The 144,179-nt window shown below is 39.4% G+C and overlaps 1 protein-coding gene, 2 long non-coding RNA genes and 1 other non-coding gene across 5 annotated transcripts; 3 read left to right on the top strand and 1 right to left on the bottom strand.

The window, feature by feature from the left end:
• The first annotated feature begins 11,992 nt into the window (after positions 1–11,992).
• Positions 11,993–28,331, top strand: TLR4 (toll like receptor 4). Of its 2 annotated transcripts, XM_050759623.1 has the most exons (3): positions 11,993–12,363; positions 16,315–16,481; positions 20,141–28,331. In XM_050759623.1, exons 1-3 carry the CDS (start codon positions 12,271–12,273, stop codon positions 22,359–22,361), a joined length of 2,481 nt encoding a protein of 826 aa, XP_050615580.1. In that variant the 5' UTR covers positions 11,993–12,270; the 3' UTR covers positions 22,362–28,331. The 2 variants fall into 2 exon arrangements, with proteins under 2 accessions (XP_050615580.1, XP_050615581.1); XM_050759624.1 differs by lacking the exon at positions 11,993–12,363 and having other exon boundaries at positions 16,447–16,512.
• On the bottom strand, positions 15,738–15,844 carry LOC126938226 (U6 spliceosomal RNA). Its single transcript, XR_007720037.1, has one exon. It is a non-coding gene; the product is annotated as a U6 spliceosomal RNA (small nuclear RNA).
• A 23,544-nt stretch (positions 28,332–51,875) lies between the features above and the next one.
• Positions 51,876–142,788, top strand: LOC126936828 (uncharacterized). The gene is made up of 5 exons (XR_007719585.1): positions 51,876–52,024; positions 58,169–58,246; positions 116,860–117,021; positions 117,562–117,624; positions 138,896–142,788. It is a non-coding gene; the product is annotated as an uncharacterized LOC126936828 (long non-coding RNA).
• Positions 76,659–116,848, top strand: LOC126936829 (uncharacterized). Its single transcript, XR_007719586.1, has 4 exons — positions 76,659–77,903; positions 103,910–103,970; positions 104,295–104,426; positions 116,601–116,848. It is a non-coding gene; the product is annotated as an uncharacterized LOC126936829 (long non-coding RNA).
• Positions 142,789–144,179: the final 1,391 nt, after the last annotated feature.

Here is a 144,179-nt window from a genome sequence, read left to right as displayed (position 1 = left end):
GCTGTTTAGGACATCAGTGACAGTTTAGTGATATATCATTATCAAAGTGACTCCCTGACTTTTATACGCACTGGACCTCAGTGATGGCAATAGTTAAAATAATAAGAATCACACTGATTCGCTGTACTTCAGATGTCTTAGACCCTTTTCTTTCCGTGTGTGTCCTTCTTTCCCAGGGTATTCTGTGATGACTTTCTCCACTAAAGGTTTCCCCATTGCTTAATTATTTGTTGATTTGTCTGATGGTACAGTGTAATGATAAAACTGGATTTTTTTTTAAACTAAGTTTGAATCCCAACTTTGCCGGATTTAGCTATATGAAAAAGTGCACGTGTATATCCAAGTTTTAGTTTTCACAATTTTTTAAAAAGTGATTTCTTTAGCCTCATGGCAAGAAGAGCTTCCCTTCTCAGCAATTCGATTCCATACAGTGATAGAACATGGTCAAACCCATACCAATTGGTCCAGCCAAGTTTTCTGGCGTCTGACTCAATAGTGATAGTATTCTTTGTCTTTGCAGTAATGGTGATATTGATAGTAGAGTGAGGCGGGCAGGACTCATGCTGTGGACTAGCATTTTCAGAGATATGTTCTCAGTTATCTACTTTCCTGTGCATGTGTTTTCTTTCTCTTTAATTTCTTATACATGATTTATCACTTTTCTTTTATAATGCCCTTCTCTTCAGACTTTTCAGCTTGTCAATGAAGTCAGTTTTCATGCTTTGACCACAGAACCTATCTCTTTCCTTATCATCCCATTGTATTACCTGTAGCACAGTATGCTCCCTGTTTGCATGGGACGGATTTGTCCCCACCTGCAGTTCACAGGAGCATGACTGAAATCTGTAGGTGAGACCTAGTACAGCTGACCTAAACTCGCATTTTTATCAGACACATTATACTTCCGGTTTACAGACTGAATCTTCTAACAGTTTACATCCCATTGATCATAAGTAGAAGTATAGATATTCTTCACCCCACACCCACCATGACCAAAAAACCTAAAATAAGTTGATCAGGAATGCTGAATTATGAATTTCATTTTCCCACATGAAAGACAGGGCAGTTCAAAATACAGTATTCCAATCTTACCATTGCCTCCTGTGTAAAGAGAGATGGAAGGCACACTTAAAGATTCTATAGATCAGCATTGAGCATTCTGCAACCATATGTTGCCCTAAGCTTTGCCATATGGCTCTGAGTCTAATTTCAAACTCACTCTTCAGCACATTTAAAGGTGAGGGATTTGGATACGAATAAACTACCTCTGTGGAAACCACTTTTCAAGAACAGAAGGGAGATTTTAGAATGGCCAGTCCCCTGGCATGCGCTCCTCAGTTGGGCTAGGACAGAGGTAGAAGCAAATGCTTGTGATTGGTGGAAATGACACAAATGACTGTTGAGAAGTTCCAAGGCAGCTGGGCCTATGGGCTTCACTGTGAGGCCTTGATAGTGGCGTACAGATCACCTCAGAAGAACCAGGTGGGGAGAGTGTTCATGTAAGCTCCTGGAGAATGAGGATGTATTTTTCTTCTAGTTATATCATGCTTGCACTTCACATTGTACTTTATTATAGGGTCAAATCATTTTATTTTGTTTGGGGAAGTTGTGTTATATATAGTTTCCCAATATTTACTTTTCAAAATGTATCCTGCTATCAAGTTCGTTCATTCATTTCAGTCTCTTCCTTCCTTCCTTTCTCTCTCTCTCTCCTTTCCTTCCATTCTTTGTTCTTTCCTTCCTTTCGTTCTTTCTTCCTTTAGTCTATTTTTACTACAAGCTGACATGCTATATAGATTACATATATGTTCAAGGCAAAGTTCATATCCTGAGGAAATTCCGGATTTGGGGGGGAATATGAGCTGTAATAAAATGCCCTCCAATACAGAAAAGTATGCATAAGACCCAGGACCGTATTTCTACAAAAAAGCAAGATAACTTTTAATTGGTATGTGTGAGTGTGTGAGACTGGGAGTAGGTGATGCTTTTTAGAAGGAACCAGAGATGACTCTATAGAGGATATTGACTTTGAGGTGAGCCTGAAGTCATGGAGGACAAGTTTTGTTTTTTGTTTTCTCCAAACACCCTTGGTCAGAGGTCCCCAACACCCAGACTGCAGACTGGTACCAGTCTGTGGCCTGTTAGTAACCAAGCCACACAGCAGGAGGTGAGTGGTGGGCAAGAGAGCATTACTGCCTGAGCTACACCTCCTGTCAGATCAGCAGTGGCATTAGATTCTCATAGAAGCATGAGCCCTATTGTGAACTGCACATGCGAGAGATCTAGGTGTTGGACTCCTTATGAGAATCTAATGTCTGATGATCTGAGGTGGAACATTTCATCCTGAAACCATCACGGAAAAAAATCTGTCTTCCATGAAACTAGTCCCTGATGCCCAAAAGTTTGGGGATTGCTGCCCTAGGTCACCACCTCTTTCCACACCACCTCTTTCCGTACTCAATATCAGGAGCCCTGCTTAAGGTGATATGTATTTATTCAGCAAAGGAAACAGCGCTGTTTCCTTCAGTTGGTAAGTGTATTTACGTTGTGTTGAAAGTAAACTCCAACATACAAAGGAGCAGGAGTTTTATCAGCTGTTTGCTTTGTGTTTTCTTGTCATGGAAACCTCCGACTGACGAAACGATGTAGGATGTTAAGAAACCAACCTAGAATAAACAGTTTGTAATCAGAAGGATACAGTGGATATTACTTTTACATGAGTAATGAGAAGTCTATATTAAGCATTAACATAGACTAAACACATCTTAAAATTACCATAATCTTAGCCTATATTGTCTCATTTTCTCCTTGCAACAAGTATAAAGCTTATAAAGTTAAGTGATTTGTTTGAAGTCACACAGCCAGGAAGTGATGGAGCAAGTACCGGAAGCCAGGATTTCCAATCTAATGCAGAGTTCATGAATTTCAGATATTACTCCATCCATGTCATTGAGATTATTAGTTTATTGAAGCATTCAATGGACATTTAGTCTGAGCAGTTCCCTGTGTTGAGCTCTAGAGGAGCTAAAGGAAAAAAGATATGGTTGCTTTGGCACAAATCAAAAGGGCAGAGTCAAAATTGAAGCATATTTATGTTTAGTACTCTCAACATATTTTTACGTTACCCTGAATGCAATTCCTTCCCATAATGTCACATCTAACCTTTTATTTTCTATCTTTATCTCTGTATCTTCCTTCTCACTAGAGCTTCAACCTAATACCAAGGCACTAAGAGGGTTTTTTCTTTTTATTTTTTAAATTTAAATGTTGACTCAAAGAAAGAGAGGAGACAGGTACTTATAAAGCATAAAATACAAAAATATTGGTGGAAGAGTTTTACTGTCAGTAAGCACCCCACCTTTTAGTTTACTTTAATTTTTCCACTCACCTGGTGGTCATTCTATCAAGGCGGCCTCTTTTTTTTTTGAGACGGTGTCACCCAGACTGGAGTCCAGTGGCGCAATCTTGGCTCACTGCAAACTCCCCAAAGCAGCCTCTTAACATCACCCTCTACTCCTTAGAATTTGTAGATGCTCTGTCTTTCTACCCATTAACAACACCAAGCCAAGAAGGGAATAACTAACAATTCATGTTGAAGTTTGTAGCTAATAGAACGCTTGTTCTTTAGAAGGAAAAGAAGAGCTAAGGACCAAAAGGCTGTCGGGGTGGGAGACAGCAAGTAAGGAGCAGAGTCTGAAAGGAACACAATTATGTAGCAGAAGAAATAGCTCATATTAGGTCTCTCACAAAGGCTAAGGATAAAGCTGAGGACATCCCGAGGATCAATGGAAAAAAAAAAGTTAATTTCATTAGGGATGGTGCTCTGAATCCTGCACCATTCTTTGGACTATGTATTGATTGGAATGTATCTTTTGAACCTCAAGGAAATCACACACTAGATACTTTTCTGTGCTCCATGTGTATTTGCCCAATTTGCATATTTGTCCATCATTTCCCAGTCTGATTGCTTCTAAATTCATAGACTTCTCAGAGTGGAAGGTAAAAGAAAAGAAGAGTAATTGTGGAATAAACAAGTTACTTGACAAATAATGTAAGTTACTCATGTCCTTACCCCATTCCTTCCAAAAACACACGTCATACACCCCTGGGTTACGCAAGCATGTGCTGTCCACAGTGATGTATTGTAAGGTGACTTGCAAGTCTAGCTTAGGATTGCATCAGATACCAGCTCAAAATATTTTGTCACAGGTTGTCTTCTAGTAAAAGACAGAATAAATTCCTTTTACATTTTTCCTTCTTTTTCTCAGTGGAAGTTGCTAAAAAGAGGAGAAATATGATTGACCAGTCATTAAAAAAATGGCTGATTATATGTAATCTACTCATTCCTGCTTTCATTTAATGTTAATTAAGCACTTATCATGTACTGATAACAGATAAACACTAGGGCTACAACTCTGAATGTAACAGATCCAATCTGTCCTCACTTGGATCTTATTAGCCTTTATATAAAATAAGACCCAAGTCAACTGAGACTATTACCAGGAGTGATTTGCACAATTACTCATACAACTAACATGCATCAAACTTCTCCTAGGTATTATTGGGCACCATGATAGGCATAGGGTGCACAGAGATGCACTAGATTTGGCTTCTGTCACAAGGGGGCTAAAAGCCTAGTGGGAAAGGAAGATAATCCCTCTTGAACATGAGAGACAGTTGCTTTGGGAGGACAGAAGAAAAAGTAACAAATGCCTACTTGGGGAAGTTGGGCATGTATTAATAAGATGCAAAGTCTTAACAATGTCTTACAATGCCCTAAGTAATCTACCTGGCAACCTGTGCCTCTCTACACTGGTTGGTTCTAGCACTTGCCTGTCTCTGGATCTTTGCACTGGCTTATCCTTCTAACTCAGGGCTTCTCAACCTTGGCACTATTGATGTTTTAGGCTAGGGGACTGTCCTGGACCTAGCACATGGTGAGATGCTTAGCAGCATCCCTGGCCTCTACTCAGTGGAACCAGAAGCAACACCTCCAACCCATAAGTTATGACCAACACAACTGTTTCAAGAGATTGCAACATGTCCCCTGGGGAAAAATGATTTCCAGTTGAGAACTACTATTCTAACTGGGGTGTTTTTCTCCAAAGTATCTGCATAGCTAGGGACTCCTTCCAGAATTGGCTCAAAATACCACTTTCTCAACAAGACCTACACTGATTGTCCTCCTATATTTGATAGCACAACAGGATGGTTAAAGTCAGTAAGAGCTTAATTGTACATGTTGAAATAATTTGAGTGTAACTAGATTGTTTGTGACTCAGAGATAGGACATTAGGGAATAGATACCCCATTCTTCATGATGTGTTTATTTCACTCTGAATGCCTGTATCAAACATCTCATATGCCCCATAAGTATGTGCACCTACTATGAACCCACAGAAATAAAGGGATAAATAGAGAGAAAATAAATAAATAAATAAAACTTCAATGCCGCACACCATTCTTCATTCCCCTCACTCTCTTAAATTTTTGTCTATAGATCCTAACATCTTCTGACCTAGTATATAATGCACTTATTTATAATTATTATCATCTCTCTACTAATTAGAATATACATTCAACTTGAGCGAGAGGGACTGCTTTGTTCACTGTTGTAGCCTTCCTGCCCAGAACAGTGCCTGGCAAAATGTTAACCATCCATACATATTTGGTATATAAATAAATGAATGAATTATGGTCAACATTTGGGTAAAGTTGTAACATTTACAAGTACATCCACATACAAGATCTCACTTACCCCTCAGATAATATTATTAATTAGGCCATAGTGTTATTTTTGTTGTATAGTTTAAGGAAACTCAATGATGTTACAAATTAATCACACCCACAAAAAATGATGATGCCAGAAAGTAAAAAGGATAATTAAATGTTTAAAAGTATAGTCTTCAGATTTGATTTGGCTGTGTCCCCACCCAAATCTCATCTTGAACTGTAGTTGCCATAATCCCATGTATATCATGGGAGGGACCTGGTGGGAGGTAATTGAATCATGGGGGCAGTTACCCCCATGCTGCTGTTCTCATTATTGTGAGTGAATTCTCATGAGATCTGATGGTTTTTTAAGTGCCAGGCATTTCCTCTGCTTGAACTTCTCCTTCCTGCTACCACGTGAAGAAGGACACGTCTGCTTCCCCTTCCACCATGATTGTAAGTTTCCTGAGGTCTCCCCAGCCTTGTGGAACAGTAAGTCAATTAAACCTCTTTTTTTGTTGTTGTTTTGTTTTGTTTTTAAATAAACTACCAAGTCTTGGGTATTTCTTCATTGCAGTGTGAGAATGAGCTAGTACACCTTTTCTATATGACAGCATGCTCTTCCAGGGTGTGAATGAATAAACTTGGATTCACTGGCTAAACTGGGAGTCAGAACAAAGAGGGAAAATCCTCTTGCCTGCAATGAACTGTCCTTTGCCTATTTATTCATGACTAAATAGACAAAGAGGATTTTTCTACCTCAGGAAAAACATAGTGTTTACTACAAAAGAACTTCCTTTCAAATCCACTTGCTATGACTCTGTCCTTCTCTCTCTTGCTTGAACTAGGGAACATGAATCCCCGAGGAATCTAGGGATGTACAGAAGTATAAGAGAAGCCCGAGAATAATCATTAGGCCTCTAGTAAGACAGTCATATTACTCAGTATGCAGAGGTGACATGTACTCTAAGATACTACATGTTAAAAATAAATGCAGATATATTGTCTGGGGATGTATTAATCAACTACTTACTATGTATTTACCCATGCATTTAATAACTGTGAGCATCATACAAGGCCTCCATGCTCATAGAGTTTATATTCTACTGGTAGAGGCAGATAATAAAGAGATGAGAAATTCAAAGTAATTTAAAAAATAACACAGGAAAGGTCATAGACATTTTGGTCTGGGAAGGAGATGGCACTATGTAGGCTGATTACCTGTGAGGGTGCACTCACTCACCTCTTGTACTTGTGAAGAACATACTGAAATGTACAGGGCATTTGGGAGAAAATAATGAGATGCACAGGGCAGTACTTAATGTGAAGACCTCACCATAGAGACAGGAATTAAGTCACCTGGAGCCAAGAGAATACCCTTTATGCCTTTGCTTAAAAGCACCATTTTCTATACTATATACCACAAGAGCATTGGGCCATGGCACATTAATGGATTCTGGACTGGTAATGGGTGTCCAAATATAAAAGAGGGTTGAATGGGTCAAAAAGTTGGGAAACATTGAGTACTCTATCTCCTTTCATAGATGCAAATAAACATTAGTCTAATACATGTTCTAAGGAGTCCTTAGAAAATAAATCTGTTTTTCTCTGTTTAACTATTTGTTTCTTTTACTTACCTGAACAGAGCTTTTTTTTGTCTTCTTAGTAACAAACTGTTGTTGTATATAAGCTACCACTGATTATAAGGTGTACCATTACTTTATTTGCTACTAAGAAAGAAAAAAAATCTCTGCCAATTATAATCATACTATATTGTCAATTATATGAGCAACATTCTGATTTGAGAGGTGTTGACATGAAAAAATGTGAAACTTAAAAACTTGAGATGGTTGGATGGAATGAGGTTTGGTTTTTAGATATGTCAAGTTAATGGGACCTTTCTTCTCTGAGCTAGGCTATATTGTAATTCCTCACCCTTGTTTCTTTTTTTTAAATCACTATGCAATGGACATTATAAGATGCTAAGGTTATGGTATAAATACAGCCTGCTGACCAACAGAATTTTGTGTTCCTCTTCCACAGTATAGGATTGGTGCTGTGAAGTGGTACTCACCGTTAAGTGTGTGTGCGTGTGTGTCTATGTGTCTGTAAGTTTTGGGTAGGGGGAAGAGCCTTGAAGCTTAAAAGATAGAGATCTCTTGCAACTTGATATTGTGTTGGGTCTAGTTTTGGTCAAATGCAATGAGAGCAGAGATAATGCATGTCACTTCTGAGCAGAGGTAGTTAAATACCTGATATCCCCTACTTTCTTCACATTCTACAGTAAACTTGGAGGCTACATGTTGAATATGAAAGTATAACAAAGTAAAAGAAACCTAGAACCAGGAATCGTACCTGGGGTACTCCAATCAGAAATATCCTCATTGAGTGTTTCATGAGCAAGAAAAACTTTTATTGTGTTAAGTCACAATAAAATTTGGAAGTTTATACAGCAAGTAGCTTAGTCTAACACTTGTCAGTTTTGTGCATATTTCTTACATCATATGCATTACCTGCCAAATAATAGCAAACACTTCTTCTAGGTCCCTGGCAAACATGAGATTCCTCCGTTGACTGACTGATTATGGGTTGTGAGTTGAACTGGCTCTGCATGAAGGATGTAGGTGATCAAGTGGCTTCTTGTGCCTCTGGCCAAAACTCTACCACTGTGCTTAAGATGTGATTAATTACGTACAACAAATCCCCATGACACACGTTTACCTATGTAACAAACCTGCTCATCCTCCACGTATACTTCCGAATGGAAAATAAAAGTAAAAAAAAAGAAAAATAGGCCCATAATGGTAACTAAACACCACGGTCTTACCTCATTATAATACTGCATCGGTAAGTCCATCAACATAAGCAAGTAAGATCTGATAACCAAGAGGCTTACAGTTTCTAATTTGTATTTGACACATGGTCTGCCTTCTGGAAGAGCAACACAGAACCTAGATATCTTTGATTAAGGTCGGCAAATGATTGGGTGTTAATCCCATTCATTTCCCCTGAAAAGGAAACCTCTTTACAAGTCACTACCAGGGATTCTCCAGTCACACATAGGAAAAATTTCCAGGAAGACTTCTATAAAATACATGTATCAACATCTCAGAAAACATAGTTGTGAGGACTTCCCTGGGCCTATTTCCTTAGTTCCTCATCTTTACTATCAAACAGTTTCCTCTCCAAATGATGAGAAGAAAGAGCATTTGTCTATTACACACTTGTATTACTCTATTCACTTAAGCACTGTGTCCTAGTAATGGGGTCTAGTTATGTATGCCTTGAAATGACGCACATATTTGTTTCCCGTTCTTAGGGAGTGGAGTGTTTCTGTACATGTATATGTGATGGGGTAGGTCAGGAGATTTTTTTAGCTAGGCAATACCCAGCCTGAAATAATTATTAGCATGACATGAGGTAATCGTATTTCTATTTTAGAAAGATGTTTTTAACTGCAGGATGAAGAATCAATTGGAAGAGCTGATACATTGAAAGGGGTGAATCTAGACTTTGGGAGGCTTCTTAATAGTATATTGCACTAGTCCTGGCCGTGGGATACGTTCAATAGTAATGCTAGTAGAAATGGCGACTGACATTTTGGAATTGTTTTACAATTTCTAGAACTTGTCGGAATATTTTTTAAAATGTAGGTTTCATTATTCAGCTATCGTGAAAATAACAGATCAGAAGATGATGCCACTGGAAATACAGTTTGTTGTTTACAGTTCCTAAGAAGCAGGGGCATGCCATACCATGCAAGGCCACATGGGTAGCACCAGAGACCGCCAGGAGGCAGAGGGAGCAAGAGGAAATTATAGGCACAAGCTTTTATTGTTGTTACTGCAGAAAAGGCAAGGCAAGGCAGGGTAAGCAGGGATAGGACTGGCCAGTTTGAATAACTTCAGTGGGCTCTGGGGTATAGGATCTGTCTCTAGTTGTCTGGTACCTGGACCTTGATGATTAGGGCGGAATAATGGTGTCTACTTGGATGTGAGAGCCAGGTAGAGGAGGTGGTTCAGAGTAAGGGCTCTAGATTGGTTAGCGTACATAAGAAAGGCATGCTCCAGGGCAAATCTTTTGCTATTTTTTTAGAACTAACTAGCCCTGGTAGGTGCAGTCTCTTCTCAGATGCCAGAACATCAAGAACACAGAAAAGAAGAAAACTGAGTTAATACATGTTTAGCATGAGAAATGAGGAAGTAAGGGAAATAAAGTCAAAGAGATTTCCACCCTGAATGATGATGTCAAAGTGAAACACCATTAACCTTCCAGGGAAATAAACTTTATTCTGTGTCAGGCACTGCTCTAAAATCTTTACATAAATAGTCTCAATCCTTAGAGCAAAGCTTTGACATGGAGGTTGTTTTTATCTTACCTCTACTGGTATGTTGATGGAGTCTACAAGAGTTTGTGCTGAGTCCACCACAGAATGGTCCCTCACAGCTTGGTTTTTGACATATTGGATTGCAAATGCTTGGAGGATATTACAGTAGAACTATCTAGGACAAAAGTACCCATAATATTTTCATTTTAAATCATGTTCTTATTGAACAGAAACTTACATTGCACTTGCTACTTTCCAGACACTGTCCTACAAGCTTTACAAATGCCAGCTCATTTAATCCCATGACAATCCTTTGAGATACATATTATCATCCTCTTTCTATCCACATTTTCAATCCTCATCATAGCTCTCATTTATGGAATGTAATGACGATGCTCTAGACTAGGCATTTTATGTAAGTTAGCTTCATTCAGTAATTCAAGACACATGTGATTATCTCCATTTTAAAGACCAGAAAACTAAAGGTTGGTAGGTTTGTATAATTTGACTACCATCGCATATCTTCATTTTAATACATTTTATAAATGTGAGCTTCTGCTATGATTAAAAATGATTATCACATTTTACAGATAAGAAAGTAATAATAAGTGTTGGTGAAGATGTGAAAAAATGAGAACACTTGTACACCACTTGTGGGAATATAAAATGGTACAGATGCTGTGGAGAATCGTATGGTGGTTGTGCAAAAAATTAAAAATAGATTTACCATATGATCCAGCAATCTAACTTTTGAGTACATATCCAGAAGAACTGAAAGCAGGGACTTTAAGAGATATTTTGTACAACCATGTTCATAGCAGCATTATTCACAATAGCTAATGTGTGGCAAAAATGCAAGTGTCCATGAACAGACAAATGGATAAGCAAAATGTAGTATGTACATAGAATGGAATATTGCTCAGCTTTAAAAAGGAAGGATGCTTTGATCTACACTACACAGAAATGAACCTTGAAGACATTATGCAAAGTGAAATAAACCAGTTACAAAAAAACACATACTGTATGATTCCACTTCTAAGAGATACCTAGAGTAGTCAAAATTATAGAGACAAAAAGCAGTGCATAGTTTCCAGGGGCTAGGGAAAGGAGAAATGGGGAGTTATTGCTTAATGAATAGTGGTGATTGTACAAAAATATGAACGTAATTAATGCCACAGAATTGTACGCATACAAATGGTCAAGGTAATACATTTTATGTTATGTTATGTCATGTCATGTTATGTTATGTGATTTTACCATAACAAGGAAAATGGGGGGAAAAAAAAGAAAGAAAGTAAAACTTAGTAGTTTACGTGACTTGACCAATGCCTCGAGGCCATGAGTCACCCAGCTGAGATCTGAACTTCAGTATATTCAATTCTGAAGTCCCAGACTTTTCCCAATCTTCTTGTACTTTTCAGTGTTTCACTGGAGCTTTATTTTCAGTTTTGTATGTGAGTTTCTTCACAAGAAGAGGTGGACCAAATTGCATCCTTGCAAAAACACATATTGAGGTCCTAAACCCCCTGCCTCAGATTATGACCATATATGGAGAGAAAGCCTTGAAAGAGGTATGTAAGGTAGAATGAGGTCATTATGGTGGGCCCTCATCCAACATAACTGGTGTCCTTATAAGAAGGGTAGATTAGAATTTAGACACAGTTGCTGACATCTTGAGTTCAGACTGGAAGCCTCTAGAATTGTGAGAAAATAAATCTCTGTGGTTTAAGCCACCCAGTCTGTAGTAATTCGTTATGGCAGCCCCAGCAAACTAATACAAATAGTATTTCCACAGCTGAAACAAAACTGGAAAATCACCATCATCCTAGAGAGTTGCAAGGGCTATTTTAACAGCATCTGATGGTTTTCCTAAATTCGCCAAGCCCAGACAGAGGTCAGATGACTTCCTGGGATAAAAGCCAACTAGCTTCCTCTTGCTGTTTCTTTAGCCACTGGTCTGCAGGCGTTTTCTTCTTCTCCTTCTAACTTCCTCTCCTGTGACAAAAGAGATAACTATTAGACAAACAAAAGTCCAGAATGCTAAGGTTGCAACTTTCACTTCCTCTCACCCTGTAGCCCAGAACTGCTTTGAATGTACCAATTGCTGTGGGGCACCGGCTTGAGGAAGAGAAGACACCAGTGCCTCAGAAACTGCCCGGTGAAACGGTGATAGCGAGCCACGCGTTCACAGGGCCACTGTCGCTCACAGAAGCAGTGAGGATGATGCCAGGATGACGTCTGCCTTGCACCTGGCTGGGACTCTGATCCCAGCCATGGCCTTCCTCTCCTGCGTGAGACCAGAAAGCTGGGAGCCCTGCGTGGAGGTATGTGGCTGGAGTCAGCGCCTCTGAACTCTCCCTCACTTCTGCCCAGAGCTTCTCACTGTGTGCCCTGGTTTATTTTTGCAAAAAAAGAGTTAAATTACCTTAAAGACTCAAGAAGCCACAGAGATCAAGTAATTCATTGTTAAAGGGCACTAAAGGCAGCCAATGGGGGTTTGTTCCATTTGGAGATTTTGAGTGCTAACAGGGGCATTAGATCTGCGTAAGGTCCCTGCTCTGCTACCTTGTGGCTGTGTGAAAAAATTATCAAACCTGTCTGAGACTAGCTTTCGCATCTATAAGAGAATTATAATACCTTCTTCACCAGAGAATAAACAGACTGCTTCAGTGTCATTTCTTCCCACCGGTGGTCTTTACACTCAGCTTCAAGCAGTCGCCCTGCTCCTGTCAATCTCAGGAAGAAGATGGCTTTTGTGTGTGTGTCTCTACAGAAAGAACTTTCTAAGTGGGTGTCAGACTTCTGTATGCAGTCATATAGTTTAGTCCAGAGGATGAAAAAAATAAGAGAATGAAAAAGGAAAGGAGACAGAGAGAAGAAAAAAGCAAGAGGGAAATATGTATAATATCAGCTATTGCAACAGTTTGTTTCTTGGTGAAATACCAATCAGCTGGTTGATAATCTTATTCATGATGGATCTTTTTTGTTTTTCCCCTGCACAGACTTCACAGTTGCTTTAGCAACCCATAGTAGAGCCGAACAGCTAAGAAAATGATTTACAGTGAGGCAGGGTCAGAAACTCAAGAGAGGCAAAGCCAGCTGCAGTCCTGAAGTTGAGGATATGGGAGAAAATCAAGTAATATTTAGCAAAGACTAATTCATTATCTCAAAGCCATCCCTTCACTCAATTCCCCGCCCATAGTCCTCCTTGTCTTCTTCTCTGTATCCCTCTGCTGTTAGGTTAGTGGAGAGAGATTTTCTAATTAGGCTCACTGCGAGATAAAACCACAGCCAACCTTGACTTCTTCTTTTCCCCATGTATGATTTCCTGTAAGTCCCTGAAGCCTGTCCATACCTGCCCATCCCCTTCTTGCCACTGTACGGCAGGCCCTCATTTCCCCTGGCGTTGACTCTTACACAGTGACTGCTTTCCTGATTCCAGTCTTCTTCCTTTAATTCATTCTGCACATTCTTGTTTGTTATGTATTTGCATTTGTTGTTATTATTTTTCCTTAAGCTTTGATCTAACAAATTATCTCCTTAAAAACTTTTGATAACTCTCCATTGCCATTAGGACAGGTTTCTACCACAGGGCCTTTGCACTGGCTATTTCTTCTACCTAGAATGCTAGATCAGTGCTATCCAATGGCAATATTATGTGAACCACATATGTACTTTTAAAGTTTTTAGTAGCCTCATTAAAAAAAGAAACAAGTGAATTTAATATTTTTATTTAACTTAGCATATTTAAAATAATGTTTAAAATTTTAATATATATTTACCTATTACTGATATTTTACATTCCTTGTTTGGTACTAAATCTGGAATTTAGTATATATTTTACATTTACCATGCATCTCAATTTAGACTATTCACGTTTCTTGTGTTTAATAACTGTGTATGGCAAGTGACTACCGTATTGGTCAGTGCAGCCCTGGTCATTTTCATGGTTTAATCACTCCATTCAGATTTCTGCTTACATGTCCTCTCCTCAGGGCAGTCTTCCTTGATTGCCCCATGTAGAGCTCTCCAGCCTCACTTATTTGCCTCAAATTCCCTTTTATTGCTTTATTTTTTTTTTTCCGGAGCACAACATTTTATATTTTTGTTTGTTTATTTTCTCTCTCTTCCTTTGTAACGGAATTGACAAGGACCACTATATTTCCAGTGGTCAGCACACAGTAGCCACTAAATTTATATGTGATAAATGATTGAAATAATTGCTGCAGGACGAAGTCTGAGGCCCTCCTGATCTGGTTTGCCCTCTTACTTAGGTTTCACCACTCCTACCACTCACCAGCTAATCTAAGTTTGTTTTCTACTCTTTCCATGCTCATGTTGTCCTCGCCTTACGACATGTTTTTTCTTCCCCTTTCCACATATCTAAACCTTACTCATCTTCCGAGACCCACTTTAAAATCTTCCTTTTCTGGGAAGCCTTTCCTGAATACGGACTTGATCTCTGCTTTCTCTGAACCACAGGACAAATTTTCTAAGCCTATTTTACGGCCCCTTGAGACAGTATTAGCTTTGCTCCTATCTAAACTCTTACTCTAGACGGTGAGTCCATTGAAATCTGGAGCCACATCGTATTTTTCTTTGTAATGCCCACAGCGCTTGGCAGAAAATGTCTACAATGTGCACTTAAGTAAACCTTCATTTAATCAGTTATTCAATCAGTTATTGATTCAGCAAATATTTATTGAGCATCAACCATTTGCCAGACACCATTCTGAGTGCCGGAGACAAAGCAGTGGGCAAACCCATTGAAACTTGCAATGGAGTACAGGAGATGAACAATCCGATGGCAACAATCACATAGACAACATAATGTTAGATGGTGGTGCATCCTGTGAAAGGGAATAAAAGAGGGCAAAGAAAGAGTGCCTGGCTCTGTTTCTATTAGGCAGTACTGTCTTTGAGGCTCCATGGCTTGTAACATTTAAGCAGACATACAAATGAAGATCTGCGTGTTTGAACTCTGACTTTGCGCATATTACTTCATCTCTTTGAATTTCCATTTTCCTCTTCTTTAAAATGCTTATTTGAAGATTAAGTGAAAGTATACAACAAACAAGAGCTATGCTGGCATATGGTAAGGGATTAATAATAGATAATAATAATTAATGTTAACATCTATTGATCACTTATACTGCAGTGGGCTTTTAAATAAGCTCTTTAAACACCTTATCTCATTTAATCCTTCAAACAGATTTTATTGGTTTCAAACAACAGAAAACTACAATTAGCTGGCTTCTGCAAGGAATTTTGTCAGAGAAAATGAGAGCGTTCAGAAATTAGATGGGAGCGTTAGAGAATTAGGCTTACAAAAAATGTGGGAAAGTAGGCTAGAAAGCAGCGTAAGAACGAAGACAGCGTAAAGCACTTGACCTTATTTACTAGGTTCCACCATGGGAATCCATGCACTCTAAAGATTTCCCCCTAATTCTACAACAGGGGTCAATGAGTCAAGAAAAATAATGCAGCTGTCAAAATCCGGGCCATGACTAAGGAAGGTCTGGACATCTTGACTGCCAGACAGTCTCCCTGATGATGTGGGGTATTTAGAATGACACTGGATATTTTATTTAGTTTTTGTATTTCCAACTTTTATTTTAAGTTCAGTGGTACATGTGCAGAGCATTCAGGTTTGTTACATAGGTAAATGTGTGCCATGGTGATTTGCTGCATAGATCATGAAAATATGGAACGTGTCATGGATTTGTGTGTGATCCTTGTGCAGGGGCCATGCTAATCTTTTTTGTATGCTTCCAATTTTAGTATATGTGCTACTGCAGCAAGCACGATATTGGATATTTTAATACCTACATTTTACATCTGATAAAATGAGGCTCACTGAGGTTTTTCTTTTGTTTGTTTTGTTTTGTTTTGTTTTAAAAGACTTTGCTCTAAACCACACGGAATTGCTGGCATGAAACCCAGAGCTTTCAGACTCCGGAGCCTCAGCCCTTCACCCCTTGATTCCATTGCTTCTTGCTAAATGCTGCCATTTTATCACAGAGGTTAGAATGCTGAGCACATAGTATTTGCTCTTTACTTTCTAATCTAGATTAAGACATTTTATAAGTATGAATTGAGTGGATGGATGGATGGATAGATGGATGGAAGAATGGACAGATGGATGAAAAAAGGTCAACTGAATTTTGTGCTTGCACAAAAAGAGCCTCCCCGCCCCCGCACCATCTCTGGTCTAGGAGAGGGGAGTTGGGAGACTATGCAGTAAAGACACTTCATTTTGTGTGTAATCATTGCAGGTGGTTCCTAACATTACTTATCAATGCATGGAGCTGAATTTCTACAAAATCCCCGACAACATCCCCTTCTCAACCAAGAACCTGGACCTGAGCTTTAATCCCCTGAGGCATTTAGGCAGCTATAGCTTCCTCCGTTTTCCAGAACTGCAGGTGCTGGATTTATCCAGGTAATGAATGCACTTTTACATACTGCACAAGGTGAGATGTTCATTGTCCTATCATTTCATCATTGGAGTGGAAAGCTTGCTTGGTGGAGTCTCATCTGCATTCACTTATTCATTCATACAACAGATGTCTTATTAACTATATAACCTTGACCATGCTACCTCTATTCTTCAGGTCTCAATTTTCTCATCTGTGAAATAGGCAGTTGGCTAAGACAGCTTCTAAGGGAAATTCTAATTTTTAGGTTTTCTTTTAAGACAGGAGAGAAAATTAGCTTAAATTCTTTCATAAGTGGCTATTTATTGACTACTTACTATATGTTGTACACTCTGCAAGAAGACAGGCATATATTGATATATAACACACAGCCCCTGTTGTTAAGGAGGCATATCTTCTTGAAAGAGTTAATACCTTAAAGTCCTGGGTATGGTCCTGGGTACATAGCATATTTTCAACACATTTTAATTACGATTTTTTGGATCTTGAAGCTGATATAAATATAGCAATATATAACAATAGGTGATAAACTATATCTAAACTAAAGGTAACAAATTGTATTTTTCAGAAGAGGGACTTCTCTGTGGCGGGTAGTCAAGAAAGATTTCATAAACTGCATAAGATTCAAACAATGTCTAGAATATTAAAAGTAGGGTAGAGGATAGGGAATTAGGAAAAGACAAGTAATCCAAGGAGAAAGATGTCAAGATTAAAGGAAAACATCTGCTGTCGGCAGGGAATAGTGGCTAAGATTTTCTTTTCTGATGCAGGGAAGTATATCGTTTGTTGTGGCAGGTGAAACTGTCATCATGATATTTTAAGGGAACAAAATTCTAAAAGGGTTTTCATCATCGGGGCCTTATTTGCAAATCGAACTAGATAATGGAAATGTTCTCTGCAGTGGTTTGTAAAACATTTCAAAATATTTTACTTATTTTTTATTATAGAAATTATTGATAAAGACTAAGGTCACAATATGAAAATCCTTTTTAGAGCAGACATTTCTGTAGAAGAGTGAACATACGACCTATTATACCCTAACTTGGATAAAGGTAGGGTAAAACAAAGCGGTAATGGAACAATTCAAAGGCAGTGGTATAGTGCATAGAGCCCTGTTGGGGTCAGAAGACTGGAGCCAAGTTTACCCCCAACGTTTATAACCATGTAACCTTAGGCATATTACTTCATCTCCCTTAGTCTTAGTTTTCATGTCTGATCAATGGAAATGATGCAACTTATCCTGCTGGATTAAATGTGATAATAAATATTAATATGCTGTATATATTTAAATTTTTATAAAGTATATTTTGTAAGCATAAAGTATTATTCTTACAGAATTTCATTCATTTTTTAAAATAATTTCAACTTTTATTTTTATTCAGGGGTTTACATGGTTATATTGTGTGATACTGAGGTGTAGGGTAGAGTTGATACCATTGCTCAGGTACTGAGCATAGTACCCAGTAGTTAGTTTTTCAACCCTTGCTGCTTTTTCTCTATCCCCTCTCTGGTAATCCCCAGGGTCTATTTTTGTCATCTTTATGTCCATGTGTACCCCATGTTTAGCTCCTACTTATAAAGTGAGAACCCATGGTATTTGGCCTTCTGTTCCTTTGTTTATTTGCTTAGGATAATGGCTATCAGCTGAATCTATGCCATTATGTTCTAAATTTCAGTTTTCTGCATGAAAATTTTGTCACATACTCTATTAAGGTAGACCACCTCTCCCCCCCCCCCCCGCTTTTTTTTCAAACAAGTAGTTTTTCACCAAACAATGTCTGTTATGTAATTCATCTTCAATCCACTAGATACCCAAGAAACTTGCCCCAGAAACCTTAAATCTGTGCTTATAGAGAGGCTAGCTTCCCTTCTAGCTAGCCCATAGGAGATTCTGAATTAGGGCAAGCACAAATAATAGCACAATAGACATCCTTTGCCTTTTCATACAGTGTTCACATACAATAACTCAACTAGTCTTGTAAGAATGCTTTGTGATAGACCAGGCAGCCTTCTTCCCCCATAGAAATCTATAATATATATGTATGTTTCTTTTTATAGATGAAGAAACTGAAGCTTGAATAATTTAAGTGACTTATATACATTATCATTGCTTGTTAGCCACAGACCAAAGATTTAAGTTCACATCTCCAGAATCCAACTTAATTGTTCTCTTTGTCTTAATACTCTACTTCTCTAAAGTGACTATCACCAATGTAATGATATAGAGATACAGCAAGACCCTTTAATTCTTGCCTGATGTATACAGCAATGCAGAGATAGAATGATGGGCTGTAAAAATCATATAATTGAAAGAGAGAACTTCAAAAATAATCAAGTTCAGCTATTTGATTTATAAATGTGATAACTAAAACCTAGAGAGGAAAAGAGGTATTCAAGATCACCCAGTAGGAGAGCACTGCAGAAGCACCAAACCCAAGCTCTTTTGTCCACTCTTCCAGTGTTCTTTCTAGTATACTGCTTATCCTTTATCTAGTTACCAATAAATAACAAAAGCTTGGACCACAATGCTTTTATTATCTAGGAAACTCCTGAAGAAGCTAAAATGGGTGGGGAATATTATAAATGTAATTCAGACTGGATTAAGAAAGAACTTATTTGTACGTTGTAATTGACAAGCACCTGCAATGATAAAGGAATTTATCATTTATCGTGATGGCTTGCTGTTTGCTGGCTGCATCAAAGCCCTATCTCTAGGACATGTCTCTGAACATTGTATGTAGGATGGCTTTCATTTCTCTTGGGATAAAATTCAAAACCCTTCATCTGGGTGGTAAACCTCTGCCTAATTGGAAATCTTCTTTCTCCACAACTCCATATTGTACACTCCAATTTCATCTCTGTACTCCAACCATGGAAGCTATTTGTCATGATTACTCTGTGTGTCATTTTTTGCTGTCAACCTTGGGGCTTTTGTGTTTGCTGTTCACTTCACCTCCTTTTATCGTTAACTTCTACTCATCTTTCAATTTTCAGCTTAAGTGTTCTCAGAGAAGCCTACTTTGATTCTCTTCGTCCACAACAGTTCTCTGGATGTGAACTCTTATAGCACATGATTTTCACTTTTTTCCACAAAACTCGCTGCTATCACAGGTTACAAACATTTACCTCTGATAACAACAACTTTCAAGTATCAAGCTATCATGTATGCACTTTTCATAAACATTAAGAGTATCCATGACACTTATGTGTAATTTTTCGTATCTCTGAAATTGATATTTACTAGTCATTTATCTTGGCTAACAACTAACAACTATCCATATTATCTGTACCAATCAGATGTATAATTACAATTTTGTGTGACAGAAAATGGCTAAACTTGATCCAAGGCTATTACATGCTTTATCAACTGCACAATCTTTATATATGTCAATTATTGATGTTTAACTGATTTCCTTCTTATGGATTTTCTCCTCTGCTTATCATGTATGCCTAACATGACAAAAAAGAGCCTATCATTGCAGCCAGTATGACAATACTCAATCTGTGGGGCTTCTTATTTGCTCATGCCATCATCATCTGTCCTGCTTGATGTCTTTGACCCATCACATCCCGTATGAAGAACTGGATGACTAGGATTAATATTCTATTTTAGGTTCTTATTCAGCAGAAATGTTATATAATCAATGTATTTTTATTCCTGTAGGTGTGAAATCCAGACAATTGAAGATGGGGCATATCAGAGCCTAAGCCACCTCTCCACCTTAATATTGACAGGAAACCCCATCCAGAGTTTAGCCCTGGGAGCCTTTTCTGGACTATCAAGTTTACAGAAGCTGGTGGCTGTGGAGACAAATCTAGCATCTCTAGAGAACTTCCCCATTGGACATCTCAAAACTTTGAAAGAACTTAATGTGGCTCACAATCTTATCCAGTCTTTCAAATTACCTGAGTATTTTTCTAATCTGACCAATCTAGAGCACTTGGACGTTTCCAGTAACAAGATTCAAAATATTTATTGCAAAGACTTGCAGGTTCTACATCAAATGCCCCTATCCAATCTCTCTTTAGACCTGTCCCTGAACCCTATAAACTTTATCCAACCAGGTGCATTTAAAGAAATTAGGCTTCATAAGCTGACTTTGAGAAGTAATTTTGATGATTTAAATGTAATGAAAACTTGTATTCAAGGTCTGGCTGGTTTAGAAGTCCATCGTTTGGTTCTGGGAGAATTTAGAAATGAAAGAAACTTGGAAGAGTTTGACAAATCTTCTCTGGAGGGATTGTGCAATTTGACCATTGAAGAATTCCGATTAGCATACTTAGACTACTACCTCGATGATATTATTGACTTATTTAATTGTTTGGCAAATGTTTCTTCATTTTCCCTGGTGAGTGTGAATATTAAAAGGGTAGAAGACTTTTCTTATAATTTCAGATGGCAACATTTAGAATTAGTTAACTGTAAATTTGAACAGTTTCCCACATTGGAACTCGAATCTCTCAAAAGGCTTACTTTCACTGCCAACAAAGGTGGGAATGCTTTTTCAGAAGTTGATCTACCAAGCCTTGAGTTTCTAGATCTCAGTAGAAATGGCTTGAGTTTCAAAGGTTGCTGTTCTCAAAGTGATTTTGGGACAACCAGCCTAAAGTATTTAGATCTGAGCTTCAATGATGTTATTACCATGAGTTCAAACTTCTTGGGCTTAGAACAACTAGAACATCTGGATTTCCAGCATTCCAATTTGAAACAGATGAGTCAATTTTCAGTATTCCTATCACTCAGAAACCTCATTTACCTTGACATTTCTCATACTCACACCAGAGTTGCTTTCAATGGCATCTTCGATGGCTTGCTCAGTCTCAAAGTCTTAAAAATGGCTGGCAATTCTTTCCAGGAAAACTTCCTTCCAGATATCTTCACAGATCTGAAAAACTTGACCTTCCTGGACCTCTCTCAGTGTCAATTGGAGCAGTTGTCTCCAACAGCATTTGACACACTCAACAAGCTTCAGGTACTCAATATGAGCCACAACAACTTCTTTTCATTGGATACGTTTCCTTATAAGTGTCTGCCCTCCCTCCAGGTTCTCGATTACAGTCTCAATCACATAAAGACTTCCAACAACCAGGAACTACAGCATTTTCCAAGTAGTCTAGCTTTCTTAAATCTTACTCAGAATGACTTTGCTTGTACTTGTGAACACCAGAGTTTCCTGCAGTGGATCAAGGACCAGAGGCAGCTCTTGGTGGAAGCTGAACGAATGGAATGTGCAACACCTTCAGATAAACAGGGCATGCCGGTGCTGAGTTTGAATATTACCTGTCAGATGAATAAGACCATCATTGGTGTGTCTGTGTTCAGTGTGCTTGTGGTATCTGTTGTAGCAGTTCTGGTCTATAAGTTCTATTTTCACCTGATGCTTCTTGCTGGCTGCATAAAGTATGGTAGAGGTGAAAACATCTATGATGCCTTTGTTATCTACTCAAGCCAGGATGAGGACTGGGTAAGGAATGAACTAGTAAAGAATTTAGAAGAAGGGGTGCCTCCCTTTCAGCTCTGCCTTCACTACAGAGACTTTATTCCCGGTGTGGCCATTGCTGCAAACATCATCCATGAAGGTTTCCATAAAAGCCGAAAGGTGATTGTTGTGGTGTCCCAGCACTTCATCCAGAGCCGCTGGTGTATCTTTGAATATGAGATTGCTCAGACCTGGCAGTTTCTGAGCAGTCGTGCAGGCATAATCTTCATTGTCCTGCAGAAGGTGGAGAAGACCCTGCTCAGGCAGCAGGTGGAGCTGTACCGCCTTCTCAGCAGGAACACTTACCTGGAGTGGGAGGACAGTGTCCTGGGGCAGCACATCTTCTGGAGACGACTCAGAAAAGCCCTGTTGGATGGCAGATCGTGGAATCCAGAAGAACAGTAGGTACAGGATGCAATTAGCAAGAAGCAACAACTATCTGAAGAGGAAAAATAAAAAACTCCTGAGGCATTTCTTGCCCAGCTGGGCCCAACACTCGTTCAGTTAATAAGTATTAAATGCTGCCACATGCCAGGCCTTATGCTAAGGGCAAGTCATTCCATGGTGCACAAGATATGCGGGATTGCTAATCTCAAGGAGCTTCCAGTGCAGAGGGAATACATGCTAGATTAAAATACAGAGCCTTCCAGGTGGGCGTTTCAACCAACTCAGCCAAGGAACCTATGACAGAGAAAGTCATTTCAACTCTTACCTCATCACGTTGAATAAAGACAGAGAAAGCAGAAAGAGACATTGTTCTTCTCCTGAGTCTTTTGAATGGAAATTATATTATGTATTATGTTATAGCCATCATAAAACCATTTTGGTAGTTTTGACTGAACTGAGTGTTCACTTTTTCCTTTTTGATTGAATACAATTTAAATTCTACTTGATGACTTCAGTGGGCTCCTGATGCAAGATGCCCCTTTAATTTTAAGTCAGTCTCCTTACAGAGGTTAAGGTCTAGTGGCTAATTCCTAAGGAAACCTGATTAACACATGCCCACAACCATCCTGCTCATTCTCGAGCATGTTCTATTTTTTCACTAATCACCCCTGATATATTTTTATTTTTATATATCAAGTTTTCATTTTTTTATGTCTTGCCTATAAGCCAATATCATAAATAAGGTTGTTCGAGACCTGCTTCAAATATCCACATTTATTTAACCACTATTTTTCAAGGAAGTATGTAAAGTACCTTCTGTCACTTTGTCACTCGATGTCATTGCAAAGTTATTGCCTACTAAGTTATGACTGTCTGAAAGCAGCATTGAAATAATTTGTTTAAAGGGGGCACTTTTTTTAACAGGGGAAGAAATTTTCTGCTTCCTGTTCTTATCATGGACAATTTGGGTTAGAGGCAGGAAGGTAGTGGGATGACCTCAGGAGGTCACTTTTTCTTGATTCCAGAAACATGGACTGATAAACCTGGGGTGACCTCATGAAATGAGTTGCAGTAGAAGTCTATTTTGTTTTTTCAGAACAAGTGATGTTTGATGGATCTCTGAATCTCTGCAGAGAGACATAGAGGGCTGGGATCCCTCCTGTGTACCCTCTTCACTGCCAGGAGAACTATTTGTGAAGGGATTCAAGGTAGGAAGTATACATTGCTGTTTTCTGTTGGGCAATGCTCCCTGACTACATTTTGGGAAGAGTGGATGTTATCATTGAGAAAACAATGTGTCTGGAATTAATGGGATTCATATAAAGAAGGTTCCCAGAAAACAATGTTCATCCAGCTTCCCCAGAAACAGAACATTCAAGAAAAGGACAATGAGGATGTCATCAGGGAAATGAAAATAAAAGCCACAATGAGATATCACCTTATACCAGGTAGAGTGGCTACTATAAAAAAAAAATGAGGTGTCATCAAGGATATAGAGAAATTGGAACGCTTCTACACTGTTGGAGGGAGTGGAAAATGATGTAGCCATTGTGAAAAACAGTATGGAGTTTTCTCAAAAATTAAAAATAGAACTACTATATGATCCAGCAATCTCACTTCTGTATATATACCCAAAATAATTGAAATCAGAATTTCAAGAAAATATTTACACTCCCATGTTCATTGCAGCACTGTTCACAATCACTGTTTCCAAAGTTATGGAAACAACCCAAATTTCCATTGAAAAATAAATGGACAAAGAAAATGTGCATACATATACAATGGGATATTATTCAGCCTAAAAAAGGGGGAATCCTACGATTTATGACAACATGAATAAAACTGGAGGCCATTATGCTATGTAAAATAAGCAAGTAACAGAAAGACAAACACTGCCTGATTTCACTTATATGAGGTTCTAAAATAGTCAAACTCATAGAAGCGAGAATAGGACAATGGTTCCTAGGGAAAAGGAGGAAGGGAGAAATGAAGAAATAGGGAGTTGTCTAATTGGTATAAAATTATAGTATGCAAGATGAATTAGCCCTAAAGATCAGCTGTATAGCAGAGTTCCTATAATTAACAATAGTGTATTATGCACTTAACATTTTGTTAAGAGGTTAGATCTCATGTTAAGTGTTCTTACCATATATATATACACAAAGAAGCTTTTGGAGGTGATGGATATATTTATTACCTTGATTGTGGTGATGGTTTCACAGGTATGTGAAACTATGTCTAAACTCATCAAATTATATATATTAAATATATGCAGTTTTATAATATCAATTATATCTGAATGAAGTTATAAAAAAGAAAAGACAACAAAATTCAGTTGTCAAAACTGGAAATATGACCACACTCAGAAGTGTTTGTTACGGAGTGTTTCGGAGTGTGTTTGGTTTGAGTAGGTCTAGGGTGATTGAGCATCCCTGCGTGTGTTTCTATGTCTCATGTACTAGTGAAAGTAGATGTGTGCATTTGTGCACATCTCCCTGTGTATCCTCATCAGGGCTGTATGTATTTGAAAGTGTGTGTCTCCATGATCATATCTGTATAGTACAGAGTGTGATTCTATTTCTTGAAGAATACATCCATTTGAAGTGGATGTCTATGGCTGTTTGAGATGGGTTCTCTACTCTTGTGCTTGTACAGCAGTCTCCCCTTATCTCATATGCTTGGTGGATATGTTATTAGACCCCAAGTGGGTCTCTGAGACCCCAGATGGTACCAAACCTCATATATGCAATATGTTTTCCTATACACAAATACCTAAGATAAAGTTCATTTTCTGAATTAGGCACAGTAAGAGATTAACAACTAATAATAAAATTGAATAGTTACAATAATATATTGTAATAAAAGTTATGTGAATGTGATCTCTTTCTTTCTCGCTGTCTCTCTCAAAATATCTTACTGTACTGTACTCACCTATTTTCAGACGATAACTGACCACAAAACCTGGGAAAGTGAAACTGTGGATAAGTGAGGAACTAACATACATACATGATTGTTTGTCTATAGATGTTTGCATCAATTTCTTAGTATGCTTGAAAATGTGTGATTTTGTGTATATCCATGCTACATGTAAGTGTGGTTCTATTTGTATTTGAATACGAATTCTGCATAAATGTGTTTATTCAAGCAAATGTACAAGGCTCTGAGAAGGAAGATCAACATACAACTTGGAGTATTTCAGGGCTGAAATATCCAAGGCTGACATTGGCCTTCTTCCTGTCAGTTCCCTCTCCCAGATGGAAATTCTACAAATGGCAGGTGAGGTGGACAAGAAGGGAAATAAATTATATGCATAGAACAGAAGGAGAAGAAAGAGTAAAGTCAGGCCTCAGACAGCCTCTTTGTAGCTCTTTAAATCCTCTGGATTTAAGAGGGATGAAGGGTGGAATAAGCAAAAATTAATGCCAATTATAATGCCTTAAATTTGTGTGATCTCTTACAACTTGAAACATATTCACAAAACTATAACCATATTTGAATATCTCATTAGCTGAGTGAGGTAGCAAATCAATAATTACTTTTTCCATTTTATTGATGGCAAAGCTGAAGTTCGATGAAGTAAATTTGTCAATAGGCCACAGAGTAGGAAAGTGACAAAACCTGAGCCTGGGCCTCCAGGTCACTCAAGGACACTTTCTTTCTTCCACACCCAATTGCTTCATGCTTAAAGTTGGCAAAACAGGAAGTGAAACTCCTGCAGATTTCTGTGTGGTTGACACTAGTCAAGGGTTTCTCAACTGAAGCCATGAATCATTAAGCCAATACATATGCATATATGTCATACACACCAAATGATTCATTTATAACCCTATCTTTCCATAAAGGACTTGAAGGAGCTTCAAACAAGGGATACGTGAACAATAGGGTGAATCAATAATAAGTAGAAAATCTGGACATAGAACAAAAAGAGGAGAGAAAGACACTGAGAATGAGCGTTAACACAGTGCTTTCCACTTTTCTGGTGTTTTGGGTAGTGTGGCTTTTGGAGAAAGTCAAAACTCAGATTCACTACTTATCAACTGTGTGCCTTGGCTCCACTTCTCTGAGTCTACTTAGCTCAAATGTAAAATGAGAATAGAAATATGACTTTGTAACGTTTCTCTAAGGATTGAAAATCATGTATTATGTTCAATACAGGGACACTGTCCTTATGGGTGAGTACTCCTCTAAGACTTTATAAAGAGGGCACTAGGAGAAGCACTGGGAGGTCTTCTCAGTAACAGCACTAAAGTAATTGCTGCTTTTCCAACCTGTGGAACCACAGAAGTGACTGTAAGTAAAATTAAGCATTTCTTTCTGATTCGGTCTCGACTCATGGGATTGTCAGACCCCAGTCTTCTTCCGGACTCTATAAGCTTTTTAGAAAGCATCAGCAGGCTCCTGGAGAGGCTTAAATGAAGTCACACAGTATGTGACAATGAACTCCCTGGAAGAGTGAAAACCAAAGTCTAAGCCAGTGTCTCCATTTACTTGTGTGATTGTGGGAAAGTCACTGAAATGCTTTGAGGCTCAGGTCTTAATACACGAAATGGAGGTAATAATACCTTGTTGGCAGACCTCACTTGGTTGAAATGATAATGTTGATAGTTACAATAGTTATATTTAATTGATCGATTGTTTTGTGCAGGGGCTTTATTTGTGCTATCTCATTTAGTTTGTCACATCAATGAATTAGAAAGATACTGAAGTATTTCCAATTTACAAATGAGGAGTTTGAGTCTGGGAGCCATTCTATCATGTGTCCACTGTCACCTGCTCATTGGTGGCAGCACTGAGATTAGGTTCTAAGTCCACTTCCCCAGGGCTTCTAAATACTGTTCTATGCCAAGAGCACCCTACTCTCACAAAATACATAAAACTTCCTATCTCACCATTATAATTTTGACTGATATTAAACAAAGAGAAGTATTATTATTATTACTTGTTTTTATTTATATTACAGCTGTAAGAGCCAGGAAAAATAAATCAAAGAGCTATGTGATTAAAGATTTTTTAACAGTGAACAAATCAGGCTCACTAGATGATGGCCTTTCTTTGAATAACATGCCTAGGCTTGCTCTATCATGTCTATAGTTGGTCTGACTTCCTGATGGGCATCACAGACTTGTGATTAAACACAGAGGTTATGGGGGAAGTTCCAAAAGCTTAGGACTTTCCCCAGATGGTTGGAATAAGATCACACACTCTGGCTGCCCCTATGGAGATCACCGAACTTTTCAATTCAAAGTAAAATCTGTGGAGTAAATGGTTGATCAAAAGGAACCAACGATATTGAGCACCATGCATGATCATCTGATTGTTACTGCTACCTCGTGAGTTAAAGGCTACTCTTCTCATTTTAGAAATGAGAAAAGAGATGCCCAGAGAGGACGAGTAACATGCCGTAGGTCACACAGCTTATATTAATCACGATAACATTTGCCACACCTTCTATATTTTTTTTTAAGTTGCTAAGCCTTTAGTGCATGCCTGGTACCATTTTAGTTTACTTCATTTAATTGTTAAAATGACCTTCTGATGCAGGTATTTGTAGCTTTGCCATTCCACAGATGAAGAAACTGAGATGAAAGGACTGACTTGTTCAATTGGAAGGAGCAGAATCAGGATATGAACTGGGGTTGGCCTGATTCTTGGGGCTGCATTCTTTCCATAACATAATTGCTTGCTGTGATGTCCTGGGCTACTCTGCCAGGGGTGGTTAGTGGAGTGAATGGAGAATAATTTAGACAAGGTCAGTAACTCCCATGCCATCTAGAAATTAAAAGTTTAAAAGGCAGAGTCTGCAACTCTCCTTGATTTCTACAGAAATAAAGATGATCCCTCCTGTGACAGTGCTAAGTGACAATTCTGAGTGTAAATGCGCTTTTTGGCACAAATTGTCCTGTCCTAATAGTCTTGATTATAATTATAAAATAATGGGTTTCTGAAAGGCTGCAAGCAGTTCTGGGAATGGCAATAAGGGTTTAGAAACGACGTGATGTTTATGAGAGAAGTGTTTTGTTGAAAATTAAACTCACGTTTAGGAGAAAGGATTGTGTTGTATGCTCCCAGGAAACTATCTCACTATGTAATTAAATCAAAACCGGCCAGTTACCAATTTGAGCTTTTGACTCATACTAGCAACACTCCATTTCCCATGGGCCAAGCAAGGCAGGACTGACCTGAAATAACCTAGCTTGACTCTATCCACAGCCATCCCAGGACCTTGCCCCTCTGTCTTCGTAGGGCTCAGCCATGAGATGCTAGTGCATGACCCTTCTTCCTGGGACTCTCCTTGTCTTTCCCTTTAGACTCTTTCTGGAAGGTCTCTTCACCTCCTCAGAAAGGAATAAGCACTCTTTCTATTTATGGGATTCCCTGGGAGACACTATATAAAAATAGAGTTAAAAAAATCTATTAAAAAAAAGACAACTTCATGTTGTTTCTACTCTGACTTCATTTTTTTAAAGATGGGTAACAAAGACTCTCTTCAAGGTTAGAAAATTTATTTTAATTTCTATAGATTTAGACAGTGAAAGTGCAGTGTTGTTACATGAATATATTGCATGATGCTTTAGTCTGGGCTGTTAGCATAACTATCATCTGAACAGTATACTTTGTACCTATTAGGTACTTTCTCATCCCTTAACCCCTTCCCACCTTTCTGAGTCTTCATTGTCTATTATTTCATTCTCCATGTCCATATCTACAAATTATTTAATTTCCACCCGTAAGCGAGAGCATGGATGGAACTGGAGAAAAGTATTTTCTATTCCAAGATCAGTTCTTAGATCTTGTGTCTCTAGATCACTTGCTCTCTTGCTTACATTTTTTCTGTTTTCTTCTAGCCTCCTTTTCAGCCTTCATTTTGACAAAGAATTCCAGGCAGTCTACATCTGATTTTATTTCAATAGAACTAATAAAATGGAAATCATATATGAAGAAGACAAAGTTGACCAGGTCCCAAACTCTCACTTGTAAACAAATGCTTGGCTTAAGAAACACTTAAGGACTTTAATTCTACTATCTATGTGTCTGTGTATCTACGTACTAATTATCTACCTTTATGATCTTTATTGCTAGAAATTCTGGTTCAATATCAGAGGCTAGTCCTAAGGAATTTATATTTTAAAATATTCTCCCAGTAATTTTCATACACAGATAGTTTTGGGAATTACTGTTATAATGGAAAATGGAGAAGAACAACCCACATTTAACATGGTTATTGGTTTTGTTCATGAGATTTATTGCTAAGATTCATAATAGCCAAGGCAAGGTCAACAGGATGGAATATGGAATCATTCTTGTTAAAAAATAAAGACATCTCATTGGTCAGATAATGTCTTTTTATTTTACACTGTATAGTTGATTCTTCTCAATCCCACTAGATCAGACTCTTTGGGATACTGGGATTGGCCTATTTGATGGTGAGCTCACTACATCCATTTAGATGCTGTGTCCAGGCAATCATTTTAGTTCTCCTAGTTTCTATCTATTATGTTGTCAGTTTCCCTTGTTTATCCTCCTGGGTAGCTGATACCCACATAAATGTATACCAGAAAAATGTTGTGGTCTTCTCTAAATTCTCTGAGGTATCTGTTGTCAATGTGATGATGTTTTTTGTTTCCAGTCCAAAATATATCAAAGTAAAATTTAACTCCACTTTTGCTAAGTATTCATCCTGCCGTGAGTACTAAGATTTCAAAAATGACTTTCCCTGAAAAACACAGGATTTCCTTGCAAAGACTTGCTGGCCCACTGCCAGTCTTCCCAGAAACTCCTTTTTCCTTATCATTGAGGGGAATTGGGGAAGTGATCACTGACGGTTGAAATTCACTAGTTTTGGTCTTTAAACTGAGACCCTGAGTCTTCTGAGGAGTCTACTGCTCCCCAGTGGGAAATACCTGCTGTCAAAATTTTCCTGCTTGCAAAGAGGACTTTTGAAATTAACGGCAGGGGATGAATATCCGGCTAGTGCTGTGCTCAGCTGAGTTATTGCTGGGTCCTTCTGAGTCCTCTCTACACATCATCTTTGGCTGAATTAGCTGTGGTTTTAGCTCCTTGTCCAAGCCTGAGAGTCTGGCACCACTAAAGGCAGGGAATACCTTTGCCAGTTTCTGTCATGTTAACAACTGAGATTAGATAAGTGAGCAGAAGCAGAGGTAGTGTGGTTTAGGATCCAGGTCTGCCACTGGGAGCCCACCCAGTTGAGAGACTTAGGTCTCTCATCTGTAAAATGGGACATTTAGGTCAGATCAGCATTTTCAAAAGCGTGACATGTTGGTAAATAAGACGATTTTATGTGGTTGACAGATGAGTGTGTTACTTTAATGGTTATATGTTTATTTTCATGGTTACCTATATTTATAATAAATTATGTGATTAGCTAAGAATCAATTATCTCTTTAGAATATATTTAAGTTTACAATGTAGGCCAACTTAGGGAAAAAACAGGGGATGAAATGAATTACATAAAAAGTATGCAGATTTGGAAAATTTTGAAGGTGTCACAAGAAAGACTGGCAATCAGAAAGCAATGAACGAAACAGCTGCTGAGGGTCAGGCCAGCTCTCTGACATTCTAGCATGTTCACGTCTCCAAGGCTGTTACCTTACCTATAAATTGCGGGGATTGGAGTAAATGTCCATTCCAGGAAATTCTATTCTATGATTAGATATGTGACTCCATCATCCAGATTTTCTAGCATCCTTAACATGTGGTTTTAGCATTCTAAACCTGATGATGCTATATCAAAATGGGAGACTCATTCATCAAGTCATGATGTATCCATGTATTTCTAATATTTCCCATGTTCCCTCATTTCTGAAAAGGATTAAGCTATCAACCCCATTGAGTTGTAGGTGAAAGGCTGTGGAAACAAGACATTGATAGCGAAATGGCTCCACCATTAACAAGCTGTTGAACAAAGGCAAATCTCTTGATCTCTTTGCTCTTTGGTCTCTGTTTCTTTATCTATGAGATAACTTTATTTTTACACTGTCTTCTGTGAAGGCTTTGAGAATGAAATGAGACAGAGGATCCAATACAATTTAGGGAAGCGCTATATAAATGGAAGGAGTTATTATGATAACAGATTGAAAACTCCTCCAAGGAGGAATTTCTCTTTTGCCCCATGTTATAAACCCAAGAATATCTTCTGTTTTGCCTGCATATTCCAAAAGCTTTTAAATTAAGCTACATGTCATTCTTACAGGACTCTCCTCTATTTCAGCAATGTGTATACTTGGTCAGTTTTAATTATCTTAAAGGAGAAGAATACAGTTTTTCTAAATTCAAGCACTTTTGTGGATTAATGCTTGCAATTATTCTTTCTTCTTTCCCATACTTGACATTTAAAGTGATATCTCCCAGGCTCCTACACTGTTAGTCACAGAGGTACCATTCGACCCCTTGTGCCTCTTACCATATGTGAATTCTTGTCAGTTGAGAGTAAACTTTCTCCATAAATTTCACAGTTGTGGATTGATAAAAACAGAGAACTCTGGTTCCTCATCCCTTCCTGCTTTCTCTCTTGAAATGCCATTCATGATGGTACCTTGTATGACCATAGGGCTGCTATCATCCTTCATCCATATGCCACTGCAAATAGCAACCAACAGTGTCCTTAGTGCCAGCACTCCCAGGCATGCCCCTTTTCAAGCAGCAGGGTCAAGCCGCTCCCTTCCTGAGCTGTGGCATTTGTCTCTAAATCATGCTTCCTCTTTGCCTGCTGCAGGCCCTTGTCTCTGCCCTTCACTTTTTCTGGCTCTTGCCACAGTTTTGAAGGAAAGTCTTGCAAATATCTGAAGCCCAATTCTGTTGCCATTCTAAGCTCTTTAAATGTCACCACAATCTTCCTTCCTTTGCATTTTCTTATTGGGCACTAAGTTAGTTCTTGCTTAGTGAGTCTTGTCTTTCTCTCTGCTTTGACCTGTCAGTATTCCAACTTCCTTATTTTTTGATGTTCATTTTCTCTTTTCTCTCTTTCTTCCTTTCTTATCTGTGAACTCCAATAACTGCTTCTGCATGTGACCATTAATGTGCCTGTCTTTCTTCTCATGTATTAGAGAGAACAAAAGCTTTGGGGATCAGACAGATCTGTGTTCTGATCCTGTCTTATGGTACCTGTCTTGTTTGTCTCAGCTTAAAATGAGGATAATATCTACCTCTCAGTTTTGTTGGCAGTTTAGTTCAGGGAAATAAAGTTCTCACTTTCTCTTTTCTCCTTGAGAGTGTTCTTTATTTTACTCATCTGGCCATCTAATATTTATGAAGAAGCTACTCTGTGGTTGAAAAGGCACATAAAACTGCGGAAGTAAATGACCAAGAAGTGTCCTGAAAGTTACGGAGTTCAGATTCATTTTGGCAAGAGAGGCATGTCAATACACACACACACACACACACACACACACACAGTTATGCCAACATGCAGAGTGGTGGGGGGTAGAGGGTTGTTCTTCCTAGAAGCAATCAGAGAAGGCTTTACAGAGGAGGGCCCATTTGAGCTGGAAATTGTAAAAGAACAGCTCTGCAGATGGATCTTTAAATTCTTAACCTAAAAGAAGAGCAAAAATGTAAATGATAAATCTGGGAAGTAATAAGTAGAAGACCATCTATAGCAGAGTGGAGGAAAGAAACAATATAGTATAAATACTGAATTACATGGAAGTTAATAGTTAATTTGCATCAGTTGACCCTGGCAAAGACATTTATCTGGACTATGTCTCAATTTGCTTATCTGTCAGTTAAGGATGTATATTAAATGAGCGCTTATACAAACAAAGTGCTTAAAACAGTGCAAGGCACTTAACAGTCATCAAAAATACTATTTTTGTGTGTGTGTGTGCTTTTATTATGAAATGGGGAGCATACAGCCAGACAGAAGCCTAGGTAATTTCTTAGCATTAAGCCCACTGGTTTGTGGTGCCTTGCATTTAGAAGGCTCAAGTCCTCATCCTGGTGTTGGTATAAACTTGCTGTGTGACACTAGGAAGTTATAACTCAGTCTTGACATAATACAACTTGTTCTTCAGCTTCAAAAGCTTTCCGAGAATTGGAGTGACCCTACCCTCCCTTTCAAGAAATAGACAAACATCCTAGAATGTTACAACATAAGGGTTGAAGAAGCTGTTGTTAAGTGATCATCTTGTTACTGCAAAATTGTTAAATTGCATTACAGAGTTGTGCAATTTCTTCTTCTCCTATTTTTTATTTTATTTTTCCATAAGGTATTAGTATTTCACTACATGAGTAAGTTCTTTAGTGGTGACTTGTGAGATTTTGGTGCACCCATCACCCAAGCAGTACACACTGCTCCATATTTATAGTCTTTTATCCCTCTCCCTCCTCCCACTCTTCCCCCCAATTCTCCAAAGTCCATTGTATCCTTCTTATGCCTTTGCCTCCTCATAGCTTAGCTCCCACATATCAGTGAGAACATACGATGTTTGGTTTTCCATTCCTGGGTTATTTCATTTAGAAGAGTTTTTTCCAATGTGATCTTCTAGAATTTTTATAGTTTCAGATCTTAGGTTTAAGTCTTTAATCCATCTTGAGTTGATTTTGTATAAGGTGAGAGGTGAGGAACCAGTTTCATTCTCCTACCTGTGGCTAACCAATTATCCCAGTGCCATTTGTTGAAAAGGGTGTCCTTTCCCCACTTTATGTTTTTGCTTGCTTTGTCAAAGATCAGTTGACTCTAAGTATTTAGGTTTATTTCTGGGTTCTCTGTTCTGTTCCATTGGTCTATGTACCTGTTTTTACATGAGTACCACGCTGTTTTGGTGATTATGGCCTTATAGTATAGTTTGAAATCAGGTAGTGTGATACCTCCAGATTTGTTCTTTTTGCTTAGTCTTGCTTTGTCTATGCAAGCTCTTTTTTGGTTCCATATAAATTTTAGAATTGTTTTTTCTAATTATGTGAAGAATAATGGTGATATTTTGATACGGATTGCATTGAATTTGTAGATTGCTTTTGGCAGTATGGCCATTTTCACAATATTGATTCTACCCATCCATGAGCATAGTATGTGTTTCCATTTGTTTGTATCGTCTATGATTTCTTTCAGCAGTGTTTTGTAGTTTTCCTAGTAGAGGTCTTTCGACTCCTTGGTTAGGTATATTCCTAAGTTTTTTTTTTTTTTTTTTTTTTTTTTTTTTTGCAGCTATTGTAAAAGGGGTTGAGTTCCTGATTTGATTCTTTGCTTGGTTGCTGTTGGTATATAGAAAAGCTACTGATTTGTGTACATTAATCTTGTATCCAGAAACTTTGCTGAATTCTTTTTCATTTCTAGGAGCTTTCTGGAGGAGTCCTTAGGGTTTTCAAAGTAAATGGTCATATCATCAGCAAACAGTGACTATTTACCTCTTTACCTGTTTGGATACCCTTTATTTCTTTCTCTTGTTTGATTGCTTTGGCTAGGACTTCCAGTACTATGTTGAAGAGGAGTGGTGAGAGTGGGCATCCTTGTCTTGTTCCAATTGTCAGAGGGAATGCTTTCAACTTTTCCTCATTCAGTATTATGTTGGCGGTGAGTTTATCATAGATGGCTTTTATTACATTAAGGTATGTTCCTTGTATGCTGATTTTGCTGATATTTTTAATCACAAAGGGATGCTGGATTTTGTCTAAAGCTTTTGCTGCATCTATTAAGATTGATATGTGGTTTTTCTTTATAATTCTGTTTATGTGGTGTATCACATTTATTGACTTACATATGTTAAACCATCCTTGCACCCCTGGTGTGAAACCCACTTGATCATGGTGGATTATCTTTTTGAAATGTTGTTAGATTCCGTTAGCTACTTTTTTTTTTTTTTTTAAGGATTTTAGCATCTATGTTCATCAAGGATATTGGTCTGTAGCTTATTTTTTGGTTGTGTCCTTTCCTGGTTTTGTTATTAGGGTGATGCTGGTTACATAGAATGAGTTAGAGAGGGTTCCTTCTTTCTCTGTCTTGTGGAAAAGTGTCAAAAGGATTGGTACCAATTCTTCTTTGAATGTCTGGTAGAATTCTGCTATGAATCAATCTGGTCCTGGACTTTTTTTTTGTTGATAATTTTTAAATTACTTTTTTTTTTGTAGATAATTTTTAAATTACCATTTTGATCCTGCTGCTTATTATTGGTCTGATCAGGGTATCGAATTCTTCCTGATTTAAGCTAGGTGGGTTGTATTTTTCCAGGAATTTATCCATCTCCTCTAGGTTTTCTAGTTTATGTGTGTAAAGGTGTTCATAGTAGCCTTGAATTATCTTTTGTATTTCAGTAGTGTCAGTTGTAATATCTCCTGTTTTGTTTCTTAGTGAGGTTATTTGGATCTTCTCTCTTCTTTTCTTCATTAATTTTGCTAATAGTCTATAAATTTTATTTATCTTTTCAAAGAACCAGCTTTTTGTTTCATTTATCTTTTGTATTTGTTTGTTGTTGGTTTCAGTTTCATTTAGTTCTGCTCTAATCTTGGTTATTTCCTTTCTTCTGTTGAGTTGGGTTTGATTTGTTCTTGTTTCTCTAGTTCGTTGAGGTGTGACCTAGGTTGTCTGTTTGTGCTCTTTCAGACTTTTTGATGTAGGCATTTAGGGCTATTAATTTTCTTCTTAGTACTGCCTTTGCTGTATCCCAGAGGTTTTGATAAGTTGTGTCATTACTGTCATTCAGTTTGAAGAATTTTTAAATTTCCATCTTGATTTTGTTTTTGACCCAATGCTCATTCAGGAGCAGGTTATTTAATTTCCTTGTATTTGCATGGTTTTGAAGGATAAGAGTTGATTCTCAGTTTTATCCCACCGTGGTCTGAGAAAGTGCTTGATATAATTTTAATTTTCTTAAATTTATTGAGGTTTATTTTATGGCCTGTCATATGGTCTATCTTGGAGAAAGTTCCATGCACTCTATTCTGTGGTTGTTGGATGAAATGTTCTGTATATACCTGTTAGGTCTGTTTCCTCCAAGGGATAGTTTAAATCCATTATTTCTTTGTTGATTTTCTGTCTTGAGTACCTGTTTAGTGCTGTCAGTGAAGTATTGAAGTCTCCCATTATTATTGTGTTGCTGTGTATCTCATTTCTTAGGTCTATTAGTAATTGTTTTATAAATTTGGGAGCTCCAGTGTTAGGTGCATATATGTTTAGAATTGTGATATTTTTCTGTTGGACAAGGCCTTTTGCCATCCACTATATAATGTGCCTCTTTGTCTCTTTTAACCATTGTTGCTTTGAAATTTGTTTTGCCTGATATAAGAATAGCTACCCCTGCTCCATTTTGGTGTCTGTTTGCATGGAATACCTTTTTCCACCCCTTTACTTTAAGTTTATGTGAGTCCTTATGTGTTAGGTAAGTCTCCTGAAGGCAGCAGATATTTAGGTGATGAGTTCTTATCCTTTCTGCGGTTCTGTATCTTTTAAGTGGAGCATTTAGGCCATTTACACTAAATGTTAGTATTGAAATGTGAGATACCACTGCACTCATCATGCTCTTTGTTGCCTGTGTACTTTGGTTTTTTTTTTTTTTTTTTTTTTTTTTTGCTTTTGCTTTTTAGCTTGTATTTTTGTTTTATAGGTCCTGTGTGATTTATGCTTTAAGAAGGTTCTGTTTTGATGTGTTTCCAGAATTTGTTTCAAGATTTAGAGCTCCTTTTAGCAGTTCTTATAGTGCTGGATTGGTAATGGCAAATTCTCTTAGCATTTGTTTGTCTGAAAATGACCATATCTTTCCTTTATATATGATGCTTAGTTTCACTGGTTACAAAATTCTTGGCTGATAATTGCTTAGTTTGAGGAGGCTGAAAGTAGGGTCCTAAACCCTTCTAGCTCGTAGGGTTTCTGCTGAGAAATCTGCTGTTAATCTGATAGGTTTTCCTTTATAGGTTACTTAGTACTTCTGTCTCACAGCAGTTAAGATTCTTTCCTTCATGTTAACTTTGGATAACCTGATAACAATGTGCCTAGGCAAAGATTTGTTTGCGATGGTTTTCCCAGGTGTTCTTTGTGCTTCTTGTATTTGGATGTCTAGGTCTCTAGCTAGGCTGGGGAAATTTTCCTCGATTAGTCCCCCAAACATGTTTTCCAAATTTTTAGAAGTCTCTTCTTCCTCAGAAATGCTGACTATTCTTAGGTTTGGTCATTTAACGTAATTCCAGATTTCTTGGCGGCTTTGTTCATATTTTCTTATTCTTTTTTCTTTGTCTCTGTTGGATTGGGTTAATTCAAAGTCCTTGTCTTCAAGCTCTGAATTTCTTTCTTCTCTTCTTCAATTCTATTGCTCATACTTTCCAGAGCATTTCGCATTTCTAAAAGTGTATCCAAAGTTTCCTGAATTTATTATTATTATTTTTCTTTAAACTTCTATTTCATTGACTATTTCTCCCTTCACTTCTTGCATCATTTTTTGGATTTGCTTGCATTGGGCTTCAACTTTCTCTAGGTCCTACCCTGATTAGCTTAATAACTAACTTCCTGAATTCTTTTTCAGGTAAATCAGGGATTTCTTCTTGGTTTTGATCAATTGCTAATGAACTAGTATGATTTTTCAGGGGTGTTAAAGAGCCTTGTTTTGTCATATTACCAGTGTTGGTTTTCTGGTTCCTTCTCATTTGGGTAGGCTCTGTCAGAGGGAAGGTCTAGGGCTGAAGGCTGTTATTCAGATTCTTTTGTCCCACGGGGTGTTCCCTTGATGTAGTACTCTCTCCCTTTTCCTATAGATGTGGCTTCCTATGAGCCAAACTGCAGTGATTGTTGTTTCTCTTCTGGGTCTAGCTACCCAGTGAGTCTACTCAGCTCCGGGCTGGTACCAGGGATTGTCTGCACAGAGTTTTGTGATGTGAACCATTTATGGGTCTCTCAGCTGAGGAGTTTTGTGATGTGAATCGTTTATGGGTCTCTCAGCTGTGGAGACCAGCACCAGTTCTATTGGAGGTGGAAGAGGGTGCAATGAATTCTGTGAGAGTCCTTAGCTTTGGTGGTTTAATCTTCTATTTTTATGCTGGTTGGCCTCCAGCTAGGAGGTGGTGCTTCCAGAAAGCATCAGTTGCAGTAGTGTGGAGAGGGACTGGAGATGGCAGAGCCCTAGAACTCCCAAGATTATATGCCATTTGTCTTCTGCTACCAGGGTAGATAGAAAGGACTATCAGGTGGGGTTGGGGCTAGGTGTGTCTGAGCTGAGACTCTCCTTGGGGAGGTCTTGCTGAGGCTGTTGTTGGGGATGGGGGTGAGAGTCCCAAGTCACTTGAGTTGAGTACCTAAGAGGATTATGGCTGCCTCTGCTGAGTCATGCAGGTTGTTAGGGAAGTGGAGAAAAGCTGGCAGTCACAGGCCTTACCCAGCTCCCACACAAACTGAAAGGCCGGTCTCACTGCCACAGTGCCCACCCCCAACATCCCTTGGTCTGTTTCCAGGCAGAGGGCGAGACAGGCTTGAAAACTTGCCTGAGACTATCCCCCTCCCATCTGCCAAATAAAAGGGCTTTAGTTCTTCTGCTGCCTGTGAAGTCTGCATGCTGGATTGGTGCCCCCACTCAAGTTCTGGCCAGGAGGTTTCTTGTCCCATTCAAATTGTTATAAAGTTCAGCTAGAGAATTCCTTCTCCCTGTGGAGTTTTACCTCCTGCTCCTCTGGCCACCCTCCCAATGGATCTCTGTGGTGCCAGGCAGGAATGGGCTGCTTGGGGACCCAGCGAGCTCCCAGTGCCTTTCTGCAGCTTCCTCGACCCCTGTATTTCACTCAGCTCTCTAACTTGACTCAGCTCCAAGTAAAGTCAGAAACTTCTCCTTCAAACAGACCTTCAGCTTCTCCAGTGGGTGTGTGTGTGTTCAGGAGAGGAGGGTCTCCCTTTCCCAATTCCACAGTTGAGGCACTCACAGTATTTGGGGTGTCTTCTGGGTACTGCAGGAGCAGTTCACTTCCTTCCCAGGGTTTGTGGGTCCTCTCGGGAATGCCGGTTTTTTCCTGTGGTCAATCTGGAGCTGAAATTCACAATGCAAGTCTCTGGATGCTGTTCTGTCTGGAGCTGCAATCTAGTCCTGCCTCCTATCCTTCATGATTCCCTCCGTCCACCTTCTTCTCTTATTTTTATGCCAGTGAGTGAAAGCCTCAAGATAAGGCAGTTTTGCTTCCCTGGAGTAGGCACTCTAGATGGATAGAATACATCACCTAGAAATTAGCAGCTGTAGAAACATAAATTAGATTATTCCTTGAATGCAAAGTATTATACCTGATGGTGAAAAGAGAAGATACAACTGCCTCCTGCCCTCAAGGAGATGCCAAGTGGGCAGGCAATCAGTAAAGACATAATGCGAAGCACCAGAAAGTGAAACCTTAGAAAGAACTCTGTACAATGGGACACATTCGTGCTACAGACTCAGCCTGGCCTTCCCTGTCCTCTTAGCTAGCTTCCTGTTCTGCCTGATGTCACAAGCACAGTGAGAGATGTGGTCTGGATTTGAATCAGATCTGCCTGCTCCCACTGCACCATGCTGACTTTGTATGAAGGAGCCACCAGGCTAGTGGTGGTGGTGGTAGTAGCAGTAGTGAAATTCTATTGATAATACTACCTTTACCGATAATAATAAAAAAGGGGAGAGATGGAGGAAAAGGGGTGGGGAATCAAGTGAGGAATCAATTGGAGCAGTTCTACTTAATTCTGTTTTGTGTTTTGGGTTTCTTGTTGACAGTTTAGCTTTTGTGATCTTAATTTTGGTTTTTTGTTTTGTTTTGTTTTTGTCATTTCCAAAACTTCTGCTCAGCATTCTATCCACAATAGGGATTCTTTCTACTATCATAAAACAATGACAATGAAGATCATAATAATGAAAAAATAAAACATTCTTTTTTTTTTATTTTGAGACGGAGTCTCGCTCTGTCGCCCAGGCTGAAGTGCAGTGGCGCGATCTCGGCTCACTGCAAGCTCCGCCTCCCGGGTTCACGAAACACCGCGCCCGGTTTTTCAGCACGGGGTTTCACCGTGGTCTCGAACCAAAGTGCTGGGATTACAGGCGTGAGCCACCGCGCCCGGCCTAAAAATAAAACATTCTTAAGTCCACTTATACTATGTGAAACAGTCTTTCAGCAGTTTCCATGAACCAGGCACTATGTTAGGTGTTTCACATGCATGATCCGGTTTAATATTCCCAACCACCCTGTGAGGCAGGTGTCTTCATCATCACCATTTGGCAGAGGAGGAAGCTGAGGCTAAGCGAGGTTGAACTCATCCACCCAAACAACTTAGCTAGTAAATTACAGATAGTAAGATGGAAGATTAGAGCCCATAGGTGCCTAATTCCAAAAGCTGAGCTCTTAAAACATACCCTGAAATATCTCTTAAGCATGATTGTTCAGATTATGCAAAAAAATCCAGTGACAGGGCTGATTATTTCCTCAAATGTCTCATTAATTGTTTGGCAGCTCTGATGACAGATATAAAGACGGAGATACATAAACTTACCACATCAGTCCCCCATGCATGAGAGTTGGCCTATCATTTTCACTTGTGATATGGAATAAGAACCAAGAGTTGTTGCTTTACATGTATTTGGATATGATATAAAGGCTTGTTATTGGAGCTGGATCCTGCCCTTTGCTCACCAGGAGATTCTGGCTGGCTTGGAGCAGAAAGCCTTTGTTCTGGGGTAGCAACACCAATATTCTGTCTAGGAGAAGCCTCCTGCCGAGTCTTTCTCTTTTTTTTTTTTCAGCTTTGTTTGACCCTCAGTAAGGTGCTACTCGAGCTCTCTGGGAGATAGAAAATGTTAAATGGATGTACACAGATATCCCCTCCTCTGTAAGTGCCATGGGAAATGTTTTCAAATGGGTTCACTGGTGTCTCCCAGTACACTGGGGTACTGGAATACAATGTGTTTTTACGAAATGGGTGATGGATGTCATCTACTCAGCATGGTGCTTGACACATGTTGCGTGGTCTCAACATGTGGTCAGCTTCAGGAACTAGTTGATAAGCAAGTGTTAAAGAAGGCAGTAGACTGAATTTCTCATAGGCATGGAAACTAGAAAAGCAACCAAGAGGCCAGGCTCGGTGGCTCACACCTGTAATCCCAGCACTTTGGGAGGCCCAGCTGGAAAGATCATGAAGTCAGGAGTTCAAGACCAGCCTGGCCAATATGGTGAAACCCCATCTCTACTAAAAATACAAAAAACTATCCAGGCGTGGTGGTACATGCCTATAGTTCCAGTTACTAATGAGGCTGAGGCAGGAGAATCACTTGAACCTGGGAGGCAGAGGTTGCAGTGAGCTGAGATTGCTCCAATGCACTCTGGCCTTGGCAAGAGAGCACAAATCCATCTCAAAAAAAAAAAAAAAAAAGCAACTGAGAATCCCTATACCCTATACTGCCATAGCGTGGATGGCAGGACAGACATTATCCAGAACACTGCCTATTCAGTTAAAAATGTTGACTGAGCTCATACTACCTGCCAGCCCCTGAACAGGAATGCCACAAAAATCCAAATAAAGTATGGCCTCCATGCTCAGGAGGGTCACAGTCACATCTAATTGTGCAGACAGGGAAGAGCAGTATCCTGGGTACATTCCTAAAAGTGTATGCAAAGTATATTGGGTCATCTGGCAGCCAACTGACAATCATAGTTTGCATTTCTGGAGCGCTTCCTCCATGCACAGCCCTCTTCAAAGTGCTTAAGTGAATTAATTAATCTACTCCACTCTGAAGATAGGAAACTTAGGCACAGTGCAGCTAAGAACCCCACCTTAGAGCATTACAAATCCAGAGGTCACAGAAGCAGGATTTGAACTCATCTGGAGACAGATTTGAGCTCTTACCATACTTCTATCTACTTCTAGGGAATAGAATAAAATAAAATACAATTAGGAGGCCAGGCATGGTGGCTCACAGTTGTAATCCCAGCACTTTGGGAGGCTGAGGAGGGCAGACCACTTGAGGCCAGGAGTTCAAGACCAGCCTGGTCAACATGGTGAAACCCCCTCTCTACCAAAAATTAGCTGGGTGTCATGGTGCAAAGGTGGCTGAGGCACGAGAATCACTTGAATCTGGGAGGCGGAGGTCGTAGTAAGTCAAGATTGAACCACTGCACTCCAGCCTGGGTGACAGAGCAAGACTCCATTTCAGGAAAAAAAAAAAAAAAATCTTCATACCAACCCCATCCATTGGCAATATTGCCCTCCTGTTTTTAAAGTAAAAAATATTAAAATTTGGGAAATATATACTGTGTGGCCACCATGACCCTGTTCCAGCCAGGGACAAAAACGATGGGAAAAAAAAGCACAATTCTTAATCTCTTGGTAGGAACTGATGATTTAGGTGACTGAGGGACAGACAGGTAAACATGTGGTTACATTGTAGTGTGACATACATGAGGTAAAGATTACTGATTTGGGGTTTGGTGACAGACAGACCTAAATCACTGATCTACCACATAGAAGCTGTGTGACCTGGGGCAGGTTACACTACTTAACCCTTCTGTTCCTAAGTTTCATCATCAGTCTGGTACATTGAGGATACTGCAGATATTTGCCTCAGAGAATTATAATGGGATAAAATACATTAATATGATTAATAGAAATTAATTGGCACACCATCATATAGTAAGCACTTAAATTTATGATACCTATTATTGCGATTGTTTTTAATAATAAAAACATGGGTGAGACAAAGAAGACAAAAACTAGAAGGACAGCAGCAGGGAAGATCCAGAAGGGCCTGGAATGTCTCCTAAGGTGTTTAGAAATACTGAAGTTCTTTATTCTAGGGAGGGAAAAAGATCAGAAATGAGGTGTCAGGGGATGGTGTGGTGGGTGGATTGAAATGGAAAAGATTGGCCCTAGGAACCCATCAACAGAACATGGAGACTTTACCCTCAATTGCTTTGATGAATGTCAAAGAGATTCCTGATCTTGGTGCAAAAGGAACTCAAAAATCAGAAGACATAGATACTATAGCCCTTTTTAGCTCTGTCCCATAAAGCATGGAGTGGGACTTTCAGGGCCAGAAACACAATCTGTTCTTTTAGAGAGTTGGAAGCAACTGTGATGTCTCCTGTGACCTGACCCAACAACTTGGGCTCCACTCATTTATCTCAATAGCTCAAGCACTAGATGTATATAGAACCATGGTAACAACAGGCAGAAGGTAATTTAATTTGAGCAAAAGCCCCAAGTGGAAGAGACAGGAGGTCCTTCTGAATGGAAATGCCTAACATGTACAACTTTGGCTTTTTTTTTTTTTTTTTTTTTTTTTTTAATCCCCTAGCAAAGGCTCAGTCTCATCACGTATCAGGTTGTATTTGACCAAACACCAGAGGGAAAAGAGAAACAATCTAGGCCAGTGGTTATGAAAGGAAAAACGAACCTCTTCTGAAAAAAGAAAAAAAAAATACATGCGTCTTAGTCCCTTGGTGGGTTTGAAAGAGGAGAATAAGATTATCGGTAATTCTCATGCTATCATTCACTTCCTATGAGCTGACAAGTCATTCTCTCCTAGATCCCCTAAACTTGCCGCAGAATATATTAACCAGAAGATGAGGGGACAGGCTCACTTAGATTGTAATTGTGTTTGTATGTGTGTGTGTGTGTGTATGTGTGTGTGTTTCTCTCCTTCTATTTTTTATCTAGATACTCTCTTTGCTTCCTTTGCAAATGGCTACTCTGTCACCATTTCCCTTTTTTTAAAAAAAAAAAAAAAATCTGTGGTTTAATTACATGTCTTACTGTTCCTGATATGTAGAGACAAGCCAGCCTGGGTGCAAATCCTGATTTTTACCACTTCTTGCATGAATAGCCTTAAGAAAGTTATGTAACCGTTGTCATCCTCAGTTTGTTAACATGCCAAATGGGGAAAAAGATGTTTGGTTTCTCAGATTAGGATGCGGAGGGAGTTAAATAGTGGAGGTAGACCATCGGCACACAGTAGGAGCTTTACAAATGTTATTTCCCCACTCTGTGGCTGCGTGGCCCCGGCTTCCCTTGTGGCCTTCAAATCCTGCCACCATCCATACTCTGCCCATTGGCTTCTCCCTGTGTGCACAGACCATGCAAGGGAGGTTTTTTACCTCCCGTATTCTCCCCTTTAATCCATCCACCACACCATCCATGAGTGACAGATGTGAAACTCATTTCTGATCTCATCCCTTGCTAGGAGCTTCAACATTTCCCAACACCTAATTTCCATCTCCTTAAGCCCTTTCTATCCTTCAAAGTCCAGCTAAAACTTCATTTCTTCTGGAAGTCTTCTCTGACCAGAGCATCAACCAGTGTTTGCTAGTGCACTGAATTCCAGTAGGATTTCGGGCCCACAGGGGTTCCTTGGATATTCCCAAGCACTCACAGGATGCCAGGCTGTGTGCTGGTGTATGTCCTCCATAGATTCTACTTGACCCCGAGCACAGTGGTAGATGGATATTATAGGGCACTGACAGGTGTGGAGTTAGCCTAAGCCTGAGTTTTCAGGGGAACCAGACTTAACCAACACTGAATGAACTTCCTTGGGAGGCAGTGACTTCCCAAACTGTGACCTGCCTTGATGGTCGGGGGCCCCCAATTCTGGGGCAAGCAGCTAGCTCAAGAGAAACATCCAGGGGTGGGGGCTGGGCCTGCAATTGGATAGGTAACAATTTTACCTTTGGTTGACCCATACAGAATCGAGATGTAGTTAAGTGGTCACCAAACCTAACTAATAACCAAAATCTCCTGGAGAGGGGTGCTTTAAAAAACAGAGAGGTTCATGGACTCCAACCTTGAAGGACTTCTAAGTTATGAAGAGGAAGTATATATTGTTTGAAATTCCCTGGGTGATTTGATCATTAAGCAGATTTGAGAAGCACTGATAAAGCCTGTTCACCTTGTTCCACAGGAAGGAAACTGATATCTCCACTGTGTATTTTCTGTTGTCTCCAATGATCCCCTATGTGTTATAGTCAAATATTTCAGCATTTGAGGAATTCATTGTATTTGTTACCCTAGAAGAATCAGAAAAGAGGGCAGTGTTTCCTCTTTTACCATCTGTATTCTTTCATGCACATACACTGTAGCAATTTCCCAGGTCCAGTTTCTGCTTAGGTATAGTTATGGAAGCCAGCATGTAATGACGAATCCGTGTGTCAGGCACTGTGCAAATTGCTTGACCTGCACTGCTTCACCAAGTCCTGTGGACTTCCTCTGAGAATCACTGTAGTTATCCTTATTTTACAGATGAAATTGCAACAAGAACTTAACTGATTGGCCTAAGATTCTATGGCTAGCAAGTGGCAAAGCCAGAATTTAAACTCCAATGCATTTATCCCAAAAGCTGTTCTCATACATGCTCTCTGATGCTTCTGAATTTTAGCACATGTGTCTGAATATTTGTTGTCCAGGTCCAAGTTTTAACATGCAGCTTCACAGGTCATACATAGCCACTTCCTTACATCATACTTTTTCCCTAAGACATTTAAAATCTTCTTTCAAATAATTCTTTTTCTTGTTTAAAGACAAAAATCTTGTTTCTACAAGCATATTTTAGTGTGCATTTTGAGGGGAAGGTAAATTTATTTAAAAACATGCTTTTTGAACTTTCCTATAATGTAATTAAGATCATACATCTTCCCACGCAGCCACCCAGATGGGACATATAGACTGGTATGCTGGCAAATATTTAACAACCAGTTCTCCAGGAGTGAGAAGGGGGGAACAGAAAGCCTTGATTCTGTTTGCCAAATTCTATGGCATAAATACTCCCACCATGGCTAATTTCAAGATACCAACATCATGTCAATAAATGTGGGATTGGGAAAAGATGCTTACCATCAGCTCTCAACAGAGAAATTGTAATATCTTTCCCTCTTTCTTTTTAAATCTCTATTCTTGCTCACACATAAATCACATCAATTTTCCAGGTCCAATTTCTGTCTAAGTGTAATCATTAAAACCAACATTTATGGAGTGATCTCTGTGTTTCTAGCACTGTGAAAATCACTTGATATAGTTTAATAACAGCATTTGTTATATTTTAACATCTGAGAGTATACTAAATAGAATTTCCAAGCATGTTGCTCTTTAGTGACCAGTGTATAGCCCACCAATCTTGATGAAGGCAGGTCGAAATACAGGTAAAGGAGTGACTCTGGACTTAAGCACAGCTCAATCCTTGCCCTTGCTCTAGCACTGCGAGAGGTGTGACCTTGTTTAAAGCACTTGATCTCTCCTGGATTGGGAACATATGTCTAAACATGCTGACAACATAGAACTGTTAGGACAATTAAATAATAGACCATGCATAAAATACTGGGCACATTACAGATGATCAATAAGTGTTAGCTATCGACCCCTGCTCCCTTCATGAATCATTTATATTTTATCAACCCACATCGCCTTCATTCTTACGCTCGAGTTATCTGCACTTCCTCTTCACTCAGGGCTCATATTCTTTGTTTCTTAGTTGTGTTATATGCCCCCTATGATAGCTTGTAATTTCTCTGTATTTGTGTGATTCCATTGTCATCCTTCAAGGCTTCCTTTCTAAGCCTCTAGGCTTTTCTCCTTTGTGTTACTACTTTTTTTCTTAGACTCTAACTTTCTCAGTTATGCATTTCTCCTGCTTCTGGGATATGTGCTCTATCACCAGTGGGACTCTTAATCTCAACTCTTTGCTTTTTTCTCCATTAATTTCTCAAAATACTCTTCCTCATTTCTCCTCTGTGGATTTCAGACAAAGCCGTCTTACTGATGTGTGTTCTGTTTGCTTCTCTACACAAGAGCAGCCTTCACCGTCCTCTTTATTTCTTGTATCTTGTACATTCCTGGCTTCTGCCTACCCTCTCCCGCAACTCCCAAGTGCTCTCACTGCCTCAACCTAAAATCTTCGGCCTTTATTTTGCCATTTCTTCCCAAAGGACGTTCACATCCTTCTTCAATCAGCCCATTATTTTTCTTTCTCTTTCATTTTTTTTTTCCTGAAACTCCTCCAGCTGAGTATATTTTTCCTTTCATGATGCGAAAGACTCAGAGGCAATTTGTATTGATATCTCTATTCACACCATAAGGGTAACATTTATTTTTGAGGCTGTGTAGCTCAGCTCTTGTCACTAAGGTGGAAAAACAAAACAAAACAAACACTTCTGTCTCCACCCTGAAATCTCTTTAATGAGTCCCTGCTCAGAATGACAGGGTGGGGCAGTGGAAAGTACACAGACCTGACCCAGTTTTGGGTTTAACTGTCACAGCCATGTGATGCTTGAGCAAGGGACTTCACCTGCTTCAACCTCAGTTTTCCCATCAATAAAATGAAGTAGCGGTGCAGTATAGGGGCTTTGGAAATGGACCGATCAGTGTCCAATTACTGGCTCACCTTACTAGCTATGCTATAAGAGCAATTGTAGGTCACCCACTTCCTCTCGATGGCAAGAGCTTCTTCATCCATGAAATAGTCAGGCAAATCTCAGCACTGAAGGGAGGATTCAGTAAGATTGTGTGTGTAAAATAACCCATGGCTTAGCCCTTCATAAGCAATCAGGACTGGAATTTATTATTATTGGGATACTATTAGCTTTCTTAGAAGTGGCATGGCCTCTTACATATGTCTGACTTTGCTCATGCTGCCCTCTCTACCCAGAGCGTCCTTTCACTTCCTTCTAAAGTCTCTTCCATGCCTCTTTTTTGGCATATTTTGCAAAGCCTTCTCCAATCACCCCATTTCGCTAAATAGAACCAGTCACTCCCCACTGTCTGTTCTCAGAGGACTCTGTCCGTGTTCTGTTTCTAGGTCTAATCACCTGATTTTGTAGCTGTCAGTTTATTTACACGTGCACTTCCTATACTTCAATCTGAACTGTGAGCTTCTGTAGAGCTAGACTATGCTTTTTCTCCTCAATCTCTCAGCACCAGACACAATGCCTAACAAATAGGGGGTGCTCAATATATATTTGCTACTAAATGGAAGAATCGATGAGGACAAATGGTAGGTGCTCACTGTCAGATTGTGATGAGTGAATGAATGAGGAAAAAACCCTGTTTCTATAATTAGGCCATATGGCAGGAGCATATGTTCAAGACGTCCAGGGAACCCCAGTGTGTAGGACCAGGTCAAAAATGACTCACCAGCCAATTTTGTTTGTTTCTTCCTACTTGTTTCCTAGTACAAAGTAGATTGGGCTTTTTTTTTTTTTTTTTTTTTTTTTTTTTTTTTTTTTTTTTTTCTTTAACCTCTAGAGTTGAATGGCTCCACATTAAAAGATAAGAACAATACAGGGCAGGAAGACTAGCAAGTCCATAGAACAATCTGTTTATTTGGCTCCCTTAAGTAGAAATTCCCAGACAATCTGAAGTTTTGACACCTTATCATCTTTCATTTTATTTCCTCATATTTGCACTTATTTTCTCATACTTACTCTTGCAAAAATGGCACAGGGAAACAATAAAGTATAATGTTGTTTCTGTTTCAAGTGAACTAAAATTACAAATGCCTCTCTACTTCCCTTTTCTTCGCTGACATTTTTGTGGGCAAGACTAACATCTACCTTATTACAATGTATCAGGCTTTTACCTGTTTCTGGGAATGTAATTTAATTTATGAAACACAACAGTTCAACTATTCACTCGATCAGCATTTATTGAATGCAAAGTGTGTTCTAGGTACCATATGATATAACAAGAATAATAAAAAGTGATGACTTGAAAGACAGTCCTAAAAGAGCAGTTGGAGTATTGGAATTTCAGTCTGCACCACCACCCTGTATAAGCCCTGTAATTTGGGACATGTCATGTGGACTCCCTGAGTCTCAGTTTGTGCATCTCAGAAATGAGCATGAAAAAGTTGCCTTCTTTCTATCTCACAGGGCAATTTTAAAGCTCAAATGAAATAGTGTACTCGAGAGCTTTGAAAACTGAAAAGTGTCATGGAATGGCACAGAATGACATTAAGAGTTTTGGGTTTTTATTTTTCACATTGGATATCATGAGACTCATTTTGAGGAAATTGGTGTAAATCAAGCGTGAGACTAGAAAATGAAAGCTGGTAAAATGAGCCCTGAGATGATTCCTTGAGCTCCAACTCTGGTGCAAATTAATCAGTTTGTCTCTGCTGTCTGGGACTCACTTTCCTTATCTTATAAAATGAGACAGCCAGAGAAGATAAGTGCAAAAGACCCTTCTAGCTCCGACAGCGTTCTTCTGTGGTTCTATGAAAATGACTTCTGCTGGCCTGAACTTTGTAGTAAGTTATGTTTAGAACTCCACACACCTGGAAAGGAAAGAGAGCAGGACAAGATTGAGTTCTTTAGGTCTGGGAACACAGTTGATGGATGAAGGACTCGAGAACAGACAAATTCCAATCTAAGGGCAGAGAAGGCTGAGTTCTAGGGCCACCTTTCCCTAAGCACCTTTCCCTTCATGAGTTCCTTGTGGTCCATTAAAAAAAAAAAAAAATTGAAGGCCAGGCACGGTGGCTCATGCTTATAATCTCAGCACTTTGGGAGGCCCAGGAGGGCGGATCATGAGGTCAGGAGATTGAGACCATCCTGGCTAACATGGTGAAACCCCATCTCTACTAAAAATACAAAATAAATAAATAAATAAATAAATTAGCCGGGCGTGGTGGCACGTGCCTGTAGTCCCAGCTACCCAGGAGGCTGAGGCAGGGGAATGCCTGTAGGTCCAGCTACCCCCAGGAGAACGCCTGAGGTCCAGCTACCCAGGAGGCTGAGGCAGGGGAATGCCTGTAGTCTCAGCTACCCAGGAGGCTGAGGCAGGAGCTGGAGGCTCCCAGTTACCCTGGAGGCAGAGATGGCAGTGAGCCAAGATCACGCCACTGCACTCCAGCCTGGGCGACAGAGTGAGACTCCATCTAAAAAAAAAAAAGCATTATGACTGTTTTGGAATAAAGATAAATATAATGCAAAATCTACTCTATATTTTTCTTTTAATATCAAAAATTTAAAACTTATTGTGGCCCTCTGAAAATATGGATTTTAAGCACTATGCCTACCATACCTAAAGGGTAAGTTGGCCTGTTAGGTTCTCCTAAAAGTAATGGTACATTTTATTCAAAGAATGTGTAGCCTGCCAGCCACTGAAGCTCTACTTTCTTCTAGAGCAGGGTTTCTCAGCCTCAGCACTGTTGACATATGTGCTGGACAATTATTTGCTGTACAGGCTTGTCCTGTCCATTGTAGGATGTTTAAGAGTATTTCTGGATTCTATTCACTAGATGCCGGTAGCATATCTGCCTTGATTGTAACAACCAAACCGTCTCTAGACATTGCCAAGCATCCCCTGGGAAGCAAAATAATCCTCATTTGAGAAGCATTATTCTAGAATGTTTTTTCTAGATTATGTTCTACTTTATGCTGAGCTTTCATGAACTTCTGGGGCAAGGACTCAATAATACACTTGGTAAAAACTGAAGTCATTACATAGACCTATAGGCTCTCTCTCATCTTGCTCTGGCTTTATTTTCTATATTCTTCCTGTCACCTATGTAGCTCCAGCCTCAATGACCTCTTTGCTGTACCTTGGACCTGCCAGGCACATTACTACTACTTAGGGTCTTCGAAATGGATCTTCCTGCTTCATGGAACATGCTTCCCTCAGATAATCCACTAGGATAACTTACTTACATTTTTCAATCTTGCTTTTAATATTACCTTTATAATGAGACCTAGACACCCTTTTTAAGATTACAGTCCTGTCCCTTGACATTCCTCTTTTCCATTCTCTGTCTCTTATTTTCTCCATAGATTTTTACATGGATTTTTACCTATGAAAATGTTCCATAGTTTATCACCTTCTAACATGCCATATGATTAATATTATGTAATTATTTACGTAATAAATTCTTTATTTGTATCTATCATTTATTGTCTTTCTCCTTCTGCTAGAATATAAACTCTACAAGGACAGGGATCTTTGTTTTGTTTATTTTCTTCATGGATGTATCCACAACTATGACATAGTGTCCAGGTGTTCAATACATGTGCACTGGATTGAATTGAATTGAATTGAGGGAGCTTCCTCTGTCCAGGAACTTATTTCTTCTTCTGATCCCAAACTTGCACCTCTGTGTCTCCCTTGTCATGAGATCATTACTTGAGACATGGTCCATGGACAAGTAGAGTTTTGTGTCACAATAGAGTTTTGTGTCTGCTCCTGACACCCTTTCACCCTTTGTGAACATATTTCTGTTTGTTTGTACCCCTCTGTTTCCCTTTTGTCCCTGGGCTGCCTGGAACAGCAGAGGGGAAACTTGGGTGCCCTGGGTTTTGAAACAGCTGATTCTTCACTTTCTATAGCTGTTCTATCTGTGAAAAGAAAGGATTCAAAAGAGAATTGGAAAAACCACGACCTTGTCATCTTTATGGACACAAAGAATGACCGAGAGAACAGAGGAGCCCTTTTCAATCTTCTTGTAGGGAATTATTTAGCACTGGAGCTGCTAAATACAAAGGCCAAGCTACGGGGTTATTATGTCCTGCTCTCAAAGCCAGCTGGGGAGAGGCAGCCAAGGAGTCTTTGCAACCAGGGCTGGCATGTGGGGACACCAGGAGCCCATGTCTTGCCGGAGAGACAGCTCTCGCTGACCCAGTTTTAGCACAACATCGCCTGACACAGCACTGCAATCCGCAACTTTAATAACTTGGTGACACACAAAGCAGTTTTGATGCAAAGTGGAGCTGACAGAGCAGCGGAGGGAAGGCTCTGCTTCTCACTGAGCTGCGTGGGGAATCCACTCAAGGTGACTGCAACCTTCGCAGCCTAGCGACAGTTTGAGTCTGCTCTTGCAAACAAGGAAGGCTGACTTGTTTTCCAGGAGGGCAGACACAGGGGCGGCAGACAGTGAGTGGAAGCTGCTTGGAAGGACTGGTTGATACAGCCTCTCCCTTACACTTTTGCACTATGTCCCTAATATCCCTGCTCTTCATCATCCCTTCTACCCCTGCCTTAATTCAGGCCTCTTTCACCTGGACTACTGTAGTAGCTGCATAATATTTTCCAGGCTTGTTTCCTCCACCTCATCTTGCTTATAGCCAATAGAGTAAACTCCCAAATGCATATCAATAATCATGTCACTTTCCACATCAAATCCTTCCATGGTCCCCAATTCCTGCAGAAAAAAAAAAATAATGCAAAACACTGTTTTCTGTGCTCAGTCTGTAAGCTACAGTTTTAGCTTCTCCCACTCAGTTCTGCATATTCCTCATCTCTTTTGGTCACTGCCACCTTTATAACCTCAAACTCCAGTTTTCTCTCTGCAAATTATTAAACATACATCATATTTTTCATTCCCTGATGTCCTGATATATTTACTCATGCAATGCCCACTTGAATGCTCCTATGCTGGGGGACTCTCTATCTTACGTGACAACCTTTTCTTATGTTGAACAGCTTGAAAACTCTGCTTGTGTTTTCTTATGAAACACAAACTCTGCTCCATAACTTTTATTTTCCCCTGCACCTGCTCTCTGGAGTCCTGCAGAAAATGTTCTGTCCCAGGACTCTCTTGTGAGAAGTGAATTTAGAAAAACATATCTTTTGAGCTTCTTATCTGTGCCAGAAGTTCCAGAGTCCTTTAACCATTTTTTTAAATGGTAAGTTTTCCCTCATCCCAGCCCATCCATTTCCCCTTTCTGCACCTACCTCATGTATTCAAGATTTTCCTTCGAAGCAACAAGGGAAAGTTGAATATTGTGCATTTGAAGGTGATCATAACAATTAGCAACATTAATAACAACATTAGCAACTGTTTCTTGCATGTGGAAAGGGATGTCTTGACCTAGATTGTGAGATTCGAGTGATTTGTATTAGAATATTACATCTATGGCAATAGGGGTACACAGAGTAAAACAGCCTTTGTCTGCCAGTGTTCCATAGTCTGGAGAGGGGTGGTCATTCTGTAAGCAGCAATTACAACTTAGTGTAATTAATCATGATGGGCCTATTTGAGCGTAAAAGAAGCATCCGTAACCGAGCACGAGGCAACTGGAAGGAGGCAAGCAATTGAGAAAAGCACTGCAGAGAAATCATTGTTGACACGGAGACTTGGGGGATAATAAGAATCACTCAGGGGAAGGGAGTGGGCAAGGACGTTCCAGGTGGCATTAACAAGAGCAAAGACACAGAGATAAGCCAGCACAGAGTAGTCAGTGACCTCAAAGGTTTTTCCGGTTCCTTTCCAGGGCAGTGTATATTAAGAGGTCGATCCTGTGTCCAAACTGCTGTTCAAATGGAGTTCCAGAAGGGAGAGATTACTGGGGCTTGAAATTGTCAGGACAATTTCCCTGGAGGTGGACAGTCTGGAGGTGGGCCTGGAAGGAAGAACACATTATGGATAGCAGAGAGGAGGGGAGATGGATATCTATATGCAAATATGTCCGCACACATACATCTGCTTCATATGCATTTAAACCTTAAATTGACTTTCACTTGCCTTCCACTTTGGTTTCCATGGTAACCCTGGCCACTTATTTTTCTTTTAACCTCCTTTTCATTGTTTCAGAATGAGGTGGGCTGCGTGAGGGTTAACCAGTCGGGGGAAGAGAAGAGAATTTAAAGCAATTATTTGGATTTTTTTTTTTTTAAGAAAACTGCCAACTTTGCAATTTAATGCAAACTGTTTCTGGTATATTTGCCCTGAAGGATGCTGTAGGGAGAAACAGGAGCCAGGATCCTTTTCGTCCCCTCCTCCCTGACTTCTATTATTATCGTGCACTTACTGCTAATACAGCATCTAAACTTGCAATCTCGGTAACTATGGCAATAAAATAGGTGAGATTCCCTTCCAGTATGACTTGAATTGTTAGGTCTTTGCAAAGAGCACGTGCGTTTGCAAAGGGGAGGAGGAAGATGCACTCTGGGGGAAAATAGTTATTTCAAGTCCCTGTAGGGAGTTGTCTATCAGTCCACATTCACATGGAGAATTATCACTGTCCCTGTGTCAGAGGATGCAGAAATAGGGTTGCAGCCTGGTGGTTGCAACGCACATTCAGAGCTAGCAAAACATGCCTGTGACAGCCTCTAGAGTGTGAAGGTCAGGGTTGCACTCAGCCTAAAAGAGATGGCAGGGAGGAGACAAGAGAAGAGGATCTAATCCAGGGGTCAGCAAACTTTCTCTGTAAAGGGCCGAAGAGTAAATATTTTAGGCTTTGAGGACCACACAGTCTCTGTTGAAACTATTCAACTCTGCTGTTGCAGCAAAAAAGCAGCTACAGACAAAATGTAAATGACTGGGCAGCCGGTGTTCCAATAAATTTTATTTATGGACACTGATGACTGAATGTGGAATAGTTTTTGCCTGTCATGAAATTGTGTTCTTCTTTTGATTTTTTCTCTCAACCCTTAAAAAATGTAAAAGACCTTGTCATTCATGCGCTGCAAAGAAACAGGTGGTGAGCTGGATTTGGCCTGTAGGCCACAGTTTTCAATTCCTCATTTAATCTGTGCAACCAACTGTGCATGATACACTAGTCGATTTTCTTATTATTATTACCTTTGTTAGTTTATCATTATTACTACATTATTGCTACATTAGTAGCATTAAATACTGCTACCGTTACTGACAGTGATTTTTATCATTCATTGTGTGTCGAGTACTATATTAAGCACTAAATATATAACCTTATTTAATCATCACCAAAAGCTATTTGATAAATAAGAAAAACAAGGCTCACAGATTGAGTTGTTCAAGGTCATATAGCTAGTAAGAATGTCTGACATTTAAATCCAGGATCTTTCCAATTGTTACAGACAAAGTATGACTTTTCTTCTCATCAACTATCCAGGCTTCTGACCTGGGAGAGTCTCTATGTCCACCAGATTCTCAAGCCCTATTCTCAGAGGGCTGGGCCATCAAATCTAATGGTGCACCTGTGGGATACGTCCCAGGACTTTCAAAAACTTCCCTATTGCAATGATTGCAATGACTCAATGTCCACAAGAATTCTCTTGGAACTGACTGATGCCAGCCTAGCTCCCAGGCCTCCCGATAAACCCTGTTGGTCCTAGCCTCTGACTTGCCCTTTGCCTTGGACTACATAAGGCCACATTCTCACTCACTGTCTCCTGACTACAGCTGTTCCCTTAGCATTCTAGCCTGCATCTACTACCTCTCCGGCTTGCCTTGCCGTTGTCTCCTCCTTGCCTTTGCTGATCTGCCTTGATGCTGACGGTTTAGCCCCGTCATCCATAGACATTTTTCACCATCCAGGGATTCTCAAGCTCCCACTCCCCATCTCCCACCTGCTCGAGTCTCTTTAAGGAGAAGTTCTGGGAACTGGAGAGCTCAGTGGGGAGAGACAAATACTCCAACGCTCTAGGGAGAGAATCACTGTCTTCTAATCTCCAAGGAATCAGGAAATTTTAATTATTCAGTAGAGTCATGGAGGGTAAAACTAGGAACCATAAGTAGAATTTATGAAGTGGCCAATTTCTCTCATACATGTCTTATTCTAGATCACTAAATATACCTTCTGCCATGGGCAACTGTGATACCATAGAGAGAAGATTGCCTGGGGATTTAGGGTTCTGGATTCAGGGTTTAGTCTCTTCCATTTTAATAGTTGGGCCCACTCTCCTATTGCTCTTTCAGCTTGAGCAAAGTGACTCTATGACTGTGAAATGTGAAGTTTGGCTGCAGCTGGCCTTGATTTTCTTGGCAGGTTGTGCGACCTTGGAAAAATCAGATTTCCTTCTCTGGGCCCTGCTTTTCCCATCTGTGTGGAGAAATCCTCTCCAGCTCCAGAGACTGCCGACTACAGCCCTTTCTGCTCATCTCCTGAGGAACAGGCACATCTGGTTCTTTGGATCCATTACCGTGCAAACTTTTAAGAGATTTTCTCTCCCTCTCAGTCCCTTGGAATTACTACAGCTCTTTCACTGGAAAGAGCATTAGCCAGGCCCTGTGCTAAGCAAATGCATTCAGCTTCTCCCTATCTGATTTCTCTTCTTCTCATTTGTCAGCAAAGGAGAAACCTCCCAGCTATTAATCAAACTCCTGGCTGTGGATAGCTTTAATTGCAGAAGCCATTGCTGGATGAGGAATGAACTTTTCCAAAGAAAGCCGCTGCTTCGCACAGAAGAGAAACAATTAATTACCTGCTTCTCTGGTCCCCAACAGGGATGCAGATGAACTAACGATATTGCTGCTGGCACTGACTTCTCCCTTCCCAAGGTGGAAGAGAGCTAATACAAACTCAGACAGCATTCATAAAGCTAGAACGCTCAAGCAGAAGTTTAGCTATAAAGCTCTCATGGGACCAAAAGTCAGCCTCTGTATGGCATCTTTACTTTAAGGTGGAGACTGACAAGCTCTATACTTTATCCAGGGGAGTGTCTGGGATGTGGCTAAAAGCCATATTCTCTGAGGAAGAATCTAGTGTAACAGAGATGTTGAATACAGTCAGGGAATGGGTGCAATTTTTTTTTTTTTTTTTTTTTTTAGAAAAGAGCCAGAATTAAAGAGATCAGATTTATTTTGTGTATCCCAATGGGCAGAATTAGAATTGTGGGTGGAATTTACAGTTTAATATAAAAAGACATATCTGGGACTTGCAATTGTATGCCTATGGAAAGGGATGCTTTTTCAAATGTAGTTAGTCTCTTGTCTCTAGAGATATTTAATAACCATTGAGGATGTTGTTAGAAAAATCTTTGTATTAGATGGGAGGTTTATTAAAATTGTCTTGGATAGGTAACTTCCCATCCTTAGGGTCCTTGTCTTACTACTATCTTTGGCTTACTTCAAAGCTTTCAATCTGGTAGATGATATAGGAGGAGTGGGTGGGAGGAAGGCAAACTGGCCTCAAGATTAAAGTCTGTTTGAAGTAAAGGCCATGTATTGGAAAACTATGAGAGCTAAAATTCGAATACTTTTTTTTTTAAGTCGTTAATTGCCACAGAGATATGATAGTTATGACATTCTCTTTGGAACTTGGTGCTAGAATCTATGTTGTTTTTCTCTATATCCACGGTAAGCTAACAGATAGATACCTGGCATAGGGAAAATGTTAACTCAGGTTTGAAAACCTTTGGATCAAGTAAAATTTAAACTTGTAGTTCTGGTATGAGTCCTGGGAAGCAACGTTTTACAGTTATAAAGAGAATGAACCTGAATTAGACTTCCCTGAGCCTAGAGCTTAACTCCTTATTTACTAGGTGAATAAATTTGGGCAGATGGCAGGAACTCAATGCCTCAGTTTCCTCATCTATAAAATGAAGCTACTTTCCTATACCCCATGGAAATGTCATGAAGACTTAATGAGGTGATAACTGCAAAGTATTTGCAACAGGAATTACAGCAGGTTATTTTTTCAGTACTTAAAATGTGCCAATAACTGTTCTGTGCATTTCACACATATTATTTATTTTAATTCTCATATGATATGAAAGAACTGAGAGGTTAACTGATGTACCTAAGGTAGCCTAGTACCCTGATGTACCTAGGACCCTGAGCCAATGCTGTTGATCACTGGTCACCTAAGGTTTGATCAGCATTGGCCATCATTTGTGTTTTACTGTCACTTCATCCTTTCTCTCAATAAATGCTAGCTTGTACTCTTTGCTCTCCTTCCTACCTCGGCTATAGGTATGACTGCATGTACTACCTCTCTACTGAGTTCCCAGAGCTCGGAGATCAACCTTGTTTGATTTCATAGTACTTTCTCTGTCAAGCGTTCTATGGCCTTTGCATTTAACAGATGCTGTTCAGATGCTGGCTGATAAATGAAATGATTCTCCCTTATTTAATGGAGCCATGCTGTATGGACAGTGGACTGTGGATCTGTGCTAAGGCTCCAATTTCTTTAGAGCACTGGATTAAAACCTTTCCTTGGTCAACTTTTTTCTTTTTCTTTATCTCATTTGTTGATCTATTGTTTATTTACAGGCAGAATGGCATGTTGAAAAACACCAGGGCTGTACTCGAATCATCCAGTCCTCAGGCATACAGAGGGTGTTAGCTTGGGTAAGTCACCTAACCTCTCTGGACTTTGGTTTTCTCATCTGTGATGTAAGCAAATGAAAACCAGTTTTTGAAGACTCATCAATGACATCGAGAAAGCTAATTATCTGGGGAATCTTTGGGGATGAATACTTTTCACATTTACTTGTCAATCTGCAAAACGCCCAAGGAGGAAATATGTGGTTTATTCTAACAAACCACTACAGTTCTTGTCAGTGACTGCCTCTCTTAATTCCCCTGGTTTGGGTTTGTTTATTTCAGTTCCTGGTAAGCCCGAGACTTCCATCTTTCACTGAATTATCTTTCATTGAAGTCAGAATGTAGTGAATCAGGTATGGGTGGAGAAGCGCTTAATGTCTTTATCGTTATCTTCGGTTACTTGAGCTATTTTAAAAATTATCTTTATTTTTTTTCTTTGCTTGAAGCATTTTTCAGTCTTTTTTTTTTTTTTTTTTTTTTTCTCTTTTCTTTTCTTTGCTGCCCTTTCTTCTCTGGCGTCTATCAGGCTGTCTCAACAGCTTCACATGGAAAACTTTGAAGTAAGTGAGCTTAAAAGAAGAACTGAAAACTCAGCCCGATGCCCCGAAGTCCCGTGGGCAGCCTAGCCACAGTAACTTGGTGGAACTCATTAGCGCAGGCCGTTCTGATCAGCGCCACAGAGGACGGAGAGGCAGGGGTTCCCGCCTTTGAGCCTCTGGAGCGCCTGCGCCTTCGCAGGGCTGCGCAGGGCTCTGGGAGCTGCGGCCACTGCTCACGCGCTCTCTCGCTCGCTCGCAGGGTGTGGGCAGCCCGGCGTGGACCCGGCTCTGCGCGCAGCCCATTGTGCAGCTGGCGCGGCCGCGCAAATGACATCTGAGCCTCCTTTCAAGTCGCCGGCTGCTTTCAAAAGGGGGCTTTGAAAGGGTGGGCTCCCCTGACTCCGCACTGGAGAACGGAACTCGGCTTTTTCGGGGAGGATGGCCTGGCACACGTGCCTGCCTCTGTGGCTCGCGCCTGCGTTTATGCGAGAATGAAAGGCAGACTTTGTCTGGTGTTCTTGCACACGGTTTCCATCCCTTTATTTACAGAAGAAATGTTCCGACTCCTGGAGTTCTCACTGGCCATTGGGAGATGAATGGGCTATTTGAAGTGAGAGCATTGAAGGTGTTTTGTTGGAATATATATATATAGATAGATAGATATAAATATGTGTGTGTGTGTGTGTGTGTGTGTGTGTATGTATATAATTTCCCCCCTCGCTTTCAAAACTCTGTGATAATCATTTTACTTAGGGAACCGATTGGGGTGAGGAAGAACATAAGAATACATGTAGAATTAAACAGGATGGTTCCAACCCCGTTGGAGGTTTGGAAATCCCATTTCTATTAGAAAAGGGAGAGAGTCGCAGCCACCAAACCTTTCTTTTTCTCCTTTGGCCCCGGGGATTTTTGGTCCCTACAGGAAAGGAGGTAGGAAGATTCAATGGTGAGAATGCAGACTCTGTAACCACACAGCTGGGGTCTGGATTTTCTGCAGTCACTTAACGTTGTAAAGGTGTCCAGCACATAGCAACCCTCCGGCCCTTTCCCTCAAGGATGCAGCGCCAGAGGGTGGACCTTAGCCTTTGTATTTTGTGCTTCCTCTGACTCCTGTTTTTGTTTTTTAGATCACATCATTGATTTATGATTGACATATTAGAAGCTGTACATATATAATGTATATCAGTGGTCCCCAACCTTTGTGGCACCAGGGACTGGTTTTGGGGAAGACAATTTTTCCATGGACTGGGGGGAGGGAAGGGGATGGTTCTGGGGATGATTCAAGCACATTGCATTCATTGTGCACTTTATTTCTATTATTATGACATTGTAATATATAATGAAATAATTATACAACTCACCCTAATGTAGAATCAATGGGAGCCTGAGCTTGTTTTCCTGCAACTAGACGGTCCCATCTGGAGGTGGTAGGAGACGGTGACAGATCATCAGGCATTAGATTCTCATAAGGAGTGCACAACCTAGATCCCTCCATGTGCAGTTTACAATAGGGTTCATGCTCTTATGAGAATCTAATGCCGCAGCTGATCTGACAGGAGGCAGAGCTCAGGTGGTAATGCGAGCAATGGAGAGTGACTGTAAATATAGATGGAGTTTTACTTGCTCGCTGGCCATTCACCTCCTGCTGTATGGCCTGGTTCCCAGCAGGCCACAGACCAGTACCAATCTGTGGTGGGGGTTGGGGAACCCCTGATGTGTGTGACTCGATGACTTTGGGGATAAGTATATAGGTGTGAAACCACCACCACCATCAATGGCATACAGATATCCATCACCTCCCAAAATTTTCTCCCACCCTTTTATTATTATTTGTGGTATGAAAACTTAGCATAATATCCACTCTCTTAGTAAAGTTTAAATATATAATACAATGTTGTTAGTTAGAGGATCTTATAATTTTCAGCAACATGGAGGGACCTGGAGGGCATTATGCTAAGTGAAATAAGCTTCTGAATCCTGTTTGAGTCACCCCTTCCTTGCACAAAGCCTGAATTTCTAACAGTTCACAGATCTCCAGTGCTTTCCTTCACACTGGCTGTCATTGTGGAGCTCGTCTTTGTTATACCCATCTTCATATTCTTACAGTAATATTCTTACATACTTTGATAAACCCAACTTTCTGAAAGTCACCCCTGTCATATTGAGCAGCTTCTGTTTTAGGAGCATGGTTTCCACCCATAGGACATCCATAGCCATTCAGCACTGTACTGGGTTAGAGAGAAAATGCCGGTACTCTGCTCCACGATGACTTATTTGGAAGGATGATTACTTATTCAAGGTTTCATAGGAGGATTATCAATGAGTCAGTATGATCCTGGAAAAGCATATTGACATAAACTTTCCCAGACAGGGAGTATAGATTTAATGCGACAGTCCTTGAGAAAGGTCTTAATATTCCTTTCTTACAAGAAAGTAGGATTTAAGGATCTCTATGAATTCTCAAGGCAGCACAGAAAGTAGTGAAGCCAGAATACAAGACATAGGTTTCTGACTTTAAGAGGATGCTGTTTCCATAATACCACGCATGGTGAGTTATCATCCCCTGCATATCCACTCCTTTTCCTCTCCGTTCCTGTCTAGAACTCTATATCTTGATTCTTTACCTCAAACTTTTATGCCTGGAATCCTTATCGGGCTGTGACAGGCATTCTTGGGCAGACAGCCCACTGGGCACCCTGCGATGAATAGTACAGTTCCCATTCTCACAAACAGGCCGTGTTGTGTACCAAAACCCTATTCCCTTTAGCAGGAGGAAACTGTTAATTATAGTCGCTCATGGGCCCTGTGTTCCAAAAAGACCCAGTGCATGTCTTTGTGTCTGGCCCAGCCCAGCAGAGAAAGGCTAAATTGTGTTTGAAAGCCTTACAAGGGGAAATTTAATTGAGGCATAAAATGTATACCTTTGATCTTCCCAGGACCTGTGGTTCTCCCATTACCTGCATCCTGTTTCTGATGACACAAGTAGGAATAAAGCCTACAGTGAGACCTGCTCCAAAGGCACCAAGCAGGATGTTATACTGCTACCCTCCCCTCCTTTTCACCAGGTCTAATGCTCTGCCTGTGTATATTTATCAGTGGGATACATTGGAAGCGGCCTCAAACTTGATCTCTGCATTCATTTTCCTGTCCTATAAAACAAGCCTGTGTCCTCAGCTTTCAAATATCTCTGTGAGATTTTCTACTCTTCCCTTCTAAAACTGCACACACTGTCCCAACATGCACCCCCAGTACAATTCTCTAATACCTATCCCAGACCCCAGCCTCAACTGCTTGACTCACTGATTTAACAGCTGGAGTTCAGTGTTTTAAAATATGTCTCTTTCACTCATTCACTCATTCATTCACTTACTTTGTCCTTCACTCATTTACCTATGCATTTCTTCAATCATTCACTCATCAATTTGTCCAATTTTTAGTCTTCAGGTGATTAGACCAAGGAGATTACAATTACTCTGGAAATATAAGGCTGGAGAGGGCTGAAACAGTGGTCTTTCTGCAAACCCTGAGAAGTGTTCATCCAGGGCTGGTGTGAAGTTCCAACGTAGTATAGACTCCAAGTCGGCTTAGCACAGTATAATAAAGTTAGGTTTGGGAGTGAAACAAAGACCTGTGTTTGAATCTCAGCATTGTTACTTAGCAACATATGACCCTGGGCAATATATATGACTGCTGTGAGCCTTGCTGTTTTCATTTATAAGAGGGAGGTGCTAATGTCTATCTTGCAGAATAATCTTGGGAAAAGGGGTAATGTGTATAAGTACTTAGCACGGGGCCTGGTACACCATTGCTATGGTTGGCATTGTCATTAGTATGACTGCTACAGCTGTTCATTCGTGAAGGGAAAAGTTGGTGGAGACCCATCTGGATAGCAGATGAGGTCCTCCATCCTCTGGGAAATCACAGATACTCTGTTGCTCTTATGAGCTAAAACCTGGAAAATGGGCTTTTCTTGAGGTAGCCTTAAGCAGGAACTGAAACTGCTGGTGCTTTCAATTTCTCCTTCATCAGCCCCTGTAGGGGAGCTGGAAGGTCATGTCTACAGGACAGTGGGGGTGATATCTGGAAAGCGAGAAAAACAGGTGAGAGTGTGCATGATGGCAGCAACATATGACCAGGTCAGTATTGTCCCACTTCCTGCCCTCCATCGTGGGATGCAGTCCCTACTTAAACAGTTTTATTCATTGATCATTCACTCATCTATCTGTTTGGATCATATTTATGTTTGACCTTCTAAGCTCTGGGCAAGCTACAGGGGGTCTGGACAGGTTTGCCCTAAGTTATCCCCTTTCTGTTACTGTATTTCTTAGTTTTAAATATCATTATTATATTAGTCTGTTTTCACGCAGTTGATAAAAACATACCCAAGACTGGATAATTTACCAAAAGAAGAGGTTTAATTGGATATACAGTTCCATGTGGCTGGGAAAGCCTCACAGTCATGGTGGAAGGCAAGGAGAAGCAAGTCACATCTTACATGCATGGCAGCAAGCAAAGAGAGCTTGTGCAGGAAAACTCCCTGATGATAACCATCAGATCTCATGAGACTTACTTACTATTATGAAAACAGCTTGGGAAAGACCTGCCGCCATGATTCAATTACCTCCCACTGGGTCCCTCCCACCACATGTGGGAATTATGGAAGTTACAATACAAGATGAAATTTGGCTAGGGACACAGCCAAACCATATCAGTGATGATGATGATGATTTTTTAGATAGAGTCTCATTGTCACCCAGGCTGGAGTGCAGTGGTTGGTGCAATCTCAGCTCACTTCAAACTCTGCCTCCCAGGCTCAAGTAATCTTCCCATCACTGCCTCCCAAGTAGCCGCAACCACAGACACATGCCACCAAAACCAGTTAATTTTTTTTTTCTAGTAGAAATGAGGTTTCACCATATTGTGTAGGTTGGTCTTGAACTCTTGAACTCAAGCAATCTGCCTGCCTCAGCCTCCCAAAGTGCTGGGATTACAGGCATGAGCCACTGCTTCCAGCCTAATGTTTTATTATTATCTCTTTTTTTCTCCTCTGAAGAAGCTCTCCTCTATTCAGGTACATCCTTTGAGGAAATCCAATTTGTAAAATAGATAAGGGGTTTGCTATAGTTGAAGTGAAAGCTGAACTCATGAAGCCTGCCTATTCAGGCTCTTCTAGTTCTGTTGCCCTCCCCTGTGCAGCCTTCCAGGGATTCTTAATTCCTCCCTCTAGTACAGAAATTAAATAATTGAAGACATCACGAGGCTGTTAACAATGCACAAAGCAACCCAGTTTCATCAGAAGGTTGAAATATCAACTGTTTGCACCAACATGTTCAACAGCAGGGATTGGTAAATTTATCAACTACACAAACAGGTCAGTTTTGATGGAAAGAGCATGGGGTGTGGGATATGGGATGCAGGAGGCATAAGGAAGGCAGGGGGAAGTATGCTGTCACACCTCTTGTCTTACTGAATTGTCGGATAATCCTGTGATTTTTAGGAAAGTATCATCACCACCATCAGTGTTCTCACTTTATGGACTAGCTAACTGCAGCTCAGAGGAGTCACCCAGCTGAGAGGTGACCAGGCTGCAATTTGCATTCTGGTCTTTGAACTCTTCCTCCCATAAACACTGCAGGGCTTTGCATGCCTCCCTGCTCTCCTCCATGAATGTTGTATCAGCTATCTTTCCTCTCCAAGTATGGGAGGAGGCATGACCCTAAGAATGTGCTCCCTGCCTATCAAAATGGCCACTTCCCCTTCCCTTCCTGCTCATTATCCCCTTATCTTCATCTGTGACTGACAGATTAGTTAGTGTGTGTTTCAGGAAGATAAATGTCTCTCAGATCTGACAGAGCTGCCTCATCTTGGGAGGAAAGCTTACAATGTCCTTACTAGATCTAATCAGACAGGAAGATTCGAAGAGTGTGACCTTCCTCTTCCCTCAGCCTTCAAGGGTGAGGCTACAAAAGGTAGAGCCAACTGTGACTGAGGAGGGAGCTTCCAGAACCAGGGCCAATCACCTCCTTAGCCACCTGCAACTTGGAGTCAGGCAAGCTGGGATTTATTATCTGAGGCTGCTTTCCTTATCTTTCCCTCATAACCCTCCTTTCAAGTAAAAAAATAATCTGTGCAAAAGGAAAGGAAAATTATGGTTTACCAGCAGTCAATGGCAAGGGCAACTAGCCCATCTAATGAGTGTTAACTTACACTGTGCCATAGGGAACTTCCCATTTAGACTTGGAAGTGCATGAAAATCTCCAAAGAAAAGGAGTCACAGATGGTGGAATCTCTCCTTGTCATTTGAGCAGTATTTTGCAGTTAAAAAAAAAAAAAACTTTACTGTACATTATCTCATTTGATCCTCACAATAATTCTCTCAGGCAATACAGAGATTTTCAGTCCTATTTTACAGAGGGAGAAACTGAGGCTTATAGCGACAATATGACTTGTCTAAAATCACATAACTGTAAAGTGGCAGAACCAAAACTTAAATTGAGCTCTTCTGACTCAGGTGTAGGAATATTACTAGACTCATCAGTGCTCAATTTTAGGAGAGTAATCACCTCTGTGGTCCTGAGATTTACATTTGCTAAGGATGGAGTTTTGAGGTTAAGTTTCTTGTAGGTTTCTTTAGTGAATTTAATAGAAATTTAACAGAACTAAAATTTAATAGAACAGGACATGGCATTTTTGAAGGAATTAAAGGTGTTTGTTTTTTTGTTCGTTTGTTTTTTTTTTTTTTTGCAAACTAACCACCTCATCTCCAACATGTTGTCTCAGTTTACCATAGGGGAACAGAAAATAGCACATGCATTTTGGAGAAGATCATGGTCACATTTATACAGAGTAAAATTTTAAACTTTGAGGAAAACTGAAGGTAGTCAAACTTTCTGGGGAAATAGTTTCTCATAAGACAATCTCCTGAAAGTGAAAAGGAATTCAATACGTTGGCAGGTGGGTTGGGGCAGAAGAGAGGTATAGGAGAAAAATAAAGAGTTTACGCTAGTGAGAAATGATGTCACCAAACTCAAATGCCATTTTCCTTACTACATTTTAGAAGTGCCCTCTGTGAATGTGGTGCTACTTCAGTGCTCTAGGACCCCCAGCTCCTCTCCCACCCATTACCAAGTATATGTATCAGCACCAGATTAGTCTCAAAGTGTGGCTCTGGACACGTCATTAATGACCCTGCATGTACACTCTCCATGGCTCCCATTGCTGCTGGATAAAGTTAAAACATCTTAGCTGAGTATTTAAGGGACTTAACATCTTGGCTCTAATTAACCTTCCCAACTTTATCTCCTAGAACTGCCATTCTTCACGCAAAGCTGCTCTTCTTCTTTCCCCTCCCCTTACCCACCTTTACCACTTTGTTGTCATCCGTATCCTCACATCAAGGAATCCTAGCCTACTTCTGCTTTTTGTCTCCTCTATCCACATACCTGGGGTGACCGGAGGCCTGCGTGCAGCTCAGTCCCAAGCTATTTGATGCATCACAAAGTGAACAAGAGGCAGAATGGCAAACAGAGCATTCTGTATCTAGTAAGGTTATATGCTTGGCCCCTTATGACCCAGCTCTTGAGCACTTGTATTTTCCTAAGAGGAAGACCCTCACCTGGGGCCCCAGATGTCATCCCTGGGTCTTTCTCTAAATTACCTGCCCGGCTTGATGTACTGCAGGACTGAGCCTCACTTGGTGTCCCAGAGTCCTGTCTCCTGTTTCCAGTGGATCAAATTCCTCCTCTGGAATACTAGACACTGATTAGTAAGTGCTAATTGCCTACTTATTCTCCTAATACTGACTCTTTTTTTTTTTTTTTTTTTTTTTTTTTTTTTGAGACAGAGTCTCACTCTCTTGCCCCGGCTGGAATGCAGTGGTGAGATCTCAGCACACTGCAACCTCCGTCTCCTGAGTTCAAGTGATTCTTGTGCCTCAGCCACCCAGGTAGCTAAGATTACAGGTGCTCACCACCACACCCAACTAATTTTTGTGTTTTTAGTAGAGGTGGGATTTCACCATATTGGCAAGGCTGGTCTCAAACGCCTGGCCTTATGTGATCCACCTGCCTCGACCTCCCCAACGTGCTGAGATTACACACGTGAGCCACCGTGCCTGGCCCCTGACTTCTTTTTGAATACCCTACTGCTGTTTTCTAACAGTTAGCAGATTCTCTCCAGATTGCGTCTCTCTGTCCACATAGCCTCTCTCTAAGGTTAAACATTTCTGCTTCCCTACCAGTTGTTGGCTGCTGACTAACTATCCAAACTCAGTGTCCCAACCTGCTGCATTGGACTTTAGCTCACTGTTGGTATCAGTCTAAAAGCCATCCTTCTGTGAAGTTTTCCCTGTTCTTAGTCATAGCTGATTTTTCCCTCCATGCTACTTTCTTGGCAGAACTATCACCACCTGGAAATATGGTCAAATGCAGTGGTGAGATGCTGAATACTTGTGCAGGAAATAAACAGCCCTCATATATGCTGTTTGTTGTTTCCTTAGTATAAATATCCCCACTGTGGTTGATCTTAAGCTACTACCCTAGTTGGAAAAGAGAGGCACAATAGGCTGTCACCAGCTAGTATGAACTGGCCCCAGTACCACCTCCTGGTTATATGTGTCCTAATCTCATCTCCCATTCTGTCTTTTACTGTATTATAGCCACACTGGACTTTTGTCACTCTTGAATGTGAAATATTCTCACACAGCATCTTAGCCCTCTTTTATGCTGCTAATAAAGACATACTTGAGACTGGGTAGTTTATAAAGGAAAGAGGTTTACTTGACTCACAGCTCCACATGGCTGGGGAGGCCTCACAAGCATGGCAGACAAAGGAGAAGCAAAGTCATGTCTTACATGGCAACAGGCAAGAGAGAGTGTACAGGGGAACTCCCCTTTATAAAACCATCAGATCCCACGAGACTTATTCACTATCACGAGAATGGCATGGGAAGGACCTGCCCCCATGATTCAATTACCTGTCACAAGGTCCCTCCCACAACATGTGGGAATTATAAGAGCTCCAATTCAAGATGAGATTTGGGTGGGGACATAGCCAAATTGTATCACACAGCTCTGGGCATTTGCAAATGGCATTCCTCTGTCAGTCACATTCTGCTTGCCTAATGCCCTAAGTCCTTACCTTTTATCTGTCTAACATTCATTCTTCTACCTCTGCTTGAATATCATTTCTGCCCTGGCTAAATATCACTTTCACTAGGAAATCTTCATCACTCCTCCCAGACTGGGTTAAGTAACGCTGTTGTCTTGATACCTCTTTGTATAGTTAAAATTTGACTGTGTTTTTAAGGGCTGTGTTCCCACGAGACTGCAGGCTCCAAGAGGCAGGTATCATGCTTGTTTTGTTTCCCACCATATTTCTAGCCACTCACTCTGTGATTGACACGTAGTGAACTCTCAAGCTTATGGGATGATAAGCTTTTGCTTACTCTAAAGAATGGATATGCTTTTTCTTCATAGATACTGGACAACAAGTAACAAATTATGTTTTCTTTTTCACTTCAGCAGAAAGGATGCTCAATGCTGATTTTACTGTTTATATTTAATAATTTTTTAATGGTAGACATTGCATATCTAGGTTCCAGTACTTTTTACTTTGGTCTAGATCTTCTATTTTGCCTGTATTTGTAGTTTTCCATTTCATTGTAGATATTATCGAAAGCTGCCTCAAATTTGCTGGATTACAAAGTAGAATAGAGACAAGCAGTTCCTCGCCATTGTCTGTTTGTTTCACTATGGAGCAAACAGTCTCACACTGCCCTAAAACAGGACCTCACATTGAGCCTTGAAACAGAAATAAATAAAGTGAAAGGATTAGGACGTAATGTTTAGAATCACAGAGACCTCTGTTAGCACTGCAGTTTGTCACCAGTTTGCAATGTGACACCAGGCAAATTCACTGTCTTCTCTGGTTTGAAGTTTCTTTATCTGTTACATGGAGGTGATAATGTATTCCTCACAGGATAGTTATGAAGATTAAATTAAATAATGTGTGTGAAATGCTTAGCACAGTTCGTAGCACTTGGCAAGTGCTCAATAAATGGCAGGTATGATTACAAATAATGCTATTGAAGAAGACATGTGTCACGGTAGCATTATGAATCAGAGGTTTGGCAATAATAGCCCCCTTATCTGCAGCAGCACCTTTTATCTTCTCCCATCCCTCCAGTGATGCCCCTTGCCCCACCCATCTCTAAACATCACAAAAAATACCAGTGTTTTGTGCCCAATTTGCTAAGAGTACATCACTAATTCCCCAAGGATAATGCTTGCTTGAAATCCCCCTAATTTCATTTGCTGGGAAAGAAATTCAGCAAACTGAAGAAAATGCAATTTGGTACATTACATCAATTTATTGCCACCTCACTTTGCCCAATTTGTGCAGGAAATAACAGGTAAAGACATGGAAAGCAAGTTATAGCATGTTTAAGATTCGACAAGACCTAAAAGCAGGCTTATACTTTGGCCAGTTTCAGCTGCAACCCCTGCACCTCCATCTGTCTGATCACAGCCTGGCATGCGTAGCCTCCACTTACTGACCAGGAACTCCATGTCAGCCTATTTGGGGCTCCAAGGAATGACACAAAGTGAGCCCATTTCATGGCTTTCCCAAGTGAGTATTTTGAATAAATCTGACAAAATTGCTGGATTTGCTTCAGTCTTTCTCATCAGTTTGGTGTGTGTTTATTCTCAGCATTATGTATCAGCTGCTCTGCATGGAATGTTGTCATAGGCAACATCTCACTCATGAGTGATGTGTATCAATCTTCGATTCCAGACACATTGATTTTCACCTAGACCCTTAAATGCTGTGGCTCCCCATACTAACTTCCCTTTGCTTGTAACTTTCCCTTGGCTTGAAATGCCTTCTATTTTTCTCTGAGATCCAAATCAAGAGTTATCATTTTAGTTAAGATGGAGCTAACAATCAAAAGACACAATTTGTTCATTCTTCTATCTATTCTTTCTTCTAGTGAATGTTTATTAAATATGTTCTGTGTTATCAGCCACAGTGTTTGATGATGGACATACAAATATCCATGAAACGACATAGTCACTGGCCACAGGGGCTTGTTTGTTTTACTAAGTGATACTAACAATAAATAAAATGGAGGAGAATATAATAGTGTTTATTATTTATGGACCACCTGGAACACCCATTACACATCAGACACATTAAAAGTTCCTTATGTCACCTAATTCTGCAAAAAGTTTGATAAGCAGATATGATCCTTCATTTTTTATATATGGAAACTGAATTTTACAGTTCTTTAATTTACCCAATGTTTATCACTGAAATCAGAGACCAGGTCTGTATGTCTAGGAAGTTCATATTTTCCCACTGTGCTACCTCACTGACTGCAGAGCATCCTATATATATCATTGCTTGCTATAACGGTCACTTGACTTAAAGGATCTTTGCAAGCTGTTGAAACCCAGACATGCACAAAGAATCACAAACAGGAGCTGAAGATTTTGAGTATATAGGAGGCATGAATTAAGTACCATCAATCACTGGTATAGGGAAAACCAGCATTTGGGATGGCCTGTGTCAGAGTCAAATGCAGAAGTCAAGGCCAGAGAGTGGTGGGCACCAGATTCTAAGGACCTGCCCAATGCCTGGTTCAGTCTTGATAAGAAGGCAAGGGACAGGAATTAGGGACAACTCTTGGCAGTTCTGGAAGAATTTGTGTGGGTGATGTCTTATAGTCTAGGAGGTCCTGTGAAGTTCTTTGATCTGCCTCCTAGCACCCTCTGTCCCCATCATGTCTTTCTTTTAGCTCTTTGTTGGTTTTGCAAGGTACAGTTCTCTTGAGGCTGCATGTAACCAACATAAGTTTTCTGGACTAGTCTCTTGAGCCAGGCAATGCCATTAAAAGTTTCTTGGAAGAGAGCACGACTGAGAGTACAGGAGCCATAAAAGTCTCTGTCATTGTCACCCTACTTTGGGCAAGTCATATTTTTCCTTCTTAATTTTACTTTCCTCATTTAAAACTGTGTACAGATGACTATGAAATGTTTGCAGGTGAACGCAAGTGACTGCTAACAGCAGTTGACTCTGGGGAGAGCACTTTGAGGGCTGAGGGAAGACAGGATACTTCTTTCTTTACAGCATTTTAAATGGTTTGCATATTAGCACATTGATATATATACACACACTATATGTGCACACACAAATGTATATACACCATATATACATATATAAAGATACATATACATACATATATATATATATAATTGTAATTATCACTTATTACATTCCAGACACTGACTGTAGAGCGTTTACCTATCAATCAAAGGATTTGCCTCCACAGTAGACAATGTGCTCTCAGATGCTAAAGATGGAGTCTTGGTCACCTGTGTTTACCTGAAAACTAACATAGCATCTGGCACATGGTAAATGTTAAATAAATGTTTGTCAAACTGCTTACTTTTGAGAAATAAATTAATATGTAGAAAAGAATGTTAAATTAAGCAACCTTCTGAGATGGACCTCCGAAGTTCGGGTATCTGTATATTAAACATGCGCCCCAAGAGGATTTGAGTATCTGTGACTATCTTGCTCCCTAGTCCAGAATGTTAGGATCTGTGGTCTTGGAAGTCAGAGCCAGTATCACAGACCAGCAGCAGCAACTGTCCATTGGGATTCTGGGATGGAAACTGTTTTCTTTATGTTTTCTGACCTTTGCTACAGGTTACAGGTTGAAGGCTTGAAGGTTTCCAGGTGTTTGTAGCAGAAGATTAAGGCAAAGATCAAGAGAGGATCTTGTTCCGAAGAAGGCAAGCAGCAAATGTGGCAGGTGAAGACTTCAAAAAAATTCTTACATACCAAGACTTTCCTTTAGGCGCTGGGCAGGAGTTAGTGCTGTAGGGGGTGACTTCCTCCTAGGAGCCAGCCTGTCGACTTCCAGGCCTTTTTTGTGTGACATCTGCTCTAGCAGCCAGGAGCTGGGTCACAAGGTTCCTTTTTGTCTTGCTTCTGTGCAGGGTGGTCCAGAGGCGATAGGAAGAGGAACAAGGGAGGGAGAATACTGTGTATGCAGAGTTTAAGTGATGTCTTCAGGGCTTGGAAAAAAATGTAATTCTGTTTGAGCAGTTTGCAGGCAGTTTTGCAACTCATCCCCCTGAATTAGGGACCAAATGAAGTCATTAGGCCCTAATCAAAAGCAGCTAATCAGGAGTCAGTGGGAGCTCTACCAATTAATCGCCGCTGGAACCCAACGAGCTGAAGTACCCAAGGCTGGATGAATAAAAGTAATGAAATTAGTATCAGAGCTGTGCAGTACTGCACAACTTCAAGAACAGGTTATGGGCTGCTCAGCTCTTCCTGCCATATCACAAATAAAGGCTCATTGTCAAAACATAGATGAGTTGGGAAGCAGCTTTCGAGCTTGCCCTGCGCTTTTGGTAAGTCAAGATGTGTGTAAGCCAGAGTCAAAAGTGGAATCATGAAAAAAACAGATGAAAGTTGATTTTGTAAGGCGTGATAATATGACCAAAATATCTCTTTCACAGCTTGTGAATAATTTATATCCAGATTCTTTGTTGATGTCCTATTCTTTATTCTTTCGCCTGAATTGCAAAGACAAGAGGTTGTTTCAGGTGAGTCTCTTGTCCTGTACTCAACACTGCACCTGGTGCAAGGTAACTGCTAAATAAATAATATTTATTTAATTAATTCAGGGCAGAGAAAAAAATGTGAACTGAGACTTTTTTTTTCTTTTTTTTAATTATACTTTAAGTTCTAGGGTACATGTGCACAACGTGCAGGTTTGTTACATATGTGTACATGTGCCATGTTGGTGTGCTGCACCCATTAACTCATCATTTACATTAGGTATATCTCCTAATGCTATCCCTCCCCCGACCCCCCCTCCCCACAATAGGACCCGGTGTGTGATGTTCCCCTTCTTGTGTCCAAGTGATCTCAGTGTTCAATTCCCACCTATGAGTGAGAACATGCAGTATTTGGTTTTCTGTTCTTGTGATAGTTTGCTGAGAATGATGGTTTCCAGCTGCATCCATGTCTCTATAAAGGACATGAACTCGTCCTTTTTTATGGCTGCATAGTATTCCATAGTGTATATGTGCCACATTTTCTTTTGTTTTTTTCATTCTTATACTTTAAGATCTAGGGTACATGTGCACAACGTGCAGGTTTGTTACATATGTATACTTGTACCACGTTGGTGTGCTGCACACATCAACTTGTCAGCACCCATCAACTCGTCATTTACATCAGGTATAACCCCCAATGCAATCCCTCCCCTCTCCCCGCTCCCCATGATAGGCCCCGGTGTGTGATGCTCCCCTTCCCGAGTCCAAGTGATCTGATTGTTCAGTTCCCACCTATGAGTGAGAACATGCGGTGTTTGGTTTTCTGGTCTTGTGATAGTTTGCTGAGAATGATGGTTTCCAGCTGCATCCATGTCCCTACAAAGGACACAAACTCATCCTTTTTTATGGCTGCATAGTATTCCATGGTGTATAAGTGCCACATTTTCTTAATCCAGTCTGTCACTGATGGACATTTGGGTTGATTCCAAGTCTTTGCTATTGTGAATAGTGCCGCAATAAACATACATGTGCATGTGTCTTTATAGCAGCATGACTAATAATCCTTTGGGTATATCCCCAGTAATGGGATGGCTGGGTCATATGGTATTTCTAGTTCTAGATCCTTGAGGAACCACCACACTGTTTTTCACAATGGTTGAACTAGTTTACAGTCCCACCAACAGTGTAGAAGTGTTCCCATTTCTCCACATCCTATCCAGCACGTGTTGTTTCCTGATTTTTTAATGATTGCCATTCTAACTGGTGTGAGATGGTATCTCATTGTGGTTTTGATTTGCATTTTTCTGATGGCGAGTGATGACGAGCATTTTTTCATGTGTCTGTTGACTGTATGAATGTCTTCTTTTGAGACGTGTCCGTTCATATCCTTTGCCCACTTTTTGATGGGGTTGTTTGTTTTTTTCTTGTAAATTTGATTGAGTTCTTTATAGGTTCTGGAGATTAGCCCTTTGTCAGATGAGTAGATTGCAAAAATTTTCTCCCATTCTGTAGGTTGCCTGTTCACTCTGATGGTAGTTTCTTTTGCTGTGCAGAAGCTCTTTAGTTTAATTAGATCCCATTTGTCAATTTTGGCTTCTGTTGCCATTGCTTTTGGTGTTTTAGACATGAAGTCCTTGCCCATGCCTATGTCCTGAATGGTATTACCTAGGTTTTCTTCTAGGGTTTTTATGGTTTTAGGCCTAACATTTAAGTCTCTATTCCATCTTAAATTTATTTTCATATAAGGAGTAAGGAAAGGATCCAGTTTCAGCTTTCTACTTATGGCTAGCCAATTTTCCCAGCACCATTTATTACATAGGGAATCCTTTCCCCATTTCTTGTTTTTCTCAGGTTTGTCGAAGATCAGATGGCTGTAGATGTGTGGTATTATTTCTGAGGGTTCTGTTCTGTTCCATTGGTCTATATCTCTGTTTTGGTACCAGTACCATGCTGTTTTGGTTACTGTAGCCTTGTAGTATAGTTTGAAGTCAGGTAGCATGATGCCTCCAGCTTTGTTCTTTTGACTTAGGATTGTCTTGGCAATGTGGGGTCTTTTTTGGTTCCATATGAAGTTCAAAGCAGTTTTGTCCAGTTCTGTGAAGAAAGTCATTGGTAGCTTAATGGGGATGGTGTTGAATCTATAAATTACCTTGGGCAGTATGGCCATTTTCACAATATTGATTCTTCTTATCCTTGAGCATGGTATGTTCTTCCATTTGTTTGTGTCCTCTTTTATTTCACTGAGTTCTCCTTTAACAGATCCTTTACATCCCTTGTAAGTTGGATTCCTAGGTATTTTATTCTCTTCGAAGCTATTGTGAATGGGAGTTCATTCATGATTTGGCTCTCTGTTTGTCTGTTACTGGTGTATAAGAATGCTTGTGATTTTTGCACATTGATTTTGTATCCTGAGACTTTGCTGAAGTTGCTTATCAGCTTTAAGGAGATTTTGGGCTGAGACAGTGGGGTTTTCTAAATATACAATCATGTTATCTGCAAACAGGGACAATATGACTTTGTCTTTTCCTAACTGAATACCCTTTATTTCTTTCTCTTGCCTGATTACCCTACCCAGAACTTCCGAAGAACTGAGATTTTTTTTAATTCCGAATTTTGCACACCTTTTCCTATACCACTTAGGCAGAAAGATTCAGATACCCTTTTCTAATCAAAATAACAGTTTTTACCTGTTAGCAGTTTTTGGTCTAGAAATGTTCACATACTTTGGATTACAGCTTTAAGATCTTAGAAAACAGAACCTCATGTCCAAAATTTAATTTCACAGGTGAAGAGACAAGGGCCAGGGAGTGAGAGGAATTTGTCTTAGGTCCCCCAGCAAATTTGTGGCAGAGATAAGACTAGAGCTGACGTCCTGACTCAAGGTTCAAATGTTTCCCTCAGCACCTGGCCCTTTGCTTTTAGTATTAGCAGTCATCCTTTTTATTTTATTTTATATTAACTTTAGGGATACATGTGCAAGATGTGTAGGTTTGTTACGTAAGTAAATGTGTGCCATGGTGGTTTGCTGCACCTGTCAATCTGTCATCTAGATATTAAGCCTAGCATGCATTAGCTATTTTTCCTCATGCTCTCCCTCTCCCCACCCCCCATTCACCCAAAAACAGGCCCCAGTGTGTGTTGTTGTCTGCCCTGTGTCCATGTGTTCAGCTCCCACTTAGAAGTGAGAACATGTGGTGTCTGGTTTTCTGTTTCTGTGTTAGTTTGCTGAGTAAAATGGTTTCGAGCTCCATCCTTGTCCCTGCAAAGGACATGACCTTGTGCCTTTTTAAGCAGCCAGCCTTATTAAGTATTATCTTTTTGTCCTCTGAGATTTCTAGAGCTATTAGTCTGTCTAAATTGAGGCCAATTAAAGAATTGCAATGGTGTTTCTAGAGTCTGTTGGTGGCCAGGACAGTTAGTCTGGGACACGAGGGAGTCAAGAGCCATCTCGGGCAGAGGGATTGTCTGCACTAGGACATTTGTGTTAAAAAGAGAGGACTTGTTTGTTTATGGGAAGATTTCCATAAAGATGATCTTCTGAGTGAAGGCTGGACTTTAAGATGAAATGAGAGACAGTATTGGTGGAAGAAGAGAACTTAAGGTCAGAAGTTTTGTGTGTGTGTGTGTGTGTGTGTGTGTGCTTATGCATGAATATGTTTTATTTATTATATTCTATGTGTGATTTTGTATTTGAAAGTAGATGCTTGATTCTACCACAATTAAAAAAAAGGATATGCTTAGATTTGTCTGTAATATGTGGGTATGGAGAAGTTCATTTGAACATGGGCATTTTTGTGTGTCCAGGATCCATCAACAGCCTCCTTAGAGGTGTCATATGTGCAGGGAATACTGAGAGAGTGCATTAGTCTACATGTTTATATATATATATATTTTCTTTTTGTGTGTGTGTTGTTTTCCTAGATTTCTCTCTTGCATGTTTGTGGGTATGAGAGTCTGTTAGTATTAATATGTGAATGGGTGTGTGCTATTTGTACAGGGAGGATGATTTAGGCAAGGATTTGAAAGTGTGCATTTAGAAATTGAGGGCATCTCTGTGTTATGTGTGTGTGTGTGTTTGTGTGTGCTTTTCAGAATGGTTTATTATCTTTGTGTGTATTTGCAAGGAGAAGGGGAATTCAGTGTATTTCTATGTGTTTGTGTGCTTGTCTGTGAACGGTATGTTTTGCAGAGGTGTACTTTGTATGTTTGACAGTTAGGCAAACATATAATTTATCATCCAAATGGGGATATGTTTGAGAATGAAATATATGTGTGTGTGAAAGGATGTATTTGAATGTACTTTTAAAAATGCATTTAATTTTGTATGTGTTCTTTGAATGTACTTTTAAAAATGCATTTAATTTTGTATGTGCTATTGGTGTCAGGAATTAATAAGAAGAACGGAAGTACAGGAGATGTCATTAAATTATATAGATCTCTCTTAGACTATAGCCTTTAAACAGGGACATTAATAGAATTAACAGGTAAGAACAGGTCGGCCCCAAAGATAAAGTGTGTGTGTGTGTGTGTGTGTGTGTGTGTGTGTGTGTGTGTGTGTGTGTTACCAGATCAATGAACTGAGAAAAGAGGTCATACATATCTTGTGCTGACAAAAACCCATATGGTTAAAAAAAATCAGCACAGTAAGTAAGGGAAGAAATGTGAACTACATTGTGCTGGAAAGTGTCTTTTATGTACAACATCCGCTTTGCTGTGTCCTCTTTATGCTTCCTGCCTTGTTCCCCATGAGTAACTCTGGCTTGTGATGGCCAAGATAGCCGAGACCTTTGATTCTCTTACCTCCAAAGTTTGGAAAAATAACTCAGTGTGACCTCCATCAGGTAAGAGAAAGAAAGAGGCTAGGGAGAGTCGGCTGCTTCATTTCAGGTGAGTCAGAAAAGAAATCCCAGGGATGCTCCTAGCGGTCTCACTCTTTTTCAGAGTGTAGCTTCTGACTCCCTGGTTTATACATGTACCCCCTGGGGTTGGGAAATTCACTTGCTTAGTTCTCACTGGCTTTGTGGGGTGTAGTGAAGAGACTAGAATGTTACTGCTTCTACTCTACCACGTCGGTGTAGCAGTTTCTCAGCGGCTTCATCCCCCAGTCATCCCTTTTTTATGTACACTCTACATGCTCATCGCAGTGGAATGACTGCAGTCACTTCTAAATGTCATAATAGTTCTAGTAGCACCACTAGTAGTACCAGTTGTGTGGTATATTGAAGATGGCCACAAATTCCTTGTCAACCTCTCATTGAAAGGTAGAATCTAATAGTCTCCCTTGGAATCTGGGATGGCTGTCCTACTTATTTGACCAACAGAATGTGTCAGAAGGGACTTTCTGTAACTTCTGAAGCTATCTCGTAAGAAGCCTTGTAGATTCTGCTCATGTCTCTTTCCCCTCTGGGAAACAAGTCACGACTCAGGGATAAGCCCGAGACACATGGAGAGAACATCCTGATCAATCTGGTCTTTGCCGCTACCCTCGTCAACAGCCTGAGCTGGATACCTGGCTGACAAGTACCACCTTTTTCCTACACAGATGACAACCCAGCCCATAAGCACCAGGTGAGTGAGTGAAGAAGTCATCCTGGAAGTGGGTGCTCCCGTTCATGCTGCGTAGGTCGGAGGCAACTCTTCTACTGAGTTCTTGTGATGCACAAAGCAATGGTTGTTTGATAGTATTATGCTTTGGAGTAGTTTCTTTCATAACAATAGATAATTGGAATAGCATTACTAGAAATAGCTAACATGTGTTGAGCCATTGCTGCTTGTCAGAGTATTTTCTTAGGAAGATACCCACGTGCACACACACACACAGTTGTATATAATGTGTAATACACATGTATTTAATTGTATCTTTATATTAATCTAAAGGCTTTGGAGCTTTTATTATTCTCATTTTACATATGAAAAATCTGAGGTTAGGCAACTCTTCCAGATCACACAGCTAGTAATTGGTAGAAATGTATTCAGACTAGGACTTTATTTTTAATTGCATCTCTCCCTCATAGCTCTGTGCCTTTGTTCATGATGACATCGATATTTAGAAATACACTTTTTGTTTTTTGGGAATAACCTTCCCACTTACCCCACTTTACTCCAACTGACAAATTCTTTCCAATCCTTCGTGGCTTAAATCTATAGTGATAATGTTTTCTTACCCAAATCCATGTAGATGTCCCTCAGCAAATACTGCACTGCTTTCTGTCTAGCTGTGTGAAAACAAGCAAGTTATTCCACCTCCCTGAGGCTCAGTTTTCACATCTGTAAAATCAGTTAAAATGACTTCCTTACAGGTTTGTTGTGAAGATTAAATGGGCTGGCAGATGCTAAAATGTGTCATATATGGAGGACCACGATGCACACACTAACTATTATCAAAGCTGAACTGCAGGCTGGAAGGATGAGTTTCATAGTCAATTAACTTTTGCTCTGTATGTCTCTGGGTGTGCTGAGTTGCCTAAGGCACCACTTGTGCCTTCAAAGAGCTCATAGTTCAGTGGGACAGAAGACAAGCAAAAGAACCAATATATTAATGAGATTCATGGCAGGATAGAGGGGAACATAGACTCTTTCAGTCTCAAAAAGGGGCTCTTAATACCTTTGAGGAGGGCATTTCATGCAAGATTACCTGGAGGTGAAATGAGCCCTGCAGAATGAGAAGATATTAGTGAGGCAAAGAAAAAGGAAAACCAGGAATTCCAGGTAAGAACAAGCTTAAGCAAAGATATAAAGGAACCCAGGAACAGGGTATACGAGGGAACCTCCAGATAGTTTGATCCCTACTTGCATAACAGATTTTGGGTGAAGGTGGTCTGGAGTAAAGAAGCAGGAGAGGCCTTTGGAGAGAACTTTGAATTCTAAGCTGAAGCCTTTATCCCAAGGTCAATGCGATGCTATTAAAGGATTGAGAGCAGTGAGTGTAGATGAATAATTCTGCATTTTAGAACCATTACTTTGGAGCCTGTTTTGGAAGGGCAGGACTGGAGGCAGAGATATGGATGGAGGATTGTTCAATATTCTAAAAGAAGGGTGATGGTAGTGTGATCCAGGGGCATGGTAGTGGGCCTTTGGAGAGATGTCAAAGCAAAAGAAAGAAGGAAACTTGGTGACTGGCTAAGAGGGATAAAGGTGGGGAAGAGATCTGAATGAGCACCTTGGTTTCTGACTTGGGTGATAGTTCATGGTGGCACCCCACATTCAAATATAATTAAAAGAATGCAGAAGGAGGGACAGTCTCTTCTCCCTTTGGAGATGGGATTTCTGCAGGCAGGACACTGGGTCCTGTGACACTAGCTGTACAGGTCACAGGCCTGCAGGAGCATTGAGCCAAGCAGGTCATTACAGGCATATCAACATCTGTTATAGAAACTGAACTCTAATTGTACCAGACCCACTCTGGCATAATAAGTGTGGTTTTTAACATAATGCACTGCTGGAGCGAAGTTGTCAGAAAAGCAGGAGGCGGAGGAGGTAATCTGTGAGACTTCAAAAAGAGAAGATTGAAGCCACTTTATGTGGCTGGAAATGAGTCATTTGTCAGCAATGCCAATGTGCTGTCAGCTTTAGGAGGAGAGATGACGGGGCACCCTGGGGGGAGGGCTGGTGAAAGTGTCAACTTTCAGTCACCAGAGGCCATGTGTGGGGTAAGAAGTGTCAGTCACATCACATCCCTGTCCTGACCTGGGTTAGAGGAAAACCAGGGTCACAGCAGAGCGTTAGCCTTGTAACCAAGGAACCTTGTAACCCTTCACTGTCAGGAAGGAACTGATGTGCTCAGCATTCGCAAAGACTGTTCAGAGCTTTAATTCCTCAGGGCATGTGCACTTTAAAAGAACAGTGGGAGTGCAACACTTAGGAAAAAGAAACTAAGGGGTAAGAGTGGATTGGTGGCAGAAAGGAGGAGATATTTTGAGCAAGGACTTGCCTAAGGTCACTGAAAGAGTATGACATAGGTGAATACCCCTTCTCTCTACCTAGTTGCCAAGTCCAGGGTTATCTCTGGGTCCAAATAGCTTGAAAGCTATTCCTGTGAGTGACAACCCATTCTAAATGGAGTGATCCCTGCTTTGTAGGCTATTGCATTACCTGACACTCCCCTACCCCATCATGCCATTATCGATCACTTGGATACTTACTTGGGTTATAGCAGCAGATCGTCCTAACTGGTCTTCCAGCCTTCATTGCTCTGCTCTCATCCAATTCTTTCTTTTTTTTTTTTTTTTTTTTTTTTTTGAGGCCATAGCGACCATCTTAACTTGAATTGAGTCTTCACCTTTCTCTGTTCTTCTTGGTGTCCTCCCAGGCTACCTTGCTTTGGTCTCGAACAACCTATACCATTTCAATCTCAAACCAGGACAGCTTTTCCTTTGTTCTCTTCACTCTACTCATGCTTGCCCTTTTTAGTTCCCTGAACACAGTGAGGTTTTGTCTTTCTCTAGAACTTTGCTAAGGCTGGTCTCTCTTCTCAGGTAATGTCTATTCATCCTTCAGCTTCAATATCACTTCTTCAGAGAGGTACTTCTTGACTCTGATTAAGTTACACCCTCGACCATACAACACATAGAGACTGTCTTGTAACACTTTATTTGCTTTTGCAATTTTTATGATTATTTTATGTTGTTTATATTCTGACATCCCATTCCGATTCTGAACTCCTTAAGAACAAAGATAATGCTTGTCTTTTTTGCAACTGCATCTTCATGCCTATATGAATGCCTAATGTCAATATTTCCCAGATATTCGTAGAATGAATAAATGAGGCTGGGCACAGTGGCTCACGCCTGTAATCCCAGAATTTTGGGAGGCTGAGGTAGGCGGATCACCTGAGGTCAGGAGTTTGAGACCTAGAGTTCAGCTTGGCCAACATGGTGAAACCCTGTGTCTACTAAAAATATAAAAAGTAGGCAGGTGTGGTGGCATATACCTGTAGTTCCAGCTACTCGGGAGGCTGAGGCAGGAGAATCGCTTGAACTCAGGAGGTGGAGGTTGTAGCGCGCCGAGATTGTGCCACTGCACTCCAGCCTGGGTAACAGAGAGAGACCCACCTCAAAGAAAAAAAAAAGAATGAATAAATGAATGAATAGACGACTCTTTAGTAATTCTGGTGAGCAGGAAAGTTTGGGACTGCATGCACCAGGCAACATCACAGATATATCAAATGACTTGTGTAGGCAAAGAGACAGTCAGGAATCAAGGAGCCTTATCAATAACTTGCCTGCCATTTTAAGCTATTTCCCTCTCACACTTGCTGGAGCAGGATAGCTTTGAGGAACAGAAGTTTTAGAATACTTTCCATTAGACCAGTGGTTCTAAAAATCTCCTAAATACATAGATTAGAGGGTTCTATCCCAGTGCTTCTGATTTAGTAGGTCTGGGGTGGACTTCAAGAATTTACATTTCTGAAAAGTTCCCAGGTGGTACTGATGATGCTGGTACGGGGGGTCACACACCTTTAGAGAGAGTGCGCTACACATAATCTCCAGAGGCAAGGGCTCTGCTTTTCACATTTGCTATTTTTATATGCAGATGCTATTGCATAAACATATACACTGCTACATTGTATATGCTCAAACATTTTGTTGACTACGCGAAAGAAACTCGGTGGGCACCTTTGCCCATCATGTAGTTCTGTTTCCAGAGCTAATTCCTCTTATCCATTCCTATTCCACGTTAGATGATCAACGCCATCACAAGCTCCCCTTACCAACCACTTGACCTTCTCTAGGTAGCTTTTATGTTCCACCCATCCTCAGCAAGAAACATCATCTCTCCTTGTATTTTCTGTTCCTAAGGCCTTGATGATATTTAATAAGCCACTTCAAGTTATGATGTTAACCGGTAATGGCAGATCAACATGTCACCTCTGTAAAGATAAATTTTATTCTAACATTCGATTGAACATTGATCCATAATGGTGATCAGCTTGTGCAGTATTGCTTGCTGGCTAAACTAAGCCTTTACAGATCTTATTACAAGAGTTTTATTTAGCAAACTATACAACATTAAAAATAATTGTGAGGGCCAGATGTGGTGGCTCATACCTGTAATCCCAGCACTTTGGGAGGCAAAGGTGAGAGGATCACTTGGGGACAGGAGTTTGAGACCAGCCTGGCCAACATGGCAAAACCCAGACTCTATTAAAAATATATAAAAATTAGCCAGGCATGGTGGCACGAAGCTGTCTGTAGTCCCAGCTACTTGGGAAGCTGAGGCAGGAGAATCTCTTGAACACAGGAGGCAAAGGCTACAGTGAGCCGAGATGGCACCACTGCACTCCAGCCTGGGTGACAAAGTGAGACGCCATCTCAAAAACAAACAAAATGATTGTGGGGTAAGCTACGATAAAACAGCTTAATAGCAAAAATTACTTGTCTATACTTTAGAAATATCCACATGCATAGTATAAATTGGTGTGTTAACTATAATTGTTCCTTATCTATGCTGCAAGGATCTTTCATGAGGAAATATTTTGGTACAGTAGGTAGGATTGCCATATACACTCAAAAATAAATGCGTGCATACATGCTTATATAAGTACATACATACATATGTATGTAAGTATAGATATGGGTAAAGATGTATGTGTATATGTTTTTTTCTTCACGAAATCCAAAAGATTTTCACTTTTTGCCTAATCACATTGAGTCCATATGCATTAAGTTTTATTCTAAGAAATAGGGTCTAGTATAATAAGCATTATCTGTTTTCATACATACTAGATTGTGTCACTCACCTCACACTCATTAAATGAACATTTAGTAAAATTTCTGAAAAGTTACTTCTGCTAGATCAAGCTGTAAACTATTAGAGACTAGAAGTGATTTATTGTTTTTTATTGGTGGCAAGGCATCACAATCCCTGAGCAATTTACCAGGTTGATTTAATTTAGAGTCACTTCCATGCTTTCCTGGAGATCTACCCTAAATCTCTAGCTGAACAATGTTAGAAATTGATGAAATGTTCAACCCTATGTCACACATACACACGAAGTTCAATTTCAGCACTGATACTCTCATCTGCAGGCTTGGTACTGCCTAGAGAAAATCAAATATTTTCTTTCCTCTAGAGTCCGATAGGTGCTTGTGACAGTAAGAAATAAGGATGAGAACTAATGCACTGAGCACATGCTGTATGCCAGGTGCCCTTTGTAGGTTGTCACGATTCTATGCCAACCCTGGGAAATAGACATCATTTTTTCTTCCAGGAAAATTAAGCAAAAAGCAGAAAGAAAAAAGGAAAGAAGTCTGGGAGTGACGTTGTATGCTTATGGCCATGCATCTAGCAAATGGCAAAAAAAATGGATGAAGACACAGGACTGATTGTCACTAAAAGCCATGTGGCATGTTTGAGCAAGGTCAGTGCCACAGTAGAACCACTTGTGGTGACCACATGCCAGCTATGGGTGTAACTAAAAAACATAAGGAGTCAGAAATCATTTTCCAATTATGTCCCTCCATTTGTTTCACGCCAGGGAACTGTATGGGATCTTTTTCTCTACTGAATTTCAAGACAAGATTTTGTACCACTTTTCTGAAATTTCTCTGAGATGTCTTTCATCTCACATCTTTTTGTTTGATTTAATTTTGAGAATCAAACTAAGTCCCTCTCATTTATGAATCCTTCTCTGAATTCACCACTGAGAGTAACTTTCTTCATTTACGTACTATAGAATGCTGTGCTTTTTATCAATCATTTGACAATTTGCAACTTGTCTTGAACCTATGTGTTAGGACATTAAATATTTTATATTTAAATATTTATTAGGATACTCAATTAGTTTAAGTCAAGGGATATTAGGATTGATGGCAGAGATATGTGAGGCTCAGATTTTGAATCAAATCAATGGCATTAGTTTGTTCAACCTCTAATTTCCTTCCCAAGGTGGAGAGAGAGATAGAGAGAGAAAAAACGGGATTTCACTGGTATTTCCAATCCGTTACCTTTGAAGCTCAAGTTCCTCCCTGTAAAATGAGAATAGAAGTTCTTATTATGCCGCCCTCATGAGGCTAATATGAAGGTCGGATGAAATAAAATAAGGGAGAGTGCTCAAAAATCACAAACAGTTGCTATCATTAGTATTACATTAGTAGGTCAACAACAAAAACAGGAAAAATAAAACAAAACCGATGAATCCATGAACCACTTGAGAAAAAAAAAAAAACAAAAACTTCTCTTTAAGTTAAAATTCTTAGAAGACTGCCCACAATAATGAAATATGTTTTTCTTGTGGTGACCACATGCTAGCTTATTTTGCTTATCCTCAAATTCTTGGTAAAGTTCAATTTCTTTGTACACTTTACTATTATAGAATTAGTAAAGATTTTAAACAAGCGTCAGCCTTTTTTAAATAGGTTTCCTAGGCAGTAAAGATTAAAAACAGAATTACCAATGGGGAAGGGGAAAAGACGGTTTAAACTATCCAAGAAATAACATCATTATTCAAGAGTTTATAAAATCTGTTTAGCAGTGTCCAATTGCTTGCCAAGAATACACAAATCATTCTTATTTTTTTAACTCTTCACATCTCAGTAAATTTGTATGTACTAAAATGGCATTTAAAAACGAACATAGTCTAAACCCTTCTTTTTCCAATGTAGGGAATTTGAAAACATCTGTAGCATTAGGAAGTTTGACTAGATCAGAAACAGAAAGAGTATGGCAAGTTGGTCCAACACTGTCCAACTCCGTGGCCATGGCAGGCATCACTAATGGATTATAGTACTTTCCCACTGAACTAGGAAGTAGCCTCAGAATCACCCTCTCCTCACTGCTCCCAGCAGGTGGTATCAATCAATTGCAGCTTTGCCACTGTAGGAGATCTTACATTTCATTGTTTAGCTCTGACATTTTCAGAGGATATAAATGCAATGAATTTGCCTAACTCCTAAAATTCATTTTCTTAAAAAAAAAACAATCTGTTCCTATTCTCTGGAAGGTGATGACAAATTTCAGCATTTAAGTTGGTATTTCTCATTCAGTTGTCTGTCTTCTCCATTTCCCAATCTGTGAATGGTACTGGTGTTTCTCAGTAGGAGATGCCAAGTAAATGAAGCCGCCCAGCAGGAAACCCTGTTTGGCAATTCTAACAAGGCTTGAAGAATTGGTTTCCTCATTAGAAACAACAGAAGTTTTCTATCTAGTGAATTCGCAAGTCCCTGATCCAGTGCTCTCCTGAACAAAATATTGATGCATAAGAAATACAAATGAAAAGTAATTCCTCGATAATGATGGTATCAAGCATTCACCTAGATTATAGGAGATAAAAATTCCATTTCCTTGCAATGTATTGTCTCTACTGATAGACTTTAACTCTGGGAGTGGAAGGATTTTTATCTCCTGAGTAGGGATTACCACGTGATGAAATCCTACCATGTGTCCATGTCCTTCATGCATACTATCTCACTGAAATCACAATAACAATTGTTAACATATATTAAAGCTCGCTCTGTCTGGAACTGTTCTAAGCACCTTACTTGAATTAACTCATTTAATCCCCACAAGAGCACTATGGAGTAGATAATAATAACATTTTCTAACAAATAAGTAATTAGAGGCAAAGAGTAGTTCAGTAATTTGCCTGAAGGTCATACATTAGTAGGGCAACTTGCATTTGAATCTATGTAGTCTGGCTCCAGGATCTGAACTTAGAACCACAGTATTATACTACCTTCTCATGTCCCCAAGGGTTGGTTGTTACTTTTTTTTTCTGATGAGAAAAGCAAACTTCAAAACCCAGGTCGCTTGCCCCATTGCCTTTCAACTAGAAAGTGGCAAGAATTAGATAGCAGGATAGAGCCAGCACTTCTCATCTATCATCTTATTTGATTCTGGCTACCACCCCATGACGTAGATGGTGGTAATTCCCCCATTTAACAGATGATGAAACAGGTTCTAGTTCAATTGTAACTTCTCAACATAACACAGCTAGTAAATGTAGAGCCAGGCTTTGAATGAGGGAGCCCAACTTGAGGATGTCCATGTGATACCAGTTATCAAGGAGTTGATAAGATCTGAAAGAAAAAGCAGGGCAAATATGAAAAAAATCTTCCAAGTCTGATGGACCAGAGACGTCATGAGGCACTTCTGAAAGAGGACAAAGGGCTCAGAGAAAAATCAGAGTGATATGGTCAGTTTCAGCGATGAGAAGGATCATTAATTGACTCTTTAAGAATAAGTACAGGCTAAGTTATGGAGTCTTAAAGAAAGGTGACTGCCAATATCGGTGGGAGTGGGAGTGGGGACACTGTGTGTTTGTATGCTGATAGTAAGGAGATCAGCATCTAGTGTTCAATTTCCTAAGAGGCACTAATATTTGATTGACAAATAAAATAGAAACTTGTTGAAGATCTATGGTTAATATCTGTTTAATATCTGCTTCATCAAATGCAATGAAAATGTTTCTGAGCCTTACTTCAGAACCCAGACAGAAAGATTCTGGAATATAGTTTTTCCTTATTTGTTCTCATTCTCATTCTATTCCCATTTTCCTCTTTTCTTCTTTCTTTCCACTCTTTTTTCCCCTTTTCTTCCCTCCTGTTCTCTCTCCTTCTCCTCCTCTTCCTCTTCCTTTTTCCCCTTCTTCCTCCTCCTCTCTTCCTCTTCCTCTCTCCTCCTCTCCTGCTTTCCCTCCCTGCCTCACTTCTACCTCACAGTATTCTTGGGACTTCTTTTCAGCCCATAATGGAATTCTGTTCTTTAAGTAGGGCTTTAAAAAATTGTGACCCTTAGTTTATTTTAATTCCATTTCAGCCTTTGATATGTCAACAGTAAATGGTTCTTATGTTCATTCCCTCCACACATAATCTCAGCTCCCATTGTGCCATTAGATTTGTGCCTCTCCTCTGCTATTCTGCCTTATATGTGTGTATGCATATATATATGCATATAAAATGTAAAATGTCTATATATACAGGTTACACACACACATTCACTGCTAGCTCACAGTTTTGAGGTTTGAGGGTTGTTGGGTTTTCTTTCCCAATCATAAACAATGTTTCCATTCTACAGCCCTTCTCTAGAGAAGACCCATAAAATTTGACTCATGAAGAGAGAGAAAAAAATTCAGGAGGCAAAAGTAATATGGGGAGAAAATGAAAGAGATTTAGTGCAGCTATCAACCGACCGTTGTGCTGTCTTTAAGAGTCTGTTGAAACAACATAATAAAAGGTAATAAAGGCTGGATTTATAGCCTACCTGGCGGAAATGGCTGCTGTTTGTATCTTGCCCAGTTGCAGACCACTGCAGGTCTTTGTCTTGGGAGCAGGATCTCTTTTCCTTAGAGAGGTCTTTTTTCCCTTGGACTTAAGGGACATCGGAAAGTATCCAAATCAGGTTGGCAGGGAAGTTAAGCATCTCTCTGGTTCTTTCTCTTCCCTTCTTTGCTCTGGGATTTAAGGACCCAGTGTTGTTTCTTTTAAAAGCTGTATTTGATTCGGTTCGCCTAGGAAAGCCCTCAGTGATTACTAAACTAGGTAAAGAGAACTTTGAACTTTAAAAATGGTCATGCCAGCTCCTATGGGATTAAGGGCTTATTCTTTCACCTTAAAGTTCAAATAAATATCCCAAAACTTCTAAATCAGTACAAATCAGCTTGTCAGTCCTTCTCTTCTATCCCTAGGGCCTGACTTAACAAATATGAAGTGACCAACATAATGCAAGCATGACCATGATGTTGAGTGACTACCTTAACGCTGAGGACACAGAACTAAGTGACTTTCTGTATGAAACTTGCATTCTCACAGGTGTAATAGTTAATAAGCAAGTAATGAAATAAATATAAAAATGTAACAGGTTATGGAGTAGGTGTCCATGGCTGTGGAAATGTGTTATGTAGGAGATGCGATTGATGATAGAGGACAATGAAAATTGTTGGGAATTTTGTGCTCAGGTTTTTTTTCTGTATTATTGCCATTTTCAAAAATATGTATACTAAAGTCACAGCTTTCATATACACTAATAACAACTAGTTTAAAATATGCAATAGAAAAACCTATTCTTTGTAGAATAGTACCATGCATGCAAAGTAGTTCCACTGGGTGCTCACAAAATCTCCATGAAGGACTCTTCTACCATAATTTGGGCTTGAGCCTGCCTTTTGCCTGACTCCCTTTGTATGGGGTGCACCGTTGTCAACAACATCTAAAATTTTCATTTCAAATGCTCTTTGAGCTAATTTTGGTCACCCAGGGGCTCAAGGACAATGGGTTCTAGCTGCCATCACACTCTGCCTCATTATGGAGGATTTCAGGCCACCCTTGGTCTCCCAAAGTGAGATTTTCTCCTTTCTTCTTCAATTCAGCCCAGTCCTCTCTGCCTGCCTGTGGCTGGGCTGTGTCACAAGCTCTGTTCCCTGTGTCATGGGTAATAGTCACTCAGGGAAACTTGCCATCTGGCAAAAATGCCACATTTTTGTCACAAGAACTTTCCTATGTCCAGTGCTTCTGTTTACCATTGGGAGAAGATAATTATCTATGTTTTTTTATTGGAATAGCAAATAGCCTGAGGACAGTGAAGGAAGATCATGATCCCCCCCTTAGTCTTAAAGTGTGACTTAGTCACACTTTACCCCATACGTAGAATGCTTCCACATGCAAATCTCTCCCCTCCTTTAAAGCCCACTCCAAATGGTACCTCCTCCATGGAGCCTTCTTGAGTAACATAATGATCTACCCATCTTCTGAAGTTTCATAGGAAATCTCTTGGAGCCAAAGTGGCCTGGATTCATAACCTGCTTCAACACACACCAGCTATACAGTGTAAGCCTTCAGTGTTTGCTGCAGTGATATCACCTGTACCACAGCTTCTTCTGCAGTGCGACCTTTTCACTTCCCCATGATGAACTGGAGTGTAATTTCTAAGTTAATCCATGCTTGCCTTATAAGTACCTTGACCAAATAGATTACAATGGAAGTGGGATTGCATGACTTCAGATACTGTTAGAAGAACCCAGCTGCCAGCAGAAAGCTAAGGTACATAGAGAGGCCTCTACGTAGGTAGGTGGCTCTTACAGGCAGTCTCAGCTGAGCCCAAATGTCAACTCACCTCAGGTTCCAGATCTGTACATAAAGAAATCTCTTGTTGATTTCAGTCTCTGGACATTTGAGACCTCCCTACTGCCTCAGGTATCTTGGAGTATAAACACGCTACTTCTGTGATATCCTGTTCTAATTCCTGGCCCACAGACTTCATGAACATGATCAAACGGTTTCATACCACTATGATTCAGTGGTCTTTTATGCAGCAATAAAAAAAAATCTAGAGCAGTGTTTCAATTCCTAAATGAGCAAAATGGTATGATACTGTCAACCCTAGAGTGTAGTAGAAAATTAAATGAAATAATATATGAAGCACCTGGCAGTGCTTGACATTTAGAAAGCATTTAATGAATTTTTTTTTTTTCATTTTCTTCCAACTACAGTAGCTACCTGTCCACACATCTTACGTTTTACTAAAATTTTTGCTCTTCTGTGACAGGAGTTGAATCATATTTAAATTGTAAGCCCTGTGTTACCACTGTGTATATATTATATGCTTATAAAATATTTACTGAGTAAAAAGATGAATAAACAGCTATAATGAGCACTGGATTGGGAGCCAGAAACTTTAGTTACTAGCTGTGCATTCCTGGTAAGTTTTTTTCTGTTTAATAATTATTTTTCTTATGTTAAAATTGAGAAGGCTTAGGTTGAAAGGGGAGATATGGTGGCAGATTGAAGAAGACCTAGCAACTGTTTTTAAATTCTTAAAGAATTGTTATGAGGAAGAAGAATGGATTTCTCTGTTTAACTCTCAAGTAGTACAGTCAGGGACCTGTATGGAATACACAGGCCCAAGACAAATAATTATCCAGAGTCAGATTGTTCAAAGAAGGAAGAAATGCTTTGTGAGCTAGTAAATACCCTGTCGCAGAGGTGTTTCTGTGGGAAACTTGAGTGTAACCTTCCTACTCTGCTGTAGAGGGTATGCAAGCATTGGAGGAGGCAAATTCCATCCCCTATATTCCTAATTCTACCACTGGATGAATTCTTTCAGCTCCAAAAATTTTCAAATTTGCAACAGATCTTCTGACTCTAGTCTTTTCTGTAATTGCTACGTCAGTGGGTCTGGAGTGGAATGGATAGGAAGCTGGGAAGTACTGCAACCTGGGGATAGCCCAGCTTGTTTATTTCAGTGATGCAGGGGAGGGCAGCAGAAGTGAGGCATTGCGGGGAGGAGTATTGATCAGGAACTAAAATTTAAGTGCACTTCCAAAGATGATTAGAGAGCCACGATTAATGCTCTGTAGGGGATCGCTAGGAGGGCACTAAGTAACAAGAACTGGAAAAACCTCTGGAAAGTATGGATGCAGAAACTCTAAGTGATGGGGGCTTCAGAGACTGAAGAGTAGGTTTGCAATTTTTCATAGGAGCATCTACATTTGTCAGGTAAGAATGGGTTACATTGCACCCCCAAATAACTTCCAAAGGTCTTCAGATTAACACCACAAAAGTTTAATTCTCATTCATGCCAAATCAACTCCACTCTTCAGTGTCATAGCTAAGCTCTCCAAGTGGCTTTGGTTTTGTGGCTCCACTTTCTCACCATGAGACTCCAATAGAGGAAGAAGGAAACATGTGACCTGGAGAGTGGAAATGGATATTGGAAGCTGCTGCATCAGCAAGGAAATGCTTTATATCCTCAAATGACATGTGCGTCTCCTGACAGCTCATTGACCAGAATTAGCAACATGGCCCTTCCTATCTAGAAGGGTCTGGGAAGGATAGTCCTTCTATGTGTCCAGAAGGAGAAAAGAACCAGATATGTGTGAGCATGTCTCTATTATGGTAGAAAAGAGAATTGAAAAGGAAAGAAGATCTACAAAGTGTCTGAGGAGCTGAGACAAAAGAAAAGTAAGTCATCTCATTGAGCCACAGTTTCTTCATCTCTCAAAGAAAGATGATCATGCCCACTGCACTAAAGGTGTCATGAAGATTACATGAGAAAATGCACATGATATCTCTCAATCTCTTTGCCAATGGCAAGACATTTTTAAAAATGAAATACTGGGCCTGGGCGTGGTGGCTCAAGCCTGTAATCCCAGCACTTTGGGAGGCCAAGGCGGGTGGATCACAAGGTCAGGAGATCAAGACCATCCTGGCTAACACGGTGAAACCCCGTCTCTACTAAAAATACAAAAAAATTAGCCAGGCCTGGTGGTGGGCACCTGTGATCCCAGCTACTCGGGAGGCTGAGGCAGGAGAATGGTATGAACCTGGGAGGTGAAGCTTGCAGTGAGCCGAGATTGCACCACTACACTCCAGCCTGGGTGACAGAGTGAGACTCCATCTCAAAAAAAAAAAAAAAAGAAAAAGAAAAAAGAAAAGAAATACTATTTTATGATTGGTGGTTGTACTACTATGAAACCATAAAATGCTAGATTTCATGGGGGTATACAAGACTTTCTCTAGTACAGCCTTCCCTTTGGCACAACAAGTTTTTCCTATTTTTTAAAGCAACCCTATTAGCTGAAGGTACAAGAATTTTCATTACAGAAGATCCTAAATGAGAGCAATGATCAGATTTAGCTGGAAAGCCACACACATGAACAACTTGATTCAGAAGGATCAGAGAACATTATTTGCCCCCTTGCAGATCTAGGGGGCCTGGAGCTTTTACATGAGCCCCAAAGGATGTACCAGATACAAAATTGGCAGGATGACTGGAAATTTTCAAAATGCACAGGTCAGTTGCAAGAAATTTGATGCTGTTTTTGGGAAACTGGTGGCTAAAAATAGCCATGGTTTTCCTGGATGAGGCATTATTTTGAGGTTGGTCTTTGTGACCTGTATGTTTTTGCCATCTCTGCTCAGTTCCCATGGTTTTTACTTCCTTTCATTGTCTGTATCTATAAGATTCAGAGCTGTATTAGAAACATTCTACTTTCTTTCATTGATATATTTATTCACATATCATTTATTCACTCATTCATTTATTTATCCATATACCCTTTGCTTTCTTTCCATGACTTCATCAAGTTTCATATTTAGAGTACAAACATTTATTGAGCACTTTCTTTTCTCTGGACACTGTGTTAGGCACCAGGGATTCTAAACGTGGGGGAAAACAAACTAAGCAACAACAACAACAACAAAAACACAAAATAACATATCCAATTCGCGGGGGTGCAGACAAGCAAACATAATTACAAAAAATAATGCAGAGTGCAGCAGGAGTTCAGAATTTCAACTAGCTTGAGAGTAGAGGGGTACAAGAAGGTTTCTTAGAGGAAGTGGCAGTTGAACAAATTCCTGAAGGTGTTGTTCAAGTCGGGAGGGTGGGAAGGGCATCCTAGGTAAAAGGAACAACATTTATGTTGTAAGGAAGCCAAGTTGAAAAGAAAGCCATGTGCAGGCAAGCAAGGTATGTTTGAAAGACCTGCAGTTATTCTGGGAGGCTCTTGCTTAATGTGTGCCTCATATTGCGGATTTAATCACTACCCCACAAATTATTCTTCAAGATTCAACTTGGTCATTTAAACACAGACTCTAACAGAGTTTCTGACTCACACTAGGCACTAGAAAAATCTTATTTCTGAACTCTTTGCTGTTGCATTTTCGCCCTTACTAGTCCCATAGTGCCTTGCAGAAAGTAGCCATTCAATAAAGTTACCTCCAATTTAATCCCATCCCTCTCCACCCAGTTCCATTTTAACTTCCTTTTCCACCTACAAAGACCCTGAGGGCCAGAAACAGGGTAGCCTCTTCCCAAGGCCTCCTTGTCTTTTTCTGCTTGAGGAAATAGCTTGTGGTGTCTCCTAGTCTGTCTGTTTCTCTGCCTCTGGGGAATCTCCTCTCACGTAAATCCTGCAGTTAGAGGCTCCCACCCCCTCCACCGGAGCTACATCTGCCTCCCTAGGTAGGCACCCATTTGATTAGGAAGAGATAATCACGGGGGCTGCTTCAGCCTACAGCTTGGTGAAGACAGGAAGAAATTCTGAATAAATTTGTGGTTTCAAGAGAAGGACTCCCTGTCTCTCATCACCTACCAGCTTTCTGTCTGCCTATACATTTGGACTCAAGGCACAAAATTTTGATTCTTCATTTACTTTTTTCAAAAACCATATAAATTAGGCAATAAATAGGAATATGCCTCTTTTTTGGTAGATGAAGAATGTGAGCCCTGAGGGATGAAGTATTTGACTTAGGTCGTAAGGTTGATTGTCTAGCAAAGACTTTGGATTCGATCACTGATTGGTTTTATGTCCTCCATAAAGGAAAGCAAGAGAAAGTAAGCAAAGCATTTTTTTTCCCCTTGAGATGACCTAATTTTGACTTGTGTGTGGGTGTGTGTTTGTACACATATATATTATTAATTCAAATTATATATTCAACTTAACTTTTAGAAACATTAGGAATATGTGCAGAATGTAAGAAATGTATAAAGTAGAGGAAAGCCTAAGGAGGAAACCAAAGTCATTCATTATATCCAGAGATACTTTCTGGTTGATATATAATGTGTGTATGTGTCTATATAAAATTTCTGCATAATTGGAATTATAATACACGTGTGCACACATAGTTATTTTCTAACTACATTTTGTATTGTAAACATTTCCACAGGTCATTAAATATTCTTCTAAAGCACAATTTGGGTTGTGCTTAATGTTTAGATCTATATCACTGGATTGTCTCCTTGCTGTTCAATTCAAGGGAGAAAAAAGCAAATCAAAAAATACTGGATTAAGAGGGAGAAGCTCTGTGTCTAGCCCTAGTTCTGCCACTCTCTCCCATGAGTCTCTCTTTGTCCGTCTGTGAAATGGGATAATAGTTATCCTTTTACCAGTCACAGAATCTTATTTGCAGACTCAGGTAAAATCACAGCGATGGGTTTGCCCAGGAACGTGGGATTGCCTGGTGCTGTCTTGATTATTGTGTTGCTTTTTTCATCAGCCCAAACACAAGAGCCTCCCAGGAGGTGGGTTTTTTCCTTTTTTTGGCAGTGCTCACATGGGCAACACAGTTCATTGGAAGCACCTCTGCTCCAATCGCCCTTCTGCATCGTCTGTCTTGATGAAAAATGACCTGTTATTATTTCTTACCTTTGAGTTTGGGAGGCCCCAAAGAAATCAGTAGCCACATAAAATCGCTGCTGTTATTGTAACAGTCTTTTTCATTGATGGATTTAAGTGTGAGGTGTTTGCTATCGATTGTTAGCGTCTGTCCTGGAGAGGCTGCTCTGCAGGGAGGCAGTGATAATGGTGGAAACGGGCACCTCCAGGGGCTGTGGCATGCTGAGTGGTTTTCCCGAAGCTGGGAAAAGTGTGTTTGCACTCCAGAGGCGTCTTGCTTTGTAGGATAAATGTACACCTACAAAGGTGATTTCAAAGATGTAACCCTTTAGAATAGGTACTGCCTTCTTCCTGGATTTCTTTCTAATTTGAGAGAGTTGACATTTTCATCCCCAATGTGATATTTGGCAGGCTACTAATTCTTTCTGTTTTAATATTTTTGGTCCTTTTTAGGAATCAGCACTTAAAGACAAAAAGTGAAAAAACAATGAAGCTTCTGTTATGTCTTAAATGAGTCCTGTCATGTAATAAAACACATTCTAATGTTTCCCCTTCCTTTCTTCCTGTCTTTTGTATTTTCTCTCTAGCTTACCTGCTTGAATTGTTCCTTCCCACTCTTTCTGCTTTCAGAAAATAAAACAAAAACTTAGTGTCTACTACATTTAAAACAACAAGGTGTTAAGCATTGTGAGAAACCAAAGCTTGATGATGACATAATCTTTGCCTTCAGAGAAACCCACTAATATACAGTTTATAGACATATATATGTTCTCATAAATTAAACAACAGAACAAATTGGAAAGCTCTCAGGGAAAGTAGTGAGTAGTAGACAGAGTGATAGAACCTTGATATGTTACAGTTTAGAGAGACCCCAGAATATCATGAGACGACTCCATCATCACCTTTACGGAGAAACTCGAGCCCAGGGAAGTGGAGTCTAGTCCAAGGTCTCCTTATGACCTAACCTGTGCTTTTGATTTATATTCCTGATGGTTTTGCACCTGAAAGACAGATTTAAACCTTGCTACTTACTGGCTGTGAATGTACCTAACCTCTCTGAAGCTCAGTTTTTTTAATCCAGAAAACAAGCCTTTGCAGGATGCTTGTGAGTGACAGTGGAATAATGTATGCAGTTCACCTGGCCTGGTGGTGTTTTGTACACACCCTTTCGTGCTACCCCTAAGCTGCATTCCGCTTTGGAGAGCCACAGGCACTAGTGTAAATCATATTCTTTCCATAAACCAGCATACGCCCTCCCTCCTGTGAACCCAGATGGATGGAGATACACTTTGGGGATGTTGTCTGGGTATTTGTCTCAAATGCTAATGATAGCTCCCTTTGGTAGAAAAACAAACCCAGGCCAGTGGAGTTCTTAGAATATTAGTCCTATGAACCAAAGAATTGATCCATCAACAGGACTTGCTGAGCAGGCACCTCATACACAGAGCAGCTCAGGCACAAATGTGACAAGCACCGGTCTTTCACAGGGAGCCCTGGAACCATAACTTCCATAACTCCCTTCTCCAATCTAGAACATGCCCCAGAGCTTTCCAATATTCACCTCCTCCCTACTTCTAGTTCCTACCAGGTGTAAATTTTAAAATCCTACACCTCAGAAAGAAAGAAAGAAAAAAGCCAAATATTACACAAAACTGTGGAAGAAATCTAACTTTCTAGAACTCTGGAAAAATGCTTTATTTTTCAGTTAGGAAAACTTTCTGTGCAAAGAGCTAACCACCCTGCCTACTCAGCAAGGCTAATCACCTGCATGTTAAATTTTCTTAGGACAATGGGAGGAACATGTGGTGAGTCTCTCTGTGAAAAAACAATCAAACAAAAACAAAAAACATTCCACTGATGAGTGGGTGAGGGCGTGCAACAGAAGCTGAGTCAGTGACACAGATCGAGATGCAGGAACTAGGAATTCAGAGAGATAGACTGAGATACGGATGAAGGCATGAGAGAACAAAGTTGGAAACTGAAACTGAGAGAGGAAAGAGACGATGAGAAAGATGAGGTGTGTGGGAGAAAAGATACAAGTGGCACAGAGATGGTGAGAAAACACAGCCAGAGTCTTAGATCACATAAGAGAAAAACATAATGAGAGGTGGAAGAACTAGCACAGACAACCAACACAGAGCCTGCAACCAGTGTTTCTTGCAGTTAGCAGCCAGCAGCCTGCAGCCAGCAGCAGGGGGCATCAGAACGCCACGGATAGTAAAAGATGCCAGGGAGCCAGTACAAGGAGAGAGGAAGTGAGAGAGAAATAAAGAGAGAAAGAAAAGGGATAAGAAACCTTCCTCTTAACTTTGAGATTAGAGGGAAGAGAGAGCCGCTATTCCTCGGGGTCCTGCATTTAGTGCTAAGCCAATTCCCCCAGACATCTTCCTGCTCCCTGCTGACAGTGAAGGTGTGTAAGTGGTTGTGGAAAATAACACTGAAGGCTTTCTCAAAGAGATCCAGTCCAAGGGAGATGGCCTGGGCATAAGCCAGCTGACTAACACTTAGACATTCTGTTAGGCAGAACTCAGGTGCAAATAGCATATCTCCCTGAATGTAGTTTATCCAAGCATTTTCTTCTACTTCACCGCCTCCCAAAAAAGAATTATTAGGAGCATACTAGGATATTGCATAGATAAGGAAGTGATGGAAAAGTAAGCCTTGGGGAAAAAAGACCAAAGGATTTATGTTAAGATATTTTGTTTTTGTTTTGTTTTGATTTTGTCTTTTTCCCTCATCCATGCTGTGCCAGTCTTACCCTCCTAGCCCTCTCTATGCAGCAATCATTTCATCTGGTGTCACTTCCTCAATCATTTATCAGAGATCAAGAACTCACTTTCAATTTCAGTTTAAAAACAAAATCCAGATGAGGTTTCTGATTGGCTCAGCTTGGAACATGTGCTCACACCTTGGGTCAAAATCACCCGAAGAGTGACATACTCTGATTGGCCCAATACTCTGAAGCCACACCCACACTTGTGCAGGCCTGGAGATAGGGGAGCAGCACACGTGAGGGTGTAAAGATCTGTTGTTGATTGAAGGAGATATTAGAATCATGATCCCTGAAGCCACACCAATTTAGGGCTACTAAGTACATCTTGAATAAGTGAGTTGCCTGCGTTGCTCTGAGCTTCTTTTTCTCTTCTATCAAAAGGCATTAGTTACACTTGCCTTGTCCATCGCCAGGAGTTGTTATGGGGCCTAACTAGAATACAGAGCAAATCACAGAGCCACCTGCTAACAGGTGTGCAGGCAAGCACTAAGATGAAATGGACCAAATATGAGAGTCAGGAAACTTGCGTGCTGGTTTCAACTGTGACATAACCCAGCAGTATGAATTTGGGTAAGTTCCTTATCTCTCTGGATTTAAATATCTTTAACTTAAAATTTGGGGATTTGACTGGGTCTGTTAATGTCTTTGTAGTCATTAGACTCCTTTGCGAGACCGAGGAAAGCTAGGTACTTTTACTGCCCTCCTCAATGCCTGGAAGTTTGTAATTTCCCTACAAGTCTACCTCTAGATATCAGGATAAAAGCTCCTGGATTAGATCATCTTCAAGGTGATCTCCTACTCTTCAACTGACAGAAAAGAGGGGCTGCATTCTCAGTTGGAAAAGACAATTCTTTGTATCAAGCAGATGCACGTCTTTCTTTGGCTGAAATCTCTTTCCCAGAAATATCCTGCATGTTTCTCATTATGCCCTTCCTCTAGACTACTTCTCTTTTCTTCTTTTTTTCCCACTACCACCTCATCTTTCCTCCACTACAGGTAGTCAAGTGTGGATGTGATTGAAGTTGCGTTTCCATCTGTGTTAGCGGCAGGAAGTGTTACTATCGTGGAAATAGATGGGACATATATCATCTCTTATCTGTACCTCCAAGAACTTAAATGATTTCTTTCCCCCAACCAAAATAAATCAAAGGAGAGGAATTTTAATTATAGTCACCAGGTGGTGAATTTAATACATCCACATGAGTCTCTGTACTGGCAGTGTTGTCAGACGAGCTTGTCTCTCCAGGCAGGAGGATAATGGGATTGCGAGAGTCTGGAGAGGAAGAACTCTGGGGATTATAACAGCAGCTCCCCAGTGGCAAGGAAACAGCCAGGCAAGTTCTGTTAAATATAAAGGCCAGGGAAACATTGCCTCATGTCAGGGTGTCAGAGTTGTCTCCACTCACATTCTATCGTGAATGGTTTCAGCAAGGGACTCATAGGAGCTGCTCACATAGGCATTGCCCATCCAAGTCTGAGATGGAGGCTACACATCAATAATATCCCCCATCTATCAGTTTGAAGCAGTGGACAAAGCTCTAACTTGGGCCGCAGAGTAATCTGGACTTACATCTGCTCTTATAGTTAATTGTTAAAGTTTTTCAATTGATGAATATTTATCAGATGCCTAGCACATGCTAGGCACTGTTCTAAATAGTACAGATATATCAGCAAAATAGTAGAGATTTAGAGATAAGTTAAACTACACTTAACCTATTACCTAGTAACAGTTCTACTCTTAGTTGTTTATCTAATAAAAATGAAAATATATATTCACAAAAAGACTTGTACACAATGTTCCTAGTGGTCCTATTTTTATAGTAGCCCCAACCTAGCAACAACCTAAATGTTCATCAAAAGATCAGGAGATTAATTGTGATATATTCATCACAATGGAATACTATTTACTAATAAAAAGAAATAAACAGCGAATCATTAGAAGAACGTGAATGAATCTTAAAATTATATTCAAAGAACAGAGCCAGACACACAAAAACAATACTTTTTGTATACTTCAATTTTTATGAATTTGAGAAGAGGAAAACTAATCTATAGTTATAGAAAGCAGATCAATGTGTTGTGTAGGATGAGGAGTGGGTGTCACAGAGAACTTTTGAGGGTGACCAAAAATATCCTATATCTGATCACAGTATATTTATTTTTCAAAACCTCATGAAAATATGCATTAAAATGGGTAAATGCATTATAATTTTATGTAAAGGGTAATTAGATAGAACTAGAAAAAAGGGAGAAATTTATTCCCAGTGCACATAAAGCTTATGTTCTCGGGTTGCCAAAAAATACAACAAATTTAAAACATAATAGTGTAGCAGATTGCAATAGGTGGTGTGATGAAAAACATTGTTTAAGGCCTTAGCGAATTGTAGGAGAGACAGAGTTGCTTTTTATATTAGAGAAGGCCTCTCGGCTTAGTTGACATTTGAGAAGACCCAAATGCATATCAGACCAAGGGAGGTGCGAGGGCAAAGACCCTGGGGGCACTGGCATATTTGTCCCAATCAAGGAAAGTTAGGTAGGTTGGTATGGCCAAGTAGAGTGGGTAAAGTGAAAGGCAGTGGGTATAACTGTTTTATGAATAAGAATGCAACTTTGAAAATCTAAGTAGCATGTAAGGTCAAACATCTAGGTGTAAGATTCCTTAAATCTATCTCATCAGAAAACTATTACCCATCACACAATATTGTCTCTATCCACCTCTGCTCCCTGCTCATAGTCCAAACACGAAAGTGAAGCAGCAAGCAGTCTGGGACAAATAGGTGCATTGCCAGCTAATGAATACTGGAGAACATGACATGTTGGAGAACCCAGTGGGTCTTGAAGGTCTGAGTCCCAGCAAATTCTCATGTCTGCATCGACTGCAGCAAGGTCAAAAGTTGGAAAGCAGGGATATTCGGTGAGTTCTGAGCCTCCAACACAGAGGCCAGGGGAATTCTTGCAGCTGGCCAAAAGTGAGAAGTTGCTCAGCTCAGATTTGGAGCTTTCTACTGCTTTTGTGGAGATGCCATTAGGCAAATGAGCGGGTCTGAGAGAGGCCGATAAGGCGCAGGGAGAGAATGTGCTGGTCTTTCCAGAGAAGGTCGTTTGAAGCAGCCACAGAACAATAAAGCTGCTGGCCTGAGATAGGAAGGGCCTTGAAAAATAACCAAATGAGGGCCTCTTCCCTAATTCCTTGGAGCTGAATTTTATCAGGAAGGCCACTTGTGCTTACAGAAAGCTGTAATCACTCACTGTGGGACACAAATTCCCAGCGAGACTGCAGTTGCAGATCAGGTCTAAATGTTCAGGATCCTGTCTAAAGACATGTTTCTCTCTGTGAGGTCTGCCTGTTCTGTCCTCACAGCTTCTTTAGCGTTTCCTAAGCATCTGAACCATCTGAAAATCGTGCTTGCCAAAGACTATTCCTTTCTCCCAGAAGGATTAAGCTTTGGATACTCCCATGGGGAGGCCACACTGGCTACCCCTTTCTTTCATCCTTCCAGCTTCAATAAACATGCATTGGGGGCCCATGGTCACCTGCCCACCCTGTCTCTCAGGATTAATGGTTGGAAACCTCAGAGTTAGGAGTACTGGCTCCTCCAGTTTTCTTCTCTTTTTGAGCTCTATTTTTCCCTTGGGCAGTGGAAAAATCATTGGCTTTGGAACTGGAGGACTTTAATTCTAATTCTGGCTCTTCCTTATATTTCTTTTATTTATTTATTTTACTTTACCTAAGTAATGACTTTTAACTGGCATTCAGTTTTCTCATTGTTGAAGGGGAGATTATAACTTTAATTCATAGGGCTATAGAAAGGTCAATTTTGATAATAATTTTGAGATGCTTCGTGTAGTGTCTGATACATACTTGTAGCCCTAGACCTACTGGACTGCTTTTATTTCCTCAAACTTACTAGGCTTTCTCTAGTCCCAAGCCTCCTCTCACTCCTGTGCCATTGCTTTCTGTTCTTCACGCCCCACCACTTCTTTTCGTCTGGTTCTTATTGACTCATCTTTTTCATATAAATTTAGATATCATTTCCCCTGGGAAATCTTGCTTGATCATTTCCCTCTCTAGGCTCCCAAAGTACCCTGTTCTTCCCCAGTATAGCTTTTATGAAAATGTTAATTTACTTGTCTGAGACACAATCCATGAGAACAAGGGCTCCATCGGTCATGGACTGATGTCAAAGTTACTTACTTTCCTAGTGTATGTAACTTTTCTATGCTTCGTCTGCTTTATCAACCTTTGACTCTCTTAATTAAATCATCCACATCCCTATGAGTTGTATTAATCTGGTTATACAAATAAAGAATTGACATTCAAAGAGGTTAAGGAACTTTCAAATTATAGGAGTTATTAGATAATGCTTACAATTTGTTTCCAGTTCTAATTCCAAATAATAAAAATAAGCATTCTTTAAAAAGTTGTTACATGCCACACAATGTACTAAGCATTTATATTACAACCGTGCATTATGGGTGTTATCAAAATCTGCATTTTATAGACGTGTCTGTAACCTCTCAGTGAAATTAAAGAACCCACACAAGAACAAATGGATTAAATTCAGTTCTATTAGACCATGCAGCCCATGTCCCTCACTAGAGAATCGTGTTCTATTACACATTCTTTCAAAGTCTCAGTACGTTTCATTGCACCGAAAAAATTATTTCCATGCCCCAGCTACAGTTTTGCTATTTTAATTAATAAATAAACTCATTTTATTTTTTGCCATTCTCTATAGATACAAATTTTCTGCTCAGTATTCCTATAAACAAAATCAATGACACTGGAATGTACTTGCCAAGATATTGGAAGGTTTTGTTAAAAATTCCATGAAATGGGAAATTTCTGGTTAATGTATGAACGGCAGAGAAGAGACCCACAATCTCTGTCAAAAGGTTAACTTTCAAATCTTATTACAATCTTATTTTCAGAGAAGAGGATGGCAAAAATAAGAGGGCTTTACCTCTTACATGTGGAGAAATTTTACAGGATTTAGGATTGTTAGCTTAAGAGAAGAAAACTGTCTTTGTATGTATGTGTGTATTCTTGTGTGAGACTGAGTTTAGTGATGTCAGAGAAGTTAGTCAGTTAGCTGTCTTCAAATATCAGAAACCGATAAGTGGAACAAATGATGGTTCTGGTCTTTTTTTTTTTTTTTTTTTTTTTTGAGACAGAGTCTCGCTCTGTCGCCCAGGCTGGAGTGCAGTGGCCAGGTCTCAGCTCACTGCAAGCTCCGCCTCCTGGGTTCACGCCATTCTCCTGCCTCAGCCTCCCGAGTAGCTGGGACTACAGGCGCCCGCCACTTCGCCCTGCTAGTTTTTTGTATTTTTTAGTGGAGACAGGGTTTCACCGTGTTAGCCAGGATGGTCTGGATCTCCTGACCTCGTGATGAGCCCGTCTCGGCCTCTCAAAGTTCTGGGATTACAGGCTTGAGCCACCGCGCCCGGCCCTGGTCTTTTCTTAATAAAAGGAAATACTTTAAATCAATTGTAGCACCTACTCCACAGTGTAATGGCTTCTGAAGCCATGAAGCCATTCATGGAAATACTCAAGCAGAGTTTACCTCAGATATTATAGATGAGATTTCTCCATAAATAGTTTGGATTCTCCCAAACGGAAATCCATTTGAAATGAGAGAAGTAGAAAAGATACATAACTTTGTGAAGATAGTAGACATTCCAAGAGATCTAGTCACCCTACACACATTCTTTTTTCAGGTTTCTTCCAATTCTAAGATTCCATTATTGTATGAATCTAATTTAGTAACTTTTAACAATATTGTGCATAATACATTTTGATAAACTGGCTAGAAGAAAAAAGTGAGAAATGACCTATTTTTAAAAGCATCATGGACACTTAAATGCATATTTTCTTGACTAGTCTATTGATAGGTTGTCTGGAAGATGTCTAATGACTCACATGTCTAGCAGTTCTTTGGGGCAGTTGGCTCAGATACCTTGTGTATTAGGCTATTCTTCTATTGCTGTAATGAAATACCTGGGAGTGAATAGTTCGTAAAGAAAAAGGTTTAATTGGCTCATGGTTTTGCAGAGTGTACAGAAAGCATGGCATCGGCATCTGCCTTTGATAAGGTCTCAGATAGCTTACAATCATGGCACAAGGTGAAGGGGAAACAGACACATCACAGGGTAGAAGAGGGAGCAAAAGACAGTGGGAGGGGGCAGGTGGGAGGTGCTACACACTTAAACAACCGGATCTGGCAAGAAATCACTCAGTGTCACAAGGACAGCACCAGCACATGAGGGATCCTCCCCCATGACTCAAACACCTATTTGGGCAGAGACAGATATCCAAACTATATCACTTTGATTCTGTGTGCAACCTGTGTCCACATGGCTTGCTCAGGCTTCCATACATGGCAGTTGGGTTTTAAGACATTGTGAATGGAAGCTGCAAGCTTTCTCGAGGGCATCTTTAGAAATTGCAAATCATGTAGTCTATTGATCCAAGCATGTCACAAAGCTAGATCATATTTAAAAGGGTTCAACATTTCAAAGGGTCCAGAAATAGACTCTACCTCCTGCTAGAAAAATGGTCAGTGTTACATTGCATAAAAGGAAGAGAGAAATTTGTGGCCACATTTTGAAATCTGCCACACTTGAGAAGGGACATTTCTCTAGCATCTTACTTAAATTTTTGTGGACTTTGTACCAATAAAAATAATGATCATTTATGCTATACTCAAGCATGTTTTTTAAAAAAAACTTCCAATTTTTCCTTTCCTTTAGGCCCAGGAAACTACCATTCTACTCTCTGCTTCTATGAGTTTGACTATTTTAGATTTCTCATGTAAGTGTTATCTTGCAGTATTTATCTTTCTGTATCTGGCTAATTTCACTCAGTATATTTTCCTCCCATTGAATCCATGTTGTTGCAAATTGCAGGATTTTTTTAAGGCTGAAAACTATTTCACTGTATGTGTATGCCATATTTTCATTAGCTGTTCATCTGTCAATGGACATTTAATCTCCAATGTCTTGGTTATTTTGAATAATGCTGTAATGAACAAGGGAGTGCAGATATCTTTTGGAGATTCTGATTTAAATTCCATAGGTATATACTTAGAAGTGGGATTGCTGGATCATGTAATAGTTTTGTTTTTTTTTTTTTTAGGAACTTCCATACCATTTCTGTAGTGATCACACCAACTGATATTCCCACCAACAATGCACAGGGGTTCTGATTTCCCTACATTTTTGGCAACACAAGCTATCACTGTCTTCTTGATAATAACCATTCTAACAGGTATTCAGTAATATCTTATTGTGATTTTGATTTGCATTTTTCCATTAGTGATGTTGAGCAACTTTTCATATACCTGTTGCTGTTGGCCATTTGTATGTCTTTTTTGGAGAAATGTCAAGTCATTTGCTTTGCCCATTTAAAGAATCAGATTATTTGGTTTTTTGCTATGGAGCTGTATTATTTTGTTGTAGATTTTTGGATATTAACCCTTTATCAGATATATGGTTTACAATTAGTTTCTCCCATTCTGTAAGTTGTCTCGTAATATTCTGGATTGCTTCCTTTGCTGTGCAGAGGCTTTTTGATTTGATGTAATCACACTTGTTTATGTTTGCTTTTTTTTTTTTTTTTGCCTTTGTTTTTGGTGTCATATGCAAGAAATCATTGCCAAAGCCAATGTCAAGAAGCATTTTTCCTGTGTTTTCTTCTAGGAGATTTATGATTTCAGGTCTTAGATTTATGTTTTTAGTTTACTTTATGTTTTTGGTGATTTTTGTGCATGGCATAAGGATTTAGTTTCATTTGTTCTTTTGCATGTTCATATCCAGCTTTCCCAATGCCATTTATTAAAGAGATTGTCCTTTTCCCATTGTATATTGTTGGCACCTTCATAAAAAATCAATTAACTGTATATACATGGGTTTATTTCTGGGTTCTTTATTCTGATGAATTGGTCTACCATGCTGTTTTGATTACTGTAGCTTTGTAATATATTTTGAAGTCAGAAAATAGGATGCCTCCAGTTTTATTCTTCTTGCTCAAAATTTATTTGGCCATTTCTTTCTTGGTTCCATGTTTATTTTAGGATTGTTTCTTCTATTTCTGTAAAAAATGTCTTTGGGATGTTGATGGGAGTTTCTTTGAATCTGTAGATTGCATTAGTAGTATGTACATTTTAACAATACTAATTAATGTATTTTTTCTAGTTTTCAGAGTTATTTAATATCTAATTACTTTCCCTTTGATTTTCATAGCACCATCTCATATTAAGTGACTTAGGGAAAGTTGTTTCATACATTTGAGCTACATATTCCTCATTCATAAAATGGAGAACATTCTTGCCCTATCTATACCTTTGAGCTGTTGAAAATCAAATGGGATAACAAAAGAATGATTAGAAGTGCCCAATATTATGATATTTCAGTGACTTCTTTACATCAAGCATCAAGAAAGGAAGTTCTATGTGATCATATTTCCTGAACACCAAATTTTCACAAAAGATTTATGAAGTACTTCAGTGTATGAGTCTTAGATATAGTTTAGATTTTGAAATGCTTGATTTTCTGGAATATTGCATTGGTTTATTAGATAAAATAATTGATATCTGAAGTTAAGATTGTTGCAGAAAGTCTAGTTGGTTGGATTACCATGCCATGGCAGAAGGGCTCCACTCTATTTCATGTCAACTGAAGTTGAACAGCATTAAAACACATAGTACTTAAAGTTTAGCACCTGGGGGGTTGGAGAGGGAGGAAAAATTTTTTAACATACCTCTACAGTTTGTATACCCACCCATTTACTATTCTTCATAGTAACATTCTTTAAAGAATTTTTAAGTTCCTTAGGGAAAGAGTTTCAGGAACAGAAAGGAATGATGCAGGAGAATTATCATTTATTCTACACTTCTTCTGTCCCCAACATTGTTTCTAGGATGGCTCGCTAAATCTCAGTGAAGGTGTTATGAATGAGACACATAAGGTCACTGACACTTGCTGAAAGGCCCAGTTGGTGTCAGATTACAGATTCAGATTTAGGTCTTCTAAACCAAAGCCCTATCTACCCAGTATACAATACTGTGTTGCTGAAAAACAAAGGTCTTCGAGATGTAACCCTCTTACAGAAAAGAAATCCTATTTGTTACCCTCTTGTAGAAAAGAAATCCCAAGAGACTGAGTATGAAATTATTAGTGTGAGGAGAAGGAATTATAGTGAATCCTTTGGGATCTGTGCAAAGAACAAAGGAGGTGCTTAGTGACCCAGTCTGAGCTATATAGTCTGACTTAGAAGCAGAGACAATAATCGAAGGCTGCCTCCATTCCTTAGAACAACCTCTCGTCAATAATACAGTGGTTACACAGTATCTGAAACTTTCTCTTTCTTTTTTCTGCATTGTAGAGATGTAAAAGAGAAAAACATTTTTGAACAGAGATCTTCCTTAGTTCTATGAGCAATGTACATATTTCACTTTTTAAAAGCTGCCGACAAATAGCAAGATTCATTTTAGCACTGGCATACCATAAATTTATTTGCTTGTTAATGCAGCTTCCCCAGTTCATGTTTTTGCTAACTAGAAACATCAAAATGTCAATCTGTCCTAAGGGGTGTATCAACCCCCTGATCTGAACTTGGTAACAAGATATGGCCAGCTCAAGAGCATGTGCTGTCTCAAGAATCGAGACACATTGAAATCTCAATATTAGAGACTCCTACAGCAAAATATAAGAGTTGCAGAAGTAAGAGTTGTAGAATCATTGATTAATAGACAATTAGTAGAAGATAAGACTTTAGGATTTATCCTGACATGTTTTGCCTTTATTTTGGTAAAGCCTCCTTTTATATCCTACTGATATTGAGGGACAGATGGAATTGAAGTGAGGCATTATGTTAACATGATAATGAGCATCCCAGTCCACTGGAAGACAGAAAGAGGAGAGCCTGGTAGAGTGGCATAATTCAATTTGGCATTGAGAGGCTCTAGATACAAAGGAAAGTCATAAATATTGACATGATCTCACTATTATCACTGTAGCTGGGGGTTTTGTTTAAGTATGTGTTTTTCTATCTCTTTCTTATTTTGGCCAAATGCCATTGCTTTTCTTTTGAGAATGTTCCCTCTCCAAGTCCCTGACAATGTTGTCTAGCGAGGCCTATCCAATGCCCAGTCCCCAGCCTGACAATTGGCTTATTCCATCTCCCTAGTTCCAGTTTGTAAATAAGCTTATCGCCCCAGTTAAGTGAAAGTGAACAATGGACTTTGCTAAAACATATAGAAAAAAGAGTGCCTTTTTTTTTTCCTTACAGTTGCTGATCTAGTAAGATGATAACCTGATATGGTAGTAACCTGGCCATTTTGTAATAAGAGCCTTGCTGAGAAAGAAGCTATCAGAAAGAGGAACAGAACCAACATGCTGAGAGACAAAGGCATGATGTGGTGAAGATAGGTGTATTCCTCCTTCCTCAGACCCCTGTAGTGAGGCAAGGCAGTGTGGTAGTAAGTTCAGGCCAATCCTCTGTAAGTGGTAACCCCACAATGAGTCGATGAGTTGCACATCTGAAAAAGCAGGTGGCTAAAAGTTAATGTAACCCAGTCATTAGAATTTAAGTATTATTCAAGAGAAATGAAAGCATATGTCCATACAAAGACTTCTATGCAAATATTCATAGCTCCTTTATTCATAACAAGCAAAAGCTAGAAATAAATGTTTATCAGGAAATAAGTGGATTAAAATGTTTTTTAAAATAAAGTGAAATACTACTCAGCAATTTAGAGGAATAAATCATTGATACACACATCATGAGTGAATCTTAAAATAATTATGCTGAACAAAACACAAAAAAGAACAGTTATGATTCTATTTATAAAAACCTCTGGAAAATGCAAACTAAGTAATAGAAAAAAACTCAATGATTGTCTGGGGACAGAGGTAAAGGAAATGTTTGAGTTAGGGAGAAATTACAAAGGGATATTAAATTTTTGTAGGTGATAGAGATGTTTATTTTCTTGATTGTGGTGGTTGTGATTGTAGTGATACATATGACAGAAATTGCATGCATATCAAATTGTATAATTTAAATATGTTTAGTTTGTTATATGTCAATTATGCTGCCATAAAACTGTTAAACATAAGGAAGGTAAAGCCTGTGTTGGCCTCTTCCACCAAGAGCTGACCCACATCCATATGAGACTTGCCACAATATTGTCACATAGCAAATCATCTCAAAATTCAGTCGTTTAAATATTGACCATTTATTGTAACATGTATTGGTCTGTGGACTGAATGCATCTTGGCTGGGTTAGGCTGGACTCGAGGATCCAGGCTGCAGGTTAGGTTCAGATCTGTTCCAGGTATCTCTTACTCTTAGAGCAGCAGCCTCAAAGGAAATGAGTACTGCCCTACATATGCCAACCTGGGGCCAGGTAGATGGGCAATAGCTATCTAGACCATGTTATTTTCATGGTGTGTCACAAAAGTGCAGGAACCAAAACCAGACTGAACCACCATGTGTTTGGCCTCTGCTCATGTGATGCCTGCCAATGTTTCATTGGCCAAAGCTAGTCATAATTAAGCCCAGCTTTAATGGGGTAAAGAATAGACTCAATCACAGTGGGAGGAAAAGGGAAGTGAAATATTTGTTGAACAATAATTTAAACTATCACCAATATGTATCATAAACCAAAAAGCAAATCTTTGAATGTTAGATATTTCTGGGGTCTTTATTGCAACTGAGACATGAGAGGAATGGAAATATCTCAGATATTTGGAATATTTGGCGACTATTACAACACATGAATTATTTCCTGTCCTAAAGATAATATCAGATGTACATGAGAATCTAGTGGTACTCAGAAGTTTTAGTTTTGTCAGGCAAAAAAAAAAAAAAAAAAAAATTATTTACTTAATCCCATTTAAGTTAAGTTTCTGTTACTTAAACTACAGTTGTCCTTATTAATATAATTGTGGGAAACTATAATAATCAAAGAGCAGAGTCTAGCAAAACAAATAATATCTATCATTAGTTGAGCAATGACTATTTACCAGTCACTTCACATTAGTTATTTCAGTTAAGTCTCATCACCAAGAGGCTAGGTTGGTATTATACACTATTCTCTTATTGAGAAAACTGAAATTCCATGTCTCAAGAAAAAGAGTTGAGAAGCAAAGCCAAATCTGTTGAAGCCAAGACCTGTTCCCTTTCCAGTTTACCATGTTTTTGCTCAGGAGACAATCAATGAAACATGGCACCAGAGGCATTTATGATCTTTCTCTGTGTGCACACAAAGCTAGAGTTAATTTCTTTCTGAGAGATTACCATCTATTCTGTGTTTTTTTAAGCACTCTCCTCCCATCTTCCTAGATTGATATTACCAGTGCTTAACTGCACTTAGACCTGAAAATCATTTTTGAGTCTAAACAATATGGTGCATATAGGAAAAGCCATGGATGTGCTGTCCAGAAGTGTGGCTTGGAATCTCTGATCTTCCATTTAGTGGCTTAGAGATCATGGAAAATCCGCATAAACATTTAGTGCCTCAATTTCTTCCTTTACAAAGTGAAAAAAAGAAAGTATCTCCTGTTAACCTGATTTGACAGTTAAATATGACAAACTGAAAGGAAGTTTACAAAGTGATTTAAAATGTGATGTAGGATTAATGTAACCATCATAATTAAGTTACTAATAATGATTCAGAGGGACTAATCTCTATCAGTAGAATTGTAGTTGTTGTAACAGGCAGGCACAGGGAAATTTGTGGCTAGAGGAGGATATTCTTGCCAAACGGCTCTTAATTTAGACCATATAGACAGAAACTGTCTATGTGTTTATATAAGACAGTAACTACTGCTACATCAAGAAGACCGTGTGCTGTATCTATCCCTAAGGACTCTAATTACCCAGGGCTTTCTCCAACAATTGGCAGCCCACTCAATGACCATCAAAAGATCTTCCAATACTGGCTGTAAGGTTTTGTTCTTTCCTCAAAGAAGTCTTTATTAACTCCTCTGCCTCTGCTGAGTCCTGAAGGCCAGGTAGGTGATTAATGGCCTCTGAATTATGATCCAACCGGAAAGGCTGTTGGTGGAAATTTATACTCAGTGTGGTAAGCTAGAATTCTTTCAAGCCAGGTACTCGACATTCATTGCACAATTTAATTGTAAAGAGTAGTAGTTAATGAGAGCGCAGGGGAAGAGGGTAAAATAGGAGCAGAGAGTCTGGGCTGAAGGCCAGTGCTCTCAGCAGTGAAGTTACATCTGGGATGGATGAATCATGGAGGAGACAAATTGCAGCACTGGAACAGGGTTTTCATCACCATTATATTTTATCAAGAAGGAAACTAAGGCACACAGAGAGTATTGAGGAAGCATGATCCTGATGGTAACTATGATGAGAACAACAACTCCCTTTAGTTTTAGTAGCTTCTGTAAGTCAGACTCTAGTTAGGAAACTTGACAAGCATCAAAGCTCATCTCAAAAGCAACATTGTAAAGTTAGATATTATTGTCAATATTTTATAGATGAGAAAAACTGAAGTTTAGCAAGATCAAATGACTTGTCCAAAATCATGAAGCATCTTGATTCCGGGTATAAACAGGGTCTCTCTGAACTTCAAAATTTTGCTCCTTCCGGTATGTCACTTATGTTGCTTCTACCATTACTCTTTACTGCTACCAGCAATGTGGAGTTAACTATGTGCCAAGCACTCACTCTGTATACATCTTCTCAGTGTTATCTCTATTTACCAATGAGGAAGCTGAGATTTGGTTTGGGTTATATGCCCAAAGCCCTGTAGCAAGCAAGAGGCAGAACTGGAATTTAAAATCAGGTCCTTCGGACTCCAGGGATAATTATCTTAGCCACTACAATAACTGGCTACAGCTCATACGAATAACCAGCACTGTCACCATAATACCCAATGTTATGGTTCAAACCCCATTTTTAATGATAAACTTCCTGATTTGGAGAGAAAAGCTAGTCAGTTTGAAGGTAAGATGAGATCAGATGGAGAGCAGAAAGTAAAGAGTGTGCAGTTTTCTGTTACTACCGCACCAATATACTCAATCCAATGGTATAAAGGAGACCCTGTTTTAATAATTGACTGTGACATTTATCAACCTGTAGAATCAACAGGGATCAAAGTTAAGGAGTCAGTCACTTCCTACACTAGAAGAATCTTGGTGCTTAATGAAACCACATTGTCCTTTCAGCTGATTAGAAAATTGGATGAATCAGACTGCCAAGATGCATGCAAACCTCTGAGCTCTGCTAAGTGTCCCTAAACAAATAAATTACAAAAATAAAGTATCTTTTTTACTTGCATATAAAAACAAGCAAATGAAAGCCTTTTGCATAGTTGCAGCAAAGGGCCCCAACCAGCCATTTTCCATTTGCAATTTAATATTTCAATAAAGTTTTATTTATTTTCATTTGCAAAGGAATTTGCTGCCTTTGAAAAGAAGTCTTGATGCTCTGATTGGTGCCAGGTAGTAGGGACGAGCTTCCACTCCCAACAATGGCCTTCTGGCTGAACAGATGACCTCCAAGCTTGTCTGCTTGTCTTCCTTTTCCCAGCTGCCTCTGCCTGGTCTTAATGTATTTATGCGTTTTAAAGTTCTGTGCAATTGCCAAATTGCCTTATTTCCTAAATAGAAAAAGAAAATGTGCTAGCATTCATCCATTTAATACATACGTGTTAAATACCTACTGTGTGCCAGAAAGTCTTCTAAACACCAGAGATATAGCAATAACAAATGGATTAGGTCCTTTTTGCATTGCTATAAGGAAATGCCTAAGGCTGGATACTTTATAAAGAAAAGAAACTTAATTGGCTCATGGTTCTGTAGCTGTACAGGAAGCATGGTGTTGACCTCTGCTTCTGGCAAAGCCTTAGGAAGCTTCCAATCATGGTGGAAGGTGAAGGGGCCGTAGGCACATCACATGGTGAGAGCAGGAGCAAGAGAAAAGAGAGAAGAGGTGCCACACATTTTTGAACAACTAGATCTCACATGGACTAATGGAGCAAGAACTCACTTATCACAAAAGGGATGGTGCTAAAGCATTCATGAGGGATTCACTCCCACGATCCAATCACCTCCCACCAAGCTCCACCTCCAACATTGGGAATCACACTTCAGCATGAGATTTAGAAGGGACAAACGTGCAAACGATATCAACAAAACAGAGAAAAATCTTAGTCCTCATGGAGCAAAGGATCCAGACAAAAATTTGTGTTTATTTGGAGTAGATGTTCGGGTAGAGGGAGGGAAAGTAGCATTAAAATATTCCACCACAGTGGGTAAAGCATGCCTTGAGGTCCTCATTGTGGGAAAGAGTTTGGAGTGCTTGTGGACTAGAGAGGATGTGTGGCTGGGGTGGTCTGGGCAAGGGAAGTATGTTGGGAGATGAGTCTAGAGAAAGAAGCAGGAAACAGAGATTGGGAGGAGGGGGTTATGCATGCTTTAGCAAGTGTAAGAGAGAGCAGGTTGCAATGAAAAAACAAAACCAAAGATTTGTAGAGTATTTCTTTGGTGGGGCAGAATACATTCTTTGGAAAGATATTTGGATATGAACTGGATTTCTAAATCCTTGTCATTTGTGCATACGTACACTTTCTAGTCTTCAGTATCTGTAAATTATAGTGGGAATGGTGGCAATTGATGCAACCCAGGATTCTTGAATGTTGAAATTCTCTCTTGACCCAGCCAGTGCCCATGAGAGCACTAAGAAAAGTATATTTTCACAGGGGACAGGCAGAGAAGGAACAAAGTACTTTTATAGGTATTCTTTATTCAAAATTCCAGAATGATTACATAGTGAGCTAAAGTGGGTCACGTGGTTGACTCCTTTTTTTTTTTTTTTTTTTTTTTTTTTGAGACAGAGTCTCGCTCTGTCGCCCAGGCTGGAGTGCAGTGGCACAATCTCAGCTCACTGCAAGTTCCACCTCCTGGGTTCAGACCATTCTCCTCCCTCAGCCTCCCAAGTAGCTGGGACTACAGGCACCCGCCACCACGCCTGGCTAATTTTTTTTTCTTTTCTTTTGTATTTTTAGTGGAGACGGGGTTTCACCGTGTTAGCCAAGATGGTCTCGATTTCCTGACCTCATAATCCACCCGTCTTGGCCTCCCAAAGTGCTGGGGTTACAGACGTGAGCCAGCGTGCCCGGCCGGTTGACTACTTTTGCCTATACCAATGCATCACCTTTGTGATGAGAAAAGCCACGTCCAAAGAGAAACTCAAAGAAAGATACATAGGAGATAAAGGACTTTCTCCCTAAGAATAAGAGTTTAGCTTATCTAATTTGTCAACCTATGGTATTTCCAAGGCTCTGCCTAGCTTCAAGTTTGGTGAAGGTTGGGAAATTTTAACATAGCATTTTTAAGGAAAGATTTTTAAAAGGGAGAAATATAAGGTAGATGAGTAAGAGAGACAGAGAAATTGCTTCTAGGATTTCAAAGAAAAATGCTCACAGCCCTCTAAGGATGAAGTTAGTAACAAATAACCCCTTGGAAGAGTTTCAGATTTATATTATACCTTGGACTAACTTTTCTTTTTGGGACACTTGAGTCTTGTCAGTTTTAAACAAATCAGAAGAGAGAAGTCTCAAAAGTTACAATTCATGTTATTAAGGCAACTGGGAACTAGTGCAAATCGTTAGAACAATTAAAAAGATATTATTTCCACCTCAAATTTGTAGCTCAACCCATTACAAAAAAATAATTTGTCTCAGCATCTCCAAAGGTGAGATCAAGTAAAATCTCCTTAGATGTAGTATGGTTGGTCAAATGTATCACTAACTGCTTAAATGAGAGAAAATGCACTTCCAATGAGCCCCAGATCTATGAAACACTGGAAGGGACATCAAGTGACAATCTCATTGAGTCCCTGCCTCCGTTGTATAGGTGAATACATTTGTGACTACATAAAAGGTGAACTAGAAGCCAGCTGCCTTACATTCCCTGGCCGGCGTTGTTTTCACACCCCTTATTCCAAGAAAGACTAGGACAGAAGGCATCAGTAGAGTTGGGAGTTCTTCCAAATGGTTAGGAGCTTGGCCCAAGCAACCCCTATGTGGAACTGCTTACCTGGTGATAAATATTGTCACTAGTGCTCATGGCACTTACTGTCTGTTGCTTATGAAGAACAGTTATTGATGGCTGTGTTGCAGGTCTGGATTGGGCAGAGGAAAAAAGAATGCCTAGTGTGAGGCTTAAAGACTGGGCTATGTTTTGGCTGTGGTCAATAACAGCTATTTCATTATTCTATAACCACCATCAGATTTTCCTCTGACTCACTTCTATCTTTGCCCACTGCCCTCCTCTGTCTTTTTCTCTATCTCCCTCTCTCTCTTTCTCTCTCTCCCTCTCTCTTTTTCTCCCTGTCTCTCTGTCTCTCTTTCTCTCTCTCTCTCTCTCCATTTTTCTCTGATCATCTCTCAAAGGTTCAACGTAATCAGCCTAGCTAGACTTGTGTCAAAGGGAAGATAAAGAAAGGAGAAGGGAAGAGACATTATCTAAGTATCTTTAATGTATGAGGTACTGGGATAAATACTTTCATGCTGTTTTTTCCATTTAAGATGCACAATCATGCTGAGAGGGGTAATCTACCCCCATTTACAAATTAGGAAACTTGCTTAGAGTTCACAGAGTTGGTAGGTAATAAAGTTGGAATTCAAAATCAGATACATCTGACTCCAAAGTGTCCTCTTTCCATGCATCCTCTTTTACATCACTCTTCTCCATCTGTCCAGTAGATCTTCCTGCTTCTTGTCCTGGGTATACATAACAGCAAATTCATTTAATAAACATTGAGCTTCTATTATAAGTTAGAATTGAAGAAGCAAAAATATGTAATACAGCTTGTTCACCCTCAAGCAGCTCCCAGCCAGTATATGCACGTGTGCTTGGGGCTTAGGTCTGATAACGAATGCACATTAGTAACTACATCTTAACACAGGACGTTTATGTATTTATGCATTCATTCTTTGAGCAAATGCTTTTTAAATACCCATTCTGTGCCAAGCATTATTTTGTTCCAGTGTTTATCAATCCTGGCTGCGTATTAAAATAATCTAGTGTACTTTTTAAGAAATACTGATCTTTGGCCCATCCAAGTAATTCTATTTAATTGGCATAGGGTAGGCCTCTGGCATCAGTATGTTTTAAAAGCCTCCTAGGCAATGATAACATGCAGTTGAAAGACACTCTTCTAGGTTCTAGAAATGAAGCAGTGAGCAAACAGGAGAAAAAGTACTCAAGATATTCACAGGGTATATGTGCCCCTTATTCAGATAGATGATGTGATAGATAAAGGAAGAGAGAGCAAGATAAAGCTGGAAGGCTGGATTGTGCATAAGTCTTCTTAAGCCTTAAGTTCAAGGCAGTTTGGATGATTTGAAGCAGGGGAATTACATAAAGACTGAGATAGCTTCGCACTCTACATTTCTGTGATCTGGAGTAAGTAGAAGAATCTTTCATGCTAAGAATTTTTAGTTTTAACAGATTGACTGATACAGGGCTTTACTCAGTGTTGCACTAGAAGCTATGAGTATAGAAATAGGTAAGAAAAGTTCCTGCCTTCAAGGATCTTCCAGTCTAGTGTGTCTGCTAAGGGTAGGGAAAGAGGGCCTGCAGAGGAACATTGCTAGTGCAACAAGAAGTACTGAGTTGCAGCAGACATCGAGTGCTTTCAGGATATTTTCCCTCCCTGATGAGGAGCACATCATGGACACTTCTAGGTACCACCTTTGCAGAGTATCTGTAGGTGACTCCTCAATGAACAGAAGAGAAGTGAAGGGAGGACCATATAGCAGAGGGAACAGCATTTGCAAGATGCGAAAGAGAAGAAACTTGATTTAATCCAGATTCTTCAAGCAGTTCAATCTGGCTTAAGTGCAAAAGTGAGAATGGTGTAATGGAGAGGGTCACAGTTAGAAAGGAGAGCAGGAAATAACAAAGCACTGTAGGTCATGACACAGAGTACCTTTTTCTAAAGCAACATTTTGAGGAATAGAGAAGAAATTGACATGGTCAGAGTTGCACTCAAGAGTTTCCTCTGGTTTCCTCTGGTTGCCTGTGGATAAGGATAGTCAAGGCTGGAAGCCAGGAGGCCAAATGGCAGTAGTGACAGAGGTGATGGGAAAATGAAAATCCTCATCAAATGGAGCATGAGAGTAGTGGGGTTGACTTACAGGGGTGAGTGCTGTCTAGAGTCTGTTCTCTCAGGTTTATGGCTCCAGAAACTCTGCTTTAACTCTGCACCAAAGGGTAACGGGATTCTGAAGGAAAAATGGTGTAGAGAATGTGTGCACCACGTGAAGGACAAGGGAGTAGAAGATATGGGCTTTCCCCCTACCTTCACCATTTTCTAATTGTGCCCGTGAGAGCGTGTCACATTACCTTGCTGACTCTTTGTGTCCTCATCTGTAAAACAGAACTATGATGGCTACATTCATTTCCTTAGGGTTCTGGGAAGGATTAAATGAACTGCACTGCGTGGAAGCAATTCTTAGACTCTAAAAACTTTGCAATTGGGCATCATTTTCTAAATCCCCTGAACCAGTATCAGACTGTAAGGGGTAAGTATGTGGGCCACGTAGGGGGTCAGGGCTGTCAGACTCCACTTCCAGGAGAGAGTTAAACACTCCTCGTATGGACTTTTATTGTACTATCAAATCCAATCTCAAAATATCCTCATAGGCGACATGTTTGTCTCTTCCCAGTTTTGCAGCCACATCAGTTTCTGATTAGACTTACAATTAAAGTGGGGAAGTGACTTTGGAAGAGACATGCGTGCTGTCAGCAGATGGGAGAGGGGATCGAGAAAGATGGAGGGAGGCTGCTGTAACACCTGTTCTGGTTGGGATTCTGAATGAATATGAAAGGTAAGCAGAAACCCAATTAGTAACCCCTGAACTCGCTCCATGTTATCTCTGCAAACACACACTCTCTTCCATCCTGTGCTTCCAAAGGATAGCAGGCTTCCTGACAAGCTATTGTAAAGAAGGATGCAGACCCAGAGGAAAGAGACAATGCAGCAACTCTCAGTTTTTTGATGTCTCGCCCAGCATCTCTAACTCAAAATTTTTTATGAAGATTAGGCATTTTCTACCTCTGAAAGCATAAAAGATGATAATTATTTCTGCTATTTTCATAGTCTCTTTTTGCTAAATAACTACTATGTGTCACATAGGCGTGCCTTTTAAAGCTTTATTATGTGCTGGTATTTATTATTCTCATTTTCCAGATAAGGAAACTGAAGTTCAGAAGGGTGCAATAGCTACCCAGCTATGGAATAAAGGATCAAGGACTTCTTGTGTCTTAAGGCATTCAGTTCTCAAACTAATATGAGAGGGAGATAGTATTGTTATTCTTTCCATTGTTGATTACTATTTTGCCTAACACCCCTATTTCCCTCTCTGCAGTGGCTCTCCCTGTGAGAGGAGTATGCTTCTTGATCACTGAAGGCTGACTAGGCGATGCAGAAGGTGAGTGGCAGTGACAGATGTCACTGTTGAGTAGAAGCTTCAAGATTTTGAGTGGGCTTTGTCATATCTGATTTTTCTTTGCCTATTAGACTAACAAAGTCTGAGATTGAGTCTGCCCAATCAGCCTAGTTTTGTCAAAGCAAAGACAATACAGAGGAGAGTCATAGCCATACATAGACATATAGACGTGAATTCTGAAATTTGAAGTCTGTATGTTACGCAGTGTAGCCAAGCCTGAACTGACTAATGTGCCCATTTGAGAAGACTGAAGTTAAGGAAAAGTAAATAGGTGTCCAGCTATATAGTGGTGAAACTAAAACTTGAAGTCAACGCTGTCCCACTCCAAATTGTGTGATCGTCACCATTGTATCACTCTTTCTCTCCAGTTCTCGTTCTGAGGTTTTTCTGTATTTTATAGTGACAGCTTTAAAATGACAATAAGAACAACAACAACAACAACAACAAAAAAAAAAACACAAAAAAATCCAAATAACTAGTTTAAATAGGTATAAGAGCAGGTAGGTCCTCATTAGGAAGAAAATTGAGTTAGGGCAGTGATTTGTAATTTTGATGAACATACAGTCTATCTAGGGATTATGTTATAATGCAAATACTTTTATAGCAGGTCTGGGGTAGCACCTAAGATTCTGCATTTCATAAAAGATTACAGGGGAAGCTCATACTGCTGGTCTTTGGACCACTCTTTGAGTGGCAGGGACCTACATGATGCCAGTCACTTTGCTATGGTGATGATAGAAAGATAAAATAATGCAGCCTTGCAGAGTGGTTAGGAATGCTAGGACAGGACTGGGATTAAGGACAGGCAAGCAAGGTAATAAGGGGGCAAAGTTTAAGAACGAAAGTAGAGCAAGGGCTGAACCTGTACCCTGAGAGTGTCCCCTAATTCAGTCCTCTGTGGTGTGTTTCTAGGCTGCTTCTAACAATTGAATTTGAAAACTGAATTAATATAGAGCCAAAGAAAATACTACGACTCTGTCTTCACACTGCTCCTAATGGCATTGGCCACCATCAGGCCAAGGGGGATGTTCAGAACACCAGTAAAATTGTAGACTCTGCTAATAAAAAAGATAAAATAGCTCAAAATTATGTCATGTTTTAGTTGGCTTCATATATTTTTTTAGTTAGCTTCATATTTTAAACATATTATTGTTTTTGGTTTATGTGTTTATTTCCAAAATTTCTGATTATCTGTTTTTCTTTGTGCTCTGTCCTTTTATGATATCTCTAAGTCTCTCCAAGCTAACAATTATACTAGAGTGTCTGTCAAATCGCTCCCACCATCAATATCCCTCAGAAAATGTCCTCCTGTAATTTTCAGTGCTATTTTTCCAATCTGGACTGAATATGGCTATAATAAGACGTTTGATGACAGTTTTATTTGTATAGTCTAAATTGTATCTAAGTCCCAAAGCTAAAGACAAAATACCCTGTCGCTTATATTCTAAATAGAAACCTAAAAATAGCCAACTTTGGGTTGGCTTCCTTCATGTCTGACCCCTAGATCTTGCAAGGAACCAGCAAGCAACCTTCCTGTTAGGAACACTAGCATCCCTCTTCCTCATTCCTCAATATGCATAAGAAGACTAGGGTAGGTAAAGGGGATGACAGACATTAGAGTAACCTGGGTTTTTGCTGCCATTGTGAAAAACGTAATTTTCTAGTAAGTTGTTTTCTCTTCTTCTTCCATAAGACAAGGAAAAGGAAATTCTCAATATCTTCCAAGCCAAGTAATAGGAAAGCCAAGAAAATAACATAAATATTTGAAATGCTTACAAGAAGAGACAGACACCTTCCTTCCCTGATAGATAAAATCCACAGAACTTGCAGTAACACCTGGTCATAGGAGATTATGAGAGAGATTCATATCTGTAACCTATTGGGCAGGTAATTATTACTTTAGTGAAAATCTCTTTCATACATACACACTCTGCCTCATTAGTGAACAGTGTCACCTGATCCTGAAAAGCGTGACTTCTCTCATCCATGATGCTTTTTTTTTGTTTTATTCTCTCCCATGCTCTCTCCTTTCTTCCCTCTTCTCCCCTCCCTCCATCTCCTTCTCTTTCTTTCTTTCTTTTTTTTTTTTGTTAAAGTTTTCGGCCTGTAAGCATTCTTTCTTTTCTTTAAAAAATTAAACTTTAAGTTCTAGGACACATGTTCAGAACGTGCAGGTTTGTTACATAGGTATACACGTGCCATGGTGGTTTGCTGCACCCATCAACCTATCATCTACATTAGGTATTTCTCCTAATGCCATCCATCCCCCAGCCCCCCACCTCCCGACAGGTCCCAGTGTGTGATGTTCCCCTCCCTGTGTCCATGTGTTCTCATTGTTCAATGCCCACTTATGAGTGAGAACATGCGGTGTTTGGTTTTCTGTTCTTGTGTTAGTTTGCTGAGAATGATGGTGTCCAGCTTCATCCATGTGCCTGCAAAGGACATGAATTCTTCCTTTTTTATGGCTGCATAGTATTCCATGGTGTATATGTGACACTTTTTTTTTTTTAATCCAGTCTATCCTTGATGGGCATGTGGGTTGGTTCCAGGTCTTTAACACTTACCATCATCTCAGGAGAAAGGAGGAGATTGGTGCATGTTCTCTGTCCCCCATTCTGAAAATGGCACATTTCCCCCTTAGTATTTGGTGGTGCTTCTGTCATCTGATGTTTACTAATATTACACAGTGTTTATGTGTCATTTACAAAAGAGGCAGTGTAATCATAAGAAAGAGCATAGGATTAGAAATTTTGTAGACTTTGTTTAAATTCTGGCTCTGTCACTTGTTGTCTATATGATTTTGGGCAAAGTTAACTATTTTCTTATCTTTGACTTGTGAATAATGACAGCAAGAATAACAGTGGCAACAATAATGAAAATGTCAATGACAATGATATCAGCATATCATTTGTTTTTCTCATCAATAGATATATTACATAATTAAAACACCTGGTTCAGCTACTAATTAATTTAATAAATTTACATTAAGTACTCACTATGTGCCTGCTGCTGTTTTGAGCATTGAAAATTCTATAGTGGGAAAGAGAACTATTATCTTTTTTCATCATAGAGCTTATGGTCATCTAGTGCAGGGGTTGAGCACACACTGGGTGCCCAAATCCTGCCTTTAATCTATTTTAACATTGTCTTTGAGAGAAGATTGGTTTTATATTTGTAAAGTGTTGTGAAAAAAGGAAAAAAAAAAAAAACTCATCATGGCCCACATAGCCTAAAATATTTACTATCTGGCCTTTGGTGGAAAAGTTTGCCTATTGCTGGTCTAATGGTACACACAGGAAACATTCAGTAAATGCTTTTCTCATGCCAAATCTTAACCTGAAATTGTTTGCATTGGTGTTTTGATTAATTTCTGCATCCCTTCAATTCCCCCACAGGCATCTCATTGCCCCTGCATTAAAAGTCAAAATTTTCAGATGTTTATAGACCCTGTATGAGTGACCCCTATGCCTTTCCAACCTCTTCTAATTATATTTTTATCCTCCCGCGTCACTGGACTTTTTTTTTTTTTCAACAAATATGGCGCATGTGCCTCAGCCCAATGTATTGTAACTCTTGAGCTCCCCTCTCCCCAACTTTTCAGCCAGTTTACTTCCATCTTACCCTTCACAATTCAGCTCTAAAATCACTTCCTTTGCCAAAATGTCCTTGACCTCTCCTTACTAGGTGTGTTCTACCCCCTAAACCTTTTAACTGCTCTCACAACTCCTGATAATTATGGTAATTGTATATTCTTTTCTGTGATCCTTTTCTTACTATCACCTCCACACATTTGTTCCATGAGGACAAGGGGTGTATCTCTTTTGTTTATTTATTTATCTCCAGCACCTAGCATCCTTGCTTGATGCTCAGTAAATATTAGGTGACTAAATGAAACAAAGAATGAAGGATTCACTGTCATGTTTGTTGAAAAAAAAAAGGATCAGATAGCTTATAGGATTCTTTCAACATAGGGTACCTAGTTCTCCCAGGGAAATATACCCCTAACTGGAATTTCTGTGACTGCCTCTTCATACTTCCTTCATTCTCTCTATATAATTAATAGGGGCCCAGTGAGCTGTTTGTGCTGATACATCATCTGCACCACGCAGCGAATGCATTTGTTATGGAGTTATCTGGGCCAAAGCTAATGAATCATTTGCAAATGTCCTGATTTACAAAGAGAAAATTGGTTCACCTGAATAACAAGGTTTATATGTAAGGAAAGTCTTTCCAATTTTTTCACTATGTTCTGGGATGCCTCAAAATCCCAAGGAAACACACATAAGCAGTCCCCTGCAGAAGACAAAGTCCAGAGGTCACCTTGGAGGAGAACAAAAGTTCTAAGGTCAACATTCCCTCACGGCAATGGCAATCCTCTTGTGAGCCTTCAGATGCCTGAGAACTCTCTGAAATTCTCAACCAAGTATTTCCTTGTATATGTACATATTCCTAAAGACCACATCAGATTTATCAGCTTCTCACTGGGTCCTGTGGCACCCTGGTAACCAGTGCTTTAAGAAAATCCTGGGATCCCTTATTCTTAAATGTATTTGTTATTATTATTATTTTTTTTAAAAAAAAAACGAAGATAAGATAAGGAGCGAGTAGAGATGACTGTAAGTCCTGAAGTGATCCTTCATATTTCTCGTCTCAACCTTCTCTGACCCACTGTGCAGATGAGAAGATTCAGATCATTTGAAGAGCTGACTTGCGCAGGGCTTTACAGCAAGTGAGACACAAACCGAGGACTCAGATTCCGCCAGCTCACTGTCCTTTCTACTACACCCTGCTCTCCACCGATATACAATTGTTTATTTCTGCTTTCATTCCTTTTCTCATTCACTCACCCAACTTTTTTCTTCTTCATGTATTCTCTCACTGTCCCACATTATCATTTTCTCAAGGTTAATTTTTAAAACTATTTATTATTTGTGACTAGATCATTTCTAAGAAGAATTTCTGACTTCAATAAACAATTGTTCAATAAGGCTGTTAAATTAGAAAATAAATGCAATAGAACACATTTATCTTTTCCTTTCTGAATGCATCTCTCAAGTGATAGTAAAGAAATAAAAAATTGTATAAATCTACAAGAACCAAAAAAAATGGAAGAAGAAAGGGCACTACATAAGAAACTTCAACAAGTTTTAGGAATTGAAGACGGAAGATTCAACAAACAGAGGCAGAACCACAAAATAAATGTCTGCAGAGGGAGATACTGATGAAAAACAAACCAACTTATCCTAAGAAGTCAATATAGAATAACAGATATACGAGGATGGTAAAAATTTGGGGGCTGATTGAATGTCTATGTATGAAGGAGTTGAACATCACTCCATCTCCTGAGTTCTCGTAAACCACAGAGCAGTCGTGCCCAGAGACCAGAGGCAGGAGGATGGAAAAATCTGAATGGCCCTAGAAAAAGGACTTTCAAATATGGTTATGGTGGTCAGTCAGTGAAAGTAGTGATTTCCCACCCCTTCACTTTGATAATAAAGCCCAGTGATAAACCCCTCCAATCTGCTCAAAGCGTCAAATTAGTTTTTTTGTACCTAGAAGGTGAAAAAGCAGTAAAGGATCAACTGATAGTTTACAGGCATCCAAAATGACTGGGAAAATTCTAAACCAATAAATATGAAAGGAAAAGCTGGAAGAACACAGATATGACAGGGAGTGAAATAAAACTTCTGAACCAAAGCTATTAATAATGTAAGCCTAGACGTTGTATCTGAAAAAAACGAAGAGGCTGGTATAAAAGATAATAAAAAACAGAAAATAATTCTTATCAATTACGTGTGTGTATATATGTATATATGTACATATACATGCATTGACTGAAATTTTAACTCCAATAAAAAGTTGCAAGACAAAGTTAAGAAAATATTCAGACAGAGAAAATGACAAAAAGATAAAAAGCATGTGGGACAGTTTTCCAAGTATTGCCTGTAAGCTCTAAATGCACCATTTATAGCCTTCTCTAAGACAAGGGCGATGGGCCTTATGAATGTTTCTTCTTTGCCAGTTGGCATGAAACTGGAGGAAAACTAGAGAATGAAGGGTCTTTTCCTCCAGGCTCTAGTTTGCTCTTCTCCCTAGGTTCCTGTAGTGCACACAGCTTCTACAGCACCCAGCCCCTGTAGAGTGTAGTAGCCCAGTGGTCAGCAGTACACGGGACCTGCTTCACTTCCCCAGAACTCTCTTGTGTCATTTTATGTTGTGTTCTTGGGTATGGAACCTTTCTGTGGAAGGCTACGTCATGGCAGTGCAGAGCACAGACTGTGGTAAGTCCTGCTGGTGAAGCACCTCAGTGAACTTCTCTGAGGTGAATGGTAATTCAGTTATCCATGGTCACATCCTTTCCAGTGGAATCGAGATCCACCTTAGAAGTAGGGGAGGGATTTTCCCTTGGTGTTCTATTATAACCTTAGGGACTGTGGCCCTTACCTATGCCTGCTATTCTTATATTCTCTCGTGTTATCTTTACCTTTTACTAGCTAATTCCTCATTACTACAATATCCCATTTTAATTAATAATCTTCATATTAAATGTTCCCTGTTAAAATTACTGTGTGGGTACTGCCTCTTGGCTGGACCTAATGGTTGTGGTGGGAGATAAAAGACAAGCATATTAAAGAACCAATTTAGAAAGAATGATTATAGGTAATAGGTATTACAGGTATTTCTAAAATACAAATAAATAAAATTCCTTGAACTGAAAGAGAAAAGAGTTTCCAGATTGAAATTTTCCAGTAAGTGGCCAGATTACAGAAAGAAAGGGAAAAGAAAAGATGCTGAAAAGGCCACAGCATCATACATTTTCATGACTTGAAATGAAAGGGTAAATAGAAATGTCTAAAAACTTCCAGTTTGGATGGGGAAGACCATCTTTAAAAAGAAAAAATAATCAGGATATATCAATCCTCTCAAAGACTATGCAGAATTGTTAGAAGACAAAGAATAATGTTTTTAAAAATTTGACAGACAACATTTCCAACCAGCTGAATTATAAACATACAGTAAACATGAAAGAATAACTTCAGGTAAGTAAAGGTTTGTAAGTACTACTTCCCATATCTTTGTTTAGTAAGCTATTGGGAGATATGCTCCTATAAGGTTGAAGGACTAAATATTAAAGTGGGAGTGATAAGATCCATGAAACACATCTTCCATTTTAGAAAAATCTCATAAGGAAATCCTACAGTTATATTGGAAGGAAGTTCTAGATGGATCGTTTTATATCAGGCTCAGGGAACAAACTTTTCAAAATGGAGCAAAAGAACAAGGTAAGATAGGTCTGACACACGGAGTTAAAAAAATAACAACAAAAAAAAAACTATAGATGATGTGAAATGATCATTTAGTACTTAGTATATGTGATGATGTATTAAAAAATGATGCGGCTGGGACCAGGGGCTCACGCCTGTAATACCAGCACTTTGGGAGGCCAAGGTGGGCGGATCACTTGAGGTCAGGAGTTCAAGACCAGCCTGGCAACATGGTGAAACCACATTTCTCCTAAAAACACAAAGAATTAGCCAGACATGGTGGCAGGCACCTCTAATCCCAACTACTTGGGAGGCTGAGGCAGGAAAATCTCTTGAACCCAGGAGGTGGAGGTTGAAGTGAGCCGAGATCGCGCCATCGCACTCCAGCCTAGGTGACAGAGCAAGACTCCATCTCAAAATAAACAAAAAGAAAAATGATGTTAGCCTATAAAATACTGTGAAAGTAAAGATAGGCAATTATTAACTCCACTAAAATACTCAAAAATATTCGAGGAACAAAAAGCAAATTTTATGTTCATTTATGTAAATATGACAATATGAACATATATATTTTATTTTAAATAAAACTGTATTATAATTATGCTTACTTTGTGGAAAGATGTTAAGTGTGGAGAAAAACACGCCTAAGGTTGATAAGTCAAACAATATTACCAGGCACATAAACTTTTAGAAGTATGCTGCTAAATACTAGAAAATAATGCCAGCATTGACTTTGAGAAATGAGATTCCTTTTGAGTAGCAGGAATAAAGAATGTGGTATGGCAATACTCTTTTTCGTCATAAACCATTCTGATCACTTTTTCAAACCATGGGTATGTATATATTTGGATTAACTTACAATAAAAATCCAAACAAATTTCCATCAGGGAGGTAAATGAGATAATGAATGGAAGAAATCAGCAAAGTGCTTAGCAGACAGTCATCATTCGATGAGTGCTGGTTGTGATATAGTAATTGTTGAGTAAATTAGTTTGGGGAAGAAAACCTACTATTTAGCATTAAATGTGTATTTTATCTTCAAGTAATGTAGTATAGAAGAGGTAAAGCTTGACTTGACAGAGTAAGCATATCCATTCCTGATATAATTATTTTCTGATACGCAACATTAGATAGACGTTATCACTTGGGTGTTTCACAAGGGTCAATGAACAGCACTTTAAATTATGCCTTAGACAAGGCTTTGACTGGAAAAGAAAAAATCAGTCTTCTAGGAGTGTGTTTTTCTCATACTCTTGCCTTACATTAACAAACAAACCAACAAGGAACTCCCATCCGCACATCCACATAACAGTAGCAACAGCAATAATGCAGATATTGGTATTAAAATCTTAATAGATACATGCATATTTTTAAAACTGTAAAAGACAGCATCAATTTATATGGATGCTCTCTAAATTAGTAAGATTCTGACAGTCTAATTAATAAAAATTCAAAGATAGAATATTTGGAAGAAGAAATCAATAACAACTTTTTTAACTAGCTTCTTCCCAGGACTGAGGTCAGTTGAAAGCCTTTTGACATCATTTGCAATCAAGTAATTGGCCTCTTTCAACAATGGTCAGTGATGGGCTGACCAGGTACTTCAAGCATATCCAGTAAGTCAGAAACTGAGTTGTCCAAAACAAGTGACTACAAGCTTTTAAAAGACATGCTAAAACTGGGTTGTACAAAACAAGTGATCACAAGCTTTTAAAAGACATTGCTAAAACCAATCACATGTTTACATTTCAAACATACCACTTTATCTAAAGTCAAACTGATGTAATGTGATCACATTGCATCAACCTGTTTCAATTTAAGGCTGACAGTTCACATTTTGGAAACAAAATAAATGCATCATTATCAAGTGGCATTTGCAATGGACCTTATCTAGGGAATTCTGATCAACACCTCTAATGCATGTTTCTTAATGAAATTCTCTGAGTCAGAATGGTAAATATAGTATGTGCACAAATAATACACACTATACATATATGTATACAGTATATATGTATTTTACATGTGTGTTATTTTGTTATATATTATATATGTAATTTATACATATACATATGTGTTTATATGTATCTCATGTACATATATGCCATCTCTCTGGCTTTCTCATACAAGTGTGCATATCTTATAAATATCTCATATATATGAGAAAAACAGAGAGAGAGCAACATTAATCCCACATATTGTTAGCAATGTAGAAGTATTAACTGAACTCCAACCAATATTTCTGGATAAGAAATAGTAGGATATTGTGATAAGCTTCATATTAATGCCAGGAAAGAACACTAAAATGTGTGGTCTGGTAATCATACCTCAGGATGAATAAGATTAGAATCCTGCCCTAAATACCAGAAAGTTTTATTTATCTCTCAGATTCAGGTACAATTACCTTCACCAAACTCAGCTGCATCATTACTTTTCTGATTTCAGTTTTCTTATGAAAATAGTATTACGATGTAATACCAACTGATCTCACAATATTGTCTTGGGATTAAAACAAGATAATGGTACACAATACTATACATATTTGAAGTAGAAGTTTGAAGAAATTCAAATTTTGAACCAATATGAGAGTATACTGGCTCATGTAATTGGGAAATACAAAGATAGAATGACCTCAGGGAGTTCTAGACACTTAAAAATTATCCAGAACTTGTTTATTCTTTATCACAATTACCTGCTTCACCTTATGGATTGATTTCATTTTCTTATATAATGAAGAGGCTTTCCATGCAATGGCTAGAGTGGTGGGTCAAGCAGCACATACCTCCTGGTTTGTTAAGTGACTTTTGTCATCCAGAGGAAAGAAAGAGCTTCTGTTAGTATCTGCTTATAAATTTCCAGGGAAGGACTCTTATTGGACCATGTTGGATCACACACCAATGTTTGAGCCAATGATTGTAGCCAAGAGGAGGAGTTTACAATTAGCCTGTGGCCACAAGAATGCCAGGAATACTATTAAATGGTGGATCCTTAGCTCTTCAAAATAAAGATGTGGTCTTACAAGGTGAAGGGAGAAAAAAAGTACTGGCAGAAAAATATCAGATGCCCAACATCATGCCCTCTTTCTCTTTCTGCTTCTAATGTTCCCCATGCATCCATCTATCCCAGCCCTCATCACATTGGAATGGAATTGTTTCGTTATTGTTCACGTTGCAGACGTGTGTCTGGTTTAGCTTTATAACCCCAGCACATATCACAGGACCCAGCATAGATTAGTTGGTCAAGAAATACAGACTGGAGGAATTCATTAAATAATTATTCTGGGAAAACTTTTGAGGACTCTGCCGTCCCAGTTCTTGTATGTATGTGGAGAATCAACCCCGGCATGCCTATACTCCTACATTGTCTTCTCCTGAGTTCAAATATGCTCCTTGAGAATATTCTTTATCTAATTTATTAAATATTCACTTGACACTGATTAGGAGTGAAGCCCTGATTCAAAGTAGGGAATTCAGGATGACTTCTTGGTTTTCTAAATGGTAAATGGGAAGCTCTACCCTTAAGAAGCTTACAGCCAGTTGCCAAGTCATGGCATCTGACCTAAAATGGGTAATTCTCAAAACTGTGTGACAAATGCTGAAATAATCCACTCATATGATATGTGACATTGAGGTTCAGAGATAAGACCAGTGAAGACCAACTGGAAACAATAGAAAAGCTAAATAAACAGAAGAGAAAACAAGGTTCTGGTCGAGGCAAGCAGAAAGGAAGAACTACATCTGGGAGTCTACTCTGATCCAGACACTATGCCCAGCATCTTAGAACCACTATCTTAGGAGATCTTCCCAGCCCCATGAGAGGGGCATTTCTGTCTCTATTTGGCAAGGAAGAAAACTGAGACTCAGGGAGGTTAAGTAAATCAGTGAGACAATGTTAAGAATACAAGGGTTATAACCATAGATTGATGTTTTCAATGCTCTTGTGCTTTCCTTCATGGTGTGATTAATCATACATACAACACATGAGTCAGTGTAAAAACTATGTAAAGATGACCAATCAGGAGATGTAATAGACAGATAATTTACAGCTACTTGGATACAGATAATTATGAAAATATTAACAGGTAATGGGAATTGATCATAAGCGATAGATTATAAAGATGAATGGGAAATGAAGACACATAAATATATAATTGAGTTAGGTTGATAGGTATATTCATATATATTCATACAGGGACACCATCACCCTACCTTGTGAAAAGTCAATTTGGCCGGATATAATGTGCTCTGGTGCGAATATAATCGGGCAATTATAAGGAAGCCGTGATCTGCTCCTACTTCTCCCACTGTCTCTGTAGTCCTGCGTCCTTGTCTTTTCTCATCCTCAGTTTCATCATCTGTAAAACGAGAACAATAAACAGAGCCCAACCTACTATCACAGGATAGCTCTGAGAATTCTAGAAGGTAATTGTTGGGGAAGCACCTTGGAAATTATAACATGCTCTGTTGCCCCTGTGGGTTTGACCTGGGTGGTTTTGCAACTTCTTTTGAAAAGAAAGCCAGACCCATATTTAGGTCAGGAAATGGGTTCTTTTTGAGATGATGCCTGAGATTGGCTGCTGCCTGCCCGCCACTTGAAGCATATTTTAACAGGTTCCACATCGCCTCTACCTTGCAGCTTAGCTCATATCATCAAAAACCACATTGGTGCCCTCCATGTCAGTAAATGGTTGTTCTTCTGTTGTATCTTTTGCCCCATCTCCAAAGCTGAGCTTGGTAACAGACCCTTTTTTGATCCCAGATGATCTGAAGGCAGGATAAAAAGTCAGGAGAATGTTTTCCCAGTCAAGATCAATATGCCTTTAACCTTCCTTCCCTCTATCCTTGGGGAAACATCTCTCCTCACCTCACTGGCAGCTTCTGCCCTCCCACACGCCTGTCTTTCATTCTCCCTCCCTTCACTTCCCCACCTCCACCACCGCCTGGTTAGAATTCAGCAAGTCTTCCACTTGGAGCTCTTGCATTAATATCCATCATAAGAGGTTCTGTTGAATAACTTTTCCATACATAGTGTCCCCTGTTACTATAGACCAAAGAAACTCAGGAGTTACTCTTTTAGAGCCAGGGAGAGAGGTTCGAATCTTGCTGCTATTACAAGCAGCACGATATTAGAGAACTGACTTAACTTCTCTGAATCTTAGTTTTCTTTTCTGCAAATTGTGGGCAACAATACCTACCCTGCTCATCCCCTGCAAGCATGAAATAGTTACCACAGAAGGGCCCTACATATTAAATCCTAAGTTTAAAAATGTTGGTGACATGCAGGTTATTTTGTTTTTTAAATTTAAAAGAGTGTGTAATTTTTAAATGCTAAAAATTACTTTAAGGTTTCAAAATATGATTCTAATAATTTAATCTTAAGGATAACCCCACATGGTATGCATCATAAATTTCCCTATATAACAGACAAAGAACCTGAAGCCAAAAATGTAAGCAATCATGCCTTAAATTACATATTTAGTAAGTGATGGCTCCAGGATTTTAACCAAACACTTGAATTCCAGAGACTGTGAGTTTAACCACTATGCTATGCTGCCTAAGCAAACCAATGATCCATTCCTAAGACAGTAGATGGGTTTGATGCTTTAGACGTACACTATGGAGTACATAAAAGCAACATACAAGGATAGGATAGGTAATACTATGGTAATAAATGAACACTAACATATTTATTTTCACTGATGCAGAGTCCAGTGAGTGTCTAGACAAACATTCTGGGTCAACAATCACTTCTTTTGATGACTCCAGAAATGAGAACTAGGTATTGGTGAATAATACTAACATCTACCACTCCTACCTATTTATCAGTTAGAGATAACCTACTAAATTAATACATTATAACTGTATAATATACTATTAAAAACATGACATTGTATGAAGAAAAAAAATATGACATAAAAGTTAATTTCATTTAAAGTTAATTTCATTTAAAGCTAAAATATATGAAATACCTATACATGTTTTGTAAAGACCTACACTAAGAAAAAATCTATACTGAACATGTTAAAATGAATATATACCCATTTTATATCTATCATCTATCTTTTACCTATGTATGTATGTACGTACGTATGTATGTATGTATCTGTCCGTCTATCTCTGTCTATCTATCTATCTATCTATCTATCTATCTATCTATCTATCTATCAATCATCTATCTATCTATCTCAGAATGACTAGTGGGGAAGGGAATGAAAGTGGTGAATAGGTATATAGGAAATATATAAATTAAAAAAAAATCAAATGAGGAAATTTGAAGAGAGAGCTTTCATGGATCAATGGGACTGTAAGCCATGTAGTGAGAATTATGATTAACTCAATCTTCTAAAGTAGAAGTTGGCAAGGTATCCTGCCTGCCAAATCTGGCCTGCTAACTGTTTTTATATATAAAGTTTTTGTTTAAAGTTTCTTGCAGTTTTTATTCTAAGACATTTTATTCCTTTGGATAAAATGTAATTGCCATTGGAAAATATCAAGCCAGCTTTTCTTAACAAATATGTATGGATTTATAATTAAACTCAACAAAACATGATGAAATATAAAAGATGCAGAGCTAAAATCTAACTACAATTATGATAACAAACAATGCCAAATTTATTTTGGGTAGAGTACAACACGTTTTGTTTTGTTTTAAATAATTTCTACTTTTATTTTAGATTTAGGAGGTACACATGCAGGTTTGTAACATGGGTTTATTGCATGATGCTGAGGTTTGGAGTATGAGTGAGCCTGTCACCCAGGTAGTAACATACTACCCAATAGGTAGCTTTTTAGCCACTGCCTCCTCCCACTCTTTCTTCTATAATGTCACCAGTGCCTATTGTTCCCATCTGTATGCCAATGTGTACCCAATGTTTAGCTCCCACTTGTACAAGAGAACATAAGGTATTTGATTTTCTGTTCCTGTGTTAATTCATTTAGGATAATGGCCACCAGCTCTGTCCATGTGCTGCAAAAACCATGATTTTATTCTCTTTTATAGTTGCATAGTATTCTGTGGTATCTATGCACCGCATTTTCTTTCTTCAGTCTACTGTTGATGGGAACCTAGGTTGAGTCCATGTCTTTGCTATTGTGAATAGTGGTCTGATGAACATACACATGAACATACGTGTGTATTTTTGGTAGAAGAATTTATTTTTCTTTGGGTATCGGTCCAATAATGGAATTGCTGGTTGAATGGTAGTTCTAAGTTCTTTGCAAAATCCCACACTTACTTTCTACAGTGGTTGAAGCAATTTACATTCCTACCAACAGTATGTAAACATTGTCTTTTCTCCAGGGCCTTGCCAGTATCTGTTGTTTTTTGACATTTTAGTAATAACCATTCAGATTGGTGTGAGAGGGTATCTCATTGTGGTTTTGATTGTAGGTGTGCAGCTTTATTTCTGGGTTCTCTAACCTATTCCATTGGTCTAGGTTTTGATTTGCATTTTCTATGATAATTAGTGATGCTGAATATTTTTTCATGTTTGTTGGCTGCATGTGTGTTGAGAAGTGTCTAGTCAAGTCCTTTGCCCACTTTTTAATGGAGTTGTTTGTATTTTGGTTGTTGAGTTGCTCAAGTTCCTTACTGATCCTGGATATTAAACCTTTGTCAGATGCATAGTTTGCTGATATTTTCTCCCATTGTGGAGGCTGTCTGTTTACTCTGTTGATAGTTGATTTTGCTGTACAAAAGCTCTTTAGTTTAATTAGGTGCCATTTGTCAGTTTTTGTTATTGTTGCCATCACTTTTGAGGACTTAGCCATAAATTATTTGCCAAGGCCTGTGTCAAAAAGGGTATTGTCCAAGTTTTCTTCTAAGAAGTTTGTAGTTTAAGGTCTCACATTTAAATATTTAATCTGTCTTGAGTTAATTTTTGTATATGATGAAATGCAGGGATCTGGTTTCATTCTTTTACATAAGGCTAACCAGTGATCCCAGTACCATTTATTGAATAGGGAGTCCTTTTTCTATTGTTTATTTTTGTTGACTTTGTTGAAGATCAAATGATTGTAGGCGTGCAGTTTTATTTCTGGGTTCTCCAACCTGTTCCAATGGTCTAGGTACCTGTTTTTGTAACAGCACCATGCTGTAACCTTATAGTATAGTTTGAGGTCAAGTAATGTGAGGCCTCCGACTTTGTTCTTCTTGCTGAGAAAAAGCACTATTTGTGCTTTTCTTTTGGATCCATATGAATTTTAGTTGTTTTTCGAATTCTTTGAAAAATGACATTGGTAATTTGATAGGGATAGCATTGAATCTGTAGATTTCTTTGGGCAGTATGGTCATTTTAATGATATTGATTCTTTCAATCCATGAGCATAGAGTGTCTTTCCATTTGTTTGTGCCATCTATAATTTATTTCAGCAGAGTTTTGTTATTGTTCTTGTAGAGATCTTTTACCTCCTTGGTTAAATTTATTCCTAGACATTTTATTTTCTTTGTGGCTATTGTAAATGGGGTTGCATTCTTGATTTGGCTTTCAGTTTGAATGTTATTGGTGTATAGAAATGCTAATAATTTTCATATATTGATTTTGTATCCTAGATCTTTACTAAAAGCATTTTTTAGTTCTAGAAGACTTTTGATGGAGTTTCTTGGGGTTTCCAGGTATAAAATCCTATCATCAGTGAAGACAGATAATTTGACATTTTCTTTTCTTATTTGGGTTGTTGAATCCAAATAATTATTCTATTCTATTCTATTCTATTCTATTCTATTCTATTCTATTCTATTCTATTCTATCTTAATAGGAGTGTTGAAAGTGGGCATACTCGTTATGTTCTTGTGCTTAAGGAGAATGCTTCCAGTTTTTGCCCATTCAATATGATGTTGACTGTGGGCTTATCATGGATGGCTCTTATTATTTTGAGTATGTTCCTTCTATGCCCAGATTTTTTAAGGGGTTTTATCATGAATGGATACTGAGTTTTATCAGAAACTTTTTCTGTGTCTACTGAAATAATCATATGGCTTTTGCTTTTAATTCTGCTTATGTAATAAATCACATTTATTGATTTGTATATGTTGAACTATCCAAGAAGAAAGCCTACTTGATTGTGGTGAGTTAACATTTTGATGAACTGTTGTATTTGGTTTAAGGATTTTTGCACCTCTGTTCATCAGGGATATTTGTTTGCACTTTTCTTTTGTTGCATCTTTGCCAGGTTTTGGTATCAGGGTAATGCTGGCTTCATAGAATGAGTTAGGGAGGCATCCCTCCTCCTCAATTTTTGGAATAGTTTCAGATGAATTGGAACCAGCTCTTCTTTGTATGTCTAGTATAATTTGGCTGTGAATCCATCTGGTCAAGGGCTTTTATGGTTGGTGGGTCTTTTATTACTGATTCAATTTTAGAACTCAACATTGGTTCTGTTTAGTATTTCAATTTCCTCCTGACTGAATTTTGGGATACTGTGTGTTTCTAGCAATTTATCCATTTCTTCTAGATTTTCTGGTTTTGTGCATAGAGGTGTTGATAATTGTCTCTGAAGATCTTTTGTATTTCTGTGGAATCAGTCGTAATGTCAACTTTGTCATTTTTGATTGTGCATATTTGGATCTTCTCTCTTTTTTATTAATCTAATTAGCGGTCTATCGATATTGTTTATCCTTTCAAAAACAACTTTTGGTTTTGTTGATCCTTTGTACAAATATTTGAGTCTCAGTTTCCTTCAGTTCTCCTCTGATTTTAGTTATTTCTTTTCTTCTGCTAGCTGTGGGGTTAGTTTATTCTTGTTTTCCAATTCCTCTATGTGTGACGTTAGATTGTTAATTTGAGATCTTTCTATCTTCTTGATGTAGGTGTTTAGCATTTATTTTGACACATAAAATTTTATTGAAACACAGTTGCTTTTACTCGTTTACATCTTGTCTATGGCTGCTTTTTTGATGCAATGGCAGAGTTGAATAGTTACAAAAAGGATAGTCTGCCAGGAAAAGCCAAAAATATTTGCTATTTATCTCTTTACAGAAAACAATGTTTACACCTTGGAGAACGAAAATAGAGACCATACCGTACTCCATGTATCAGTTAGTGTTCAGTCAAGAAAACAGAAACAATTTGATGTATTTCATGTAAGAAGGACTAAATAGGAAATTAATGGCTTACCCAACCACTGGAAGCTAAGGGAGCAAGGATCAGAAAGTTGTCATTGTAGACCTCATCCTGAAACACAGAAGTGGGTTGTTCTCAGACATTATCCAGAACACAACTAGAATTCAAAAGAATCACTGGGAAGCTCCTGCCATCCATCTCAGTCCATGGTACTGAGTATATGTGTTTTTTTAAAAGCTTCCTGGCAAGTCATTGTAAATTTCATGACTTTCTTATGTAACTGGCTAGAAATATCTCAGTTGATAATGGATTCTTACTCCCTTCTGCTTTCCAGATCTAATGTCTCTCACTATCAAGCTCTAACCTAGAACCACTACCACAGTGGGCAAAAATATCCTTGGGAATGTAATTTGTTTGCCTTTCCACAATGTCAAGGAGACTTAGAAGGATGTGGTAGTGATGTGAGTTGACAACAGTCAATTGGACATTACCCTTTTGTTCCTACTGCCCTGAATACTGTAGGAAGCAATAAAAATTTGTTCACATTAATGATGCTCTGTCCTAGAATACTTTACCTGAGGTTTATGGATGTCTAGGAGGGAAATGTTTGGTCTTTAGAGAAGTCTAAATAGATTCTGAATTTCTCATCTCATGCCCATAAGTAAAAGTGTGAGTCCACATATGTGTGTGTCTATGTTTCCAGGAAAACATATCCATAACTTTTGTCTATTGAAATGTTCCAGATGCCCCAGAAAGATTAAGATTTTCCTTACTGCTATGTCTGTTGGAGTCTGTGCCCCTTAAATACAAAGGGCTTCATCTGTTTCATACAGCTGAGAGCTCTGCATAATATCTGACACAGAGTAAACTTTCAAGAAACATTATAAAATAAGTGATCAAGATAATAAACATGTATTCATCATCATTTATCTAAAACTCCAGCTACCCACTGTTAATAACATATTCAAGTCTTACATAAATCCCTTCCCAATGTGTTCTAGTCAAATATTTCTCAGTACCAGGTACTGAAAGAGATTAGACCATTGTTCAGATAACACAGGTAGTACTTTCATTCCTGATAAAAGACAAGAGCCAGAAGCAGGAAGTACAAACCAGGAAGACAGGCTCTGGCTCCCATCCTTGCCCTCAACGTTATGTCTGCAGGGCTTCATGCCATCTGACTTCCCTCCGTCTCATGGATGCCTCGGCTTCCTCAATGCCTGGCAGTCCTAAAAACTGAGAAGTAGGTGCTTACTAAATCACTCCATGCTATGTGAGCCCTCTTGACATCACTAGGATTTATAACATATGGCTTCAAGCCCTAACTTTGTCATTCCTATTTCTGTTAGCTCTGAATAATCACTTAACATTATCAGAAGCTAGTCTTAGCTTTCCATTCTATAAAATGGGTATTTTGGTGAGTATTCTAGATGTAAAACCATTCTACATAGTGTTACACGTCAATAAAATGTAGGCTGTTAATAATTGTACTCATAATGCTTGCCCTAAAATCCTCGCAGTTTGTCAGAATGTGGACATTTTAATGATTGGCTTAAATAAGTCAGTAAACATCTAATTTAGGGACTCATAATGCCAATAGTTACTGAATATTGAACTATAACTAATATCTCCCCCAAAACTATAATTCAAGCCAACACATTTTTATGAATTTAATAGGTTCTGATTAGCTGGCTTTCTTTCATATTTTTTCCTGTCCCATTTCCTGAGTTTATACAACTTCCTTTGCCAGCTAAACTTAAATCCCTGAAAATCAGAACTGAACGTGCCAGGTACATTTCTGACGGCCATAAACAAACTTGGGATTTAGTTAAGGCCTCTCGTGTCTTAGCTAAGTGTTCATCCCTTTTGAGATTCCAGAAGTCCCTGGACACTCCCTCCCTCCATCCTCTTCACTCTCTAACCTCTTATCTTTTGAGATGTAACCAGGTGGTCACAGAATGTGCAGAGAACCCACAATTATGCAGTTTTCTCATCTATAAAAGGAAGGTGAACATCACCAGTCTGCCTACCTGGAGGCTGTTAAGACAGGAGGGACAGCTTTTTCAGGGCATTAGAAAATGTTTTGTAGAGAAGCCATCATTGGAATTTGAAGGATATGAGTGAAGTGACCACTGGAGAAGATAGGCATGATTTTGCAAGATTTTAATATTTGCTATTGGTGATAAACCAAATATCATCACTGGAAAAGATCAACAGAAGAAATAGCAGAAATCAGGTATAAAAAGCTGGGAAAGTATGACATATTTGGAGAGGAGATAGAACTTTGATATGTTTTGATTTTCTGATGATGCAAGGGCACAATGGGACATCAGACTAAGACATTATGATTAAGGGAAAGTCCATCGGATCTTGAATGCCATTGTAGTCATTTGGAATGTCTACTTTACTAGATAATTTTTTCAAAAATATATAATTCTATCTAGTCTTTAAAAAATGACTTCATCAGCTGTGTGAAATGCAATGTAAGAGTGACACCCAAAGTGTTTGCTTAAGGCACAGGTTCAACTGGTGGTTAAAAGATGTCACACACACACACACCCCTACACACTCACACACTCACACAACTGGCCATCACTCATGGTAATCATACAAACGATGATTTGTTGAAAGAATGTGTGAGTCAGGATTAGTATATTTTATGTTCAAGCAAGCTACATAAAAATGTTCTTATTATTTTTGTTGGTTTTGATTGTTTAACTCTAGGACTTCCTAGAAAATCTAGCAAACTGATATGCTTGGTGTATCCCCAGGAGGGAAGATAATAAGTAAGATTGCATAAGTTTGTCATGGGACTTCTTTGGTCACGTATCTCATGGGACCAGTGTCTCATGGAAAACACTTGGGAAATGTTACAGTAAAAAGAAAGTAAGAGACAAAAAACCTAAACAAAGAGCAATATTGAAAACTCAGGAACACAAACATGGGACCTGGATTATAACAGTGTCAAATGGGTTGGAGAAGAAGGAAGGTTGAAAACACACTATGAAAGTGAAACAGACAGGACTTAATGATTCATTATATGTCAGGAAAGGAGATAGAGGAATCAAAATTATGCCCAGCTTCTAAACTGCAGGGAAATTGTGGTCTCATTCTATTTATATAATGTTTAAGTAATTGATTTATAAAAATCTATTATAATTGAAGTCGTCTTCATTTTTCCATTGCAATCAAAGAGAACCCAAATGTGAGAAAAGTGGCAATGTCTAATACTGGCACTTACCTGCATGACATCTCTCTACCCTTTAGAACTTTTGACCTAATATTTTATTTAAAAACGATCATAGATGCACTCAAGTGTATAAACTTAAATAAAAAATCAAAATATCAAAGAACAAGAAATTAGTTCAATATACCTTGTATATTAATCTGAGTATATTAATGAGCAGAATGCTATGCAGTAAAAACCATATTTTACAAGAAAACTTCAAAACATATTAGATTACAAAAACCTCCCAATGTGTAAGTTAAGCATAGAAAAAGAAGGGAGGTTATAAAGCAAAATATATTAATAAGAATTTTGTTAAGGAAAGCGTGTTGCTGATACTTATAGAAAAATGGACATATAAAAACACAACATTTTAACAGCAGTTTTATTTGGACAGTGAATTAATTGCAACTTTTAGTTTTGTCTGTATATCTGAGTTTCCCAAATGCCCATGTGGTGCTTACTAAGCAGACAAAATTGTATTTTTAATAGGGCAGGTTTTTGTTTAACATGATACTATTATGATTGTTATTGCCAGAAAATACATACTAATTTTGTCATTCACTTTTCTATCCTTCCTTCCTTCCTTCTTCCCTTCATTCCATTAGTTTAATCAAGAAATATTGATCAAATATATATTGTGTGCCAAGTTCTTTTCTAGGCAGCTGGGACAGAACATAGCAAATTATTGAGTCCTCCCTCTAGGTGCTGTCAGCCGCGAAGGCACTGATGGAGAACCAGCATCAAGCAGTACAGTGGCCCCAGATTTTGCTGAAGAAAGAAAGCACAATAGGACAAAAAGAAGGGTCATTTGTCTCTCATGATATTTATCAAAAAATAGAGCTAGCTATGGAGAGATGGGAGGTGCCAACAGGTAAGTCCTCCACATGTATCTGAAGTAACAGCTGTAGGCTTGGGAAGAGGTAGGGTAAATGTCTTTGGTGTAGTAGAGAAGCTACAACTCATTTAATTCTACATATGTGTTGAATTACAAGAAACTGAGATACATACTGAACGTGAGGACTATGTGAGTCTAAGGGAAGTTGTCACTAACTTGAAACATCAGTGGAATCTTCAGAAATATCAACTATGCAGAGGAGAGGGAGAGAGGATGATTTGAAATGATGGGTCCGTAGTTTGAGATGCCAATCTGACAATGTAACTCTCCTTCTGTGTGCAGGTGCATTTGTGTGTAGGTGTACGCCTTTGGGGTAGGATAGAGAGTAGGCAGAGCCTGCAGCTCTGAATGAATAGGTTAGAAACTACTGATTTGGCCATGAAGAGGCCACCATAGAGATCTCATATATAATGGAGGCAACATCTGAAACTTGGTTCTAAAAGACCTAAGATTGTTGGGACTTTGAAACTTGGAAATCTATTATTTCCAAATAGGCAGCATTTCTTTCTTTCTTTCTTTCTTTTTTTTGTTTTTTTCCTCAATAGTTGAAGAAGTTTGTTATCTGGAGCAGACTGTTCTCTTTTTTCAAGTGACCAGCTGAAAGAGCTTTATTATGACACACAAAGCAAACTCCACTGCCAACCATTTATATTGGTTATAGATAGCCCATGTTAATATATCCAAAAATAAGCTTTGAGCTTAGATGAGAATGAAGTGGTCATAGCAAGGCAGAATATCAATTCTAGTCACTCAGTCCACACACAACCATATACCCATGTGCACACACACACTCACATAGACACATACACATTCTACATACATATACATATCCTGTCAATCTTTGTCTGAGTCTTGATGGTTAGAGGAGTTTTGCTAGAAACTAAATGTACTGTTTTAACAAAATATTTGGGAACAAAGAGATTCCAGATCCAAACAGAAATGCTTGGAGATCCAGATTGCACAGAATAGGGGGAGGCCATTCTCTCAGCTCTACCCAGAGGATAAAAGACTTTGGAAACTTTGGGTAATGACACCTTTGGCCCAGGCAATGGTAGCTTTCAAGAGGTATGTCAGGTATGACAGCTTCATAGATAATAGACATTGATAAACAGGAGAGAAAAAGACACAAGTGCCTCTTTGTGGTGACTATGGCTGCCAGCCTGATTTGTGGATATGTAGTAAGCCTTCTGTAAAGGCCTCAAAACCACTAAGAACAGAAGAAGGGGAAGTAGGGCGGGTGGGATAAGTCATTGTATGTGGGAAACAATAAGCCACTGTCACTGAAGTGTAAATGTCAAAGTGATTATTATTATCCTCCCAGGCTATAAAAGACCCTGATTTTTAAGTTACATATGGGGATAAAGAATGAAGCCAAAGTTGAAACTCCTGTTAATCATTTAACCCCACAGAGGCATGTATGCCTACATCTTGAATATAGCTCTTTTGCACTTGACAATTAGACCAAGTTAAGAAAGGCCATGGGCTATTAATTCCTTTTCCCAACCACCTCCAGGCCTTTTTACCATCCTTGGAAATAAGACTAGGTTTTTTACTTTTTAATTTTTTTCCTTTATTTAGCTTTCGATGGGCCTTGGGGGTTGGGAGACAGAAGAGAGAGAAATGGGATTAAAATGTAGGTCAGCTGGTAAGTTATTTACAAATGGCTGAGAGAATAGAACAAGGACATACTTGGTCAAGTCCTTGGCAAAGGCCTTAAAGGAAGATGTAAAGAAGAACAATCACTTTGTGTGAAAGAGTCACCTCTTTCGGGGTCAAAGCCACTTTCCTGAGTTGCTGAAGCGAATCTTTATTTTTTCCTAAAACTCAACAGACAGCATCTTCAGAACCTAATTTGATTTTGATTGATTTTTGAAACTTGAAACACTTCTAAACTAATTTTCAGTATATTACTCTTGTCAACGCTTAAAGATTTTGTCAGGAGGAATTTGCTGAACAGACACAGTAATTTTGTTTCTCATTCTGGCATATCACCCCTAAAGAGGAAGCCCAGGGAGGGAGGCAGCTCCGTTACTACAGCTGCTGCTATTAGAATATACATTGCAATTACTTCGTTGCTATTTTGGGGGCCTTCTCAACCAGTTCATGCCACAACCCATGGGAGCTAGACGTCTGAAATAAGAATCACAGAATTGTAGACTCTTCTTCAGTCAGACCTGGGATATAGAGGAGGGACTTTAGACCCAGAGAGAAGTGATTCATTCAAGGTCATATAGCAATTTAGTGGCAAGCCTGGGACTAGAGGACATCTTCACATTTTTAGTCCACTTGTCTCCCCAGTGTATCAAGAAGCACAGAAGCTAGCTAGGTCAGCCCTGCAGTGGTCATGGACCAAGCTGGGATTTATTAAATAAATATACCAGTGACAACGTCAATGGGAGAAGGGGCCCTTAATTGCAGTCGATACACCAATCAATAGGCAGTAAAAGTCACTCTGATAGCCCAGCACAATGCTGCCCCTAGGAAGTGTAGGGGCTGTGTTCAGTGTCTCTCCTTTTGTCTAGCCACAGTCAGCAGATCCATTGGGGGCTGTTGGAAATAACAGTGGCATTACAAGATAATAACCTCTGTTCAAGCCGGCATTATGCCGAGAGGGCTGTCAAAGAGTGCTTTCCTTTTATTGCTTTTTGCCACCCAGGGTCTGTGGCATGCAGACAGATGGACAGGTTCATCTTAACAAACAAGCAACAGGGACAAACTGCTCTGGCTCAAACCAGCAATCTTCGCTCAAGGCAGGGCCTTGCAAGCGAGGACCTGCGGGTGCCTGGGTAACAACACTGGCACATGCAAAGCAGAGAATTATTCAGTAGGGTAGTAGAATTAGTAAAGGGCTGGCCTATTGTGTGACCAAATGGGCTCAAGGACTTTCATCTGCTACAAAACTACCTTGATACAGTGGGAGTTGGCTACATGTAAAGAGGAAGAACATTAGGAGCAGAGGAAAGACCGGAGATTCTACAGTTCCGTTTTAGCTATTTAAATCTGTTTCCCAACACACAGTGGCCTATAGAATACAAATAGATCAAATTAATATGCATTTATGTATATGCATTTATTCATTAAAACATTCTCAATGCAATTCAATGCATGTAATAAGGTGACTCTGGGTGAAATTGAACACCAAGGTTTTGTTTGTTTGTTTGTTTTTTGTTTTTTAAATCTGGGTAAAGAGAAATTGAAAAAGGAATGGCCGTTGATATTTTAAATAAAAATATAGTTTAAAAAATGTTTTGCATATTTTATTTTTTTAGGTTTTCATTGATACATAATAATTGTATACATATTTATGAGGTATATGTGGTGGTTTTTAAGAATCAATAATAGGTATTTGGGAACTGTATTGATATACTGATGTCCAGCTATTATGACTACATCAGCAGGGCTATGGAGCCAATTTATTACTTTTGGGTAGAGGCAAGGCTTTCCCTGTAGAAACGGGCTATTACCACTTTCAAAGAGTCCTGGGAAGAGATAGCGGCTGGAACACCAGGACTTAGGGTGACTAGGACTGTAGTGAGGGGGGATGGTGTTTCGTTCCCTGGATCTGGGAGTCCAAGCTACAAAGAAGATAGGATTACTTCTTGTGAGTAGCAGGACCTAGCCAAGTGGAAACTCACAGGGAGCAAATCAGACAGCCAAGATTATAGTGTGGGCCTGAGCTGTAGTTATAAATTAACATTTGCAATTACTTATTTGTATATATTTTATCCCTTTAGATAAATCATTTACATCAGAATAGCCTCCTATCTGCTACTAAAGAAAATTTTTTAAAGGGTCAGACCTAATTATGGGGATCTCAAGGTAAAGGAGACTGGGAGTTGCGGGACCAGTGCTACTGAGAGCAGAGTGATGGCAGCAGAAGGGTCACCAACAAAGGGCAGCTATGTCCAGTGGAAGAATAACTTCTTGAGGACTTGGCAGCTGTGTGGTGACAGGAGTGACAGGGGTTAAAAAAGGATGGGGGTGGCGGGCTGTGCTCTGCACTCTTTAGGCAACAGCCTAGGGGGTCTTCAGAATCATCCAGGAGATGTGTTGAGAGAAGTACTTTAAATGAGTGCTTGGATCAGTGTCACTAGTGAGAGACAAAGCTACAAAAATTCATAAAGCTGAAGCCTCGAGGAACTTCCCAGTCTCTCTGGGAAGGCAAGACAAATACAAATGAAAAGATTCCTAAAAAACATAAGCCTGCTAAGACTCACAGGAATGGAAGAAAACTGTAGGTGGTATAGTAGTTCTGAGAAATGAGAACTGGGGTTGGGTTTATTGCAGACGCTTCCTAAAAGATATGGAAAATGATCTCAACCTTGTAATGTAGAATATAGGTGATGCAGAGGTTCCTAGAGTATTGTCCCTGAAAGTGCAACTATAAGCATTGCGGGGGAATTTGTTAGTACTGCAAATTCTTGGGCTCCACCTCATTTCTACTGGATCAGAATTCTGAGGGGTGGGGGCGGGGGCAGCAATTTGTGTTTGTTTGTTTGTTTTTGTTTGTTTTTGAGACGGAGTTTTGTTTTGCTCGTGTCACCCAGGCTGGAGTGCACTGGCTTGATCTCAGCTCACCTCAACCTCCGCCTCTCAGGTTCAAGCGATTCTCCTGCCTCAGCCTTCGGAGTAGCTGGGATTACAGGCATGCGCCACTATGTCCAGCTAATTTTGTAATTTTAGTAGAGACAGGGTTTCTTCATGTTAGTCAGGCTGGTCTTGAGCTCCCAACCTCAGGTGACACCCCCTCCCCTGCAAAGTGCTGGGATTACAGGTGTGAGCCACCCACCGGGCCAGCAATCTGTGTTTTAACAAGTGCCCCCAGGTGATTCTTTTGGCCATTCAAGTTTGAGGATAACTGAAATAGGTAATGTGGTTTAAGGCAAAGTAATAGAAGTTTGGCTAAAGGTGCTTCTGCCAGCTGCTCTGCTGCAACTGAGAAAAGAGACAAGCAACTGAGAATTAGTGATTTTCAGTTTAATACTAAGAACAGCTCTCTCTCCTATCATCACATGACTCATGATATATTACTGAATTACTGCATTTTGTTGTATTACTTTCAGAACTATTACTAGTACGTATTACTTCAGT

Source organism: Macaca thibetana, chromosome 15 (genome assembly GCF_024542745.1).
Source record: "Macaca thibetana thibetana isolate TM-01 chromosome 15, ASM2454274v1, whole genome shotgun sequence".
NCBI lineage: Eukaryota > Metazoa > Chordata > Mammalia > Primates > Cercopithecidae > Macaca > Macaca thibetana.
The sequence above is the reverse complement of the archived record's forward strand: the minus strand, read 5'-3'. Positions and strand labels throughout refer to the sequence as shown.

Coding starts and splice junctions, on each gene's coding strand:
- TLR4 (XM_050759623.1), top strand. CDS start 12,271: ATGACGTCTGCCTTGCACCTGGCTGGGACTCTGATCCCAGCCATGGCC. Junction 12,364..16,314: donor GCTGGGAGCCCTGCGTGGAG/GTATGTGGCTGG, acceptor TAATCATTGCAG/GTGGTTCCTAACATTACTTA. Junction 16,482..20,140: donor CAGGTGCTGGATTTATCCAG/GTAATGAATGCA, acceptor TTATTCCTGTAG/GTGTGAAATCCAGACAATTG.